This window comes from Pempheris klunzingeri, chromosome 1 (genome assembly GCF_042242105.1).
Source record: "Pempheris klunzingeri isolate RE-2024b chromosome 1, fPemKlu1.hap1, whole genome shotgun sequence".
Lineage (NCBI taxonomy): Eukaryota > Metazoa > Chordata > Actinopteri > Acropomatiformes > Pempheridae > Pempheris > Pempheris klunzingeri.
The window spans coordinates 32,173,506-32,317,684 of NC_092012.1; the positions used below are offsets into that span (position 1 = coordinate 32,173,506).

The 144,179-nt window shown below is 41.1% G+C and overlaps 1 protein-coding gene across 2 annotated transcripts; it reads left to right on the top strand.

Annotated features, from left to right (window-relative positions):
• Positions 1–24,370: 24,370 nt before the first annotated feature.
• On the top strand, positions 24,371–118,209 carry cdh8 (cadherin 8). Of its 2 annotated transcripts, none has more exons than XM_070855432.1 (12): positions 24,371–24,405; positions 34,304–34,829; positions 64,829–65,123; positions 86,204–86,323; positions 93,569–93,736; positions 94,002–94,189; positions 100,381–100,628; positions 108,437–108,573; positions 111,212–111,333; positions 112,064–112,181; positions 115,748–115,999; positions 116,144–118,209. In XM_070855432.1, the coding sequence occupies exons 2-12, from the start codon at positions 34,572–34,574 to the stop codon at positions 116,635–116,637; spliced, it is 2,400 nt and encodes a 799-aa protein (XP_070711533.1). In that variant the 5' UTR covers positions 24,371–24,405; positions 34,304–34,571; the 3' UTR covers positions 116,638–118,209. The 2 variants fall into 2 exon arrangements, with proteins under 2 accessions (XP_070711533.1, XP_070711613.1); XM_070855512.1 differs by lacking the exon at positions 24,371–24,405 and adding an exon at positions 27,696–27,796.
• The last annotated feature ends 25,970 nt before the right edge of the window (positions 118,210–144,179 follow it).

A 144,179-nucleotide genomic window follows, 5' to 3' on the forward strand; every position in this document is an offset into this window, starting at 1 on the left:
GAGCCACAGAGGTGATTTTAGTCACAGCCCAGAAGAGACCAGCTAATTAGGGAGAGTGATGGCCTTTACTTGGAAACCACTGGAGAGTCGCAGGGCACACACATTGTCCACGTCCCTCTGGCCTGGCATGGAGATTGCTGCCATACTCTTTGCTACAACCAGGGCAGAGAAAAGAGGACACTACAGGGGAATGAGACAAGAACTCTGGGCAACAACAGGGTCGGTGGGTGGCTGTAGACTGTGATCGGACAACAGAGCAAAGACAAATTCCATCTCTGCCATTTCTCATTTTCACACATAGCCAGCTGCTCTATTTCTGTTCTCCTTGTCAGTGGATTTCCGCGTTTTCTCCCCAAACAGTAGGATAGAGGCGGACTTCAACTCAGGCAAGAAAATGTTCCCTTGCTGCATGAAGAGCTCCAAGATTTCTCCAACCATAGCATCAAGAGAAAATAACACTCGTGCCTTAGATAAATTAATTAGATTTATCCTTGCCAAATTTTGGCATAATTTCATTTCAGTGCTGTGATCGGGATCCCCTCCAGGCTGTTTGAGCCATGTCACTCTCATTGATGAACAAACATCGATAGCTATTTGTCAATGTGAGCATTATGTATATGAGCTATCGGTTTGTCTTTGATTTTTCCCAACGGCTTGTACATGTTCATCTTACCTTTGACATTGAGGGAATGCCGTCTTGTTGTTCTTTATGAGTCTGTGATAGCACTTGCCCTAATCTTAATTGATGGCGCTGTGGCTCATCTGCTAAAAGCAGCCTATATTTATCTGCTCGGACTATATATGTGCACTAATAGCAATTGCTTTCTGCTGCCTGTCCTTGGGAAGCTGCCAGGAAGACTGCAAGAGGGCAAGAAGTATCATCCTAATGTCTCAACACCATAGCGCACTAAATCATTCTGTCCATAATAAAAGCACATACAAAGACTGCGCAGGTACAAGCACTCATACACAAACACACAGTCAGTCTTGTAATTATCTGTGGCAGCCTGTTTTATTCAAAAGAAGATGTTGAAACACGTATCCTTCAGTCAAGACTCAGAGACTGAGATGTGAATGAGAGAAAAACCTTGGGTCCATCTAGACTCAAAGACGCTCTCTACTTGCAGAGACACTTCCACCCAATATGACCAATTACTTCTCCCGCTACAGGCATGGAATTGTCAAATGAAGCAGCTGAAATGTTCATGTGTCTGGAAATAGACTCCTTGACTCTATGTAAGGCATTTACAGGAGGATGTGTTGGCAAGTGAAATCCTAATGGGACAAAGTGCAACCTGCTTTGTGCCCATCACCAAGGATATAAAGCATATTAAATTACAAAGCACACTATAATAGACACGTATAGTCTGTGTAACGTGGCATGAGGGTTTTTTTTTTGAATGACCACAGTTTCATCATTGTAACCATAGTGATGGAAGCTCCCTGATGTTAACAAAGTAGTTCCCAAACTATAATGTAATGTTCATGTGACAATTGTTGCATGATGTCTAAACGTAATCGAACTGTAACACTGTTACATCATAAGACAGATTTATAATAGTTATAATGTCCTCCTGCTGATCAGGTCAGAAACTGTTTGTACGTGTCATTCTGGAGGGGCAGGACAAACAACTTTTTTGTCATTAGATTTGAAGGACTTGTTAGGTTTGTGGCATCAGGACTGGGATCATTTGTGTTACAACTGTGGCCCACCTATGAAAGCGAACTTTGATGATGAATATAAGCTGATTCCCATAAGAGGACTGACTTAATTAGCTGCAAAGTGATTTGGATGCAAATCATCTACTGTTGAACAAGAAGTAATCTTTTGCAGAAAGGTGGCTGCCTCAAAGGAATAAGAAACTAGAACCAGAAATCTTTTCATCAAGTTTCATCACTAAAGACAGAAGTAGCTATCTAAGTATGAGGCATATTTATGAAATATGTCAGCAGTCCAAAAGTTAAACCAAGGCTTCAAAGCCCTGGACCCAGCTGCCACTGGGCAATTTGCAGCCCAGTATGCCCACAAATTAAGTTCATACTGGACAAATCTACAGATCATGTTTTAGAACCAATGTCAACATTCACTACTGATGTGGGATGTACCGTGCTCTCCGCAGCAAAGCAAGAACTGAGGGTATGGAGATCAGGGTGGCTAATTGGCATGTAGACCCCCTGACTTCCTTTTGATGTTCAATTTCTTAAACCATAACCAACCACTGTGTAACTATAAAGAGTTGGTTGTACGGTAGGTTGCACCAGGTGAACAAACCATGAAACCATTGCAGAAAAAGAGGGTGCAACAAGATGACATAATCAAAAGAGCACCAGTTGTACCGAAAACAGTGTAAAAAAACAATGTAGAAATATGACATTTCTGTTAGTTTCATGTGTCAATTTGAGGACGGTTTCAGTCTCAAAATTGCTCCATACAGAGTGGATATTTTGAAAAACACCTATTGTAGCCAGCTAATCAGTCCAGTGGTCGAATATAAATAAGTGAAGTCATTAGTGTTGATACAGTAACAAGTGGTCATTCTCCAGCCAACAGCGCCCCTTTTATGTAGCAGTTGCGAGTGACTTTCAAATGAGTATCTCTATCCAATCATATGCTAATCTTACTAAATATGTCTTTCTGTTAGCCATCCTCTGGCAGATGGCCTGACGATTTTACCAGCCACTGCCATTACTTACCCTGCATTTGATGGTTGGTGGATGATAATTTCAGGCCCTAGCTGCAATGCGATGGCCCAGGCATCGCAATTATTATCAATAAATTGTCTGTAAGAACAGATGCAGTTTTTCATGTAACCACCAATGAACATGTGGCTTGAAGTGCAAAACAATTCCCAATACCATTTTATTCAATTTCCATTCAATTTAGCAATTTCACATCACATCCTTTTGTACTCCCCTTTAGTATCTGCAGGGGGGGAGACGGTTGAAGTGATTGTCCTATTAGCAATAGTTTTAAGGTACCTGCCATGATATTGATTAGATGCCTACAGAAACTTATAGCTGAACAACTTATTTTTAAGCTTGTTTGTATTCTGTCAGACTTTGTTGACAGACTTTCCCATCACCCTGACAGTATTTCATGTCATTTGTAAATCGTCTCTTCACACCTACCGGAGTCCAGTCTCTGTTTAAAGGCTCGCTGTACTGTGTTTCACTCTAAAATCACTCATGTGGGACCTGATGTGCCCAGTGGCTGGGATCTGACAGGCTACGGGTGCCACAGCAGGTTTACAAAGACCTCAGATGAGAAATTGATCTGACAGCCATTCAAGGGTAAATCATTTCCACAAGTTAATTACTTTGGAAGAAAAAAAAAAATTAACACGGCTGAAACTCTGAGGCATCTGTGCAGAGTGCGAGAGCCAGGTCTGTACCGAGGGAGCAAAGCTACTTACCGTCTGATGGATCGCACAAACTGCTCAGTGTTTGCGGCTGTTCATGGTTAATTCTAACCGAGACACTGCATTCAAAGAAATCGTATATTGGTATAATGCATTATTAAAACTCAAAAACACTGATGGTGTTGTTTGATTTCTTCGGGGTTTTCAGCAGATTGATATTTATGAACACGCTGCAGCAGATTTATATCCAAGACTAAACAAAATAAACATTCTTTTTTTCACCACATTTTACACACTGTAACATCTTTGCCTTTTAGCCAGCCAATTTACACATCGTCTCTGATTAGATTTGTGCATTTTAATAAAACCACGGGTGAACTCCAATCTCCTCTAAGTGACTTTAATCTGCTCAGATTAGTCGATTTGTGCCACGCTTGAGTATAATACAGTGAGAAGGGATGCATTTTTATGGATAAGTAGTCAATAACATCAGCATGTTACTGCCATAGTGCTCCTTGGCTGGGATCCAACCTGTTAATATCATTACAACAATACTGGTAAAAGGCCTGTTGGCTTTGCAAATTGAGCCACTGTAGGCTCGCTGGGATCTGATTGGATTTCCCCCAGTCCTGCGGCTGGGAACATGTGTTTCTGCGATCCCCAGAGCGGCTGTCAGTGATGTTTCTCTCCACCGGTGGAAGGGGAGAACAGAGAGAGAGGCAGGGAGAGAGACAGAGACAGAGAGAAGCACCCGTGGCTATTTACAAAACATTCATTGTTTTATCTGTGAGAGGCAGTCAGAGGCCTTCCCAGTCCTCTCCACCTCTCATTAATCAGTGACAAAGCCTTATTTAAGTGCTTGTTGTCGTGACCTATTCATGACTGACGTTGGCATTTAAGAAATACCAGCGAAGAACGCCGCGCTATCGGCAAGATGGGTGGGACTGGAGGGTCCACGTGTAGCATTTTAGTCCGAACAGGAGCCATTAATATGTTTCTTGCTCAGAAGAAGCTGTCAGTTCGGCGACAGCCCCCTTCTCAGGCTCATCCGTCAACAGGTGAAGGGAGTTCACTCTGTGTTGATGAGCTCAATGGGTGATCACCTTTTGTAATGAGAACGACTGAGAAGATAGCAAGGAGGGCTAAGCTGAGACAGAGACAGGGTGAATGACCTGTTTGGAGAGACAAAAGAAGGAATAGACGAGCTTAGAAAGGCACCGAGATTTGGAGAGGAGAATGAGTCATCTGCTCTTAAAAGCACGCTGAAAGGGGAAGAAGAACACAAGTAGAGAGGAGAGAAGGACTAGAGACCACTGCTACAGACAGGACAGCGTATGATGGCGATGATGACGGCTGTAATTATTTTGATGATGATGTCGATGAGGTCGATAATCCGCCGGCCAACAAGTGAGAGAAATGGAGGCCCACAACGCATTTAGTTGACAAAGGTCAACCTCTCATAACTTCCCTTCCTGACTCCTGTACGGCTGCGCATCAGTCAGCGTGGCTTCATCATTAACACGTTCTCTGTCAAGGCTTTATCACAGGTCAAGTTCAATGACGCTCCCGGCAAATAAAAGCACTTCATAACTCAGCCGCTTTATAAGCATGACTGGGTGATTGACAGTGGCATAAGTGATGAAGCGACAGCAGAGATGGATGGGGCGACGAGCAGACATGAGTGGGAAGGGAAGGCAAATAGGCTGACAGACCAGGGGAGATGCCACAGAAATTTAAAGGAAAAATCCAACTCAAAAAACATTCAGTTTTTGCAACAATCTGACGTGACATGTTGGAGCATTAGAACCCCTTTTGTGCTGCTATTATCACTCTCTCCACCTACATGTGCACCACATAGGAAGCCTTTTACCGAGAATTTGTCGAAATACATTTTTGGGAAAAGTGCAATTTCACCTCACTGAAGTAGATGTAAACGATAGAGGATGAGAGGAAATGCAACAAATGAATCACTCGCGTTTTTTTTTTTTGTATCAGTACTCACTTAGTCCAGAATAAGTGCTTGCAGGGCAGAGTGGAAATAAAATGTTTTCACTACAAAACTAATTCATTTTTGTTGCACTAAGCTTTCTTATTATATCAAGAAGTAGGAGGATTCAAATGAATTAGGCATAAAATCCAGCAAAGGAGCAAATGAATTTCAATAAATAGATAGAGGTGTAAATGATCCACCACAGAAAATTCTAGTTTGCCACCCTTTCACTTGCTCGGTATATACAGGCATTATCTTACTTAATACTCTATGAAATGAATTGTCTGCACTGTGTTACAATGTGCTTATTTTGCAGTTGAACTAGAAGTAGAATGCACTGTAGCCTCAGTGTAATTCAAAGGTCTTCCACTCCACAATCATTAAATGTGAGCTCATTGCATCTGACATCAGGCTCTGCCAGATTTGAAGCATATTTATATCTTTTTTTGGAAGCAAAGCTGAGCTTAGGTTGCCCCATGTGGAGATTTTCCTGAGTTAAAGTTAGAGAAAAACTTATTGAAATATTTCAAAGTATGCATTTTGCATTGCAGTTCCACAACACGAAGTGAAATATTGACTTGTATTTTAAGCATCTGCAACGTATGTTTGTATATCAGCAATGGATAACGTGACTACATGGACTACTGAATGTGAAAGGGGTTGCTCTTTATCATGAACCCACAGAGGACTGTCATCTATCTCTGCAGTTCTTCTCAGCCCTGTGGAGTATTTTTTGTACATTTAAGCTCATTTTGGTCTTCTGACCCACAGCTTTACTATTTTGATTCACTCTCGCCGCTCTCACATGGTTGTTCCCGCCGCAGCAGGCAACTGTTTCCAGCGGAAAAACCTCCAAGAGCCCACTGTTCATTACCTGCTTAGCATCATGGCACAGAAAAAGCTAGACAGTAACAGGTGAGTATTTAGCGGTTAACAAGACAGGCGTTTTTCAGCGGAGTTGGTAGAGATTATATCAGAGAAAATACAAGAATGATTATTAGACTTATAGTAATCCAGTGGACAAAAACAGAACTCCAAATGAACAGAGATGTCGCCCTGTGTTTTCTGAATCTGTAACGATGATGATGTGTCAGTGTTTACAGCTTATTTCAGCTGCCCCCAAGTGACCAACAACATCCGTTATCTATGCAACAACAACTGATATAACTTGCAAATGTGGAGTTTTGTACTAGCAACAGTGTTCTCATTTCAGCACGAATGGTCCGATCATTAGAAACTGAAATGTAGCTGGTAACATTTTGTCATGCAGTACTCTGAACTGTACATTTACAAGTTGATCTGGTTTGAATGTCTGTTACAGCAATGAGAGCATTTGAGCCCATCGTGGTTTTAAACAACAATTACTTTGTTAGCATAAAGACATTGGTTGCTTCACACATTTGACATTTCTTGTTTCAGAGCGCAGTGCAGAGAGTAGTTTTTAATCTACTATATCGTGGAGGTTTAGGTGAAAACCCATTGAAAACCATGAGTAATTTCTAATTTTCTATCAATTACTATATTTCCAGTGGCTGTAAAACTGTCCAGGGCCACACTAATTCTGTTAATAAGTGATACAGATGCCTTTTGAAATTTGAAGTGATCTTGAGTGAATCACAGACAGGACAAAGTGGCTTGATGATTTCCTGCCTTGAGGTCCAATTCATCAAAATGATACAAAAGCCTTCTGTCATATTATACTTTTCTTATGGCAATGGCGATCAAAACTTCAGTGGGCATGTATGACACTCTCCTAATGAAGCTCTCAAAACACTTCAAGGTCGCACTCGAATAGCAAGCCAATGAATGGGATTCATGCTTCTAGATATCATGCCTCTTATAGCACGACCACCAAATATTTCACCGTGTTGGTGTGCTTTCAGTGTCTATTTCATCAAGTTTGCAAATTGTTACAATTGTGAGCTTGAAGTTCAAGAAAATGAGACTTTTACTCCTCAGAACATAACTGATGAAATGAGGATGCAGTGGCCAAGTATGGCCTCTACTGGAACATTAACCATGTAATGCACCTTAGCTGCCCCCATGTGACCAGCCACACCCCCTCCTAAACCCCCACTATTTCTCTCCTAAACCAGTAATCCAGCCCCCTCCCTGTTGGGTCCACTCCCTCACTTTTTTCCCACGGATCGCTACATCCCACATGTTGGTATTTGGAAACCCTGCTTGTCATCTAAGACCTATCAGAGCAAGGCAAGTCTTCCTGCCAGAAGTGATTATTAAAAGATGTAGGGGAGATGGGGAGGAGGGAGGGTTGGGGTGCAGTGGGGGGAGGGAGGCGCAGAGGCAGTGGATTGAGGAAGACAGTGGTTGGAGAGAGGGAGAGAGAGAGAGAGAGTGAAGGCCCGCTAGTGTCAAGCAGGGCCGAGGCTCCTGATTCAAAGAGGGATTTTCACATTATGATTCTGCAACAGTGTATTGCATACTTCAAAGACCTTATTATAACGGCCTATTAGCATTCATGCTGCCATTCACATCACGAGTCCAACACCTGAATGGGAAACAGGGGCTGGATTTACGGTGAGGAGGACTAGCTGAGGATCACAATACTGGGGCAGATGACTTGGGGAGGAGGATACTTCTCAGAGCGAGCAGTCATAGGACATGAATTCTAATTATTACCACTGCCTGAATGCTACAGTTTTGATGGAGGAGAGGGCAGCAAATTCACCAGAACCTTGGCGTTTGTCTTGTCTTTTGTTTCAGCACGTATGTCTTTGTTCTCCTGAAATTCCAGAAAAACTAAACATGAGCCATTGTCCTATAATTCCTCTTATTGTCAACAAATCCGCTAAAAAATCCAAATCAAAATTGAAAACTAATTGAACAGTATTTCAGTATCTTAGTGTGTCTAAACTTTTTGTTAACTCCTGTCTGGGGCACTCAGGTTGAAGCCTTTTTTTTTCCTACTGAAGATATGAATCTTTAAAATGGGTCATGTATACTGTTTCATATTTTAAAAACAGCTATGTATTTTTCAAAATCAGCGTGGCACTGTAATGTTCAGCAATTCACACTCAAGCAGGAGTAAATAGTGCATTTGCTGTGGACTATTTTCACCTGTGAAATAATACATCTTCGATGCTCTAGTGATTATTTGTGCTGACATTAATACTGACCTCACTGAACGGTTTGGGTTTCGACCAGAATTGACCCATAAGCATCGAATACTTTTTTTCTGTTCTCATTCGCTGCTCTGTTGCTCTATCTACTATTTCTCTCACTCATTACTTTCTGTATGTGCTTCACGATAAAATCTTCACAATGTGAAGTCAGTGAGTCTTTAACACAAAACCAGAAGTGTTGGCAACCTTTTTTTTTTGCTAATGTTGGCTAAAACTGAGTCAACACAGTTTTTCTAGAACTACATGTTTGGGATTTCAGATTTTTAATTCGAGAAAAAAATAAATAAATAAATACAACAGCACAGGTATTAGACTTGTACTGTGTATTGGCGGGTACCCGGAAATGAGGTATCAGAAATGATGTACAGTACAGGTGCTGCCACCTACAATTGCCAGCTGGGCTATAACAGGACCCTGGCAGATCCATGGCGGATCCTCGCTGGGCCCCTGCTGGTTATTTGGCTTAAATCAAATCCATCTTGGCCTTTGATTATGAGCAGCTCTTCTGAGTGGCTGCCACTGCGTGTTATTTGTATACTTTTATGGTTGGTTTTGGTCTTTTCATGGGATTTGTTGACAATAGGAACAATGCAGAATATTGCAAGCTGTGGAGCTCCTGTATGAAATGAATTCAATTTTCATTTCATGGAGAAGACACCTCTGCAAACAGGCTGTAGTATGACACTGAAATTGATTTACAGGGGGGATTGGGTTTTTAGGCTCATTTCTTTACTTAAAATATTTATACTGCGAATGAAGCAATATTATTACCCCGACTTCAAGCAAAGTTATTGGATTTTTATTCAAACATCAGCAGCAGTTCTTTTGATGAATAGTGTAAACAAATCTGCATGACCAGACAATGCTGTCATTATAAAATAGTTTGGATTCATGTTCATGTTAAAAAAAAAAAAAAAGGGGAAGATAATTAGTCACTCTCAGCTCTTTTTTCTCTCAGTGCTGTACGATGAACATAACCGTAAAAACACGCTGTTACTCTTATGAAAAGCAAAGTCACATGTAGAAGTCATGAGATTAATTTCTAGAGTAATTCAAGTGAAAGTTTTGTCATGTGCCATGTGTCTATTCTTTAGTGGAACAGCGCTTGCTACTTCTCTCACTTTGACTTGTATTGATGTCAGCGGGTTGTGTCTGTTTTCCACCAGCCTTAGGATATAGTTTATTCACTTAAGCGTGCTCAAGCCGCCGATGAAGGGCTTTTGATGCAACTGCTCTCTCATGCTACACCCCACAAGCTGTTTGCTATGGTTCATTAGCTTTCTGTTAAGTTCACTGCTAACACTTGATATTGTTGCGGGCTGTTCATTCCACACATTTCCAAGTGCTGCCCACTAGCACAGCACAATTGGAGAAAGAGAGTGCCTGCCATAATAATGGGACAAATGTTGTGTTCACAAAGTGCCAATGGAGCCAACAGTTCATCGTATGGACTGTGAAAAGGTTGTATGTTCATCAATTAATGTATCTATTTATTTCAATCGGCTGATTGATTAGTTTGGTTTGAGATGCACAGAGAATAAGAGATTTAAAAAAAATAAATAAAATAAACCTGGTACTTTTTCAAGGAAAGACAAAAAGAAAAGAAGCATGTCCTTTTCTAGCTGCAGTAAAAGAAAGGGATAGATCACCATAATAATAATAATACATTTAAAGAAAGCCTATACAATGTTTGTATTTACTGTCTGCCAGATGAATTCATTAATGACTTAATGACATCATTACGTAGCCTGTCATGTATGTTGTGTTAGGTAGTTAATATTAGCCACTGCTTGTGCATGACCAAGTAAGCCTCACTGTTGTGGTTCAACTTTTGTTATTAGGAGTATTTCCCTACTTTAGAGTGAGGAGTCTAAGCATTTAAGAGCAACGTCACTCAGATCTCACACACACACACACACACACACACACAGTGTAATAGTGGTATCGAATCATGCAGATAGTTTCAATTTCATGTGCTTAAGTTATGGGGCCACAGCAACACAACGGAGGTTGATGGAATTTTGTTCACGCAGCAGAAAAAATACAAATAAAAATGATACTCAAACAGCTTTCCAAAAACAATGTCGTGCTTACACAGGATAATCCTCACATTAGTCCACAATCTGTGTGGTAAAGAGAAGTTCAAGCATTCAAGTAAAAGCTGCTCGAAGTGAGGTCCACAGATTTCCTTACATACCCTGTGGACATTGTCTCTGGGAAGACACACTGCTGATGAGCTTTCTCAGAAGTCATCTTTCAAAGACTTGAGCTCCATATCAAAACTGGCTTCATCTCTATTTTATCAGGATAAGAGCAGATACCTCTGAGATGGACAAATATCCGAAAAACCTCCTTGAATAAAAGCAGAACTATCTAACCAAACTGCAAGATACCACAAAGGATGAGAGAACATATTTTAGTTTGTTTAATTGTTTGTTTTTCTTTTTTTCCATGGTTAAATGACCAGACATTGACAAAATTACATTTTGAACTGTGAACTGGCAGCAGCACACGGACATCAGTGGGCACCAGGAACAGATATCCGACTTGGCAACAGACGTAAACACACACAGGGAGGACAGTTGGATGGATCAATATGGCTGCTTGGAATAAGAAGTACTGGGCTTTTAATACAGATTGCACTCCTAAATGGATGTGAACGTCTGCTCAAATACCTCCCAGTGTTAGTCAGCTTAGTTGGAATCAGAGCCAAGAGTTTTCCATCTTTATCTCTCACTCATATTAAACCCTTAGCACTGTGCTGCCCCTCAGGTGCATGAATATTTGGGGTAAAACAGACAAGATTAGCTCTGTTTACTAATAATATGCCAACTTTAATGAACAAACAAAGCCTTAAGGCAAAATTAGGAACACTTGGTCAATGTTTGAGAAGTATTAAACACCTACAATCCCTTTATGTGTCGGCCTCTACAGTTAACTTAGCTGCAGTTTGGCTGTTTTTGACTATGTGGGTGCTGGGAAAGGGTGGAGGATCAGAGTATCCCCGTTCCTCTCTGTGATCAGTCTCTCCATAGATGCACGAGCACCCGCCTCAACAAGAGAAAAGATAAACAACGATCAAAGTAGAATGAAACGAGAGAGTGAAAAAAAAAAAAACGCTGCAAAGTTAACACAGGATGTATTGCGTTTTAATTTTAACGTTTTAATGAGTCTACTCTTAATTAGTGCCACAGGAAATCGATGGTTACCCCAAATGCTTGTCATTAACAAACGAGCAGACAGCCAACCCACGGGACCTGTGCTGAATAACTGTTTTACTGTCACGTGCTGCAGCTTAGGACCAGAAGAAATGTAAAATTGTGTGTGAGAGTGTGTGTGTTTTTGTTCACAGCTGCGCTAGTGTGTTATGCGGCCTGCTGAGCAAAGCAGAGCACTGATATTTGTAATGGCTGGAGGTAAGAAAGGAATAGTTAATGTATTTGAGAGGTGGAAAGGCAAAGATCTCTATTACAGTGTATTTTATCTTGGCTCATCATTTCTATTTCACACTTTTTTTTTTTCATTAAAGAAAAAAAAACTTCTTTTCCTTACAATTCCTCCCAAAATGAAAGAACAATGGATCCTTTATTTTTAACCACAGACTATCTCAAGTTAAAGCCCACCTAAAAGTCCAGTGAATTGCCTTTTTATGCTTGTTAGTGGAAGAGGAGAAATTCTAATTATATTTGAGTTTCTTTTAGTTTTACTTTAACACATATAACATTACTTAGATGCTTGAATATATTAGATTATGTTAAATATCAATACACAGCACTGTTAGGTCCTCTTGTTCACTTGAGCTGTTTCCCAAACCTATACTATATACCAATTCTGACCCATAGAACAGTATGAGTGTCAAATTGAAGTATACTCAAACCAGCCAGCCTGCATACTAAATACAATCGATATTTGACGGGGCTGTCGGCGGCGACAGTTCTCCATGATACAATGCACGAGGAAAATTGAGAGGCGTCCACAGCTGTAAAAAAGATACAATGGAGACGGACTGGGAGATACTGTTTCACTAGGATTAGTTCATAAATACCTGTAAATTAGTTCATAAATATCTGTACAGTGCTGCATCACTGTACTTTATGACTAGTTTAGTGCCACTCAGTGACTGGTTCAGAGTTAGTCAGTGTTAATTTGGGCCTATTGTGGACTTATTAACGATTCATCAATGTTTAGGTCCTCACTGATTCGTGATCCTGACTCTCACTCGTTCCATTAAGATAGATTGTGGGCAGTGGTGAGACGTCTCCAGCGATATCAAAGAAAACAAAAAAAAAAAAAACCACATCATACCTCAGAAATAACTTTTGTACTCCCTTGGAGAAGTTCAATTGGCTGACAAATCAAAGAAATGTAAAACTCAAAGCTTGAAACTGCAGCTGTCCTTTTTCTGAGTGACCCTCACTGGATCTCCTGGCGTACTGAATTTCCTTATTGCATTCAGCTGTCCAGAGTTGAACTGCTGTTGCATACATGATTGCGTACTTACACAACTTATGATGTATAACAACCAGACTCCATGACAAAGAAAGCCATTTTTGTGTCCACTCTTGTGAGCGTGAAAGGCATCTCAACTTCTTATTCTGAGGATATTAAGCCTGCAAAGAAAACTGCATTACGGTATAGAAGCACTTTGAAGATTAAAGTTAACTGTCGTCTCATTCGACATTACAGTAGGTACTTTCATGCTCAGAGACAGCATAATTTATTTTCATCGTGGATCTGTCAGTGTCAGTTGCAGGCAGAGTATGGCCTGTGTTTGTGATGGCTTTGACTCGCTGAGCGCTTGATTGGAACACACAAGTTTTAAAAGGGGGACAAGCCCTCTGACTTTGATGGATTTCCGGGCAATATTAGTCAGCGAGCATGTATCCCCCTAAGCTGTGGTGGAACTGATCGAGGTTGACCAAATAATCTGCCAATTCCCTCCCAAGAAATGCAGAGACGACAAAAAAACGTCTAAGTCTCTCAAGCCCTCATCCCCGAGAGCTGGATCAGCAGTTGTGTCAAAAACTCCTGTTAAGAGCACACGATTTCAACTTTAGAGAAGGTGGTGGGAGGACTTGCAATTTCATGGTTTCACTTTTAATTCATGTTTAATCACACAATCGTTCACAAGATCATAGAATGAGTGCTGATGGAATGTGAGAATATTGTTGAATCGTGAACAAATGTCACAGCGTTGCTGTCGTTATGCAGCCGGAAATTAACTGTCACATCATCCCTTAAACCTTTACTTATCAGTCAGGTAATGAGTAGGTACTTGAGAACATTTTAATGTTTGTCTGTTTGTAAGTCGTGTCAAGGGCTTGCCTCGAAACTCACAGCACTCTCTCATTCATCTTACTTCATAAATCTTCAGGCTTCCGAGCCCCGTAAGCGCTGGAATAGATTGTGTCGGAGCTTTTTTTTCAGGCGATATAGTCAATATGGTTTATGAAGTTGAGGTCTCCCCAGGTCACATGAGAGCAGGACATGAAAGCCAAGCGCTCGGCCTCCACTTCACAAACAAGCTGTCCCTACTTCAAACGGGTGGCAAAGCTGCCCCACATTTCTTCTCTTTTCACTTCCAATAGCCAACACTGCTAATGGCCGCTGGCTCTCTCCATCTCCCCTCTCCACCTGGCAACAGGAGTGTGTGTGCGCAGCCGCGGCCAAAGGTAGCCTGAACCGTGACAGCACATGGCACAGCACTGAGCTTTTCAACACTGCACCATCAACATCCACTAAGAAATGAGGGTCATCATTTAGATTTCTTTTTTCAACGATTTCCAGTGAAGTGCAAATAGGATTCTAGCAGAATCACATTGGTTTAAAAGGATTTTTGCTCTAATGCTTATGTTTATGTTGATATGTTCCTCAAACGTTTACAGTAAACAAGGTCCATGTGCAACAAACACATGTGCCTCCAACAACAGAATGTGAAAACAAACAGCTTATTACTCCACACACAAATGAATGCAGCTAGAAAGAAAGCTAAACTACTAATGGCATTTTTTTAAATTAATTTTGTTGTGTAGATTTTTGTACTCAAATTAACTTTTGTGCTACGATGATATGAAAGCATGAAAAAAAACCATAGGCGAAAACAAGCAACATCCACATTAGAAACATTTTATTAGAACATGCATGTGGTGCCTTGTGCCTTTATGTGATGATTTAATATTTAAAATACTTGATGAACCTTGGTTTTTCATTCTGTGTGTAACCTCAGGAGACTGTTCCACTTGGTCATAAAGCAGATTTGGGCATAGCCTGGTGCTGGAATTCTGATACACAGAAACAGAGAAGGGCGTTATGGGTAAACGTTGGTTGTGGAGGCTCGCAGGGAAGTCGACACACAAGTGATAATCTAAAAATATGGGTGAAATGTCATATATATTCCACTCGTGTTTATCACAGCAGAAGTAAATATGGAAAATTATTGGTTCAAGAAACGCTCTAGACAGGGGAAATCCACAGAAGTGCCTATCGAGCATGATTGTTGCATCCCTTGTCACTCATTGTTACTGCCCTCAAGCTCAATGTCATCAGCGATAAGATACTCTCCTGAGTTGCATTCTTATCACCCCCTCAAAACATAACATATGCCATTCTTCGTTGTCGCGCAGTCAGTATAGAAAAGATCATTTTAATTCATCATACATCTCCTGTATTAAGCATGGAGTTATGCTTACAAGTAGCACAAGCTGCCATGAGGTAACAAGTGGAAATTTGCAGTTTTAAAGCTATAAACTTTTTTCAGAGATCAGATTTTAGATGTGCCAGCTTGTGTTTTTGCCTCAAGTTATCTTGATATAAAGGTGTTCAAAAGTCAACATTTTACCATATTTTTGGACTTGTGCCACGTGTGGCTCAGATCCTCAAAACATTATACCCACTTCAGCTCATCATTTGAATTATGAGAATCATGTAATTATATAATTAAGGTGTTTATAGATAGGAGGGTGCAAGAGTAAAAAGAACGAGACCCGCATATAAAGCACTGTTTCTTGTCTTCCTTATCACTTTCCACAATTGGTCGATAGCTTCCTGCCTTACTGCTCTAATACTGGACTGTGCTAGTGTCCACATGTATGTGTCTGCATGTATGTATGTTTGCAAACACAGTTTATGCATCGCATTCTACTCATTTGCGACACAAGCATACAGGCACGCATGCCTTCCCTGCCTGTCTGCCACCCCAATCATCTCCACTGGCCCCCTCCACCCAACTTCGTCTGTATAGCCCAGTGTGTCGGGCCTCTCCCTTCCTCCCTCACAGTGCCGCCAATTTGACTGGAACAGCGAGTGCAGGCTGGGCAGCCTTCCAGGAGCCTTTCTAAAGCAGCTGAATATTCATCTTCATTAGGGGTATCACCACCCCTGCTCCGTCCAGGCCTGGGTCCTTTTAACAAGGAGCAAGTGATCCAAATGGAGGGGGGGGTGGAGGGGTGGTCAGACTCCAAGGGGTTGGTGGGAGGTGAAGATGAGTTTTTTCCTTTTTATTCTTCTGTTTTTTTGTGTAGGCAGTCTGCCCTTGTCAACATATTTTTAGTGTTTTGCTGGTCTTATTGTTTTGACACAGTGGGGAAAAAGTATGGCTGCAAATAGTTTTGGAGCTGAAGTCAATGATTTGTCTCTGCCTGCTGAACACCACTAACATGGGCGGAACGCTGAAATTTCAAGCTGTCAAATCCCTTTCAAGATATTTCATATGTATGGTAATTAAATTCCACGTTATCGTTGCTTCAGATTCCACATATCTAAAGTCTGCTATCTAAAGTTGATAGTTATCAATTTGTTTGGAACAGCATATCTTTTGCTTGATTTGTTGAGTGTTAAAACATATAGGAAGGCCCTCTGTAATGCCAGAGCCACCTATTACTCATCATTCATAGAGGAAAATAATAACAGCCCTAGATTTCTTTTCAGGATGTCAGCAAGGGTGACAGAGTCATAACTCCACCATTCCATGTATTTTTATAGCTGTCAGTAGTAACAACTTTATGAGCTCCTTTAATGATAAAATGAGTTATCGTTCTTATGTTTGAGTTGAACATAGAAACCTTAGAAACTGCTGTAAAGGCCTCATACATGTTAAGACTTTTTCCTTCGAGTGACCTTCCTGAACTTAAATGATCTCTTTATGTTAACCATCAACCTGTCTCTCAGAGTCCGTCCCAACTAGGCTGCTTGCAAGATATGGTCAATATGTTTTTATTAGCATGGTCCTTTAAGGTAGCTGTAATTAAATTTCTTCTTAAAAGTCCAACTCTTGGTTCAGGTGTTTTAGTGTGGGTATTCTAGGCGGCAGAAGTGAGCAGCGCTCAACGTTTGGCTGGCAGCTTTAGTTACTTTGCAGAGTTAATTTTTCATTCACTTCCTGTCAAGTGAAAAGTATGTAAATCCTAATGAGGTGAATGTGATAAATTGAAAGACAAAGTGGTCCTTTATGGGTTGAGGAAATTCTCCAACCTCTTAAATTAAATAAACTATTTTAAAACCCTGAGCTGAAAAAGGAGGCTGGGCTTCAATAATGGGATTCTCAGTGCAGTACTAAACCCAAAACCCAATGAGTGTATTCCAAAAAATTATGAAAAGGTTGCTCATCACACATTTTTAAGTCAAGCTAAACAATATACTCACATTTGACTTATTTAGCCTACATCGCAATTTATTATTTGAATAACCCTCTTGCGTGAAAATGCATCACCACAAAGCTGAAAACAGGGTTTTTGTCTGAGCTCTCGACTGGAATGAATTGTACTGAATGATCCCACTGAATGTAGTATGTAACTTTAAAGGTTTACTTTTTTCCGGCCCAGCCATTTGGCCACGTGGCAGTGATTGGCCGGATGATGATTAAATTGATCTAATAGCCCAAAACCCATTCTCTGAGGTTCGTTTTTAGATCTTAGTTAATTGTCATAGATATGCAGATGATACCTATCTGTACCTATATTATCTATACTTATCAATGAAACCAGATGGAACCAGTCAGTTAACTCCAAACATGCCTTATAGTCATTAAGTCCTGGATGACCATCAATTTTCTGCTACTAAACTCAGACAAGTCATAGTGCTTGGCCCTGAGCACTTTAGAAACACATTATCTAATGATATTGCTGCTCTGGGTGTCGTTATCGTGGCCTTGAGTACCCCCGCAAAGAATCTGAGAGTTATATTTTGTCAAGATATGCCCTTTAACTCCCACACAAAACAAATTTCAAGGATTGCATTTTTCACCTACTTTAACATTGCAAATATCAGGCACATCCTGCTGAAAAACTTGTCCAAGCCCCAACAAGTCTCCAAAGACTCTCCAGCTGGTCTAGGAGCTGCTGCACATGTACTGACAACAACTAGGAAAAAGGATAATATTTTTCTCATATTAGCCTTTCTGTGCTGATCCCCATCTAGAATACAATTTGAAATCCATCTTCTGACCTACAAATACCGTAATGATCTGGCATCATCATCTCTTAAAGAGCTCACAGAACCCCGTTAACCCACTAGGACACTGTGCTACGAGAATGCAGGTTTATTTTTGGTTTCCAATAATGTCCAAAAGTTGCATGGGAGATAAACTTTCCAACTATCGTGGAATCTTCTTCCAGTTTGGATCTGAGAGGCAAACACCATCTCTACAATTAAAAATAGGCCTTTAATCTTTAATCTTTGAGAAAGCTTGTAGTTAGGGCTGGCTTAGGCTTGCCTTGAATCAACTAGTTATGCTGTTATAGACTTTGACTGCAGGGGGACTCCCCATGATGCACTGAGCTCCTCTCTCCTCAGCTCCCTCTCCATATATACATAATCATGTTACTCACTTGGTATCTTTACTTAATTTTTTATGCTTTCTCATCTTGCAGGTTCCTGTAGGTTGTTGTCTGCAGTCGTTGCTGTGCCTAGGTGCAGTTCACTGGCTTCCATGGTTGCAAACTGCTGGACTCCCACTTCTACCATTATTATTAGTAGTAATTCTATTATTATTATATTTATCATTATCATTATTGTTGACAACCCTTAAGGATAAGCATATAGACAATGGGTGGATGGATTATTGTTGTTGCTGTGCATGTCTCTCTCTCTCTCTCCTATCCACTGACGGGGAGTTATTCCTTGCCGCTGTCGCCAAATGCTTGCTCATGGGGAAAATTGTTTGGTCTCTGTACATCAAAGAGTATGGTTGTGACCTGCTCTGTATGTAAAAGTGTCATGAGATAACTTTTGTCGCGATTTAGCGTTACATAAATAACACTGACTTGACAAATTGGGCTGATGCCTGACGTGCAGCATCTTTAAAAGTTTCAACTTGAACTCTGTGGGTTGAGGGTGATTCTTTCTGGTTAAGGCCTCCTCACACATGATGTCTCCAGCTACACTGGACCAATTGACATTATAATTAATGACAGGTGACTGTTTAGCAAACCCTCCGCTGTACCACATTTGTCCAATCAAAGCTAGCAACCACAACTTGGTAAAGCAGGTCTGACAAGCTGACTAACACAACTAACACAAGAGCAAAAGGACAAGTAATGGTTTGAACACTGTGTTTATCTTCTCTAGTATAACCTGCTAACATTAACATGCTAACTAGCTCACTACCTAGAGTCGTGGCAGGTATTACATTCAAAGCCAAGCCTTACCAAATGGTAAATTAGTGTTTTTTTTATAAATCCCAACATAAGCAGACCAAAACCTTTTCATTTCAACTATGACAATCCAAGGCTGATACTGCTTTTTTCAGAACACTCTCTGTTGGTGAAGCATCAAACTTTCACACTTCTGCAGTCAGAAGAAAGGATTCTTCTGTTTTATATGATTTGACAAGAAGAGAAAATAATGACAGTAAAGTAGGGTGCTTTTCTACTGGGAGTGCATCAAGAGTTGGATCATTTTCAGCCCTGAGTATACCAGGCGCTTCCTCAAAACTGCCAGAAGCAGGTAAATGTAATGTGCCTATGGCAAAAAATCAGCATGCAATTCTTCAAACTCATTAAAAACAATTACATGAAAAGGGCGCTTCTTGCTGCTTAAAATGTCTCCTGTGTGATCATGTCAGACCCTTTAAAATAATGCGACATAGCGTATAGCATTTACAATATGTGTGAGATGTTGAATAATGTAAGCAGTGAAATTCTGTGTGTTATTGAACTAGCAGGAAAAAAACAGTTGAAAAGTATAGGAGCAAAGTAGGTGTCTTTCGTGTATGGTAGATCTCAGGACATCTCATAGACCTGGGGGCAAAGAGCTTCACAAACAGCAGAGCTCCATGCAACCTTCCCAGAGTCAAGGCTATTTCTTAGTTATTGCAGTATATGTATAAATGTTACTCGTCTGTCAGAACGAATGGAGAACTTCTGCAAAACACAAGACTTCACACTCGAGACATTTTCTGCCAATTACATCATTTATTTCTCCCAGTTCTGAGTCTAAAAGGGATTTGCCATTTTCTGCTGATATTCCCTGATGTCTGTCAGTTTGTGCATTGAGTCTCTAGCTAAATCCATCCAACAGAACACTGAAATATACATTACAGCTTTATTTAAAATTTGATTTACCTCCCTGACAATTTGGCACATGATGTATCAAACCACAATGTTTTGTCGATATGTCGGACAGGCTTGATTCCAGTTACTCCTTCTGAATATGCAGCACAATAGGAGGTGAAATGGAAAAAAAAATGCTAAAAACTGACTTGCAGATAATGATGTCTTTATGCCACTATATTGTGCGATCTAGTAAACTTTTTTTCCACAGTCCTAGTGGGAGTAACCACCTGCAAATGCATAAATCAAGAGATATAAAGGCATATAAACTAGCTTAGAATGGCTGCAGGTTATCAAATCCTCCTGTTGTCTTAACACTTGATGTCAGACTGTTTACACGAAAGCTTCGGAGACCTTTGGAAACACTAGAACATTTATGATTTTTACAATTACTTGTAGATAAGCATTTGTTGTGCTCAATTTTCTTCCAACTAAGACTTCGCCTCCTCAAAGGGAATTTTCTACTCCTCAGTGAACAGGCTTTTTCTATAAAAGTATGATAGAAATTGTCTGTGACAACCGCCACTCAAACTGAGCGGCCCATAACGACAAGAGAGCCAAGAACAGGCTTAATACTATTTATAAATCTCTGAAATGGCAGGGTTTGCAGTAAAGTGTGAAGGAATAAGGGATGGAGGGTAGGAGGTGGTATGTGTTTTTTTTTTTCACCCCAAAGCTTCTTATGACCTTAGTGTTCCTCCAGTCTAAACATAGTCCCACTCCAAATACAACAGAGTCTTCCAATCCAGTGCACCCCCTAAAAACCCGTGCATTTTAATCACTGTCACACTGCAATGATGCTCTTTGTGATTAATTGGAATAATTGTGAGTTTTTGGATAAAAGCACCTTTTTCAGTCTTTAATCATTTATACTTTTGGTATTGTGTTGATCATCTGTATGCGAGCACAAAGGGCTTCTCCATTTATGCAGAGTATGATCATCATTTTTTCTTTTTTTTCTTTTTCCCAAATGAAATATTCCTAATCCCAAAAATAGTTTTATCCTGCTCACCATAATTTCAACTCTTGACTCTAAGGCTCCCTACTTTTCTGAGAGCACAGCAAGTGTTCAGTCCTACAACATCCAGTTCTAAGAAGTCCCAAAGGATTAGCCAGATTATTGAATCACGGTTTTAGATAATACCATCAGTTACAGTTTACTTCTGAGAACAGATGCAAAAAGGGGCAATATGGCAATGTTGTGAATGTGCTAATGATAGCAGCAGACTTTTTCTCCAAATAAGCAGATGCGTTGAAGTTTGAACAGCTGTCAAACGTGATGAGCGTGACACAAGCGCCTGCAGTGGAAACTGTGGGACTTTTCCTATGATATAGCGGCCTACACACCAACAGAACATACCAGATGACAAATCACGCTATCTGTGAAACACCTGGCACTTCTCTTTGAGAGGAAATTCAGGGTAGAGGAATTAGAATTTAATCAAATACAGCACACGCAGGTAAAGTAAGTATAACAACCCAAAGATTACTAAAAATGATGCTAACAAAGCAATCAAACGTGAGGCTTTATGTCAGCTTATACTGTAGACTACAACATGCTGCAATATCTCAAAATATACAATATAATCACAGGACTCACCGACAAATGTGACTAATTCATTGGTTGTAAACTGTTTATTTAAGGTGCAGAAGGGTCATGACAGCACTGTCTGTAATGCCGGTATCACTTACCTTGTGTGGTATCTATGTATGCAAAAAAATTCTGGTTATGTTTGCCAAGATTTTGTCTGTGAGATTTATACGTCCACTCCAAAACAATGGAGGTGACAAGAGTTTTGTTTGTGGTGCTCAAAGCATTTGATGTTGTCATATAAAAGACCAAACAGCTGTGTATGCTTCTAGAAACAGCGTTCCACTTACTCTTGGTGATCCACAGAGGAAGCAGTTGACAGTTTTAGCTGGAAATTATTTTCCTACTTGTTCCTTTTACATACCTATATGTATAAGTACGACACTAAGCATTATAGTATTCTATCCTATTTAGCATTCAGAAGCAATATTTAAAGACTTTAAATGCTTAATTATTCATAACACATTGGAAGTTATAAAGACATTTTTTAGGTTTTATGTCTGTTTAAGGCTTAACTTCTGTGAAGCATGTGAATCTGGTGCATGAACAATCAACGCATGCTTGATAATATATACCAGTAGTCATACGCAATTCGACATTTCTTGAAATTTTTACATGAGTATCTTTTATGAGTGAAATCGTTCTTTAAAAACTCGCTCGTCTTCACTCTAAGTAGACCCTGAGTTGAGAGTTTTTTTTGTCAGACAGATATTTCCAAGGTCAGAATGAACCTTCAAATTCAAGATGTTCTCATTAGCTTTGATCACATGTACACACATTTAATCCAGCATATGACTGATTTATTCTGTAATTGTGCATAAACAGTAAGCCTTTTATAGAGTTTCTATGCTGCTTATATAATACATGTAAATACTAGATAGGGAGATTTAGCTGAAGTGGTATGGATTACATAACAATACCAAACATTTGTTGGCTCTGTCGTTTTCACTGTGTGGATTTACAGCTTTTCTCTGTCTTATTATAGATCAAATCTGCAGTTAGGGTAAGTAAGTGGCACATTATGCCTTGCACTCATTTCATTGCATTTTTCAAAAACACTAGTGATGAACTAAGATATCTTTAGAAATATCACCAGTGTGTTAAAGCTTTCACAGGCACTCTATAGGATGACTGGATCTCCTTTTCCTCACATTCTCCACTTGACAAGCTGCCACAGCTGCCTCCGCTGCTGTGCTCTGTTACAATTACAAGATTAATGTACAGGGTGGATTTTGGTTCACAGGAATTAATTGTGTCTCATTTTACTCCCATGCCCCGACAGATGAAACAATCAGGGCAGTAAACCTGGTGGTGATTCTTGTCAACACAAGTGCAGATGCAAATTAATAGATGCTCAACAGGCCATAACTTCCCAGAGCAGTCTGGGCAGGTTCAGGATATAGTGGATAAACACAAAGCCCTCTTAGCGTTAGAGCACTAAAACATTGTTTTGTTGGTTTTCTCCTTCACTTGTTCTCACTGTTAAGGGTCAAAGTGTTATGTACAGCGCATGAATCAGATAAATGTCCCTACATACACTGTAACTGCATCACTTTGTCACGGGAACCTACATGCATCCGGTCGTTGATTCGGAAAATCTGTAATATTAACACACACACTAACACGTTTTAGACAGCATACAATCCATACAGCAAAAGAATGATTGGAATGAAACAACTGCAGACCACTCTGGGTTATGTTTTTATGCCTTGTCCTGATGAGTACAAGGCATAAAAAACATACAAGGTACTTTACACTGCAAGTATTGCAGCTTAGAACACATCTCAGAATGTGTGGCTTTCAACAAATTGTACTAAGATCTTTCTGTATTTTTTGTACAATTCATATACTTTGATAAATAGATTATGTTTTTGGTGATTTTATTGGTTCTCAATCTTCTACTAAGGTCTCTTAACTGATATATTGAGTGAATGTATTCCAGGCTAAGGCTAAGGCTAAGGTTTAGGAAGTAATTGTGAAGTCAATAGGTATGCAGCTAGATAATACAACGAATGTTAAAACAAGAAAACAATAAATCTCCTACTTCCGCTCTGCCACTATGACGACACTGTCAATGGCCTTGGTTTTACCTCCAAGGATACTGTACAGCCTTTCATTCGGTGTGCAGTCTAAAACAATGCTTTCTAACACAGAGGCTCTCGGAGCCTGGGCAGCTCCTGCCTCTGCAGTGCTGGAGAATGTCAAGGATCCTTTGAGCCATTTTGAGTTTCCAGTGATGGATATTGGCAAACAGCTTGCCTCTGTGAGTAAGGATAACCTTCCATTTGATCAATCTTGCACCCGTCTCTAAGACTATACCTTCCAATAAATCAATAGCCTAGATGTGTTTGTCCTGGTGCTTTCCATTCTCCTCCAGCCCTTTCCATACGCTCCTGTCCTGAAGTACCTTTCCTTCCTATTACTACTCTCGACACGTTGTCTTTGATATCCACGTCCCTTTTTTCTGCCTCTACATCTTATTTTTATGCGTATTTGTTAGACATGATCTAAACGCTGTTGCAAATTGTGTCGTCTGCTAATTTGTCATGATACAGTAGGCTATTTCACAGTATTTCTCAGTGTTTGTCATCAAACAGTACTTCACACTTGGCTGTCTGTTTTGGTTAATTTTGCAGAGAACAAAGGAAACTTTTTGTATGCAGTACCAAGGGAGAAGCCTTTTTGGACTGTGAAAGCTACAAGATATGGAAAACCAAACATAGAGGGAATTTGATTGAGAGGCGGGACAAGTGGCAATTTATCATCAAACAATGAAGTAAGTCACTGAGAACAACAGGACTTAGGGTGTTAGCGTTAATATTTTTCCATTAAGATTATTCCAGCCTGGAGAAGAAAAAAAATCTTTTAATTTCATGTTAGAACAGAGTCATTATTTTGTAATACTCACAGGAACAAGTTTGTAGATGCCGCAATTAAATTTCCTGAACAAAACACTTTTGGTGCGGCTGTGCAATCCCTGCAGGATTGCTGGTCGCCTTCTTTCTCTCCTAGACTCAGTGGAAGGGGGTGTTTTCTAATGACTTCAAATAATCTCACACAGCGTCAGCCACATATACCAATTATTAATTAGAAACTGGAAATCCCTTTGAGATCTTGTCTTGGTGCAAGAAAAAAAGAATTAGGTAGTCCCATAGTTGCCAAGCTGCTGGCCATTTCAAGTCAATCTTCAAAAGCAGGGTGTACTGCCAAGTATCCACAAGAGATGTATAGATGGATGAATCAAAACATCTTTACACAGATTATATGGGGTATATATGTACAGTGACACAGTTACATGAGCTTTCAGCTCTAGTCAACTCATATAGGCTTATATAGTCAAATTCTCAAATGTCTGAAATAACTCAAATCATAAATCATAGTCATTATTAATCATTTCTCATTGAACCCTGCAATAACTGTTTTTTGGCCACTCATAAAAGTCATGATTATAGACACTTGTCTCACACACACACACACAGGTGTGTTCATAATTTTGCTATGGTACAGTTTTGTAGTGCTTGCTGTGAGTGAAGGACTGAGAGGGATGTGTTGCTTGTTCCTATGTGACTTTGCTATTATGCTATTCAAAAAGTACAAAAAAAACTTTATTTATTTATTTTATTTTGTGTTTTGGCCTTTTCACTTTCCTTTACACTTTTATTTGAGGAAGACTGAAATGTACATCTGAGTTAAACTTTTAATGGGTTCTGAATGATACATAAGCTTCACACACTGGACATTTTTGATTGGAGACAGTATCTGTGGTTAAACAAAATGTTTTGTCTTGTCAGGTGGAATCCTCATTGAAGTTTTTAGTTTTGCTGCTTGGATCGTAATCATTGCGCAGCAGCATTATAGTGATCAAGGAAGCATCTTGATAGTGTGTGACTGTATAACTGAATGTGATGATTCATAGCGATTCAAAGTATCATAGGGAAAGATTTAATTGAATCCTACTATATGTTGCTGTAAGTGTCTCATTGCACATGTATCTGTTCTGTCTCCACATCAAAGGTATTTCAGCTTTTCTGAAGTCTGAATTCTGCTAAAAAATAACTTACCCCGTCACTGACGGAGTACTTGGGGTTATGTGTCTTGTGCAAAAGCAATTCAACTGTTAGTGTACATTCACTGCATGCAACCAAAACTTCCAAAGGCATCATCAATATTCAGTCACCTTACTGAAATTGTGCAACGTTAGTTCTTACAGTCTTATCCCTCGTGCTGCGGCTTCTCATTGAGCTCACATTGACTTTTCTAATTTCTGCATCTGACAGTCAGGTTATCCTTTACTCCACCATAAATGAAACAAAACAAACCCCCCAAAAAGATTTTAATGACCATTTCTACATTTAAAATAGCAGAAATAATTGTAAAATAGTGAAGCACATTTTCATCTGTTTTCAAATGTAGCCCCCCTTCTTTGAGCGTGAGCCCCAGTCTGGTGTGGACCTGCTCCGGGTTTACGCTGGACTATAAGAGCCTTCCGGCTTCTATAATTTTTTAGGCCTTATCAGCAAGGAAATTCATAAGACTCTTCCTGTGTCTATGGCCTGACGACAAATGGCAGAGCTCATCTCTCATCCTCGTTAACCAAGTGGCTAGTCTTCTTAATGAGCACTATTAAAGGTAAAGTGTCATTACAGCAGCACTCTGTCTATTCATTACAACCATCAATGTCTATTGATGTCTGTCTTCATCTAATCATAGAACTCTTCTGCTAGCACTTGTCTTCATCTATAACCTCCCTCTCACATTAGACTAGATTAATGTCGAATTGCTTCCTTTTTGCCACATTCAGTTTTGCTATTGTGTCCCCGCGCTCATAAAGCATCACAACTGTCAGACAGGCTGACGGAGATGGAGAGAAAGCCTAATGTTAATAAAGAGAGCTGGGTAATTTAAAGTTCTGATGTAACTTTCTCTTCACTGTGAGTTTCCATAAAGAACTGCCTTAAAAAACTCTCTCTAATGAAACAAACTCTCCCTTAATCAAATCAATGTGTACAAATTGGCTTGTCCGTTTCAACACACAGGCGCCGTCTGGATATCTGCTTCAGAACCTGAAATCATGAGTAGCTAACTTATATAGCTGAATGAACACTATCGCTATTACTTTTGTGGGCAATTGTACGCACCGTCTGGGAAATCATGCTTTGGGTTAAGCATATAAGAAGAACAGGCTTTTGTCCAATGATGATAAAAAGACAACCGGAAACAAAGTAGAGCTCTTTGCAAAACTGTGTCCATCACCGTGTGTAACTCTCTTGGTGTCATGACTGTACTTTAAAGTGTGCTATTTTGCCATATTTGACATATCTGCTTCTAACAAGTGCACATAAACTTTGAAAGTGAGACTGTTGCAACCAGTATAAACACATCTCGTCCATTAACAACATTAACAGCAGCAGCTCTGGGGATGGCTGGTTGCTGCAGACTGAAACATCTCAACGATTCATAAACGTATTCCTGTAGCGTTGTCTTCGCTGCAAATAAGAAACTCGATGCCCGCATTAGCTAAATGTTGTCATAGTTTGAATACTTTAGGGCGTTAAGCATAGAGATATTTGTTATTGAGAATATTTTAGCCTGATAAAAAGAAAGAAAGAAGAAAGTAAAATTCCATTTCAATTCTGATCCCCAAACATATGCAGATTTGATAAAATCTCTGGTTCGCAGCAGATGTTTTCTGTTCTCATCTAAAAAAAAAACCAAACAAATACGATTTAAATACTGTTCATTAATTAGTTCACTTAATTAAAGCTTGAGATAGTCTAATTCAACATCTGCTGATCAACCTTGCTGTGATAAGTTCACGTTTTGTCAGAATGTGAACAACTTGAGTCAGCTTGCAATTTTGTAACAGCAAATAAACTTCCTTTTCTCATGTCCGTGGGTGGGCTGAGCTGTAATGTGAGTCACTCATCGTCACACATTTCATTACCTCTAAGGTAGACTCAGTGTATTCAAATATATGTATATTAAGAAAGTCTAATGATCATTTCTGATGCTCTGAATTCTTGCTGTTGCAGCTCTTCAACCTTGGATGCTCATTTGTCCCTCCATCCCCTCAGCGTCTTATTACATGCATACCCTAATGAAGAAGGAATGGAATTACTGTTTGTTATATCAGCGGGGGTCTGAGGACTGTCCTGCATAATTGGGAAGTAAGTGGAATAGATATGTGAATGTGAATAAATAAGCCCAATGTAATTAATGAGGACCAATGATTCGACCGGTGATAATTAAATCTGCCGTGTTTTTCAATTTGCATGATTAAGATGTTAGTTAACGTTATGTTGTACCCACACGTTACAGGTTGTTCATTCTCAAAATGTCAACATATCAGAATTCTCAACACTGCACTTAATTATCTTCAGGAGCTTTAAAACTATCAGCTAAATCAATTAACTTTAATCTGCAACCAATTAAAGTGTGACTTTTAGGAATGCTAATGTGCCACATGCTGTACTTATATCTTGGCCTGCTCAAACACAGACATCACCCAAAATGTCTCAGCGACTTCAAGTGTGGGAGACTTGGTTGTGCACTTTTCATTCAGGCTGAACAGCAATATTCAAGTGTTTAAGCAGGAGGGATATTTTTTTCATATTTTGCTCAAACTCAACTCAACTCAAATATAAGTTTGATTTTATGCTGCGTTTTATGATTCAAAAGAGGTCAGGAGTGATTTGCATATTTTGACATTTTAAACAATTCACAGTAGCTCAGAAATGGATTTTAAAAACCTTCCCTGAAATCAGCCACGGTGGTTTTGAAGGAGCCAAATGGAAGAAACCAGCCTGGGTACTCAAATTGGGCTGTTAATATTATACTGTCAATAGCGAGGGTAACGCTTGACAATGAAGAACAATGAGCATTTCCAGGCCTTTCATGTCGACCAGCCACATGCCTTTTGAGTTGAGCACTTTTACTGACTACTACTCATTTTGATTATTTTACCAGCCAAGACAGGGGGACAAGGTGAAGAGGAGAAATAATTTGGTCATTTTGGACACAGAGCTTCTCCCCCCACCTCCAATCCCCACTCCAGCCAAACACCTGAACTGTGTCGTAACTCACTGATATAGCTCAAACATTAGTGAGGCACGTTTGTAACCAGGGGGAAACTACGGCAGTTTAATCACTCGATCACCTGGGAAATCCTGGGAGGAGGAAGTGAAAGACCACTGGTCCCAACGGTCCCTCCTCCTCCTTTAAAGCTGCAGTGTGAGATTTGTTTTTAAGGATAAAATGGTTCCAGATGAGTGAGAGATATTACACAGTTCCTCTCCGAATGTGCCTAATCTTTGTGTGCTAAAGCCTCAGTAACTGCACCAAAAAGATCTCCAGCATGTACAAAATGTGTCCTTCATCTCCCGTAACTAACCATTTGTCACAAAACAGGTTGATATGAGCGTCCTCTGATGTGCTTTCTCTGTGGCCCAAGGTTGGGTTAAGTTTAAAAAAAACTAAAACGACTCTATTAAGATTAGGGAAAGATTAGAATACCTGATTGATGAAACTGTGTTTTATTTTTCTGGAAAAAATAACACACTTTTTCTGGTGTTAGTTTGTTTTCTGTTTTATATTGTTGGAAACTGAATATCTTTGGGCTTCAGACTGCTGGTCGGACAAAAACGAGGCACTTGAATATGTCACCTCGGTCTCTGGGAAATAATTAGTATTTTTTTTAATTTTCTGACAACTGTTAGACAAAACGAGTGATTGAATAATTGAGAAAATCACTAGCTGATTAATCAATGATGATAATAAGCCCTATTTCATAAAGATCTTTTTAAAACAAGGGTTACAGAGTGCTTCACAGTTACAAGTAAATGTCAAAAATTTGAATACATTTCTTGATCAAGTGGGGCTACTGCGCATCGGATCAGCTTCGCACTGATATATGGTGGAACCAAATTTTGTATCGCCTTGAAAATAACGAATAGGATTTTGACTTCAATCCAAATTACACAGGTTGCCAGAAGCGGTTGGGGAGGGGGCCCTTCCAGTCTGGCAATTACAGCAATAGAGGAAAAGTAAATCAAAGCAAAGAAGGAGCATCAAGTTAAAAGAATAGTTTAGAGCTGCCGGTTACCTCAATCTTAGGCTGGATGCTTCAAGGTACGCTGCTCATCAAAATGACTGATAGGTATTGAGTCAGAAACTTGGCCAAATTAGGATGTGGCGGCGGTGGTGGTGGTGGTTGGGGGGGGTGGGGGGTCCTTGATGACATTTACAACTGCTTTAACAGGCTCATACACTTGCAAGTGAGAATACCCTGGTGTGGATCTCCATAAGAGCATGCAAGTTCATGCTTTGAATTATTGGACATTGAACTAATAACATACAAGAAAATCCCTGAAAGTCCCTGTGGTGGGGACAGCCCCCCCTTGTTGTGCAGAGTTTCAGATGTAGAAGTCTGTGGCGCTCGCTGCAACAGCTGTGATTAATACCACTGACAAAGCAGTAACTAATGATCGATTGAGGATGCTTGGGTTCTAAAGACCATTTCCCCTTCACTTACCTTGCCTTTTTCAAAGCCATCTGATATTTTGATCACTGGCAGGGGCCATGTCAGTGGAATTAATCACTAATTTAAAGCTGGAACCTTCTCATTTGCTCCAAGCTCCACTTACAAAGGGAGATTTTGAATGATTGGTTAGTTTCACATTCAACTGATGTCAATGGAGCTTCTACTCCAGCTTTTTGAAAAACAAGCCATGAAAAGCAGTACACACTGTTGTATTACGCATGAATTAGGGTTTGTGCTTTGAGGTTTGATAGTTTTATTGTGTTGTGTTAGGCAGTGACAGAGTGAGAGAAAGAGAGAGAGAGTAGACTGCATCTAAAAAATAATTACACCATGCCAACAAGTTCAGTTACTGCCATGTGCTAGTTGGCTGTTTATTTGCTTAAACATTTACAGTGATTTTAAATGAACAGCCCCTCCGAGCCCTCCTTTTTCCAAATTTAAGTCTGTTCACACACATCCAATCTGAACCGAGTGTCCGTCAATGAAATTTTCATTCATATCGAGCAAGAGAAACATGGCTCAACATTTACAGTCTAATGTATTATGCAGCAGGAGCTTTTAAAAAAGATGATTGGAGAATTCCCATCTGAAACGCAGCTGCAACATCAAAGCATGAGTGGGAGGAAAATTAAATGGTACAGAAATAAATAATGGTAGACTTGATGTCTTTGCTAATTGGGATCTCTGGCACTCGGGTCAAAAGGCCTCCACCAGGCAAAGCCTACGAGGACCAGCTCTGTTGTGTGGAGGTGCTGAGGTACAATAACATGCTGTGCCCACAGACAAGCTCTTTCACTCCTCCAGTAAGACTTATCGTCACTGAATATGCATGCGTGCACTGCAGCAGTGAGCGGAAGTGGTGGGGAATGTAATGTTATTGTTGGAAGAAAGGGATGCTGGGCCAGTGTTTAATACTCTGCGGGCCGAAATGAGCTTCGTAAAGAGATTTTTTACAGCTGGAAAAAAAAAAAAAAAAAAAAGCCATGTGTGTCAGACAGTATACTGACCATCCTCTCCTGCTGTGCTAATAAAATCTGCTCCCCCAAGGCCTGCCCGGCTGCTGCCAAGTAGCCGGACAAACACTAGAGGGCTCTCTCCAAGGACAGCAGCATGTGCCCCCTCTGCTGTCACTCATGCACTCCACCGCACTCACACACTCACATGCAGCTATGCAATGATGAGCATGACCTTTTCACTAACCGTCTTAATAAGACCTGTGTAACACCCTCCCTGCTCCTCGTGTTTTAATAGTCTGGGCTTTAGTTTTTAGTTTTATTTATTTATTTTATTTTTTTTTTTTTTTTTCTCATGCACAGAAATATTTCCCATGTCCATCCACGTGCCAAGAATAATAAAAAAAAAAAGCCTTCATGACTAGAATAGTCTCACTTTTTCTCGTGCCAAAGGGGCTACAGTGCGTGTGTCCATCTGTTCGTTGCTTAACCCTATCAAATGACAGTGTAAATGAGCAGCCTCGGTTTCGTTTCACTGGTCGCCTGGCCTATTTCATTTCACTAATAACCGAGAGAAGCGAAGGCCAACTCATGCGCCGTCGCCCCAACAAAGAGAAGAGTTAGAATATAGAGGGGGGGCGGGGGCGGGGGGGGGATACAGTAATGAGAGAATTTTACCTGCACACACCTAAGTGATATCTACAGCTACAGCCGGCAATTTGAGACGATAACCTTTGCGCGTCCGAGCCTGGGCAGAGCGACATGCATTCATTTGTGCGCCTGTTGACCCGGCTCCTCATCAACCCAATGAGCGCCGCGGAGGGGAGGCTCTCTTCGCCACCGCGCATCTCTCCTCCATCTCCTCCTCACTTTTCCAGTCGGCCAGCAAGCCTGTCGGAGCTCTTGACTACAGCCCCAACACTGTCACTCCGCCTTGACAAACTGCAGGAAGGATTTCTAGCCTCTCGCCTCTCCGCGTTTTGCTCATTTTCCCACCGCCTCGAATGAAACGCATTGGACTTTCTTTTGCGTATTTTTAAGGAGAGAATGGGGGAAAAAAAAAAAATGAAATGATGCAGCAGCAGAAAAGGATGCAAGTCTCACGAGTAAGTATAGCCCGCCACATTGCTAGATAAACCAAACAGGTATTTCTGATTTCCACTGGCGCTTTTGGTGGAGCGATTTAACGTGACTTTAACAGCCTGTCTCTCCATCGCGGGGATACGGTGCATTTTTTATTTTTTTTTTCTCCCCGGCACATTTAGAGGAGCGAGGTGGCGACACAACAAGTCCACAGGAAGGTCTGCAACTTAGGCTGCATTCTTTATTCACATGTCACTTACATCTGCCGCGGTATGAGTCGCGAACACGCCGCCTGTCTGTGGCTCATTTTGGGTAAACTGGACTGCTTGTGCGCTCTAGTGCCACAGCCGATGCACGCAGGAGGACTGATTGGAAACAGCGTCTCCTCAAAGGGTAAAACTTCAGAGAGAGGGCGAATGTGGGTGATCGGGGAAGGCTATGTGCTGCAGACAATCGCAGACGCGTAAAAGGCTCAAACTTTGTGGGTTAATTCCTGGTTTTGTGTCTTTTTTTTTTTTTTTTAAATCGGGAACTAGGAATTGAGTGGAAATGTGTTTGGACAACCATGGACAGCTCCTCCGCTGCCGGCTCTCGGTTTTCGCCTGAGCTGCCTGGACCGGCTGCTCTCAGGCGCGGAGCTGTCCTCCCCCCGTGGTGCTGAAACCGCCTGCTTAGTCACACACCACAGTGACTTCAAGTGCACTAGGAAACGGGAAACACTATTTCTTGTCAGTTATTTATGGTTACATTTGATATGGTCAACAATTTTGTATTTCAATAGGTTTACATTCTCCACTTCCCCTTTCTCCCCACGTCCCCCCCTCCCTCCCCTCTCCTCTTTAGATTAACCTGGTCTTTCAGTCTCTGGGTTAGTTGGAGAATGTCACAGTAACTCGGATCACTCCACACTTCATGATATTGCAGCTGTGCTTCAGTTGGAATTCGTTACAGCTTATTGTCCTTGGAGCTGCATAGCTGGAACCACAGTGGCAGGCTGTGTGGAGTAAAAGTTACCAGAACTAACGCTGACACTGTGCTGAGAGCCAGCCATTCGGTGCTGTGATAGCATGTCCACATGCATCAGTTTTAGCTAAGGACAACCCAAAGCCAGCCCTTTGTGTGTGTGCCTTTTTCCCCCTGGTTTTGCATTCTGGTGAACAATGCACATCGGCGTGTTGTACACTGAAACGACTGAGCCGGTTAAATGGATGTTGAGGCTAAAACTGTTTTTGATTAAAGGGCAAAATTTACATTAGGCGGCATCCTTTCTACCCTTTTACAGATGCATCGCTCTTCTGTATTTTTAATCTACTTATTTGATTACAACCTTTCTTCTCTTGCAAAAAAAAAAAAAAAAAAAAAAAACTTTGCGTCCATGCTTATCAGAAAGCAGCAGTTCCGACGTACACACACATTTACACATTTTGAATCCACGAGCAAACATTTCTCTAAACATCTTCACAATTATCTCATCTGGATTACTGTGACATCTGTGAGCTGCAGCGCTGTTGACATTGTAGAGCTCACCTGCAGTCATCCTCTCCATCTAAAGCTGACACTATTACATGCATGCATGCACGAATGTTTAAGGAATTTGATTGCGGTCCATAACAATATTTCACCCAAAATGTATCATCAAAACATTAATCATAAGGAACATGTAATTGCTGAAAATCTTTTCAGGATAATCCCCTGAACAACAGATTAAAGCAAGACAATCTGATGTTGTGGGCTGAATAGCCTCAGAGTACAGACATACCCATTCCTTGTACAATTGTAGCATTATAATACGAAAACAAGATTGGAATAAAGGGTCATGGCTGCTTCATAGATCATTTGTTATGATGAAGTGACATTGTGACTTATTCTACCGAAATGAGAATTTCCTTTCTTTCCTGAACCCTTTTTTTTTTTAATCTTTTTGCTTCTCTTAGAAACTGATGTTTCCTCGGTCTCCCATTCTGGCTGTCTTGTCTGATTTGTTTACATGTTTATTTGAGTCTACTTACTTATTCCCACATCCCTCTTTCTTCCCCACCTCCTGACAACTCCTCCCAAGACTAAAAGACAACTAACAAACTGTGATTGCTCCCTTATAGGTCTCCCCCTCGGAATAACGCCAAATGGATGCTGTGCTGAGCGCCTCACCCCCTTACCAACTGCTATGGAGGCATGCCAAGCCATGCAAGTGACCTTTATCACACCATGAATGCAAGCTCTGCCGTTCAAAAAGGACACAAGTAACCTTTTCTTATTATCTGAGACGGAGCTGTTAATCTGAAGAGAGGAATTAGAAGTAGAGACCAAGAAAGAAGAGTCTCGTAAAACAAACAAACAAACAAGCAAGCGAACAAAATACTCGACAGGATGCCAAAGCGGTCCGAGGAGATGCTCATGGATCTGTGGATGCCCTTGCTGCTGGTGTGGATTACTTGCGTTCCCTGCGTGTCTATGACTCCTATCATAGGCCAGTCCAAAAGTACACAAACTGGTGGGTCTGCAGTGGTGGCGAGCGGTCTTGGCGAAGGACAAAGATTACTGAGCCGTGCCAAGAGAGGATGGGTTTGGAATCAAATGTTTGTGCTGGAGGAATTTTCTGGACCCGATCCAATTCTAGTTGGCAGGGTGAGTGCTGTGATTGTCAGCATTATATTAAGCTCGCTTATCGTGTGGAAACATTAATTCGGCCATTTGAATGCTCCCTCCATTTTTTTTTTTCTTCCCATGGGCAGTGGGAGGGTTTTGGTTGTCAAGGGGAAGCAGAGATATGGGGACAAGAGAGAGGGAGGCGGTGGGGGTGTGGGGGGTCGGATCACAAAATGCTTTTGGAAATAATTAAACTCCCATCAAATAATAGTGGCAACATTTTTTGCTGTGCTGGATGTCCTTGAAATCTGAGACACTGTTTAGCAGTCACACATGATTTTTTTTTTTTTTTGGCACTTTTTCACCACAGTTACTATTTTCCATACAAAATACAAAAGCATGAGAAACAATGTCTTTCCAGTGTCTTTTTCTTATTTTAATCCCCCATTGTTGCCCACACCCGTTTCTTCCTGTAAAGACATGATTTACAAATTGTGCATCCAAACGGATAAGAGAGGGCTATTTTAGTCATGGTTACTTTTTTACATTGCGGCTCTGTAATGAACAGAACTGCGGGCTAATCCTGCGGCTACGGGCCACCTGCTCCCTGGCCTGTGTGGAAGTGTTAGGCAGGTTTCAGCGGAGGGGAAGGCTGCTGGCCAGCCCGGCCAAAGCAGCTTGTTCACAGCTCATTGCTGGGACTCACCTGGGGAGAGTCAGCCTGGCAGCCACGCTCACTTCCCTCCCCCATAATATCACCCAGCCACTTTGGCATGGGCAGGAATGCAGGCCATCAAGCACAATATTTGATCTTGTTCAGTAATAGCTTTTGCAAATACTGTTTCATACCTAATATTTGATAATTGGTGGGTATTCATTTCTGGTTTATCACATATTGCCACTGTAGTGCATTGAAATATTTTTTCAACCCTTCAGGCTTGAGCACTAAAGCAAAAAACTCTGCTCATATTTTAGTTTTACATGAAAATAAGTCGCTCTTGGTCTTGGTAAACATTTCACCTCTTTTTGTTTTTTTTTTTGGCTCTTCTATCTCCAGCATTGTCATATGGCTACATCAATTAAACATTTGCCACCATGCGGGATTTGCACCTGTGTTTTCTAAATACCATACGAACACAAAAATGCTGTTAAGTGATGCATTAATTTTTCAAGCGAGTCAATTAGGCAGCCTCTGCTGGATTCAACAATGGCTGCTCATCAGAATGCTGACACAAACAAACACTCACCAGGGCCACAGTGACCATAAGAGAGTGTGGAATTTAAAGGTTAGATCTCAGCTGTGAGATATTGAGCACCAAAGATTTGACGTATCACCTGGGAAACTGTAAAAGATTTCTAGATATTTAACCTGAAAATGTCTCTTAGAAATCAAAAAAGGCACAAAAAAAAAAAAAAAAAAGAAAGCCACAGATGCAAAGGGGTGTATTTACTGATGACAAACATGGATAACAGAATGGTGATTCATTATTCCAAGCTCACATACACTCTTGGATTTACCGTGCTGTGTGCCTCTGGTGCTGTGTGAAATGTTCTTCAGAGGATTGGTGGCACAAAATCAAGTTGTGTTTCCGGCTGTGATTTAGGCTTTCTCTCAAGGCCTCGGTTAATGCTTTGTAACAAACTTGACTGTAGGATAGATTAGTCATATGTATAAGCGTCTTCCTGTTGAAGGACATGCGAGGATTGGGTGCGGGGTACGAGGGGGAGCTCTGGGTGAGGAAGAACTCCGCTTGCCTTTTGCGAGGCGATGATGATGGGTTGCGTTCACTGCAAGGTTAAGTGTTCATGAGTATGCCTGGCAGAGCTAAGATAAGTCCTATGTTAAACCAAGATGGCACTGTATTGGTTTAAGACTATAAATCTCTCTCCCTCTTAGTCCCTGTGTCTCATTTTCTTCCCCTTTCTCTGTGTTTCTCACGCTTAATTAAAAAATGAATCAAATGAGTGGGAGGTGTGATTCAAATGGGTCATACAGCTCTCTGTGTATTTTGCACAATTTCTTCTGCTGCGTGTGAGGCCGACTACGTCTGTAGTTGTGGGCCTATTATCAAGGAAGTCCAGACCAAGATTGGATGCTCGCCATCAAATAGTTTTGTATTGCCGGTGCACTCTGAGGTTTAATTATACGTGCATCCCCAATCTTTGTCCGGAACCAGGCTCCCCTCAACTCGCCCAACAAGGAAAGTGAGAGATAGTGTTTGTGAGAGGGACGGAGAGAGATTGTGCCATCGATTTTTAACGGCGTGTCAGTCTCGGTGCTCTCTCTCAGCAGGGGCTATTAGCATAAATACAGGAAAGCAAGGGGAAGGTGGAGGAGGTGGGGTGGGTGGGAAGGGGAGTTGTGGAAGAGTGAGAAGGACGGCCACAAGGCGTGACAGCACCCTTCCCTTTTGCTGTTCTTCTTCAGCGCATCGTTTCTTGACATTGTGATTCACTGAGCGGCGCGTTCGTCAGCCCCCGTCAGTCCCGTTGGTGTCGGGGAGGCAGACATGCAGTACCTGTTAAAGTGAAGCAGGGGAGACAGCTGTGAAAGCTTGTTGCTCGGCTGTAGCTTAAAACGAACACGGTGTTGGAAGGGATTTTAGGATTACTCATCATGAGCCAGGGACCGTTCAGAAATAACCCATCATTAGGAATAGAAATAGGCAAATGGAGTGTGAAGGTAGATAGGCTTTAATGTATCGCTCACATGGACTGAGCTAGGGGATGCACATTCGCTCATTGTTGGTGACGAGTAGGAGATACCACTTCAATAAGTACAGACGCTCACAGAGACCACTGGAGGGCAAGCAGCAGCAGTCATTTCAGGCGAAGCAACTCTTGATTGACCACTGCACGACCTTAATTTACAAGTACAGCGTTTTAAATTGAAATGAGTTCTGCAGTATATACTGTAAGGTTGGTGCAATCTTGCTGAAGACCTTTGGCGTGAGGCCCATCCGAACCTTCCTGCGATGTCAGCCATGTTTTCCCATCATTTTGCTTCTTCAATCAAAGCTATTTCAATTATTCAAACATACAAAGAAGCAACTCATTTACATCAGGCTATTAAAGGGAAAACATTGCCTCAGAACAAAAGACAAACAGTGAACAAATTGCTGTGTTTGCACCAAAGAGAAATCGGAATGTGTTTCCTTTGTAGTTTGAGGCAGATTGATAGCAGCTAGCGCTGTAATAGCTCACCGCCTCAGAAGAACTTTTCTAGACTCCTTTACTTCCTGGCGATCATTTAGCATATGGCATGTGAGGATTGATAATGATGGATTCCAGTCTGCTGAATTGTAGCGTAGATCTAGTAAATAGACTGATCTCTCATCCCATTGTCCAACACTTTTATCTGCCACAGCATTGTATGTGTTATTGCACAAAGAGAATTGATAATCAACCATTAATATTCATCAATTCAGGCTGAACTGCAAGATTGCAAGGACTGACAGCAATACAGAAAGAAAAAAGGCTTTGATTATTGATTCAGCAAAGAAAACGGATATGTCAGGAAGGAAAAAAATAGCTTTTTCTTTGTGTGTGTGTGTGTGTGTGCTGGGGGAAAGAAACACAAGCTTCATTCTTCCAAACAAGCTGTTTGACAGAATTCCCAACAAGAAGGGCCAACGGTAGTAGTATCAGATTGGTGGTGTAATGTAAGTCTACAGGGTGTTCCGCGAGCAGCAGAGGTGATATTCTGTATTATAAGTGATGTTTGCTGTGTTCCCCCCCCCCCGAAAATTGAAGACCCCTTTCTAGTACTGACTTTTCTGAAACGGTTCTATTCTTCCGCCTTGTTTTTCCCTTTAGAGGCACATTCAGGTGAAACTGATAACAGATCACAGCTTGGATTCACTGGTTCACTGTGTTCCTTGGAACAAGCAGGTGTCCCCAGTTTGTGCTTATTTATTTAGTGAATTTTCACGGCTCAAAATGATTTAAGTTAAGATTGGAGTTACTTTTTGTCTGTTTACCACCCCGGCCCTCGGACTGAACCATTTTTATACAAGGTAGTTCTCCGAATTCAACGCAGACCTTTTTGTTGCTTTTGTTGCTTTCTGCACTTTGGACCGCTAGTACAAGATGTGGGACATCAGTCTATAAATACTGATGCGAGCTCCTTCTGCTCGGCTGGATTGCCTCTCGTCTGTCCTGCACCTCCGCCCCCTTCTCTCTCTCTCTCTCTCTCTCTCTCTCTCTCTGTGACGGGGTGATTACGGAGAGAGTGACTCTTGAGCCCAAGTAAGCTTGCCTCCAGGGCCGGTGGGGTGTGGTACTATGACATTGTTAAAATTTCTCCAAGTGTTTGGCTTTGGTGATACGAGGCAGCGAGGCAAAGCTAAGGCGAGATTGAGTCCTGAATGCAGCTGAGAGTCCGCGGTCCTGCCGGAGGCCCTACTGTTGCTGGTTTACAACAGATCAAAGGTTGATCCCCGTTCTTGACTGAGTCGCTGATGTGGCCTCTGATTACCGGGGATCCCCCGACTTAATTTGCATTTACTCCGGCTCCAACAGTTGAGCGGATATGTGGCTCTGCCTTTGATTGATGGATGAGGAGTGGGAGTTAACGAGAATATTAGCCGAATTATTGCCAGTGATTGATGGCCAATTTGACACATAAATCATAAGCATTGGCACAGACATAATAAATTCTGAAATATAGCCCAAATTAGACACAGGTTCCAGTGCCATAGTGAGAAGGTTGAATCAAAAAGCTGTCATTAATTCCAGGAAAGGAAAGCCCATCAATGTTTGTTGGAGTTCATTTCATTCCATTTGCTTTCTCACACCCACAGCAGCTCCTGGAATACAGCTCTGTAATCTCTCTTCAGGCAGCACCACAAAGATCCGTATTGAGCTGCAGTCTAGCAGCAGCTCCTCTGTCTCTCAGCCCTTAGATCTCCATTCCCTCCTCTTGTGTAATTTAGAAAAAAACATGCTAACATCCCTCTGTCCTTTGCTTCCAGCTCCATTCCCTGCTCTGTTACCGTGCTCCTCTCTTTCCCCGAGGCTCACCTGTACAGTATATCACTAATGCCGGCAGGGCCATTATATCAATGGGCCATGGTCACAGTCTCCCTCTTCCTTTCCAATCTCACCCTCTGTCTGTCCCTCCCGGTCTGTAATAAAACACTGGGCCCAGCGGTGGCTCTGATAGAGCTGTGGGATCACATTAGTGCTGCCCTCGAAGAGCTTGACAGGTTGTCTATGGCTTTGTGTTGTCGTCCTGTCTGCCATTAACAAGCCGCGTATGTGTATGTGCATGTGTGTGTCATACGGTAGTCCGTTCGGGAGTGTTATGGACTATAATGAGATGAGCGGACACAGGCTTGGATGCAGTATATTTAGACATGAGGGCTATGTGTACAACAGTAAATACAGTGTATCCATGAAGCTTTATAGCTGGCGTATCTTTGCAAACATTTGCTGGGGTGTCAGCACAACCATTTTAAAGAAATATTTCTCTCTAAACTGCTCTATATGTGTTTTTGAGCAGAAATTGCAGTCTGAAATCTGCGGCATTTCAGATTTACAGGTGACCTCCTCCTCACTGACATTATCACTTTTCCGGCAAAGTATTGTCATTGTTTCTATCTTAAGTGTTATTGCCAAGTAATTTTGTTTTTACCAGCCTGTCAGTGATCATTTCATGGAAGTATGTTCAAATTCTACCATTGGCATGTGTCATTTTTTGAAATGTCACTCATTCTCTTTCCTTCTTTATGTCTTTCTAAACACACCCACACATGGAAACGAGAGGTGCTCGCAATGTCCCCTTTTTCGCCTCTCACATATACCCAGCGCCTGCCATACATTAAGTCACAGGCTGTATTTTCTCCCTGTGTGTTTCCATAAGGGAGCTGAAATCATGTTTCAGTTCAGTGTATCATAAGGAGGCACATGACACGTCTAGTCCGCGTTCCCCGGAAGCTCTCTTGTGTACATGCATCAGCTGCAATTATAATTTAACAGGAAAGCACATCCATTCACACGGCTTCAGAGTCCCTGAGCAAAATAACAAGCTTGCTGCTATCACTCACATCTGTGGCTCAGCGTGATTAAATCCATGTTGTACAGTGAGTTGCTCATGCGGGGGCCACTTTCCTGAGCTTCAACATGAGTGCTAATTCATAGCAAATGGCCCCTTTATGATTTCACCTTGGACTGCAGTGGTGAAATTGTCAAACTCGTCCTGCAGAAATCCAGAAAGGCCCCCTCCTCTCATTAAGTCCAGCTCTCCACCCACCCCAGCCCCCTTTTAACTGCTTTCCTCCTCCTCTTCTCTCATCTGCTCCTGCCTCCCTCACACTCCCTGGCTCTCCAGGCTTGGCCTGGGCTGGCTGTGCGGAGGTGGAGCGCTTAGCAGGCTAAATCATCTGGCACTCTGCCTTGAACTTTGCTCTAACTAATTTATAGGAATTAAAGCAGTTCACCTCAAACGCTTGGCTCGTGTGCCGCTTTGGCTAAATTAATCCGGTTTCTTATCAAAATAGGGGATTTTGCTTTGTTTGGATTATATCTTTCTCAAAGCATCATAAGATGCATTTGCAATTTAGCAGGCTTAAGCATATTGGCCTTTGTCTTGTGCTGACATTTAAACAATTGTTGATTCCTTGCACAAATCATCAGCCTGTGCATAATCATATTTTAAACAGTCAGCGATAGACAACTTAATTAAGGCAACATTAGAGAGCCTGATGTTGGACATTCTTCTTACTTATAAATCTGGTCTGTGTTTTCCAGTCAAAGCACTGGCCAAGCATCGGTAGCAGCAAATTAGGTTACAATTATTCAAATCTGATTATTCAAATCAAAAGATTATGATTATCTGAAACCTGCTAATTGGCCCCTGCCTCTGACATACTGGTTGTGGGCATAAGCCACAGCAGCAGCAGCAGTAGCAGCAGCTAAAGATTCCTGCTCCCCGTGCCAGTGTGCTCTTGTGGGCTCGATGTTTGGCTCGACTCCCGAGGCAGCTCCTCTCCTATGGATAGAGCCCAGCATATGTGAAATGCTGCAGGCGTCTGCAGGCGGCTTATCCCTGCGCCTCTGCTCCCATACACGTCCCATCAGCCAAACTGGGACCGCCGGAGTAATCTTGTTAAGAATGGATGTTGTTATTGTGCGACTGGATGTGCATTTGGCTTCACGGTTAGCTGGGAGCACACGTGGGCTGGAGCAAGAGAGACAATGGGGAGGGAGTTTTGGATCGGGGGGGTGGGGAGTAAGTGCCTATTTCTGGCACTTAAAAGATGACAGTCCTCAACCCTCTTCCTCCGCCTCCTTACTTTCCCTCCTTAGTCCTTCCCTTAGCTCCTCTCAACCTTCCTCACCCTCCTCATGTAACATAATAACAAACAAAGCGGCTTCAGTAAACAATGGATGTGACATTTACTTTAAGCTTGGTGTCTTCACCTCTAACAGGTATTAAAGATGATGATTATCATCACTGCTGAGTGAAAGGCAGAGGGCTGCTCACCTCAATCACTGAGTTAGAAAAAAAAAAAACACACACACACACACACAAAGAATCAATGGTGTGCTCTCTTCTCTCTCTCCGTGTAACCATTCCTGACTCGGGTATCTGGGTGCCAACAGACTGTGGCTTTGACCTTTCTCACAAATGAATTATTTCAGTTTAATGATTCCTTCTGCAGAAAGAACAAAAAGATAGCTGAAATAATAGCCAGTGGGGGATGGGGGGGTGTATGTGTGGGGGTGGGGGGGGTTGTAAAAGTGCAGCACCCACACACACACCCCATACTTTATTCTCCAACCCTACTCACACCTGTGAAGACACCTGTATCCCTCTAATAACGCTTCCTCCTTGTGTTTGTGTCTCCAAGGAACATGTGATACATCTAGCTTCAGCCGGATAAATGAACTGACTTCAAAAAAGAAAAAAGAAATAAATAAAGAATACTCTAGATGTCACAAGCAGGTGGTGATGATGGAAACATAGTTCTCTGTGTGCGCGAAAGTGACACTTGATGCGATTTTTTTTCTTCCTTCCTCCAATGTTTGATTAATTCTTCTTTTTTTCTGTTGGATCAGAAAGGGGGTGGGAAATGTGGAGGGTGAGAGGGCTTTGGGGGGGGGGGGGGGGGGGGGGGGTTGGCACATGCATGAAAAATTCAAAACGTTATAATATAAAATCCAGATGAATCATGAATGCTTAATGTGAATCAGGGCCGAGTGTGCTGGATGTTGAAATTGTTCTCAAAGAATCCTCGAGCATGTGCATTGTCTGCCAGTGTCGTGTGCACAACAAGGGACGGGGCACGTTACGTCGCCCCTCTCAGCTGCTGCCTCGCTAGCAACGAAATGAGGTGTTGAGGGACACTGAATAGACGTTGTCAGAAACATGTGAAAAGCTTTTAGGGGCGTAGAGGACGCCTGTTATGGAAGTCTGGCTAATTGCCTTTATCCTAGGCGCAACTGCCCGTTGTTGTGCTTGTGGATTGGACATGCACCGATGGTCTATCTGATGAAATATTAACAAATCTTTGCGAACACCCGGTCTTCTCTATTGTGTTTTAATGAAAGGCAGGGTTCCAAGAAAAACTTCTGCTATTATGAATAATAGAACATCCAATTAGTGTAACATCATCGCAGATGAGTTTGATGAAAGACTGGACTAGTGTGAACATTTAGATTAGTTAAGTAATCAAAGTGTTTAAATGCAGTAGGTTGGTGGAGGTTGATTGTTTATGATGTCATACGCACTTTTATTACCTACTTAACTGTCTGTTTAACTTTTACTGCTTGATTGTGAATTGGCACCAATCAAACTACAGTACTGATGTTGTAAGTTAGAACCAGCATCCACCCCCCCTCCCCCAAAAAAAAAGCCACTTCAGAAGAGTAAATAAAACTTCAATGTCCTCTTTTTGGAAATTACAGTTTTATTTACAGATAATTTCACTATGACTAATTCACTACTGCTGCTATTTTCTGTTAAACTATATTATAAAACATTTCAGTAATCATATGTTAATGGGGAAATGAGTTTGTTATAAAAAGAGCTATCCATCCCGCTCAGGGTCGCAGGGGGCTGGCACCTATCCCAGCATGCACTGGGCAAGAGGCAGGGTACGCCATCACAGGCTGTTCTGCTATTGCAGGGCTACACACATTTAGACAACACATTCACACTCACATTCACACCTACAGGCAATTTAGAATTTCCAGTTCACCAGTTAACCTGCATGACACCGGGTGGGTAGACACCGGAGCCGACACGGGGAGCACAGTACGCAGCGCCACTCCACTGAGTTTATTGGTTACTGTTGTCATTGTCATTTTCTTGGATATGTTTTTGGCAAAATATTTTGCAAATATTTGCCGAATGACACTTAAAATAAAAGCTTGATTTGTTGTTCGCTTGTGTGATTAAGAATGCCATTTGTGTAATGCATTGAACTGAAAATCCAAAAATACAACATAGTCAACAATATCATACTTTGAGGAAATTCTCTTTGGGCTCTGAGCTTTGAAAACAAGAGGCATAAAGATACTTTAAATTTCACAAAAAATGAGGAGCTGTGTCTTGGAGGGAAACCCCCTTGGAGTCTCATGAGATGACTCTCCTCGCCTCTAAGAAGAGGAACACTCTGCCAAAATGGCACAGTGCCCTTTTATGTTACTTTCTGTGCTTTATCTGCGCTATGAAACCGCGTTGCTGCTGTTAGCTGATGAAGACGAGGAGCAGCTGTGTTGAGGCAGCAATATTTTAATGGCTCCACAGATCTTTGAATGGTTTGTCATCGGGGGAAATGACCTGGGCCAACCCCAAAACCATTGTAGCCTCCATCTGGATGGAAGCAGTCACACAGGTCCTCATTTCCCTCCATCTCAATCTGTGCAGCACTCCCAGTGTTTACAGAAACCGGCGCCCGCTTGAATCACCACTTGCCAAGATGTGGCATGTTTATCAGTGTCTCCCTCTGCACGCACTAACACACGGGCACATAAACACAGATGCACATGCAAACACAAACACACATTGTCTATGTGTCTCATTGAGTGGACAGATAAGAAAACATGACATTATCTTTTTGTTTTGTCTGTGTGTGCGCGCACACACACACACACACACACACATTTGTGTCAGTGCATGTGTGTGCACCAGTTTGTCCACACATAAAATGCTAATGTCATATCTGCCTTGATGACCTTTTCTTCTTTGTTTGATGCACGGTGTTTTCATAAATACCGTGCTGATATCTTGGGATGTGTAATTACCGCACCGCAGCAACACACTGCCTCTTTATTAGTTTTCTGACAATGGCCCTCCCCGTCACTGCTGCTTCTATGTGTGTGTGTGTTTTAGTGTGTGTGTTTTAGTGTGTGTGAGAGACTCCTCTGTTGACCTGTTTACACAGCTGAATCCTACAGTAGACGAACACTCATAGTACATGCTGTTGCTCACACACATCTGACAAAGCCATTGGATCAAGTTTGTGGTGTCATATCTATATCTATGTTAGTTTATCTTAACAATAGTCGGGATCCAAAATTTCCCATTTATCATCCAGTTATTAATCCACAGCGGCTTTTTCAAACTGATCTTATGGGATTCATAAATGGATCAAATCCAGTCCAACGCATAGATGAAAATAGGATGAAGGGATTTAACTCAGGAGATAACTCAGTGCTCTGTATTACTTCAATAAATATCACTTCAGACCAAGGTAGAATTCAGATCAGGTGTCTTGAGCAGGATTTTTGCACACAATATGCGTGCCGACATTTACAATGCAAAAACAGGAGCGGGATTCCTGCCTTTGTTGCATCACTGGTGTGGAGGGAAAATGCATGTCAAAAAGGTCTCTGTGCATATGTAATGGGATCCTACTCTGCACCGGCTCAGCGTTTGTCGATAAGGATCACACTCCCCAGGTTCGACTCCGGGGATTAGGGCAGAGGCCGTTTGATCTTGGTGGTTTTGCATAAAAATCACAAGTCTCCTGAATCCTGTGGCAAAGGAGCTGAGTTAGCTAATTGGAAGGTGCTGCCGCACGCCGGGATGGACACACTGTAGTCTCGTGTAGTGTCCTCAAGATGCCTTTGACAACGCTGCAATTATAGTAAAGTCAGAGCACTACATTAATGATGCTTTCAGAGTGGAGGAGAGAAGAGGGGTGTTTTGAGTCATGCGGCAATTGACATACTGTAACCATGCTTTCAAGCACACACACTCAATGTTTTCATGTTAGCGCAACTTGTCCCACTCGCAGCAGGCAATCAGATAGGAAACTAGACTTATCCATCATCAAATGGGAGCCACGGTCGGCCCCAGCCAGTAAAAAAGCATCATGAAACACTACATTCAGGGTCCCCTGCGTCCACATCGGATACACATGCACCGAAGCAGCCAACACAGCAAAAGCAGAGGGGTGTGCCAGTTACGGAACATAATTGCTACTAATGACCATTAGGAGTTTGGTTTTCATCCTCCAGGGGCTGCAGAAAATGCCTTTCGTCTTATCAGTTGATTAGAAGCAAATAGACGGGGCCGGATCCTGCATATTAAGTAAACAGGGGGCTAAAATGGTGTTACTCTATCAGGGGAAAGCCTAATGGAGTGGCGGGAAGCTCATCCCCGCTAATGCCTGATCTCCAACAAATGGACAACTGCTCACAAGCCCCTGCTCAACTTGTCAAATATTGGAGGCGATTTTTCTTCCGCCAGGTGAAATTGTACCCGTAAAAAACAAAAACAACAAAAAATTGTTCCATCAGCTTGGGGCTTGGACTCAGTTTACTTTTCTGTTCCTAACACCAAAATGCTGTAGACCTTTGTGCTGCTCTGTAGTAAAGGCACTTGTGCTTTTCCAGCAGCAGAGCTGGTATCCAACTGTCAGAGATGGCAGCAAAGTTGTTTTTTCCTCTCCGTGGATTCATTTGCATTATGCAAATGAACGATTGATATGGATCTTCTCCCCTCCGATGAACATTTTGCACAGCAATTTGCCAAGCAAGTAATTACTTATTGATAGAATGATACAACACAGGAAATTGTTGTATAAAATGGCAAACTCATCTCAATGAAATGGGAGCTAAAATAAAAAGACAATAATAAAATTAGAAATCATCAGTTTAATGGACATGAGTTATGAAGGCTTGCACTCATCAAGGCTGTTCTCACTTCGTCCTCTTCACCGCCACCTGTGGTTGCACTCTGGGCTTGTGACTTTGCATTTTAATTAATTCCAAACATTATTAAGGATACAAATTCACTGTCTCACTCCGCTGCACTACGCAATGTAGTTGAGCTCCAGGAATATCAGCAATTATCCATATTGTGATGGAATATTTATTCTGTGTTTGTCTAACCTGCATGTCACATTGTGTCGAGAGCGGCGATAAAGCTTTTTTTTTCCTGGTCTTAACATTGTGTAGCTGAAGAGGGGGAAAAATATTTTGAAAACAAATGTATTTCTCAAATAGTGTAATTAATTCTACAATCTATGATGCATCATATCAAAACAGCAGCAATGACTCACAGTATATATTGCAAAATGGAAAAGGTGACTCAACATAACGTTATTTACTGTGCTGTTTGTTTCAAAACAAGATTTGCTCCGTTGAATTATAAATCAAAGGCTCTATTCAAAATCTGTGTGAATGCATTTAATGTGTTTTATATTTTTAAGGCCAGTTTTCAGCATAGTGCACTTTCGACTTCAAAGCAGCAAAAAAAAAAAGCAGCACTTCAACACGGTGACCTCTGGCAACCTTGAAAAGTAAAAACGAAAAAAAATTGTGTCACCTAAGTGAATATAGCAATGAATGTGACTCTAGCAGATCACTGGTTGTATTAATCTAATTATGTAATTCGTAATGTTCTATATTTCCTTTTGTCCTTTTCCACCCTAATTGCAGCAAGAAATCATTTGCCAGTGCGTTGATGCTGGTGTGTTTGCTTCTGCAACATTCCAGCTGTAATATCGAGCACCCGAGAGATTGGCACCTGGAGGAAAACAGAAAAGGGAAAAGAAAAAAGGGCCAGTGTGCAGCTGCATTTTCTTCCTCAGTAATCGAATCCCTCAAAAGGGGTCCATTTTTCTTCATCTCCCCAGGTCCACAGGACCTTTAAACAGAGCAAGGCTCCAAAAGAAGGCGCCATAGAACACAATTATAATTCCAATATAGTCTTGTAAAGAAAATGTAAACAGATAGCCGGGCTGCAAAGCTGCCCCCATTTTCCCAGAAGACTGGTAATAAAGTAGAAAAGATGTAATACTGGAAGAGGCTTTTTACCCCCTGTCCTTTTCTCACTCCAGAAATTGAAAAGTGTGGCTCTCTGCAATGACGCTGGTGGAAAAAGGGAGGCTCTGAGATTTATGAGAGATTTAAAGGAAAGACAGAGGAGGGGTAGATTTTACCAGAGGCATTAATGCAGTTTTGCAAATGAACTCTAATGCACGAGTATTGATACGAATAAATGGTGCTCTGCGGTGCTGGAAGAGCCCCTCTTTCTAGTACAGTAACTGTGCTTGTTTTGTCACAGGCTTAATTTCCGAACCCTGACGGGGGACACAAACAAGCCACCATCCCCTCCAGAAGTCTGAGCAAGTGAAAATTGGTGGCAAATTTTGATTTGTAAGAGCGTGCTGCTTTCATACTGGCAAATCTGGAATTCTCCCGGCGAGACATTTTTATCCTTTTCCATAGTTTTCTCCTCTCTTGAATATTCTGTTTGTTGTGCACTGTCTTGGGGGTAGCATTTGTTTAATGCTCGATTTTGTTTTTTCTCGAGTTTATTCTCCAATCATTGGAAGGCAGAGGAAACAGCAATAGGCTGCTTATGATAATTCGCTGGCAGTGGTCGCAACTGTCCTAACAATAATTACTGGTAGTGGGAGCTGCTTGGGCACACAGCTTAAGGGAGTGTGTACATGCAGGATGAAATGTCTTTTTGCTGCATTCATCCCTCTTCAGGTCATCTATCATTTATACTCCTCAGGTTGTTCTAACAGTCATGTGAGGTCATGAACGTGGTTTGTAAAACGAGCCAGAAGTTTGAACAGCATTGGTGGATTTTATGCTATTTTATAGAAATGATGATGTTATTATCTAACAGAAGAGCTTACCAGTGATGACCGAAGTCTTCTGTTGTTTTCAGCCATGAGGGCTGTGTGGTTAGATCTAGTGGCGCGACCTTTAGCTTTACAGTGTGAATCCAATCTGGTAGACTTACTCACTCAGCCCTGGAGAAGAGGCAGTTTCCCACTGAGTGGAAATCATAGAAAGAAAGAGAGAGGCATGGATGTTTGTGTTAGTGTGAGTGTGCATGTATGCATATGTGTGTGTGTGTGTGTGTCCTCTTTGTTGTTTGTGTGTGTGTGTGTGTGTGTGTGTGACTCTCAATCCGGGCCAAGAAGCAGTAAGGCCCGGCAGGCCGGGAAGGCGTGGAGGAGGGGGGTGTGACAGTTTAGTGTGAGAAGGGGAAATGGCATGGTGCTGCTGAAGCTAGTCATCCGTCTGCTGTGACACCCAGCGTGCATGGAAGATGTCCCCGGGACTCGGCAAGGCAGAGAGGAAGTGTGGTCGTGCAGAGGAGTGGGCGGCAGAGTGGAAGTGTCATCATCTCTGTAAGTGTCACTCTGTCTCTGGTTCACTGTCTGTCTGTCGCACATGGCCGCTGTATCTTCACTTTGCACTTGCTGTCGCTTTCCAAATGTTTGAACGGACAAACAATTTCTTTTTTTTCTTTTTTACCTTTTCAACCCTGAGCTGCTTTTTCACACCTTTTCTGCAGGCCTGTGGCATGGGCTTAGCTACAGTAGGCATGCAGTATATAGTCAGTTGAAACACTGTTACTGAATACTAGAGGATTTATAAATGAGCAAATAAGAATAAAAGACAAGAAAGCGAATAGTATTAACAGTATAGTATTATACTGTCTGAATATTATTATTCGTGCCTGATGTAAGTGGCAGTTCAATGCTGTAATCGATGACCTGGAGTACATTTTCATTGATTAATATGTAACATTGCACCATATTTTATAAACTTAGAATATTTTAGGTATGAAATTTTCCTTTGTAAAAGTAGCTGCTGTCACATAAATGCGGTGGAGTAGAAAATACAATGTTGAAAAGAGGGATAAAGTGGCATCAAGTACAGTATCTCAAAAAGATACTTGAGTAAATGTACTTACATCAAAGTCATTACGTGCAGGAATGATCGGCTGGGTTCAAAGGGTATTCCCTCTCCCTGCAGAATTTTAACTTATTCCATTACAAGCACCATTATCAACGGCATTACCTTCAGTATCAACTCCTTCGCAGTGGGTGACCCAGTTGGGAGAGGGAGAAAGACAAAGAGAGACAGAGAGACTGAGGGGGGAGCCAGAGTTTGCTGGGATTTTAATGGCTCCTACTTGCCAAGTGTGGTCATGAGCCTCCAGTGCACAGACAAGGCCTAATCAAAAGCCCCACACCGTGTGAGTGACAGCATCAAAGTGCATCTGCATACTGCGGGGAATTCTCCCAACTTTCTGATTTCTACACAATTAAAGTGGGTGCGGGAAATGGAAACGCACGCTGTGATGATTTCTTCCTCCTCTTTCGTTTCTCTCGCTCCTTTTTCCTCTTTCCTCCCGTAAACAACATGAGTGCTTATCCCCTTACGCCTGTTATGTTTGTGTACATTATTTCCCAACCCTCAGGAGGCCCAGAGGAGGAGAGGGAGAATCAAAAAGGGAGAGAGAGCTGAGGAGTGAAAATGTAGAAAAGACACTAAGAGAAACGCTGCTGCGAGGAAGACTGAGAGAAGGAGACAGAGCGGGGAGAGTGTGAGAGAGTTGTATTTTCACACCATTACTGCTTGTAGAGCGTTTTAGCACCCTGAGTAACTACGCTATGTAAAAAAAAAAAAAAAAAAAGTGATGTGCTGCTGCATGAAAACATCTTTCTGAAATACGACAGTGTGACCCACAGCAACAGCGACTGACCAACAAACTATAAACACATGAATAATTTCCCATGTTTAAAAACATTAGCTTGTTTCTGTTTTTCCGATATTACATTTTTTTTTTTTTTTATAAATAACAGTTTCTGGGGGCGTAGCAAGGAAAACCTCCACCAAGATAAAAATTTATTTGTCAGGTTTATACTTTCTACCTCCATCTCCCTCCCGCCCATTAGCGGATTGGCTACTCAAGTGCTGCTTCCTATCAAGGGAACTGCAAAACTCTGCACAAGCCAGAATGATGGAAATTACTTTTCTGGCTTCTCTGTGTGGTGCTACTATAAGGCCAGGAGTATATTTCAAATGTAATTGAGTTTGGTGCATGCACAAAGGCAAAATGGTGTGTTTGTGACCAAAACGATGCACATTATTTCGCCTTTGGATACGCTGCCAAACGTTCAGCAAAGCTATATTCACCTCCTTCCAAAATTCAGCTGGAACTGTTTGGCAATGTCATATGATTGGTTTTGTTTTATACCTGCGTCCTTCAGACCTGCCAGTTCCACCCCCTCTCCTCCCAAAGTGACTCCCGAGCTCCTCCATTTGGCTTTGATGTTATTAAATGAAAAGACCTCAGGTTGCGTGGAGCACACTGGCACTTGCTCACAGCGTCACACTCGACAGCAGCGGTTGGGAACACACCAAATTTAATTTCTCTTACTGCCAGCCTAATGACGACGATGACCTCACAGAGTAAATGCAAAGTTAAACTTTTATTTGTCACAAGCTCTTAGAGTTGTTCCTGATCCTGCGATGTCCTTTGTTTTTTCATCCACCCGTACCGACAGTGCAGGTCAATAGGTTTGGCATCCCCGTTTCTGTGTATGTAAGCATTTTTGCCAGCATCTGGAGCGACTAAATGGATATTGGAAGCTGTTGCCGGAGCCGAAAGAATGTTGGACAATGGTTGAGATTGATGAGTGTTTGGGCGCTTTCCCTGTGACCCCACCGCATCTGGCAGGAACAAAGTCAGGCAGGTGTGACAGCCAGCATCCATCTACTAGTCAGCTGTAATAGGGAGGGGGCATTTGTACAGGGACACACACATGCAGAAACACACGAGCGCAGGCACACAATGCAAACACGTACGCACACCGTCTTTTCCACACATTTTAGCAAGCAAGGATGCAAGCACACATATCTGTCACACACACAAGCAAGGGAAGCACACACACGCACTGAAGGCTTCCTGGCAAGCTTCGCCGTGTGCGTTTCCAGGAAGGAGTCGTTTTGCGACGCTGACTTCCTTCAAATGTCCGCGAGCTCTCATGTCTTATTATGGGAGACAAATGGCATGTCGTTCTAACGCCGTGTCCCGACTCGTTAGCTCTGGACATGACAACCATCGCAACACATTTCACTTAACTATGCCCTCCTCCGCCGGTTCAACATGTGACAGCAGACATGCAGAGATTCAAAGTGCAATCAGAGATAAATCAGTTAAATAATAGATATCAGCCTGTCAGTGTTGTTTTCTTGTATTATCGAGGTTCCTCTGGAACCACAACTTTATCAGAAAATTATGTGCTTTTTATGCATTTATTCTTTAAACACTGTTTTCTGCAAAGTAACAGACAACAACATAGATATTAAAGTCAGCTTAGCCTGTCTAAAAGAGTTGGTTCAACCAAATTAGAAATCAAACAAACAGACAAACAGACAGACAGACAGACAAAAACACATATTTTTTCCGTCACTACAAGTGGTGTTGTGAATATTTGGATGGGGATAAATTGAATTTGTGTTTTTTAGAGCACTGAAAAAACACATTCAATTAGAGTGACATCTGTAACCAGAGACAGCACCCTGTTCTACTCTGGGTAACCCACAGAACACACACTCAGCAGTTTTCTGTGGAACTACTTTCTATGAAACTGTTGACACTATGTTTTGTGGATTATTGAAGGTAACCCAGACAGTTTTTTGTTTTTTTTCTGTAAATAAATGCAGTTGTTAACAAATTCTTTCACTTCCGCATCTCAAAGACAGGTATCTAAAAACCTACCAACACTATCTGCACAGCTGAATATGATCACAAATAATTGTAGCAGGTGTAACACTACTACACACACTTAATTCCTGCCCAGAGGGGTCCACAGTGTCTTTGACTGGTTTCCATAAGTAAGTATTCTCAACTGCTCCTTTTTTTCACCAATCTGTCACTGAAGGACCATCTTTAGAAATCCAAAGTTTAAGGATTACATATTGCAATATTCCATTTTATTTTCCCATTACCCTTTACAGAATTCACACCAGCTGCTAAAACACAGTCTGTTGTCTACTGACCATCCAAAGTTTCTGGATCCCTGTACATTTCAAGAACATGTACGAATGGACATGAATGTAAACATTTCTGAATGAAGTTTACTACATATAGCTATAAAGTTCCAGATTCCAGCTAGCTGGAGCCTTTCTGTGAGGAGTTTGCATGTTCTCCCCGTGCTTGCGTGGGTTCTCTCTAGGTACTCCGGCTTCCTCCCACAGTCCACAGACACTCAAGTGAGGTTCATTGGTAGCTCTGAATTGCCTATAGGTGTGAGTGTGAGCGTGAATGGTTGTCTGTGTCTATGTGTCAGTCCTGTGATTCACTGGTAATCAGTCCAGAGTGTACTCAGCCTCTCCAAAGTCCAAAGTCAGCCCAGTATAGATAATATAGGCAATGGAATGGATGAAAACACATATTTGCCCAGCAAATAATGCAGCCTGTGTAACATGCAATTTACAATCCTATTTTAGCTTGAAAAGCCCCATCACAGATTCCTATTTTCATGTCTGTTATATGACGTCTGGATCATGTGTCAGGGTGCAGTTTTAGCCTCCTGAAACTTCCCGTAACTTGAAGACATGTCATACATTTACATATTATACATTGTTATGCATTCAAGCACGGGGGCTCATACGCACAAATGAATGAGCTCCTAGTTCAAAATATGCTGGAAATAACTCAGTGAGACCTGTGTGCTGTATAAGGAGGTGACATTTAAGGAGCAGGCCTGAATGCAGTCATGCAGGTTCTCTTTGCAGTAAAAGCATCTCTCAGCTGGGTGGTCTATGCCACCATTGTTAGAGTGCCTTACTGCGTCAAGCCCCAGGGTACTGGCTCACCCACCCAACACACTTACCCACCACCACCATCACCACTCCCCTCCCTTCACTGGCATGGAAAATCCCCCATGAGCCTCTTCTCTGATGTAAATCACAGGTAGGGGAAATGTGAGCCCGGCTGATGCACCGGCACTGTGCCGTGAAATCTCTGTTGACATTACCGACGGGCGAGTCCAGAAAAAGACACAGAGCGAGAGCAGGAGAGCAGGAAGACAGCGATAAAGAGGGAAAGGGAGCAAGAGAGAAAGAGAGAGAGAGAGAGAGAGATGAGAGGAGACACGAGCATTTCAGGGAGTCACTTTTGACTTTCTCACTTTTAGACTCACTGTCTTGTCTTCGTCTCCAGCCTGATGGACTGAACTCAGTGGGCTGAACGCTTTCATCCCCAGTCTCTCATTGAGATTTGGCATGTTTAATGATTTTTTTTTTTTCCTCTTCTCTCTTTTATAGGCTGACACAGAGAAACTACCTGTTTTTACTGGTCTTAAAAAAGCATCTTTAATTCAGCTGCTGGATCGTACAGCTATAATACCCTCTAGGCCTAACCTGTTTTCTTACTTTTCTTTAGGTAACCTTTTAACAGACAAAGATTGATTTTTTTTTTCTCTCAAATCTCTGGTAGCTTTGTTTTGTGATAACAAGAAGTGGATGAAGATAACTTGGAAATGAAGTGAAGGTAACAAGGGAATCAGGGAAATGGGTTATGAGAAGTAATTTCCATGCCCACTCCCCCTTTCCGAGCACCGAGGGGACGGGTAAATGACTTTTACGTTAGCGTTTGAGAATATTTTGTTGTACTTCATTTCAAGTGCGGCATTCCAGGAGGACTTTCGTATCATCTCTATTGCTGCTTTTGGGTTTTTGCTATTGCTGTAGTGCAACGGGATGTTGAAGTTGGCCCTTTTTAGCTAAAGGATATGATTATGCAAGCGAGAGAGGCCTTTTTTTCCTCCGCCACATTAGACAAATGTGGCGGAGGCTGTGGGATTTTGTCTCTGAGTGACGTGGTAATGCACTCGATGTTCACCCGTGTGGGCTGAGGGAAGGGTAAAAGGAACATGTCATCAGTATCCGCTGCATAAGACAACAGAGATGACTCTGTGTCCTCTCTCTTGTCTACTTTTTCCTCTGCTCCTTGCTTCTTTGTTCTCCCTCCCTCTCTCTCTTTCTCTCCCTCTGTCTCTGGGTCTGTGTTCCAGACAGAGTGTGAAACACGTATAGTGGCATCATGACACAGAGAAGGAGTGCTTGTGCTTGTAGCTGCCGTCCACTCCAAGGTGATCTGACATCTTAAAGCGATGCTCTGCGCAATTGCACATTCACTCAGACAAGCGTGTTGACGTTGCTGCCTAGCCAAAGGACCCCTCCTGTCCCCCCTTACCAGTCTGAAGCTGGCTGCCAAGTGCTTCCGCGAAGAGGATGGCTTAATTGTTTCTGCCACAGCCATGCCTCTTCTTCATTTTTCTCTCTTTCCTCCCTAATCCCAGGGACGGGAAAATGGAGCTGTTATTTGCATGTCTAATGATACTCGATATCACATGCCTCTCAAAGGAGAAGGCACAGATGATTATTAATATAGCCAATGAAGCTCTCATTTATACTCCCTTTTGTTCTTAGTCCTGAGCAAATACTGCTTTCCAATACCTGCCTGTTAAAAGCTGTATCCCCAAGAGAGATGTGTTGGCTTTGAATGTGGAAAAACTATAGCAGATACACGCGAATGCTTTGTGTGTCTCTCTTTGTCAGTGTAGATGCTGGCATAAGCTACAAATGTACAAAAATGATACATAGTCAAAATAATGTTGCCCAGATATTGATCCCATTGGACATGAAATCAGTAGTCCTATTCTTAGATGTTTTACACATACAGGTCATAATCCTTTTTTTTGGCTGCAGTTGGCCTCATTCCATAACTCTGATAGCCATTCATTCAGAGTTACAAAGAGTTGACTGATCACCTGCATTTATTGAACATTAACAATTGATATAATACCACTATAGCCTGTGGTGCTTTTCTAAGAAACGGCCTACAGTAGGGGATTGCTATAAGACAAACAAAAGTGCTAAGCAGAAACTGTCAGAGCCCATTATTCAAGTCCCCACACAGAAAATTTACCGTATACCTGCAGGAATTTTCAACACCAGCAATGCATGCCTTTCCAGCAGTGGCAGTTGGCATTGAAACTGGCTAATTTGCAAGGCTTCTCAGGTTGAGAACAATGACTTTGACAGCTCGAACAGGCACTGTGGAGTACATCTGCATTTTTCCGCAGGAATAAGCCCCAAAGAATGGCTCCGGCACTGCATGTCCTCCAATTATGGAAATTTGTGCAAGTCTATATACTGTATACTTTATACGAAACACCTCTTGGAATGTCCTGCAAAGATACATGCTTGTTGTTTTTGTATTATAATTATCTAAAATGAAAGACAAATTCTATTTCTAACACCAATGATCGGCTTGTAAAATACGATCACTACATTGTAGTTAAAATTATGTTATAGCGTTTCAAATGCACCACCCCGTATGATGAGTGCTTTTACTTTTGATACTTCATACAACATTTTGTTGATAATATTTCTGTGGTTTTATTTAAATACAATATGGAATGCAGAAAGGAGTTTTATTTGTAATGGAGAATTTTTATAGTGTGGTATTGCTGCTTTTAGGGACAGAAAAAAAAAGCATCAACTCTATGTTTCACCTTGTCAAGAAGCAAAACCCACATCAGGGTTATTAGCGCTTCCTTTGAACCTTCCTCTTGACTCTGAAAAAAAAAAAAAAAACTGCAACACCTTCTGCACAACATGTCAAAATAGTGTTGTATTAGTACAACATGTTAAAGTTTTCAGTGCGCACCAACATAACATCTTAATGGAGCTTTTAATATGCACCACTAATGTACACACTAATAAAACCCTGATACAGTGACAGAAATGGAGCAACGCCTGCGAGCTAGTTCAGGCAGTCTGCTGGAGCTGCATTGCTACGTAAACGCTTCACTCTCTGTATCATCTACCCAACACACCCTCTCAATTTGGCGGCCTATTTAAGCTGCAATAATTTCCTATCTCTCCCTCTGGCCTGTCAATGCCGCTGCCCTGCATCAGTATTACTGCTTGCTCTTTCAGGCCCACCGCCACCCCTGCACCACTCCACCTGCAGGCTCCAGCGAAGGGTGGTTGGGGGGGGAATATTTAATCATCACTCCCCAAATTCTCATGTAAACATCTCTGCAGGTAGAGATGAGATCAGAGTCCAGATGCCAACTCTAACTCTACTGGTGTAATAAACAATTCCAATGTGAGTTGTTTGACTGAACTGTTGTCCTCTGTATATAAAACCTTTATGAACCGCTGCACAGGTAAAAATTGCCGTTTTGGTGTAATCATGTCTTTAACTATTAACTACATTGTAAAGAGACTGAAATAAACTATACATTTAGTACCCAAAAAAAAAAATTAGGACTGGACAAACGTAACAGACCCTATCCTGTCAGGCATTATACATCTCATTACATTGTATAAACATTCAGTCTATATTGGCTGGATTTTTTTTTCCTTTTCTGCTTTACTTCCCTAAACATGAGCTGCAACATCTCCGCCGTGAAACTCACCAGTCGGTATGTCTTGTCTGTGACATTTAACAAGATCACAGGATCACATGTTTGACAGATGAGTTTGTGATACTTATTCACATCAACACTCATTTACTCAGTGGTTAAACCACGAGCAAACGGGGAAAAAAAGCAAAAGAAAAAATTGCCCAGTGAGAGAGTGAAAGAAAGAGGGCGGGAGGGAAGGAGGGGGGGGGGGGGGGGGGGGGGGAGTAAAATGTTGAAATATGAATTACAAACCCGAGCAGCACCATCTGGACCGAGAAAACACACATCATAGTGGAGAGCCGGCACATTGAATTAGACTTGCTACTGGATCCATCTGCACCTCGTGAAATCAATCTCATTCCTTGATTTGATTAGGTCAGCTGCACAGAAGAAAGAGAGAACTGTTGTGCTCCTTGATTAAGCTTGTTTTCTTTTGCACACCTCCACACCCACCCACCTTCAGCATGCTGTGTATACCGATGAGTTTTGAGCCCACAGGTAGCGTAATGACAGTAGTCGAGGTTAATGCTAAAAAATCTCCCTCTATTTAACACCCAGCATGTGTGCCGCAGCCCCCGTAGCCAAGCTCATTTACACTTTTTCACGGTTCTGTCTCTTTATTGTTTCGAACATTTCTGTCTCTTTTTTTTTTGTTTGTTTTTCCCAAATCACAGGTTTTGCTCGCAGCCTTAATTCTGGCTGCCGAGCTCTTAGGAGGACACATGTAGAGCTGCCAAGAATTGGACAAATGCTTAATCAGAAGTAGTGTTTTTTATTTACCTTTGTTTTCCGGCATTGTGGGGTACATCGGGCACACACCAATGAACAGGCTGATTGTCTAATGCTCTCTTGTTGTAACAACAGGGTGTAATGAGCAGGCTGTAAAAATCTATACTGAAGAATGTTTGCATACAATAGGTCATTCTTGAAGTGAGAGCTGATGTAGCCGGCAGCCCGGATGCATAATGCAGAATTGTTTTTATTTTCCTCTTTCTCATTCTCTCTCGGTGGCGACACTGGACCCTCCTATGATTAAAATCCATTCTCCCATGCATCCACTTTCACAAACAAAAGGCTTTTCATGGGTGGCTAAATCTAATTGTGTTGCCCTCTTGTTCTAAAGGTAGCTGCTTTGACTTTGACATATTCTCTAGCAGCAGTAATGCGCCGGTGGCAGGGAATGCAACACATGTGCCGTTGCTCAAAGTGCAGGGATGGACACGGAACACATTAGCCCTGATTGACCTTGGTGCAGATTGCACATAAATCCAGTACAAATTGTCTCATTTTTTTGTTTGTCTCATTAATTCATGATTGTCCAAGAGGAAAATAAAACAGAATGAAGGTGGAAGGCGAAAGCTTGCTGATGATTCAGTTCTCTGTCCAATAAAAGAAAAAAAGGAAAGCTGTGGTGAGAAGGTATAACACTGGGAGTCTCTGAACTGATTGTAATTACTGTACCTTTTCAGAGTGGAGTTGGCTTCAATTACAAACCGTCACCTTTGCTTGTATGTGGGTCATGACACCATCTCTTTGCCATTGTCTCAATAAAGGAAGAGTGTTCGTGGTGATAATAAATGAACAGGAAAACATGCAAGGCACTCTTTCCCCCTTTTGGCCTCTATGAATACCGCGTTTGACCTCTCAGAAGAGCAATATTGATTATTGTTCTGTCGCTACATATGCCCACAAATCCTCATGGATTGAATTCCTTTGGGGCCAGTGATAGAGAACAACAATAGATAACCGATTCAATGACTTTTAATTATCACTAAATCTTAGAAAAGAAGAATCTTTTTCTGTTCAGCAGAAGTAAAAATGAATGGATCATCCAACTGTTTAAGAATTTACCCAACACCTTTAACTTTGGCCTCATTTGTGTGAAAAATTGAGGAAAATTTGACTTTAATTTCTAATATTTTAGCACCATGGATGTTGACTATATGGTTTCATCCACTAAAGTCTGCTGTGGTTCACACCAGAAGGGAACTTTTCTGTCCAATTTGATAAACCACCACGTGCCATGAGACAGACTGGAGGGAAAATGTTCCCAAGAATAGCTAAGTGTATCATATATCATGCATTGCGCCATCTGTTCCGTACATTCAAAATGTTATTGCAATATTTAGAATTACAGATTATTCATGTAGGTGTAATTAACAGAGTCAAAATCCAACAAATGGGAGGAAGCTACAATTAATTTCCAGACATGTTTGAGCAGAATCTATCAGGAGTAACTATTTAGGCTTCAGTTGCCTGAGGTGATACAGATGGGGAAAAAAATGGTAGCTCTAATTTTACCAGTTTTGGCAATGAATTACTCCCTGTTGATCCCTTATTGCAGAACGAGCCCCCTCTTGAATGAATTCTTTGGATCTGTTCTGTGTGGCTGGGTCACATTGACCAGATGAGGAGAACTGGGTCGTACTAACTGAACTGAACTGAATAGAGAAAGCTAAACATCTGGCTGCTACAAAAGGTGCTATGTAAACTAGTCCACATGGCCTTGGGGTTCCCATACATTTTGCATAACAACATGCAAGCTACTACATATTTAATGTGTGTGATAACCTGGTCTGGTAGCCTGCCATCTTCACCACATCAGGATCACACCCAACATGACATTTACAGTCAACAGAGTGATGATTTGCCAGTTTGCATCACATTAAATAACATCAAATTCTGCAACATTGGTGGAAAGTAACTAAGCACTGTAGTACTGTGCTTCAGTGAAAATTAAAGGTAAATGTACAGTGCTTAACTTGGTTATTTCCATTTTATGTTATTTTATACTTCTACTCCACTCCAATTCAGAGGGAAATAGTGCACATTTTACTACACTTGTCCGTCAGATGGTACTTAATAGGTGCTTTTAAGATTTTACATTTAAAATGTTTAAGACATTTATAAATATAGTGCAGTGGTAAACATTAAACTGAATAATTCCACCCTTTTGGCCTGTCACCATTTACACAGAAACAGTGTGTAATGGGGGCCCCCGGTCACCTTTCAGATGTGTATCATTTGACAATGTTCCACACTCCTCATATCCAGTGTTTCTTGAAAAAGCTAAGATGAAACAAAAGTCCAAAAAAACATTTTTCCGACCCATGAGTAATCTATCTACCTAACTTTCTATAGATAGTCATTACAAGTTACTTAACTTAACCTGCTGTTACAGTACAATGCTACTTATGAATCAGTGCAGCAGTATTTACATGTACTGTGTCAGTCAAAGTACTTGTTTATAGTACTTTGATTTTTGAATCTTTCACTACATTTTACTGTATTTACTTTGTATGTTTTGGAGAATGGAGTGTTTTTATGGAGTGTTGTAGTGGTAACTCACCCAAAGGATCTGCCCCCCCACTGATATATAGTAGGTTGTCTGTGTTTTCCCAGACAACGAAGGAAGAAATCTCTGACCCTTACCGAGGACTAACCGACATAGAATTTGGAGAAGAGACAGTCCTACGTACTGTGTGCAGTCTGTTCTAGCAGACAGTAGCTGACAAGCTGCATCACAGTGACAGCATCTCCTCCCTCTCACTCCTTGCTTCACTATCCCTCTCCTTCCCCAGTCCTACTGCATAGGAGGAGCACACGTCCTATCTACCATTTGCCCTGACAAGGAGCAAAATCATTAGTTCCCTCTGTAGGACTACACTTAAGTGTGTGGAGCCCGGGCCCGAGGCGGGGGTGGAAGTGGAATCTGTAGAATCTTCCTCATTAGGACACAGTGATTGTTCAAGTGATTGCCGTAAAAGCTCATCTTGAGCAGGGACTGACATATTTCCTCCTCCGCTGACAGGATAAGCAGTCCATTCAGCCCCTGATTGGGAGTTGTGGTTGGCAAGTGGAGGTGTACGTGTGTGTGTGTGTGTGTGTGTGTGTGTGTCTGCGTGGGGGCGCGCATGCGTGTGTGAGCATAGGCATGCACAGCAGTACTTCATCAGTCAACTGAGGCTTTCTTTATCATTCTGAGCTGCAGTTTCAAAATATATGGATGTCTGTCTTTTCCACAGCCAGAGTGCGGCGGTTAAGACGGGAGTCGTAATAACTTTTTTCAGTCTGCATTCACACGCTGCACTCACTGATGTCATTGTTTCCTCTTCATGATAGATTCTGTTTACGTTCATTAAATAACACAATCACACTGTTTTCTTTGGTTACAAGCAGAATGAAAGTACACGACAGCTCTGGTACATTTTAGTATTATTAGAGGAACTGAAAGATTTACACACAGGGAAAGAAGGCTACTAACAACTCTATTACCACTGTTACCCGTAATCCACACAGCAAGCACAGGCAGGGCGATCTATGTGTCTAAACAACCTTCATCCTGTGCTCAGAATACTGTATTTTGGTTTTCTTTGTGACTCCCTTCTGCATTGTAGCACATAATCATCACGACTACAATATGTTTTTATCCATTATCTGCTTGTTTTCTGAATGCCACAGTCTATGTCACTGATTGTTGGTGCTGTTTTGGTTGCCCAGGCAACTCAGTTAATGACAGGGACCTGTGACAGACTTTTTTCCCCCACCTTCTGTAATTATACTCTTTGTTGACCGTTTGTGCACTCCAGTACGAAGGCTGTCTAAGAAGTGGGCGACCAGGGCATTTAGAAGAGACATCAGTGTTGAGAACTGCAGCTGCCTACAGCTAAGTCAGCTTAACTTTCAGGGAATGCACAGTTAAAGTGGCAGTTTTCCTGCAAAGCGATGATCGCTTGCTTGACTTTTTCTTAAAAAATTGTGTGATTTATGTGAAGTAGAGGATTGATTCATCCACCTGTATTTTTTGTTAACTTGTCAGCTAGAATGCACCATGGCTTGTGCTGCCTACAGCAATACAAAGTGGTATCATAATTGCCTGGACCTTTGAATCCGCCTACTCCTTCGAGGTGACTGCTTCTGATCTGGCAGCATGATATGAAACGGCAGTTTCTCGGATGAAAAACAGTTAGTCCAATGAGCACCACAGGGGACTAACAGTTAGCCAATCAGCACCACGGGTGGGACTAATGTCTCCTCAGTATAACCCGACACCATACTTTGTTTTTACTTTGCTCCACTCCTCTCTCAAAATCCCTCTGACATGGCCATACATCAGTGTCAACTTAAAATGATGTGAGATTCAGGTTTGTTGAGGGCAAATCAAAATGGGATGTAACAAGATGATATAAGGATAGTGACATAATTAAATGGTTTCAACAAAATATTACAACTTACCCCATGAACAAGTAAGCATGGTGTTGATGTGCTTTGGCATTGCTTTCAATCATGTAGCCATCCTCAGTTCATCAGAATGATGAATGGTACATGGTACATATCTAACAATGTAACTTATGTACCCTGGTTTTTGATTATTTATCACTAGGCATCCAGGGCACCTCAAAGTTAGAATATTTTACCAAAGATTTTTGTTTGAAAGAGCAATAATGAATCTCCATGCTCAACAAATATTAAGCTGATATTACGAAAGCAATGCCAAATAATCAGCAAAAGCAGCAGTGTCACATGGTGCTCATTAGCAGGTTGAGCTTGTACAGTTGCCATGGAACTGTAAGAGACCTGATAGACTTAAAGCCTGAGATTTACACTTCATTTTGACCTTGAAAACCAGTCTGAACGTATTTACAACTATTTCCACATTAATGTGTATACACGGGTGACCTCACCTGACAGTATTATTGCCAAGTTAGGATTGGATTGTCAGTGCCAAGCACACCAGGATTAAGTCACTGATGCATTGCTAAAAATATGTCTAATATATGACACAACCAAACTCAATATACAAACTAAAATAGTCATTTTGCACCTCGCCTCTATCAGGGAAACACAGACACATGCAGTCATATACATATGCTGAAGTGCAGGCATACCAAGGCAGAGAAGGAGTCACACATAGGAGGAAAAAAAAACAGTGACAGACCATCATTAATTTGAGCTCATTTTAAGAGTTTCTCAGTGTGCAGGATGTTGCAAGGCATTTGTGTTAATGAGCTACATCATTCATTTGAAATGATGGCACAATTAGGAAAACAAAAGTGCAAGGTGTGACAATTTAAGTGAATGTGCTTTGTCAGTGTCTGCAAACAACACCTCCGAGACAGTATATGCATAAAAGCCGGCTTATAAAAACATTGCAGGGGGTTTAGAGGTCGGGATTTTCACCGACAGATTTTTACCTTGCTATTCTGCACCCTAACCATGCTCCCACAGGAGTCACTGTTGAAACACTGTGGCAGGAAATGAAATTAAAGCTGCTGAATACAGATGTTTAGATGCACGTCTGTGTGCTCGGTTGTTAGTGTGCGAGCAGCTGTATGTTTTTGAGAGCCATGTATATTAACAAAAATACAAACTAAAAAGAAGAAGGCTGCCAGCTGAACGTTGTTGGATTTGTAAATGGTACTACTCAGTGCCTCTCTCCTCCCCCCTCCAAGTCACTCACCTTGGGGATCAAGATGCTTATATGAACATAGATTTAGAGTAAAATAAGTGCTTTTTCTGTTCAAGCCTCAGTGTTTCTCTTTTTCTCTGACCTCTTTCTTTCCACACTGTTGTATCTCCTGCCCTTCCAATTTACCTTTTTAACGTGATAAAGCAGAAGGTTCCGCCTGGTCTTCTGTCCACAGATGTTTCGACGGCCTTATGTAGCATTGTCAGACTCATTAGTTATACTCAGCCCGTGCAGTGAGTGGGAGCCAACCACTCAGCCTAGCACGTAATGCAGCTTTAGTGAACTAATGAAACTGTAATTACAAAAATAATGAGGAACATGCAGTATCGTCCAGTAACTTTAGGGCTAGTTATTTGTGTGCATGAATCATCATGTGCAGAGTTTCCTGTTTAATTTTTCATGGATTCTGATACTTTTCTGTTCTTCGCCGTGTTATGAACTGCACATTCAAAGGACTTCTAGCTTCTTCATTCTGTGAGTTTCCGACTGTAGGGAGCAATATCCCCCACAATGTGTGTTTGTGTGATGTATTTGCAATGTGTAACAAGGAACAGTGTAGGCTAAGGTCCATTTCCTGTGCTACTTATAAAGTTATTGTCCCCAGCAGGCCTCATTTAGCAAATTGTAGGCTATGTTGAGCCATGTGTAGTATCCCTGCTACACTAGTAGCTGCAACAGCACAGTAACAAAAACAACACATTGCAGTCATACTGTACACTTATCTGCACTTACACGATGAGAACCTTTGCAATCTGCTGAGCACATCAACTTGCATCCATTAAAAAAAAAACGTCTCTGTTTACACAGTGGGACCAAACTGAGCACTAGGCTGCACCTTTTAACTTTATCTATTATTTTTCTTTTGATTGCAGCTACACACAGACTTGGATGTGGGTGGCAAAAACATCAAGTACGTCCTTGCGGGCGAGGGGGCAGGCACCATCTTTGCCATCAACGAGTTAACAGGTGACATCCATGCCATGAAGAGGCTGGACCGCGAGGAGAAGGCCGAATACACACTAACAGCCCAGGTCGTTAATGCCGACACAGACGAGCCCTTGGAGCCACCGTCCGAGTTCATCATCAAAGTCCAGGACATTAACGACAACCCACCACAGTTCATTGAAGGCCCGTACCGAGCCTCCGTTCCAGAAATGTCTGCTGTTGGTGAGTCAACATAGACAGACTTTTTTCTGGTCTCTGCTGCACACAGCAGCCTAATCAGTGTGTGAGATTTCAGAGACGGCTGATCTCTAATGGGCTATCGCATAAAAATAATGAGTGAATAAGAACAAGAGGAAATTAGTATGCCTATTTACATGCTTGCGTACTATGAGTATCCTGGCAAATGAAAATACAAGAATGATAAATCAAATCACTAGAACTTCACCCACAGTTCTGTCCTGCAACTGAATAACTGGCATCAGTGTCAGCATACATTTAGGAAAGCTGCGTGATCTCCAAAAGAGACCACTCACAAAGAGCGGACAAAAATGCAAAACATCAAACAATGTCGTACTGTACAACAACATCAGGGATGCAGGAAATGCCATGATAAAACGTTTGAATTCTACAGAGGCTGAAAAAGCGCCATTGGCACATTTCAGACATGCAACACCAATACCAGCATATGTAGGTACAGCGCTCACCCCTTCTGGCAAGCATGAAGAAACTGCTATTCTCCACTTTGTACAGGTCAAAGGCCACAATATCTTATGATGTGGACCATTTGGGAATATGTGGAATTTTTATTGCATTCTTTACAGTTTCACTAATGCAGTCGGGTATATGATATCAGCTGGTGATCTCTATGATGAAATATTTATGGAAAGATTAGACAGCCCTAAAAAGTAATATTTTATAGACGATGAAAACTGTGGGAAAGGGGCTAGGAGCAGAAACCAGCGTGGATTACCTTATTTTGCATCAGAGACATTTAGAATTGATCATTTGACTTTTTTCATTCTTAACGGAGCAGCGAGGCTTAACAAACCTCACTATAGGAAATCCAGTACTAATTTCAAGATTCAGGCGTTTTAGTACAATCATAAAGGAGGCAGAAGAAGCCAAATAAAAGCAAAAATGCTTGTTAGCATCACACTGTCACATAGTTCGACTGACTGATGCTAATTGTCCCAAGCTACCATTCTTCAATCCCCCACAAACTGGTACACAACCCGCTGCAAACACTTTCTATTTCACTGTATGCTAATATATTCATGTATTCACATTCTTATTCTGTCCATGCATTTAAATGACCGCTGCATGATGATCACATAATTCAAATGTATTGCTCATCTAGGATTGGCAGAAGCCCGTATGTGGATCACGCTATGTTTTTCTTCCTAAGGGGAGCCTCACAGCTGACCCTAGAGCAGTAGGAGTCTTGTGGAAAATGTTTCCATCAGTAGCAGTAAGGAGATCACAGAGTGTCTTTATTCCGCTTTGACATTGGAGGAGTTCAGCAAGGGTGCTGAGGTCTGCTGTTGGGCGGTATGAGCTTGTTATTGTGTTTCCTCATTGAGTTTCCACTTGTTACCTGTCACAAAGCTGACATAACACGCTAGGGCAGATGGTGGTAGGTATGTAATGGAAGCTGTTTGGTAAATCCCATCTGTAGGTTGCAGCCTTTACGTTAGTTCTTTGAGGTAACAGTGATTTAGCCTCAGCTTCTCATGATCATTGCAGCTGATTATTATTTGCTGCTGCTGCTGCTGCTGCCGCTGCAGTGGAAGCAAAAAGGAACAAAACACAATGCAAAAAAAATCCATGTAAACACAGAATAACAGTGAACTCTTGTTGTCTGAACTCTGTTACTTGATTCCTGCTGTTCATTGTTTTGGATCTCAGATGAAATGTACTGTAGCTCTCCAAGGGTTTGCCAGTGCAGTGCAGGGACAGCCATAGTGATGGGGTAGAGAGCAAAGTGGTAGTTGACAGCACTCTGTGATTTGCCAGTGGGAATAATGCATAAGAAATGGAAATCGGCGTCTCTTTGTTGATTGTTGTTCCCTTTTGTCACTACTGATTAATTAAACATTCACGAATGCTCAGTTGCTTTCTTGAAAGGGTTTTCTTTCAGCGACTAGTTTTCCCCTTGTTAAGTTTTCATGTGCTGCGGCATTAAGGAAAGAATCAGATGCTCTGGACAAACAAACAATAAGTCATTCATCTCTCTCGCCTCATATTCATAAATCACCGGTTTCTTTACAGTGGTGTTTCATCTTTATCGCGCTGAAATGAGAATTTGTGCAGGACTCAGTGGATTACTGGAAGTGTGCTGAGCAGTGGATAACTAATAAAGTCCACAGGAAAGGGAAAAGAAAATAAATGGATGTTGGGGAAGTCTGCCGCATATGAGCAAATCCACCCCAATGTGAAACTGGGAAGCATTAAAAAGTAATTACGGCACATGCTAAGAGATGGAGCATTACGTCTGGTATTGAGTTCAGACAATGCTGAGTGTGCTGATGCATTTCTGCTTAGCGAGGACCCACCTGCGTCGAACAATCAAAAAATCTAATCCGGACCATAACAGGCTGGTTCTCTTGACGATGTTATCCATTTACAGAGCTTGTCAGTTCCACTCCCGACTTCATCAATGTCTTACCGGCTCCTCGCTTATCAAGAATGTATCCACGGCGTGTCAGTGAGACCAGGGACAAATATCAACACCCACCTTTTATCTGTCAAGGACTACGACCAGATAGAAAACCCTCTCATTGAATGTCACCATCCCCCATAGGAAGCGGTCCCCACAGCCGGATGAGATATGTGACATGGGCCACTAAGGTCGCCATGTTTCCTGTGTGCGGAGGAGCATAGAGGTTAATGGGAAATGAAGGAGGAAGACCTTTTGTTCTTCCTTTAAAAGGCCCAGTCATATAAGATGTGTGGCTCTCTGTGACTTTTCTCTGACTTTCATTTTCCTGAATGGCTGAGAACGGAGGTGACTACGATTTTAATTGTTTAGTGGACAGTCTCTCAAAGTACAGTGCAACAATGAGAGGAAGTGGAGAGCAAAGGTGGCGGCTTTGCTGGAGGAGAGATGGCCAGTCAGAATAGACTTTGATCTTATTATGTGTAAGGAGCCAGGACAAGTCCTCTGTGCTCACTAGCTAATAGTTAACATTGCATGTCTCCCCTTTTGAAAACTGCCAACTGCTGCGGCTGGAAAGTTCAACTAAGCTAACTATGTCATTTTTATTTGTAACATCACAATTATGTGACTCTAAGATATTAGCTATCATATCTTTCCAGAATGTGTCTGCTCTAACAAATTACTAGTATATAAATGTAATTGCTGTGTAGTATTGTGGCAAACAGTGAGAGCTCTGTCGGTTCATCAGTATGAGCAAGTTATTATAAAATATTAATTAGTGCAGCATTCATTTTAACAACGTGGTATTTTTATTTTTTATTTTTAGATCTAATTGATTTTATTGATATGTTTTATAAACCTACAGGTTTATGTAATTTTCTTTGCTTCTAATCTCCCGACAAGGAAGAGACCATACGATCTTTCATTTTAATTGAGTAATAAAATTTCTAATCATTATCAATTCATTGAATCAAATTAATATTTGATATACACTACTTGCCCATATCTCTCCTTTGTTCTTTGTTGCATATGTATATTCATTAGATGATTATGTTTAACTATCACTTCTATGAAAAGTGAGTTTGTGGCTTATTTGTGCAAGTCTGGCCATGATTAGAATTATAATTCATTTGCACGGACCGCCCAGATCTCACAGGATTAGTAGATCCTGTTTTCCTGTTAATGGGGTCTTCGACTTTAAGGCCAGTACAAGCTAACAAATTCCCCCCATATGCCTGTCGACCATATGTTGGAATTATGAGGCTCTGCCACCCGTCTGCGGCTAACAAGGGGGTTGTGATGTAGTTGGAAATTACAAAGTCTGCTTGAAGTGATGCTTCAGGTAATTAGAAGGAGGTCGCTAGACCATCCTCCCAGCACAAAGGGGGGGTGTGAATGACAATAATTGCTACACTGCGAAACAAACTTGCTGGAAGTTGTTTTGCCGGATGGAACTCATGCAAGAGATGCCCCAGGAGTGTTGGGCTGTGAGTGTGCTTCATTATCAGGGCGATTAATAAACGGCCGCGTAGACAGATGGCCCGTCTCCTCTTCGCACGGGCCATGCTCTCTGAAACCCCAGCAAAATGAATACCTGTATGGAAGCACGGATCCTCGCCAAATGTGTCAGGATCTGCTAAATTGGAGCGCAGACATAAAATTGAAGTGACATTAATAGATTACCTGGAGTTGATTTGCATTTTCAGAGTTATTATGGGTGTGGGTAACAGGACTAACGGGCACAGCCGTCTATGTAGGGCCTTAATGATGTTTCTGATTACACTCTCATCACCACCGGCAGCTGGGAAAATAAGTAAAGGCTTGTCATCACAGATTTGGACGATAAATGAGCAGACTTGATCAAGGGGAGACGTATGGAAATGAGCAAGATGCAGACCTTTTTCAGAGCTGAACGTCTCACGCTTCCAACATACAGCAGAAAGCTCACTGTGATCCCAGATGATTTAATACTCGTGCAGCTTTATAAGTGATACAATGATAAGATAATCTAACATGAAGGACTGCATTGTTGAAAAGTATCTATCTATCTATCTATCTATTCCTCTTTACTTATTTTCCTACAGAATGGCATCTTTCAGATCAATACAGGGAAAGGCTGAGCTATTTTAAGAGCATTTCATGCTCCACTTGGGCCAGATGTTCTATAAAAATCCCCTTCCTTGATATACCTAAAAATATTATTGTACTATGCTGATCTTGCACTAAATCTTGAGCATGTCTCGGTCTTGGAAAGTCTGAGTCTGAATGCATTAAATGCAGTTTAACTTGAATAAACCCTTGCAGTATTTCAGGGTCACAGCAACCCACATAAGTAAAAGAAGTACATTTATAGTGCATCTTTTATCTGGCATTTCTCTGTTGAGCTTTGAGCAAAGGGCTGAAAGTGAGGGTGTCTGGTGTTTGCGTCTCTCTCTTCTCTGATCCTAGACTCTAGTCTGCGGCTTGGCAGATGGACCGAGTGGCAGGGGGCCCCTGGCCCTTTAACATAGTGGGCAGCTGGGCCAGAGCTGGGCCAGTGCTGAGCCGGGGCACATCTGACGAGTGCGCTCCTGGGCTGGGCAGGGACGAGACAGACCAGGGCTGTGGTGATGGTGGTGGGCGGCTCACAGGCTGAGCTGGGGTGAGAGCGGGTCAGAGCAATGAACCTGGCCAAGGCTCTGACTCTCTCAGGCCTGTCTAACTGCCAGCCAGCGTGCATGCCAGCCTGCCCTTTTCTGTGGCCGTGCTAAATGGGGATAGGACAGGCCTCCGAGGCAAAAAGGATTTAACTGACATGCTGGAGTTTCTCTGTAAATAACCTGCTACTCCTATCTATCTCACCTCATTTGGCAACAGCATCTGCACTTGTGCATCTGTGTGTATGCACATGTTCCAGTGTGTGTGGGTCTATTTGTTAGGCTTGTTTTTATTCATGTTTGTGTCTGCGATACTTGTCACCTGTCAATAACCCAGTAACACCTTTTTTCTTCGTGTATTTCCAGTGTATATCTCCTCTGCTCTTGCCAGTGGCTACACCTAGCAGCTGAGAGAGAGTCATTGCTAATTCAGCATCTCTTTGTTTCACACTTAGCCATTACATAGCCTACATAGGAAAAAAAGGGTAAGTCAGATATTCCCTTGCTAACACATATGTTGTTCAGGAGTAGAAAAAAAAACAAAATAAAAAAAAAAAAAGCAACAAAATATACATGCACGCATAGTCACAGCTTCTCAATATCGCATACAAATATGTGTTACTATTCATCAAATGTTATTTATCACCCAGTGTACCTCTGAATTATGTATGTAATATCATCAGTCATTGGTCCAGATACAGTAATATAAGCCCTTTAGAGCCTCCTGGGGCATTATTTCGTTTCTAGAGCAAGCAGGCAGGCATACGCACACTTTCTGTACATGGAAATGCACGTGCATCTAATGCGCACACGCAGATCACACATGCACAAGTGCATATGAGTGCATATGCGCACTAAACACATCCTGTGTTAGCATAAAGCCGCCGTACAGCCGTAAAGATGCTGTTGTTCAGGTGTAATTTGTCCCTGCTCCCCTGTGTAACCCACAGAGACGCACTCTCTTTGTAACTCACTCCCTCTCTTTCTCTAACGCACACACTTTTTTCCCTTCTCTGTATCTCGCTCTCCCTCCCTTTGGCTCGCCATTGCTCTCTTTTGCTAAGCTAATGCTCTCTCTCACTCTTCCCTTGAGGGAGAACAAAAAGTAGCTGGCTTCTAGGTAATGAAGCCCTTCAATGTGATCTGCATAAGATTGCCTCCCTTGCTGGTCTGGCTGCCTTACCCCGATGAAAAGCGAAAGACTCTCAATGAGACTAAGGACAAAAAGCAGCCTTCTCCTTAGCCACAGTGTCATTTTTTCAAAGAAAGTAAGCTTTTTTCCTTTTTTTTTGCGGTGCCCATGAAGAAGAAAGAGAGGATAAATAAAAAGGGAGGTAAATAGCAAACAAAGTTCATGAAAGGGAAGGCAAATGAGAGAGTGTGTGTGTGTATTCGTGTGTCAGAGCATGTGTTCAAGCTGTTGTGTGCCTGTTTTTGTACTGATGAGGGGAAGGATTCGAAGCCGAGGTTGTCACAAATGTTACCCTCTGTGTTGTCACGCTGAGTGGATGTGATTAAATGGATTTCATGCAAGAGGGTCAACAGCGGTACAATAGGACATGAGGGAAGCAAAGATTTGTAAATGAAATCTATTTGATTGAATGCATTTTTTTTTTTTTTTTAAATATTAAGACTACAGTTTCAAATTAATAAATGAAAAGACCTTTAATCAAAAACACACGTCTGTCACGTCCCAGTTTACTGTCCTGTTTAATTAAGTGTTTGTAATGAATGTTTTTCCAGCCCTGAAATATGTGTAAGACTCATCTTTCGCTGTCATACTGTCACACACTGCTGATCATTGTATCAAGGTCAGTTAATCAATCTGAGAGTGAAAACAAGGACACAGCGTCCTCTTTTCAGCAGTGCTGCAGGGGAGGAAAGGTACTGATCCTGGTTCAGTGTGTAGGACACCGTAATGCCACTGGTGGATGATTAACTGTGGACAAGAAGATAAACAAATGAAGACAAACAAGTTTAATAGTGACTCGTTATCAAGCAGATTTATCAATAATGAAAACAATCATTAGTTGCGTAATAACCATTGTTGGCTTTGCACTTGGCCAAAATTGGTGGTGAATTGGTTAATATCTACTAGCTAATATCTGTTTGGTTATTTGGATCTGCATGCTACTGATCTGTCATGTATGTACTGTAAGGCAGTAACGGACAGCTTTTACACAACATTTATTGTGAGTGTGTTCCATTATAAAAGAGGACTGCACTAAAGCCTTGGACTTCCAAGAAGTTTGAGACTTGCAAGAGACAAGTTAAAATATAGAATGATAAAAATCACTGCAGGAAAGACCCAAGGTCTCTTAGACTGCCTAATAGTTCTATCTAAGTTGGTTCTAACTCCAAAAACCGCCGGATCCTACAATTCCCATAATGCAATTGCACCCTCTTGCCTGGTAAATGCTTACATCTTTTGAACCCCTTAATGCAGACCTTCAATTAACATTATGTAATCTGTAGGTTTACGGTCACTCCTCCAGAGTTTCAGCTGTTTTCACAGGTTGTGCAGGAAACAGGAAGCAGGAAATGGGAAGCAGGAAGTAGGAAGCAGGAAATGAGTTCACCATGTGGTGATTGGATGTCATTGTGATGGGACATTGATCATGAGCAGTTGTCAGCTCCACGGTTCAGATGTTATTCTTCATTTTCCCTCTGTGCTAAAGCAACATCTGTGAGTACTATTCATCTAATGACATGAAGCCATCGAGTTATTTGGTGTTTGCATGATTATAAGTGCGGCTGGATGCTAATTGCGTTGCCAAGTTAATGAATTGCTGGTTGTCTTTTTGACCATGTCAGCCGTGCCTTTATTACATTAGCTACGTGGCTAAGCTAGTTAAGATCTGCTTAACGCCTGGATGCTGTTGTGATGTGTGCATTTGATCAACAATGCTGTTTATTGATGCAGATTTAGTTTTTACTGTATTGTAATTGCAGTTTCACAAGATTCCAAGTAAACTATGGAATTTCATCACATGTATCCTGAAGTTTAAACTGATTGGAAACAGTCCATGACAGTTTGTGTAGCACATGTTAAGCTCTCTACATTGCCTTTTTTTTTTGGTTTCAAAGCATCTAAAATGTATCAGGGTCACAGATGTAGTATACCAGCTCTGATCTACAGCAGCTGGCCTTCAGCCTGTGACCCTATGACCCCCAGCGCACCAGACCCACACAGTGCAGCATGGCCTCGACCACGTCATTGCTTTATACAATGTACAGCATTCGCCACAGATATGGAAACCTTTGTACCCCCATGCTTTTTGTATCTCACCGCCATCATGTGGATTACTCACATGGGATTCTTTGCTCCACGGTAATGGGCGACTTAGTAGAAGTTACACGCATTTTGTCAACAAAACCGCTGTTATCAAGCCAAAATATTTATGTGACAGTGTGAGCTCAACACGAGTTAGCTCGACCTGTGTGTAGCTGACACTGATAAAAGCCATGTGTCATTAGAGTGCTTCACTGCAAACTGACCTGCGTGTGAGATCTGTGATGTTTGCCGCGAACACCACCAGCTGCATTCATTAGCCAGGGTACATATCACATCTTACTAGAGATAGATGTGGTGTAGCTCGGCTGCAACTGTCATTTTCTCACTCACTCAGTCATACACTTACTCACTAATTGCCTACCGGCCCCCTATTCTGCAGATGACACGCTGAGCTGGGATCATTCATTGCACTTCGTCTCTGCTACACTGGTGAACTGTACAACGTGTTCATGTTTACAATGGTAGACAAAGGACTTAAAAAAAACTACTGTTGATATTTTTCCGTTTATTTATGGGCATACAACACAGCTCTGTAATTCTAGAGCTTTAGTCATTAACTTCTGAAGCAATTAATTTCTGATGATTAACACACTTTTTATGGTTTTATGCTATTTCAAGCGAAGGAATCCTTCAATATGACACTTGAAAAGTTCCATTTGTGGAAGCTACGTAACTTTTCTGTGTGTGGGCCTGTTTTTGTGTGTGTGTCCTTGTCAGCTGTGTCATATACCAGCCAAAAGTGACGAGAGGGACTGTTGGAAGTCATGCTGGTGAGTGGGAGGTCCTCTTTGCATCATCGCTTTAACATGCAAAATGAGGAGGGCTCCGGTTCGCACCTTTGATTTGGCAAATGCTTACTCATATCTGCTAGGATGCCAGGATGCTTTCTCATACGCATTCTTCAGCACACAGCCACGGCTCAACGATTAATTATTCAAGAGAGTTGTGGATATTTAATGCTGTGTTGTAGGGCCTTTTTTCCGTGCACTTTTCCTGCTCTGCATTCATATCCCTCTTTGCGTCTCCTTCCTGCTGTATCTCGTATTGTGCTGCACGTCATTCCCACTTACACTTCACTTTTTTCAAAAGAGCAACAACTTTTTCTTTGTAGCTCTGCAGCCAAAAGTCAACATGACTGTGTGTGTGTGTGTGTGTGTGTGTGTGTGTGAGTGTGTGTGTGTGTGTGTGTGTGTGTGTGTGTGTGTGTGTGTGTGTTGGAGGCTGTGCTCCTTTTCATGCTTCAGGTGATTTTACAGTGTTGAGCAGCAACAACAGGATCCCCTGTACTCTCATCCCTCCCTGTCTGCATTATTAATTGTCTGAGGTACCAACCATAGCTATTTGGATCCTGAAGGCATCCAGCATTCAGTAAGTAAAATTAAAAGTAGCGATTGCATCCCATTGAAAGACATAATAACACTCTTTAAAATTACATTTTCTTACCACAAAAGACTGTGTAGACTTAATTCAACAGCGAGAAAAGAAGAAAAAAAAAATGCTTAAAGAGAGACAAAAAAGGGGGCTTTGCAAATATACCTTTATTAGTTGTGTTTTTGGTGTGGTCATATATATGTGTGGCTACAGCCAAGATTCATGTGCCATGCTGTGGCTTGTAGCAGAGGGAGATTGGTCAATGCAACATAAATGGGGGTGGAACACATTCATCAAGGTGGCAGAGATTTGAGACTAGAGAGGCCCATCCAATCACGGGCAGAGAATAAAGGGGAGAGGCATAAAAGTCTGTACAGCAAGGTCATTTGAAAAAGAAGCTGATAAGACTAAAGGATCAAATCTCCAGTACGGGCGAGGCCCTCCTCTTGATGTCTGTCCCCATTAACTAAAGCCCTCGCCTAGCTCGTACAGTCACTGCCACGCCTCAGCTGTCTGGTACAATGAACGGAAAGTGGAAAAAAAGAAAGGAAGAAGAAGAGGACTCATCTGTCATTCTGTGACTGCTTTTATTTTGTAATCAGAATTTATGGCTCTGGTTGAAATTTAGTTTTTTAACCTTAAATGTTGTGTTTTTTTTATTGTGTTTTGACCGACCAGATTCAGGTGTGGGATGCTGTGTGTTTCACCCTCCTGTCTTGGTGCCATGCAGGCAGCTGATTTGTGGCATCACACAGACTTCTTCTGCTCTGGCTGTTTGTGTATTGAAGCATTGGCAGCTGTATTGCTCTCAACGCTGCAGTATGGATTTAGTCAGTTTGTGGTTTTACCACAGTCACAGTCCGGTGTCCACACACACACACACACACACATAAAGCCACGTGCACAAGCACACAGACAGTCAATCCTACAGCAGGTTTACTATGTCACACTGGGGGCTGCTGTGTAATTGGGTGAATCTGCTCTCCAGCACGCTACAGAGATAGCCCTTTAAAATTTCACTTCACTTCTGGGAGTGTAAACAAACCTTGGGATTACTAGGGGTGTAAATCCACATTCCACCATTTCTGTCGCTCTTCTCTGTTATTTATTTCTCCCTTTTTCTGTTGGCCACCTACTTTGACAGTTTAGGGGTAGGTTTGCTGTTTGCTCAGCATTTGGAGAGTGTTTGTGCATCTGTCGGTCTCCTCGTGCTGTATGACTGTCAGCATGTTAACAAGTGCACGAATGTGTGCCTCCACCGAGGAATACGCGTGCCCATGTGTGTTGCCGTGCGTTTGTAGGTGCGCGCCGTGGATGTGGATTTTAGCATGTCTGTGGTGCGGACACTTTATGTGGCGGCGTGCAGCTTTCTGTCTGTGTGTTCTCTGTGATGGATTGCTTGTCAGACGGCAGCATAGCACCGCTCGCGCCGGCTGACGAAGACATTAAGTCACCAGTCACGTAGTGCGTTTCGACATTCCTCTGGGAAAAGGCTTTAACCCTTCTCACTTCTCACTCACGGCTGTCAGATGACACAGTGTATTACTTAGAAGGTGCCAAGCACTAAAACAAAAGACGTGGCTGGATTCAGTGGAGTTCAGTGTCTTAGTGCAGCTGTGTGGGAGGTGGAGGACCTCTGTCACCCGTTGCTTTTAGATGGGCCAATTGCCGGGGTTATGGGCTACAGATCGTGTGCTACCACTGACATTCAGAGGCTTTTTTTTTTATTTTACCCCTACAGAATGTAAGAATGGAACGTATGAAATTGACTGCGAACATCTTCCCTCAGCAGAAGTGTGAGGGAGTCGTTGCTGAGGGAGGGATGGCAACGCTTCTCTGTCCTTTTTGTTGTTAACGCAACGTCATCCTCAGTGCTGCTGCTGCTGCCCCCAGATTATGAAAATAGCACACTGAAAGAATGTGAAGGTTCACACTGGAGCGTAAAGAAAATCTATCTGTTACAGTTACATTTGGAAAGGACTGAAGCGTTTTCACGATAACGTTAAATAGCTAAATCTAGATAAGCAACAGTTAAAGTTAAATTTCTCCTTAGCTCTTATTTATTACGAGTTTCACGCTTCACCGGGGCTGTGTGGGTGCGGCTTGATCCAACGTGATTGACCTTGGCCTGCTAACATGAGCAAATAACCCACCAACAGTCACTCACAATCATTAGATTCAATTTTGATTGCTGCATGGAAAACATGACACAACCATTTTATCATTGCAGACCACCCACTTCAAACCAGCAATAAGAGGACAGATAAAACTGAAATGCAGAAATGTTTCATTTAAAATCCCCCAAACTGTTTTAACTTTGGCAGAATATTTTTCATCACATCTTTGATCCTAAAACTCACATGACAAAGCCCATTGTTTTCAGGACCTTTAAAGATAATCACAAGCTAGCATTAACACTACAATTAAAAATTAATTGGCATAAATCATATTGGCAACAATTGCTTTCAGTCAATTTCGGATAATTTGGTAATGTTCTTCCCGTGTCTTTAATTGGCAAGGCTTTTTCCCTCTCTGCATGGTGCTGTCTATTTTTATTTTCGGAGTTTCAAGTGAAGTTTGTTGAGATATCTTTGTTCTTTTCCCCCCACTGTCGCCTAATGGCTTGCGGGGAGGATCTGATACTGAGGATATTTGCTAACGTGCTGTGAGAAGCTTGAACTTGACAGAACAGGCAAAGTGCACAGTTTGTAGTCAAACAAGATTGGTGGAAAAGGAAGCTTAATGGGCAGGACATGGTGTTATTTTTTCATCAAATAGCAGTGTATTCTTTCAAATTGCTTTCTTGTTATATATTTGTGTTTCTAGTAGCTATTTAAATGTTCTGTATCGTATTATTCCATGGTGTGCAGCACCTCTGTATTAACACAGAAATACATAAACACTGTGAGTTTTCTACTGTTGGCCACTGAGCAGCTCAGCTGGAACAGTACTGAGCTACACGCCTCGTTAAGGGCGTTTCAGCAACAGTGTATACATTAGTAATTCATTTCTGGTATTAAGTAATAACTTTGATCTCTGGTTTACCACTCTGAGGAGTTAGTGCTGATGTAGTGCAGCAGAAATATTAACCGCAAGTTCATTTCCCACCACAGTTTTGCATTATGTTGAAACTTGGTTTTTTTTTTTTCCCGTCTTCCTTTTTTTCCTTTTTTTATTGAGGAGGCATAATTCACATTAAACACCCTTGCCCCTGTGGCAGAGTTCTCAAATTAAGCAACATTTTGTTCATTTACCCATGATAAAATTGTTCATTAGACAATATACTTTGCCTTATTCTTTGTTATTACCTTGCCATTGTAAATGCCTTGGGAGCAATTAAACATGTGAAGTGCCCAATTTTCCGTCCTCGACTTCCAGTCCTGAACTCTATCTGCATGTTGCACACATTTCCTATGAACTAATTAAAGTGAATCAATGACACAACCCTTTAAAATGGCGGCATATGTCGCTGCCATCAGTGGGGAACAAAGGACCCTCTTAATTATTTTGCTCCTGCCATTCCTGCAAACGGCTTGTCAAGGCAGCAGACTCAGTAGATGACTCCTTGAAATAGGGATGTCATGTACATACGCAGACATATTATACACACACACACGTGAAGAAGCACGTGAACACAAACACTGTCCTCAGTTTCTCTGAGGCGGCTCCCTCTCAGTCTTTAAAAAGACTAGTAATTGTACTACAACAGTGTCAATGTAAGTGCTTAAATGTGACGGTCCCCTTCCTCCTCAAAAGCGCAGCGCCCCATATCCATCATTGGCTCTGGGGAACAATTTCTTGTATGCTGACAAGCATATCTTATCTTCGAGATATTTTTTTTTTTCCTGTTGTAAGCCCTCCTCTGGACCATGTTGTATTTCGCCGAGTCTAATTTTGAAAAGTGTGTTAGGGCCTGAAATAAACACGCACACCCTGATCGTTTCAGCCTCCGCGGGGTGTTCTTCATTCATCGCCCCATTCCTCAGCTGTGTTCTGCAGCCCTGCTGAAACACACAGTTTAGCATGAGTATGCATTAGTCCTGTTATGAAGACTTATGGGCTGAGGGACACCATGTATTTTTTTCCAGCATTGCAATTACTCACTGTACCTCCCTTAATCTGGAATACTTACATCTTGCTCATATGAATATAAAACATCATGGTAGAAGAGATGTAGTCACAGCATGGGCTGTGGAGCGTACGAGCGTTTGTCGAAAATGGTGACAAATGAAGGGGTGGGAGGTTTGAAGCAGTATTGGCAAATGACAAAAAGTTCACACATGCCAGTTGTTTATGAGCATGCTTATTTGTTTAAGGGTTTCCCTTAATGCCCATCGGCAGCGTTGCCAGAAATGCCCATCTGCAGCTCAGGAATCTAAAACTGGCTTTGACTACTGTAGGAAAATCAACTGGCGGTGCTCCAAGTATGTCATCTTCTCCTCTGAGAGAATAGACGGACGGGGATGGATGGATGGATGAAAGGATGCCTCGACACGCTTGTTTTCTCCACCTCGTTACAACCGTTTCTGTGTTATCAAGAGCTTTGGCCTGCCACACTACAGCACAGCGCTACACTTTGTATTTGACAATACTCTGCCTCACAGCACTAATCGCCTCTTAATTCTTGTGTTATTCCCCATACGTGCGCATGCATCTCAATCAAATAGGTGGTACTGTCCAAAAATAGTGCTGGTGGCGCTGCCTGAAGGAGACGGCTTGTCACTCTGTCGGTCTGATCATGAGCTATTATCCTCTCTGCCCGCAGACAGGACAGAGAGCTATACCAGTGTCTATGTGATCATGATCAATACATAATCACTTTCCTGTCACTGCAATGGCGCTATCAGGGGACAGTCCAGCCCCACAGACCAGCCATTTTAGAGAAAGGGTTTGGCACGCCATCTTTCTGACCTAGAAAAGCGGGGCTGGGGAGGGTGGCAGTGGCTAAGTGAAAGCTGGACTCATTTAAACAGTCATTGCCATCGGATGCATTATTACATTTTCACTATGCTTGGGTTCATTACATTAGCTTGCAATGTGCTGTTGTAAGAAATGTGAGTTACAAAGCCTGAAGAATATTTACTGACCAACAGACAGACAGACTGACTGCTGTCTGCCTCTAAATTATATCAATATGAATGACGCATCATTTGTTATACTGCTTTCTTGAACTATGATCTGATTGGCCAATAAAAACAGTCTGCAGTTTCTTAATAATAACAATAATAGGTGCCATTTCACGTGTCACATTTTATTTTCTAATAGTCAAGAAGTCTATTTGTGTTTATAGAAATCAAATTATCGCTGTCATCTGTGAAGATTTTTCCAAAACAATGTCAAATTCACCTGAGTGCATGACACATTATAACAACCGTTAGAGGCTCAGCAGCCTTTTTTGCATTTCAGACCACTTACTTAAAACAGATTTGGAAATGTTGGGTCCAGACAAACCAACATTTAGATTAAGACAGATATGGTGCATCATGATTGCATTTGTTAGCACTTGCATGCTTAACAGGGTCACAGAGAGCTCATTCTTTTTACTATCGAGCTATTTATTGTTTGTCTAACGTCACGGCAATGGTACCTCGACCGCGACAGGACTTTTTAGGAACAAATGGGTAAAACCAAAGTTTGTGAATGAGAGCAGTTGCTCTTTGATACATTGTTCGAATTAGGCTGGTACAGTTATTAAAATGGCTCTGCTGATTCTTCATTTTTATCGTGTAACGTTATCAATAGATAGTGTGTTGTGTTCTTTAAATGAATTCATGTATTTGTGCACTTCAGTGACATACTGATACATTTGATATGGTGAATTTGCAAAACTATAGTAAATGGCTGCAACGTTACCTTTTGTTTTGAGTTCATAAATCAGCATCCACTGCTGTTTTGTGCATAACTTACTGTTGCAATAAACCACCAAGAGTCCAGTGGTGATTTGCACACTATTGCCCCTCTGCCCCTCTCTCTATTTACCCCTGAGTTTCTCTCTCTCTCTCTTTCGCCCCCTGCAGTGTAAAGCCAGTCAGACATAAACAGTATTGTTTTACCCGGGTAGGGCTCACAGCAGGGCACTGTTAGCCCCACGCCTCATGCAGCCCACAGCTCTCCCCATGCCTCAGTGATATCCCTGCTCTATGGCTCAGTGCCCGCATACATATGAATGCGCCCTGTCTTCTACCCTTCACGCTTCTGAGCTGGTCCAAGCTGAGCAGAGCCGAGATGTTACACAGCTGCCGCGCTTGCTGGACGGAGGAATGTGGAGAAGAAGTCTGGTGTTCCAGCAATCGTAAATGAACTGTAATGACACATTTTTTGAGTGATTATAGGTATGATGCTACTTGAGCTGAAAGTGCTTCCCCGTGGTGCGGTTTGCTGAGTTGTACTAAGCATGCTGAGGGGGAATTCAGGGCAATGGGGGAAAAAAAAAAAAAACAGCTCATGTTCTTGTTAGATCAACTGGAAAATAGAACCTCTGTGCAAATAAATATTGTAATGAAGATATGGCATAGATTTGTTCAATGCAGTGTTTTGCACTTTGCAGACTATCTCATAAAGTGAGCCATATCCTTGCAAAACTATTTCTTGGACTGTTGTTTAATTTCATCCAGTTTTTCAAAACACACGCCGTGACAAAACTGATGCTATTATGAGAAGAAAAAATACACTTTCCCTCATTTTAATTTCATCATCCAGCAGCATCTTTTGATGCCACTAGCTGCGGTAAATATACATTGTATGAATTTTCGCATTTTGGACATTTGTTTGTAATCTGAAGTTAGATTTCCAGACAAGTCGAAACGACGTCTGAGAAACAACACAAATAAAGCTGCAGACAAGTGTAGTGTTTAATTTTCAACTTCATTTCCTTTCGGCGCCACCCTGCAGTGTACAGTAAGTGTCCGCACATGAGCGTCTCATCACGGCTCAAAGCTACGTCTTTATGACCTTCCGCCGTTTGATTAGACATGCAACGCTTCTAAGGAAATAAGCAGGCTACACAGATGAAGCTGCGCTGTGGGATAATATGTTACAGAAATAAGCTCCAATGTCCTTCCACAGCCATTGTGTGTCACATCGGGCTGCATCCAACAATTTATCCCCTAACTGGTTCAAGGAAGATTCCTATTGATTTCCTATCACTGAGCCAGTGTACAGAGTAAATAGGAAGTGTGTGCCCTATTATTTCTGTCAGTTGATAAAATGGGAGGCTAGACCCCCATGTCTTCATCCCAGGGCCCCCTTTTCGAAGCCCTTCAACTACAAAAACAACAGCTGTAAATTTGACGTAAATGCCTCATATACTGTAATTGCATCCTTTGAAAATGATGTGTTTAAATTATTGGTGTGGTGTTAAATCCTGTGAACTACAGGATGTGATTAATGAGATTACACTTAGCGTGGGAAAACAACCATAAATGCAAGCTGTTTTTTTTTTTTTTTTTCATACAATTTTAATGCGTGTCACTCTGTGGGCGACTGCCCAAACTAACAGAGGGAGATTTGCTTTCCCAGGACAAGGTTATATGCAATCTTTCAGTGTCTGGGCATCTGCTAGACAGCAGGAGAAAAGTGAGACTAATCCATTTAGACAGGAAATAGCATGATTGCACCTACTTGCACATCTCTAACAGGTTTGACCAAGAATGTTGTGTAACTAACACTTTTTAGTGTAGAAAAAAAGATAGCAATTCAGTAGACTGTGCAGGACATCAGTTGCATTGTGGAAGAGAATTTTCCATTGTAGGATTTTCACATAGCTAATTCCTCACAGTACGGTTTTTGTTTTTAGCAACCATTCAGATGTTTCATCCCTGGAAGTTTATAGGTGTTGTGTTGCTATTATTGTAATCACCACAATGCTACAGGCTTCAAATAAAAGCCAGAGACAATGTTCCTCCTACAATTGAGTTCCCGTGCCCATCGCCCGGCCTACAGCTGCATCCATTTCTGCAGTGTCCCCGAAATTTCTGTGCATTATCAAGGGGAAGGATGAGCTAATCTGCACTGATTTGAAACAGGACCAAAACACTGGCTTTCCTAATCCCTCATTTTTTTATCAGGGGTGGTGAGGAGCATTTTACCCCTGTGGGAGGGAAAGAAAGAGGGAGCTATTTCATGCTTCACCGGTTCCACTGTTTTTATGAAGATTTTTTCCTACCCTCTACTTCCCTCTCTTCAGTCCATAGTGTAACTGAATTTATAAAGCCTGTTTGCAATAGTCAGACACCTTTTAGAAGTACGAAGGTACTTTTCATAATTAGGGATGTGTAGATGGCTGCCTTCTCCCTCTGTAGTAGTAGTAATTTAACTTTAAGGCAGATAAGGCTCTGTATATCTGAAAAAGGCAGGTGCAATTTCCTTAGCTGTCTCTCATTTTATTCATTTGACAATTGGCAAACACCTATGGCACACAGGATATAATTTGCTTCCCAGCATTGCTGCATGAGCGCCCAAATTTGGATTATTGTACACATCTGTGCGGTATAATTCATATAATTATGTTTCCTTACATTCTGTCAAACAATTTATTTGATATTTTATTTACTTAACTAGTCAAGTCAAGTCAGATTTATTTGTATGGGCGGAATGGCAACTTATATAGCCCTTCACATTCTCTACAGCATACAGACACCCTCTATTCTGAGACCCTCGTATCAAATAAGAAAAAGAAAACTGCCACATAATGACATGTTTTATGTCAGAAACGTGAACAGTACACATGGATGACTTCAGGAGCTGTCATCCTATATGGTGTGTAGATTTAAAGTGATTCTGCACGTACACATGCAGCTTGTTGCACATGGTCGATGTAATGATATGCACTGTAAATAGTTATTGAAATGTGATAGCTGGAAAAAGCCATGCTCATGTTTTTATTTCATCTAAATTGAGAGAAAGAGCGCCGAGTGGCAATTCAGTGGAAAGTTCAAAGTCTATCAGCAGCTGGCATCAAGTTATAACGTGCTGTTTTTTTGCTTTTTGCTAGTGCTATCGCAGCAAGCAGAAACACAGACAGAAAGAGAGCCCATTGATCTGCTGTGATCTAAACACTGCAAAAGGCATGAGGTGTAACAAGCGGTATGAAATTTACAAGGTAAGCTTTGGCAACATAACAGCGTGGGTCATCATAAGACTATGAATTACTAGAACACCTCTGTCTCAGAGGACCACTTGAGGCTCTCTCACTGTGAAATAATTGGGTTGCAACAGTGGAACTGCTACTCCAGTTAGAGTGCAAAGGTGGCTTTTGCTTTGTTTTTGCTTTTAAAAGACCACAGACACAGCGGTGACTATTAATCAATGGTTGACACGTGTAGCTGACGTCATAAAGACAGAGATAGATTCCAAAACTGCACCACATGGATCTGAGAAGCGTCTTTGGTGTGGTGGTGTTTTTTTTTTTTTTTTTTTTGCAGCGCTTGTACTGGGATGTTTTGAGCTTCTGGTAGTTTACATGGATCTTAATTCCCCACTGTGGTGCTCACTGGTCAGCAGGTCAGCAGGGGGTTGTTTCACTGTTTGCAGACACTAAAAGACAATATGCCAACTGAATACAGATGTCTGATTTGTGAGTTACATGCTGTAGACTTTACAGGGGCTGTGTTTCCATAACATCTGGCCTTTTTTATTTTCATGTTTTAATTCATGGCTGAAACCTCTGAGTCAGAATGTCGGAGCCAAATCTGGCCCTTGGTGCAGGTCTTTACTACAAGCTTTTTCATCTGCAGTGGACAGACTTGGGTGCCAGTGGCAGGACCTGTGCCTTCTGCAACGAGGGACGTCTGTCTTTGTTGTTGGTACACCTCTAAACATCTTTCACAGAAACAATTACCATACCATCTGTAGCTTCCTGCCAGCGTGTTGCTCACTGTCAGCATGTCAGCTTCTCCTCTCTCTTCCTCTCCCTCTCACACACACACACACACACACACACTCCCTCACACTGAGACTGATGAGGAGCTAGGTCACTATGAATTAAAATGGATGAGTTTAATTGCGTTAATGATCTCTTTATGTGAACTTTTTCAGCACATTTTTTTTTCCCTGATACCTTACAATAGAGCGAGTGGTGGATTGAATTGTCACTAATCTTGCCTGCTTTATGATTTGCCTTGAGCTTTTGGCAGAGTTTGTATATTGATGAAGGTCCTTGCGTGCATTTTCTGCAAACCTCATAGAGCTGGTTTAATAAAGAACCTAATTTCTGCCACATTTAGTATTGTTTGTGTGAAGGTAACAGTTAATTGCTCTGGTGTTAAAGCAATAGTGGTAACCGATTAGCATTTTAGGAATATATGTAACAGCAGTTATTAATGTAGCCACATTTTTAATTGGGCAATTTTTTTTTTTTGTCAAAATGTAAAATGTTCTCTGTGTGTATTAGGCTTGGGGTTGGCTTTTAAGTGATGAGGCTCAAAGACGTGCTTTTAAAGCTCTTATAACCTTCAAGTGTGTTTTCAAGTGATGCAAAACGACTTTTGTGTGTATTAGAAGGCCGCAGTTTGTGGAGACCGATAGTTGTGAAAAGCAACGTAAAAGTGGCCATCAGCAGACATGGTTACTTTTCCCTGCTGTGTTCCAATAAGTATGTGACACATCCATCACTGTCATGTTGATTTGCACACTGGCTAACATAGCCAGCGGAAGCTAGCATTACAAGGGACTAAATGAGTAATCAACACTGACATGCCTGGTTTGTTCAGTTAGACCAAACACCCATTATACCATACTTCATCTGAAGTCATGTCACATTTGCCACAAGCAATTGACTCTTTGACGGCAGAACTGTACACACATGATTGGAAGACATATTAAAGGCCTGGGGGGGGACACAATACTAGATACAGTTGTTGGTATACATGCTTAGTTTAGAACTAAACTCTAAAATGTACAAGGGGGTGGGGTTAAAAAGCTAAAAGCGTGGTTAATGTTATATTGTTAGAAGAGCAGGGAAGTGTCTTTTTAAATTCTCACACCGGATTTATAGTCCATTTCCAACATTGTATTTCACTGAGCTGCTGCCGGTGCCCACGTTATTTGTTTAATCTTTGTATGTAGACTTTTACTAAATTAGAATATAAAGATGCTCAGATGTTACGTACGCTGCAGCACCACAGCTGAATATGCATTGAAAAATCTGAGAAAAAAAAAAAAAAGAAGAAAATATCAAGCATGTCTGATACAAATGGAACTGGGTTTTTGAAATCAAATCAACCCCACAGAGGGTTGAGTAGTCTCATACTGATTGGCTCAGCACTTCCAAATTCCAGTTCATAGCTATGTAGAGATGATTGCCTACAGAGTAACAGTTCTTAACTCCTGTTTTTCTGCCCCACAGGTACCCCAGTTACCCGGGTAACAGCTACAGATGCTGATGATCCAGTGTACGGGAACAGCGCTAAACTAGTCTACAGCATACTGGAGGGACAACCATATTTCTCCATAGACCCCAACTCTGGTAAGTGCAGTTCAATTTAAAGCTCTAAAAACAGGAGAGCTGTGTATCTTGATCTTACATTTGATTGGAAGACAAAGCATCGCACATTAGGAGCCATTCTAAGCATATTTGACTGGATTCAGCAGTGCAGGATGACCATGTCACACACTAGTACTAGTACTGTACTATGTAAAGCATGCCAAATGCTACACAGGGAATGATACAGAGGTCCGGTGCGATCACTATGACTGTAAAAGGAGACACAAAAAAGAGGACACCTCTGTGGGGCAAGCAGAAGCTCTTTGTGCTGTTATTCATTGTTTGCCTGACAAAGCCTGACGAAGATCTCTGTGAGATCGAAACGTTGCTTCATTAAATTTAATGGGAGCTATTAATACAGTGTGCAAATCCTTTGTCTGTTTCTAGCCAATGGAGAGCATAATGTATTACAAAATGTAATGAATGAATGCCACGCCCATAATGGGAGAAAAAGGAAAGAAATAGGCTTTACAGTGAGACAGTGATTGAATCTGAGGATTATTCCAATAGCCTTTTTTTCTTCTAGACAAGGCCAGGAACATCAGACCAGAACCTTTTCGTATTCAAACATCCGTCCTTTATCATTACCTGCTTCGTCTTAGATAAATGACCTTACAAAGTCACACCAGGTTAAGTAGGGGGGCTATCTTTGGGTATGTACATCCAGCAGACCCCCGTCACACAGCTGCTCGTTGAGAGTGTAGCCAGCGTCGAGCAAGCAGTTAGATGTGGCAGATTATAAAGCGGTCTGCATCACTAGAACAACCACATCACGGTAGCTGTTGCTGTAGGAGTGAGCGAGCTTTTTGATGAACACTGTACCGCTGACAGGTGCTACAGGTTTTACGGGTTGCTGCAGGTGAGGATGCAACAGCTTCAACACCTGCTGGCCCACCTGAGGTAATCTCACTGTGCTGCTCTGAATTAGGTTTAAAATGCAATTATTACATTTTCTGAAAGGACAAAAAAGGGATTTATAGTAAAAAAAAAAAAGCACTTATCAGGAGGACCATGTGGGAGCTATGTTAACGAGCTATGTAAATGCCTACATTATTATGTAACCTCACCTCTTTTTCAGCAAGCCCGTAAGGGACAACATTTTCAAATGCACGCTAAAAGGGAGCTGACAATGTTGGTTATTGCTTAAAAAAAGTTGTGTAACAACAACAGGACTGCAGGTAACTCAGCCCATCTGTTTTTTGAAATGCTTGTAGATTATCGCTGCGTGAGGCCGCTGTTAACTCAGGCTCCCGGGCTCGCTCCCTTCCTCTACAGCTGCACACTCATGCACACTTATGTTTCAGAACATGAACAGTACGCTGGGGCAACGTCATGCATTACTGGGGACTCTACAGCTGAAATGAAGGGTCGGTAGCTTGAATTAAAGCATGAAACAATGCAGCCAAATGGTAAGGAAAAAAAAAAACCTCCACATAGCTGATATGCTATGTGGGTGCTGTGTCGCAGTGGCTCTGAAATACATTTAATAAGGTGACATGTTGATCTCTCACAGATCTTTGCCAGGCTTGTCACACACAGTTAAGGCATCACAAATGGAAAGTATCACATGCACACAATATTGCTCACATGTGATTGCAATCTGCATTATAAAATAGTCCTCATAATGAAAGCAGGCAGGACCGTGCCGAATAACACTGATACATGTGTAGCCGTTCGCAACAGGAAGTACGCACGTAGGAGGGCGAAGACAAAAAAGCACGCCTGTATCAGTGTGATTCATCAGGACACATGTCTTGTTTGTCCTGGTTTAGCTGGGTCAACTGATCGTCATTGTATGGTTCAACAATGGGCTGTTTGAAATTCATTATTAAAACTACAAAATTATAAAATTCATATGAGCAGAGCTGGGCATCACTGAGTTGCATGTTTCTATTAACTGATTGGTCGCCCTAAATGCTAAATGGGCCAGTACTCACACGCTGCTGTGTAACATCATTGTGCTATGATTTCAAAATAATAATAATAATAATAATAATTACTTCTTCAGCAGTGTCATCATGCATAAAGTTATCTCAAAACAGATTCCAGATTGCATCTTTAATTGCTTTTTCAGCTGACTTTTTAAACATGTGTCTGTAAGCAATATGATTAAATAATGGTGAAATTACATTAATAAGAAATGAGATGGAAATCGACTGCTCACAATTTGGAAAACAGCACACAATAAACAAGCTTCAAGAAAGGGAGTCTCAAAATTTATGTACATAATTAGGATGAATGCTCAGTTCGACACATAGAAATCGGGCTCGTCCTGCTCTACTATACGCGCCCCAATCTCGAAGCATCTGCAGCCGGAACGTAGCTATAGAAAATAGTCTGAACGGACAATTTAAGGATTAGCATTCATGCTTTGTGTGATCGGGAAGCACATGCAGATGGCTCATTCAAGTGAGCCAGATGTTTTAATGAATGTTAATGAAAAATAAAAGGTAAGGGGAAAACAACCATTAGAATGCGTTTGACACTTACAACGCCACATTGGAAATGAAAAGCATTCAATAAATAAATAAACATCATGGCCCAATTCATCACTTGGTTAATGGTCGGTGAAAAAAAAAAAAAAAGTTGAGGCAAATATCTATGGAAATGAGTGTTTGTCTATCCTCCCTTTTCAGTGATTAGGAATTAATTTGAATAATTAACGATGATCAACAGTGATGAGGGTGTTGCCTCTAGCAGGATGACTGAAGTATGTTTGTGTGTGTGTCAGCGTTGAAGAGGGAGCACGAGTGACTTGTTTGTGTTGCTCTTTTTATTTATGGGTTCATTTGTTTGCATGACTACAGGAGAGGTAGACCTACCTTGTTGGCGCCAGTCAGAGCTTGCACTAAACTCAGACTCGTTATGCATTTTTACTGCGTAGACCAAAGACATAATAGACTCTCAAAAAGAATAGTGGCACAAAAAAAAAGGTAACAATTTGCATGCATCTTTTTTTAAGTAGCGCCGTCTCATTAGTGAGTACTTCCTGCGCGGTTTATATAGTCACACTAACCCAATTAGTTTAGTACAGCCAGCACGTTTTTCTTCGAAGGCTTAAACCACCCTAATATTGATTTAAATGCTGTGGTGATGATATCTCATTTAAGCTTATCTAACAGTTTAGTTTACGTCCATCCGTCTCAAAAATGTCGATGCAAATTGTTCTTTTTTTTTTTTAGTATTGGTAATTTGATAATTATCAATTAATTGCTTTTATTAATTTCATTCAGAATAACAACATATAGTTAGCCCAGTTTTTATGATGGAGTGAATACATTTACTGCTGTTGGCAAAAATGTAAACATAGCAAACGGCTACATGCACTCACCAAGAAGAATATAGAAATATACTCATTTTACTCCAAAAGTAGCTGTAAATAAAATGTAAATATCAGAAATTTGAAAATGCACAAAACAGATTAAAGCAGATTAATGCTGCAGATCACAACCATCACATTAAATTCTCTTCTCTCTTCTCTTTTATTTTTCATATACATCAGTGAACAAATTATTAGAAACACCTGCCAGTATAACGCAATACAGTTCCACATCACAACCTCCATCCTCCACAATGAACATGAAGTTGAATTAAGTCCTCTCTAAAACTGTGTCAGTGGACAAAACATTGAGACGTTGAACATAAGAACCATCATGAAGACGTTAAGATTTACTTCAGGTCTTGGTGGATCCAATGAAGTGGTGACTTCGTGTCAACACAACTTTACATATATAATAGTGCAATATTCCCTGCAGAACTTGAGAACAGCAGCCTAATTCTTCACTTGTTTTTTAGGACAGCAAGTTATTTTTAAGAAACATTACGTCAAGGAGAATCTTCTGAAATACCTCAAAAGTCTCCTTCAGTTTTTTTTTTTTCTGTTAGCAAGGCACAGGCTCTTGGTACATGCAGATCTGTCAGGACTTCTGTTTTCTCAGTCACTATCCTCAGGTTGGCTGTACGGCACCTCTGGTGACCACAATCTTTGCAACTTCATCTGTAACCTGCATTTCACCGTCCTGGAATAAGCTGGTCAGAATAATTTCCGAGTTTTAAGTTATCATATTTAAAAACGAGAGTAACACAAAGCACAGAGGGTCTGAACTTAAGTGTTTATTTACCTACCAAGTGTGCTTTGAAAAGATCCTCCTCCTTTTCTCTGAGATACACTACCAGGCAACAGACACCAACCTCTCTCCCTCTATCCACTGAATCATCCTGCGAAGGAGAGAATAAACTCTCTTAAGACTTCTCCATGAGGAACTATCCCAGTATATTTTTATGTGCTAACGCGAAGTAATGTGATTAATATAAGTAGCTTATTACTTCGCTGAGCCGTTTCCTATTGCGTCTCTACCACGTGCCGTCCACCTCCCGGCTTGCCTTAATGCAGATTGCACCTGGACAAAAAAAAAAAATATTCTTTTTGGTTGCTGCTCAAGTGACCAACTTTACCCTCACACTAAAAGAGCTTTAATGCTAGACCTTGAATATCAACATGGCATCACTTTTAAGCCAAAATATATAAGCAACCTAAATCTATTACAGGTTCGGTCATGCAGCTGTTACTGACCAACCCTTTATCAACCCAGTGCCAACATTGAATTGTAAAGAAACAAAACACTTAATATTCTTTTACCTTTCCAGTGTTACGACAGTTAACATCATTCGGCTGCCACTGTTCAACAAAACACAGTTGGTGCACACACCTGTAGAGTGCTGTCAAGAGCAGAGGTTTCATTTCAACACTGGGGTGGGGGGGGGATTTTGAACATCAAACTCTTAATTTCCTGCATGCTGGTGATTTTTTTTTAATTTTTTTTATGTATGCACCATTTTGAGCCTCTTCTGCAACAATTTACAGTGGAAATGCCTTTATTGATGTAAAGGAAAACACAAAGTGGTTCACTCAGTAACAATGAAAAACACAGTGGAGTGAATGCAGCAAGGCTCTCTGTCAAGTATTTATTCCCCTAGATCAACTTTTCTCATTTGATGTTCTCCATGCATAGTCAACACACATGTAGGCATGATTCACTGCTGTGTCATGTGATGTGTCTTTACTTTGGGGTTAAAAACCCCTTTAAACATGCACGTTGCACCTTTTCACATCACGATGAATGAATCAATTTAAATAAAATTCTAAACCCCAGGACTTTAACAGCTCACGTGTGTTTCAGCAAGTAAGGATTTGGGCCAAAATGTTCATTTGTGATCTAATAGAATAGGATATTTAATTGGGCATGTTAATGGTTTCAAATGGTGACAGACTTTTTGTTTAGATGACGTGTGTTCACTCCATCTTTCAGACATCTTTCTGTGTATCCCATGTGTCACATACATCTTTAGGACAAGTGACACGATACACTACATACTGTGTGTGGTTTTAGCTTCGACTGTATAAAGAGGTGGACATTCCCATTCTGAATCTGAAAAGCGAAGCTAATGCAGACGTGGCGTAAACCTGCATTCTTTCCATTGGCCAGAAGGTGAAGACTCCACTGGCTCCAAAAAGCAGTCCGATTGTATGAAAGTCTATGAGAAAATGACTTCTTACTTGATTTATTACTTCAGTAAACGCGTTATGGTCTAGGGTGCTAGTTTCAAGTCTTCTTCAATACAGTATGGTGTTCATTTAGTGAATTACTGTTCTTTATAGAGTAAACTAGACCATAGAGTGGGATGTTTGCAACACCTGATTTGGAACTAATGACATGTTTCAGAAATCCACTATCGAATATGGCAGATACAAAATGACACAATGGTTCTGTCAGGGTGTCGGAGACCTCAACTATTGAATATGTTTAAATGTATGTTGTTATTCTATGCTATGCTGCAGCTATGTAGGATAACATACTTTACATTTTTGCCAGTGAATGTCTTGCTTTCCCATATAACATATAAAACATGAAATATTACCTTATTTGGTGTAATAGTAAAGCTTTCTGGACACTTCTATCTCCCAATCAAACGCACAATACAAACCCAGTTTGTGGTTACCTCTTCTAGATGTTGGTAGTTTAGAAAAAAGCAAAAGAGTATATAAACATTCATGAAGACATTCATTTATGGAATTATTGAACAAGTCAACGAGAACAGACATCACACTTGGCTGACAGAACGGCCTATAGCTAAAATACAGGGTTGAGATATATGTGATAGTAGATTGATGGTCTTGGGTCTGGGGGCGGTGGTGTATGGCACTAATGTGACCAGCTGGTCCAAATCGATATGTTGTGCTGATCCCATGGTGGCCAAATGCACCATTTTTTGTCAAGAAAATTGCTTGTTGGGTCATTGTTGTGAAGAATGCTTGAGATGGAGGGAAAAACTGCCCCAACCCCAAGAACAAAACAGTAAAAAAAAAAAAAAAGCTTGTTGTATTTGATAATTATCCTAATTGTTGAATTATCTGCATAACAATGGAGTCTAGCATTTTTGTATAAAACATCAAACTCTTTTTCTTTCTTTCTTTTCTCATCCTTTAGTTTTTCGATCAGCAGTGTTTATGTGACCTCCAAAAGCAAAACTGACCCTGAAATTGTGCTGCATCTCTAAGGAAAATCTATCTGAAGAATAGAAATGCAGGCACAGACAACATCCTAACCCCTCCCACATTTTTCATCATAGCCGAGCATATTCTCATTGTCTGAGGCAGCTCAGGACCAAGGCAGGGTGTCATGCCAAAGCCTGGCTTTTATGAGGGGTTTTATATTCATTTGATGATCCTGCGGGCCTCTGTTTCCTGAGTGGATTATCCGTATATGCCGGTGCTGAGCCCTTTTTATATTCAGCGCCGTGGCAGAGTCAATAAGGTTCATTCTGCATACAATATTCAAGATTATACAAGACAGACAGCATAATTCACACTCAATCAGAATACAAATGACTGCAGACGGTGGAACAACACATTTGAAAACAAACACAGCTGATTTTCAGTGCTGGGACTGGCTCAGTCAGGGCCACCTTGCCATGCTCAAACAGACCTCTCAGAGACTAAACCTGCATACAATTCTTTACTTTTGCTCAGTATGGAGTCCTTGTTTTGTAATGTCATGGTCTAAAATAATGCATGTCACAAACTGGGGAGCAAGGTGGGTATGAAGGTTACCGTATGCCTCACTTGTGCTTGCTTGTGCACGCTCGCATGAGCATCATTAAAATGATGTGCAGAGTCAGTCATGTTTATAATTGCATTAATTTGTTATGAACTGTTTCCACCTCCAGCGACCATAAAAGTTGCTCTCCATGGGATGGATCGGGAGATGAGAGAGGAGTACCTGGTGGTCATTCAGGCTAAAGACATGGGAGGTCACATGGGGGGTTTGTCTGGAACTACAACTGTCACCGTCACGCTAACAGATGTCAATGACAATCCACCAAAGTTTTCCAAAAGTAAGTAACTTTAGGCCCTTAAACAACCCAAATCAGATTAAGAGAAACAAATTACTGCTGCTCTAAATGAGTATTTCTTTGATTGGTTGTAATTGGGAAAAATAAATGTTATTTTGTGAATTTCATTAAATAGGATCCTCAGAAACTAATTTCTCTAACTGCTGTACTGTCTAATGATGATGTAGTGCTGTAATATGCTTCTATAATTTTGTGTAATTTCATCACCATTTGTAGAAACCAAAGAGCTATGTCTGTTCCTCCCCAGGTTTGTATGAGTTTGTGATCCCTGAAGACCTACCGATGGGGAAAACAGGTGGCAAGGTGAAAGCAAATGATAGAGACATCGGCGAGAATTCCAAGTCAACGTATAGCATTGTGGACGGAGACGACCAAGGCATGTTTGAGATTGTTACGGACGCGCAGACACAAGAAGGGATTCTTCGAATGAAAAAGGTAAAACCTTAAAACTGGCAGGACATGGCTAAAGTCAACTCTTCATACTCTTTCTGTCTTTCTGCTATAGCTAGTTGGCTAGCAGCTACATCAAGCCACGAGGGGTCGGCCTATGGGGCCTACACTCTAATTACATTTACCACGGCTCCTTAGCTCTGGTGTTTGCCGTGCTTGGTATTTTGAACCCAGGTCATAGCTGCATAGGAACTAAGGTGTTTTAGAGTGGAGCGGTTAATAATAATGGATGTGAATAGTTAAAAGTGAACACGGGCTGCAGACCACCTCACACACGTGCCTTAATACAGTCCTTAATGACCATTCAGATCATTCAAACACAGCATTTGTCAAAACTGGATGAATCATTTAGATGTGCTTGCCATAAAAGTTTGCAGAAGCTAAATTTACATATTCTAATAAGACCCTTGGTGGCTTTTTAACTGGATTAAATTTTTTATATTGAATTTATTGTTCCTTAAGGCACATGAATTGAAGCATTTGACTGAAGTGAAATAAAATTGTAGTTCAGTCGTGTAAGAATCTAGGATGAGTGTCTTGTTTAAAACATAGCAGGGTTTTTACATACTTTAGTGAGTTTAGTTTAGTTAGTTACACCTGAGGTATCTAATGCAGTCCAATACAACAGTTCAGTCATGAATTCTGTCCAGTTTAACTGACAGGCATCTCAGAGAGATATTAATTTATCCATATGCTTATTATTGAGGTTGTGGTTTACAATGGGGTTTTAATGAATTTATCGGCAGGTGTTTCGAATGTTTTGCCCATTTACAAACATAAAGGGGAGAAAATATTAGAAACACAATTCAGTATAATGCAGCTCAGTGCACCACCACCACTATGGCCTCAGTAATAAACGTGTATTTTAATTAATAGTTAAGTTCTTAAAAAATGAGAAAAAACTACATAAAAAGTATTCCTCTGCACCATTTCTTTTGAAACTCTGTGCCTTAGGTTTCGAAAGAAGGCTCTAAAAATAACATTCAATATGAAGACACTGGAGTTTTCACCCACAGTACCTCAAGGAGCATTTGTTTTTTGGTATATATTGGCTAAAACTTGTTTTTCTTCCACTTAAAAGCACTATGGAAATAGTAACAATGAATTCAAATATCACATTCGCAAGGATTTTGCGTGAAGTGGGTTTTCCAGCTCCACTTACTGTGTGTGGACATCCAAGCAAATACAGCAAATCTGTGAAAACTAACGGGTCTGAATGGCTTTTTTTTCAGACAAGATAATCTTATTTTCAAATTACAGTCATACCAATTTAGCTGTAGCTGTCTCAGCTCAAGGCAAATTGTTACATATTGTTAATTGGCTCAGCCCTCACTCTAACTTTGGTTAAATTCAGTTTTGCTGACTCCCACATCGCCATCACCATAGAGCAGATGGACTGAACCTAAAGTCTGTTTTTTTTTTTTTCTTTCAATGCTAACACCTCCGTATATGAGAACTGCAGTCTTCTACTACTGGCCTCAAAGCAACTTCGGCAGAGCAGTTGCTGGTTAATTGCCTTGCTCAAGGGAACATTAGCAGTAGTTGTTCAGAGAAGAAAAGACAATGCTCATTAAACCTGTTCATCGAGATATTCCCAGGTGTACAGTCCTGAGGAAAACAAGCTAGCTACATTCCTGTCACAAAACCTGAATCTCTTACCTTGAGGCAAACACATTAGTGTATAACAGCATGGGGCAGTGTGATGCCGGTGAAGCAAGTGTCAATAGCACTGTGTTCGTCAGCTAATTTGGAAGGATATAGCAGAGGCTAGGACACGTGCTCTGCTGCTGGTATTATCCCAGGATCTCACTGATTTTGATTATTTCCTCACGGATAAAAGCTGTGGAGGTCTGAGCCTGGATATCATTACTTGCCAGTAGACAATTTAGGGCACCCAATTCTATATTTTGCTCCGTAAGCAAGTGTGTGAAATCTTCACTTGAAAGCATTGATTGTAATAACGCTGTGACCCGCAAGCACGTTTAGAAAACCTGACCGAGATTTGAACACGTGGTATCAAAGATGGGTGTTCTTAAGTCACTGAAGTCATTTAAGTCTTCAGTCATGGTTGGTTCAGTGTCTGGAGAGAAAAAAGCAATACATCAGTCACATGTGGAATGCCATTGTGATATAAAATGACATTACACCAAGGACACGTGGAGTGACTTTGTCAAAGTGCGAACAATGAACTGTGTGGGAGGTGGAATGCGCAAGAGCCAAGGCAATCTGAAGGGACTAGAATTCACTGCCACTAAAGAAAACATCAGTGCAGAACAAACTTGACACAAAGTCATAAAATCTCTAACTGTTGACAAAGCAAATGTCAAATGTGTTGGTCTTTTAGCCAACCTCCACTTCCATGTCCCGCGGAGAGCCTCGCTCTTCCCAAGCCTGCTGAGCTATCTCTCCGTGGCCCTGAGTTGGTTGCCTCCATCGCTAAAGCAAGATAGATGATAATGTGGTGGGAAAGTAGTAAGGCATTTGCACACTTAATGTTTTTGCACCCCTCCAGACAGCAGCTTCTCAAGTTGAAATGAGTTAAAAGAAGCAGTTGTTACGTGTTTGCTCTTTTGTTCTCTATCCTCACCAGTACCATCCTACAACCAGGGTGACAGAAGGAAGGATTCAGAGTAACTCTTTCCTCAACACACCCTGTCCCTGTCAACAGCTGTACAGGTCTATAAACTGCCATCTAACGTGGAATTCAAATTATTAAAGATCCTTTGCGGCAAGGTTAAAACACATTGATCTAACTGGAGCTGGAGAGGCACAAACCAGGGGAGAGATTTTTTTGCTGTTTGGGTTTTAAGCTTTTTATCTGCCAGCCCCCAGGCCTGTCGAGGGATGTTAGTGGGATGCTGAGCTTTCACCCCTGCAGCCAACGCTGAACTTTGAAGTCTCTAAATGGCCCGTGTGTACATACTGATTTGATGCTAACGCATGAGAGAGACCGAAAAATGACACAGCAGGGTCGTAGGGTGGGACACAATGGTGTGGGAGTGTTGACACAGGAGACACAAGGCTGCTTCTTTGTTGCTTAGTGCAAGTCTGCTGTGCCACATTTAGAAATTTAGCCTCATTCAGTTAAGCCATGTTGTTTACCAGGACCGTGCTGGAATATAAACTGGCTGTGCAACCATGAATGTCTGGTACATAGCTCTGCTGTTTTCCTCCTGCACTCATGAATCTCTTAATAATCAACCGTAGCTGTGCAACAGTACCGCCATGCATACTAATAAAAATCAAAGTGGCTCTCACTGGATGACTTAGTCAAAGAACCATGTGTGTTTATTGAATTAATAAATTGAACAGGTCAAATTTCACTGGTACTTTGACTCCATGAGCAGGTTATTATACAGTATTTTAAAAGAGCAGCTTTGTATAGATGTTTTTATTTATTAATGTTGTTATTATATAGTAATTGATGTAATTGAACTTAACTAGGCTAATCAGAGAAGCTTTTTGCACTATGTTTTACAAGTTGATTTGGTGTAATCAATTATACCAGCAACAGATATGAGTTGTTTCTACATGCTGTCAAGTGGGAATAGTACTGAAATATTTTGACATGGGAGAAATAAAGCAGAGGGGAAAATGCAGCACACATAAAATGCTACTACTCATAAAACCGCGTTGATCAGTATTCCAATCAAACATCAAATTAGTATGTGCGACTTATTGTGACCGCATCACAGGGATTTAGCATCCAGCTCTGGATGTTCCCTTTCTCTCCGCTCTTTGCTTTACGGCCAACAACTTTTCATTTAGCAGCTAAACAGGCAGACGTTTTTTTTCTCTCACAAGTTGGTCGAGAAGAAAACCAAGCTAAGATGGGAGTAAATGTTGGATTTACATCTATCAGGTGGCCGCACCAAGTCTCCAATATATTTGCCGTAACAACTCACTGATAGTATATTAGTGCTGTGTTTACAGCCTATTCTGCTGCTGGACACCAACCACTGAAACCTTTTAAATAATATTCATATTAAAACGTACCCCCCCCCCCTTCGCCCCTCGCTCCATTTCCATATAATCATTTTGACTATCCAGCCACCTTCATTTCGTACAGGCTCTTACTCTCCACTGAATTAAAGTGTAATCCATTGGCTTGAGGTCCAGCCACACTCTGTACTTTGTCAGCACAGACGACAGGATCACAGAGAGAGAAAAGGAAGGAATGGGGAGGAGGAGCGGGGGGGGGTGTCAGGAGTGAGAAGAAGGGGGAGGTTAATAATGAAAGTGTTCCAAATAGCTTCTCCATGGAGAAGTGGGGCTTGGAGGGGCTTCAGGGGCTTTGGTCTGTCTGCTAGAGCCCCGATGCCAGGAATGTACGCGTGTGGAAGTCAAAGCCCTGGGTTGCCTCCCACGTCCCCCCATTTGCTACCACTGTCCCACAGCTGGACCCCCAGATACCCCTCCACCCACCTGCCCCCTCTGCCCCCAGAGCTCTCAGCACTGGCTCTGTCTGACTTTAGGGACCATTCTTCTCGTTCGCTCCCTTTTTCTCCAACTGAATACATTTCTCGTTGTGTTCATATCCCTCTTCTTAGTCCTGCTCTCTCCCCAAGCCAGCTCCTATCCCCTCAAGCGGCAAGGCCCAGTTTTGATATTCCTATAAATCCTGGTTATGGAGCGTGGAAGTGACTTGATCCCATTATTCTAGTAGTAGGAGAGCGACCAGAGGTGATTCAAAATGAAATTGTGACAGTCTGGGATGTCCTCGTAGATGCCAAGAGAGTAAAATTGTGACTCTCCTCTTTCTTTTAAATGTTAATGATGAGCCATCTGTAAAGGAAATACTATGAAGCAATTGAAAATAATGTCACACAATGACATGTCCTGTATGAAATTATTTCTCTTTGGGAAATTAAACCTTTTGTTGATAGTTTCAAATAAGTTCTCTCTCTTTCTCTCTCTTTTTTATTTATTTATTTATTTAACGTGATATGGCTGTGATAGCTGTATGAAAGCTCTAATAATCTGCTGTCACTGAGCACATTAGCAGGAAGATTTGTGTTGTTCCAGGCCGATAAAGGTTGGAAAATAATTTTCAGGTTGTGCAACTCTTAGAATTACAATTGTATTGATTTAGGTCAAAATGATGATCATATAAATTCTGCTTGCTTCAATATACAGAGAGAAAATGACTACTGACACTGACTGTAATGATTATCACAGCCGCTCACAAACTATTTCTTCAGATGGCATCATTCTTTTTACAAGAAAACATGAAAAATAGTTTACAGTATGGATTCTCACATAGCTCCCAGCTCCCAGCTCAGCTCAGTCCGCCGGTTTGATTCATGGAGAGCTGGGAGAGCAGCACGCACTGCTGCCTGCCACAGTCTCTTTTTGGATGCCAATGTGAGAAATGTTCAAATCTTACACACACATGGGGCTTTCATTTTTGGAATCGTAGCTAATCACATAATCGATTCGCATTACTGTAAATGCAAATAGCCGTGTGGTATAATTTACAAGTAAAAGTCCTCTGTTGCCAGTTGCTCGGGAGCCGGCCTCATGCACCTAAAGCATCAAAAGGAAATGTGCACATTAGAGCAGCCGAATGGTCGTTTCTATATTATGTAGTGCAGCTGTACGGTGAAGGTGGTTGAAGTGGAGGGAACTGCTGATTGTGTAACAGTACAATTTGCATAGTTGGAGGACTCAAAAAACAGAAAATACATGTTATACATGTTTTTTTTCTTATTGTTATTTATTTCTTTTATTATATTCCTCTTAGTGAAACTTGATCTTGCCTTTCTTTACACCTTTCCTGCCATAAAGGTGACAAATAAAGAAATGTTGATCTTGAAATCTCGATCTTGATCTTGAACACCCAGTTTATAATGCAGGCTTTCTGCTTTCTGGCATTATACTCTCTAAGCCAAGTCAAGGTAACCCCCCTTGACATGATCGACGTTCTTTTCAGACTTCGGTTTTCACAGGCTGAGCACTTAACATGACGGGTAAACTGAGTTTGATTCGTAACATTTGTGAAGTGCCCCTTCAATCTACAACTACACACCTTGTCGATCATAAAGGTGAATTGGGGGTTATTGTGATACAATCATATGTTTAGTATGCAACATGTGACTGAACAAGACGAAGAAGATGTGTGATCTGGACAAAGAAGCAGTCGCTGATTTCCTCTCTCTTTGTGCCCCCCCCTACAGCCGATAGACTACGAGAGCAAGAGAGCATACACCCTGAAAGTTGAAGCCACTAACATCCGCTCTGAGCCCAGCAGTGGCGTGCCCTTCAAGGACACAGCCACAGTGAAGGTAGTGGTTGAAGATTCTGACGAACCTCCCGTTTTCTCCAAACCAATGTACTTACTGGACGTGAACGAGAATGCCCCCATCAACACGGTCATCGGGACAGTCACCGCCAGGGATCCGGACTCTTCTGGGAGCCTTGTCAGGTAAGAGAGCGAATGCCTTTAAAAGTGAACTGCAGTGAAACCCTCAGCCATTTCTACTCCACCGCTCAGTATCGACTGACCAGAGAAATACAGTAACTGCACTCGAAAAAGGAAAAAAAAAGTCTCTTTACTGTTCTTTCAAGAAATGATGGAGAGAATAGGTTAACAAATTAGACTTTTCAGACTGTAATGAGTTGTTTTAATAAAAGGGTTGACACTCGGGCATGCAATTAAATCTCTTCATGTCTGTGACCTTTGGAGGCTGTGGTAGCGCCATTGGCAAAGAGGAAGATATCCAATGATTGCTCTCATTTCCACTGATGTACAAAAAAAAATAGATTATAAGTTGAAGACACCACAACTTTTTCATTCAACGTGTGACCAGCCCTGCTATATTCTCCTCTTTTGTGACTTATTCTTGGAAATACCACAAGGGCACCTTGAGGATAGGTTATACAGGCAATTTCTCTCCCTCCATCTTGGCATTTCATTAATTCTCCAGTGACTTGCTGACCGCATTCCCGGGACAACACTCAACAGGTTGTGTGTAATTGCATGGCGAGCAGAGAGCAGGCTGGGTTTCATAGATTGGCTGAGGCTATAGAGCAGGGCCAGTTCATTTTACTTTTTTCTTTTTTCTTTTTTTTTTTTTTCTTCTTCCTTTTCTGGTGGCATCCTCATGTTTAGTGATGAGTTTGCCGAGAGGAATTGAGCCCCTGAGGTTGCATGATGTCCCTCCCCTGGTAAAAAGAGAAGTATATTTCATGTATAATGACATCTGTGTGTCCTTATTTTGTGTCATGGGGCTCCTGTGTTTGTCGAGCAAGTCTCTTTGTGTGTCAGAAGGAGAAAGAGAGACCAGTTTAGTTAATTAGTGTTATTTTTAAGTGTATAAAGGTCCACAGTATGTGCCGTATTAATAGCTAGTTATGTTTGCCTACTTTCTTGTTATTAGACTCCTTCAGTGCATCATTATTGAAAGAAGTGACTAAATAATAAATGAGTGTGCTTGCAAATGACAGCACCCTGCTGACATGATCTCTTCACACATTTGCTGCTATAAAACTGTCCAGAAACCAACATCCTGTTTTGGCACTTGTTAAACGTTCGGAGCATGATGTAGTGCAAACTGAGTCCCAGGCTGCTATCTTTATGCACCGGGTCATTTATCTTTCTGCAGTCCATTTCTCTCTTTCTTTCTTTTATATTTGTCCTGAGGTCATTCACTTACACTCACAGTGTTCATTATGCTTTTAATCACCAATTTTACAATTTTGTGGAGAAGTTGTTATTTTCAGAATGGATTGTTGCTCAAGGGCTTTGTGTGACTGTCAAAAAAAAAAAAAAAGAAAAGAAAAGAAAAGAAAAATCCACTGCGGTAAGAAAGGCAAAATGGAACCTTTTAAAAATGTTCTCAAGAGCTGCTAGATTTTTCATAAATTTCAATTTCATTCTTCAAGAAGAAAGAAGCAGAAGTAGTAAGTGGCTAATGGAATGCTGCATTAATCATCTGCCATCTCCTGTAAAGCCACTGATCACTGGGGGAAACTAAGTGCTCACAGATTACACACACAACCACACATTTTCTTGCCAGTTTGCATTTTGTCACAACAAATTGCTGCACCTCAACATGTGATTTTCTCTGAAGTCAAAACATACAATCGAATTCCCCCCCAAAATCGTGTAAATCTTCAAGATGAACGGGATCCGTCGCAGATGTCACATGTTTTCCTTGTGGGGGATGAGATGAAACAAACTATTGTCGCGGAGGGCTTAATATGCTGCACCACTCTCACCGAAGACCATTTGATTTCACTTTCAGCCACAGTTTGTATTAGCCTGTAACTCTGAGCTTCGGGCTGATAAAATGTTTACAGTGTGGGAGATTTAAAATCCTCCCGGATATACTGGCTGACAGAAGGCTGTAGCCTCAATAAGGCCCGTTACAAGATCAGTGGTATGTTCTGAGTAATTGAAAATCTGGACAAAAGCCACAGTAGACAATAAGCTAAATGATAACTTTGCATACAGTGCTGCAATTGCTGTCATTATTGATTACTCTCATTTGGTTTGTAAGACATCAGAAAACTGAAAAATGCATATCAGAAATTTTAAATGACAAGGTGGCATTTTCACATGTTTGGTTTTGTCCAACCAACAGTCTAAAGCCAAAGACATTCAAACAAAAAAAGCACTAACACCTCACACTGGAAAAGCTGGAGCCATATAATTGCTTGAGCTTTTGATTAAAAAATGATTTGAATGATTAGTTAATTCTGACTGCCAATCGACTAATCCATTAGTGAACTGATCATTGCAGCTCTAAATGAATGTATGGTCTATATATAGGTGATTTAAAGTAAGAAATAGTTAAGCACACAGACACAGACCGGGCTTTTATTGTAGCAGAGAAACATACATAGATGAGTAGTTGCTTTATTACCCGTAAACCTTTTGTATGTGTTTCATGCTTTGTTTTCTTGGGAGAGCATTAGTGAGTGTGTCATTTGTAACACATGCAGCTTGTTGACTTCAATTAGCTGAATTGTATTTCTGAGCCTTGAATTTTCCTCCTTCCTCCCTTCTTTGTCTCTTCTTCTTTAAGTATCTTATTATTCAACTTTCTCTTTCCAAAGGTAAGAGGAGGAGTCCTAAGCCTCTCTATTTAGTGATGGTGGCTCCATGGCAGAGGAGTGGCAGCAGTAATAACAGCATTAGTGTGGATTTTCCTCCTGACCACCATCTGAACGAGCTCTCCAGTCAACCCCCTTTGATTAGAATCACTCCCCGTCTCAATCCCCCCTCCAGCCGGACCAGACTAAACCAGTCTGAGTCTGAACCACTTGGGGGCGAGTGCTCTGGTGGGCTGCCGTGTCATCTGCACTCAGGAGACAAACAACCCCTTAGCTGTACTTAATGCATCCAACCAACAACATTTCAGGTGCACTCCATGAAACACTCCCTCAGTATTGCTTCTCTCTGGAGCCTGTGCTCTGTCGTTTTCTACCTGACTGATCACAAATAAAAAGCAATGTGACATCTGGCAGTCACTATGGCTGTATAACACGAACTGCTGGATTTCATAGAATAGCTGTGACTGTATTTTATTCCACAATATTGATGCTGTGACGAGCATTACTAAAATCTGGTTTGAATTTTAACAGTTTTGTTCTCCTTTTTCCTTCTTTTTTCTTTTATTGTTGAGGACAACTGCAGGAACAAAACAAAAAAAAAAAGCGTGTTCCTTTCCTGACAGCTCACATGGTGATGCATGCAGTCATGTAAAGGAGATGCTTTGGAAATGAACAGAATGACGTATTCCCACAGGACTGATTTTGAAGTTGTTTTTTAATTTATCATTTACTCTCCAGGAAAATCACCTTCCTGCTGAAAGGGCCTTGGATTCAACTTATATAAAATGTAGTGTTAAAACACAACTGGTCAGCATTCGAGGGGCGGCAAAAATTAGTTCTACACCTGTGATCCTCCCAGTGGAGTTACTGACCTAATAACAAGCAGGAATGTCACAGAGGCATTTTGTTCTCTGGAGGGAGAAGAGGTGAAGAGATCAAGAACAAATACCTTTTTTCTTCCTCGCAACTTGTACTGGCACTCAGTCACTCAGGTGCACACATACTCACACTATAACACTAACTCAGATGAAACCCAGGTGTGAAAAAGCACAAGCACGTACACCGAAACCTTGTCTTGGCTGCTTATTAACCTATAGGCGTATTCATTTACTTGTGACATACATATACTGTACATTAGTATGAGGCTGGAGGTCCAGCTGATAAGTACCGTATTTACCGGACTATAAGACGCTACTTTTTTTCCCACGCTTTGAACCCTGCGGCTTACACAACGATGCGGCTAATCTATAGATTTTTCTTCGCTAACGGCCATCGGGGGGCGCAGGAAGTGCAAAAACGAGACAGACGCAAGAGGTCAATGCAAAGAAGAAGACGCTAGTTTTTGGCGCACTCAACGCAAAACGCAGCACGACACGCACAAACGCAAAATATTTTTCACACAAGGTGTGTGACGGAGATGTTCTGAGGCTTTTCATCTCCGACACTGAAGAAGAAGACTTCAGTGGTTTCAGTGCACAGGAGGAGGATGAATAAAAACATTAATGACTTTTCTGTTTTGTTCGATCAGCCGTTTTACTGCCGTGTTACAGGCACCGTTTGGAAACAATTAAGGTATGTAAATAAACATTTACAAAATCTTTCTGTGTAAATATCTAATTTCACAACGTATATATCTGCGGCTTATAGTCTGGTGCGGCTAATATATGTAAAAAAAAATTTTTCTTTTAAAATTTAGTGGGTGCGGCTTATATCCCGATGCGCTCTATAGTCCGGTAAATACGGTAATCAGAAATTGATGTATAGAAGTGACAATAATACTTCGAAATTATTATAATTAAATTATCAAATTCTTTGATAACGTTTAAAGTGAAACTTTTCAAAGCATTAAACAAACACATTCTTCCTCTTATAACTGAACTTTTTAATTCACATCTGAGTGTATTTATTTGATTAATGCTAGAAGGTGTCAGTCTCTCCACTCTTCTTTAATGCAATATTGCTACAGAATGTTAAGCATTTGTTCCTATGATTCAGCTGTCACTTGTGGCTATGATGGGTAGTGTTAATCAAAAATCACATTGTTATTTTTGTTCAACAAAAAAATACTCAAAATACTATTTTAACTCAAAAATATCAATATTGGCCACAGAAATCAGAAATCCACTCATGTTTCTTTTCTGGTTCTCCAGTGATTTGATATTGTCATACAGAGTGACTCGCAACAGATGCATTAAAAAAAGAATCGTTAAAAGTAAAGATATCTTGACTTTTAATCCCTCGTATTGGTCAAGATAACCTTGATGATGTCATCTGGGCTTTTTTCATCCGTGCTTACACGGTGAATAGAATACAACTTGTGGACTGCCCCTTTAATTTGGCACACATGTCCAAACGTTTCCACAAGCACACAAGAGCTTGGGCTCAATTTGATTCAAAATGCACTCGCAAGCAATTGCACTTTCGCCTATTTTCAGGAAATAAGAAACAGTTGCGTGTCTCAATGACATTAATCCATAGAACTAAAGGTCACAGAGGATTACTGAGGTTTGCATCATGTATGTCACTCAGATGCAGAATCCATATTACAGCAACGCGATCAATGCACAAGGTTAAATGGTGACAGTTGTTAATTGCGACATGTTGTTGTATTCCCAGCTTGGTTTATTATGTGGCCCCCCAGGTTTAAAATCAGGCTAAATAAATCTTGATTGAATATTTTTGCTGTAAAATTAAGTTAAGATTAAAGACTATTCATAACAATGAAGCCTCTGTTCCTAGTGTGTGTTACTGACTGGTGAGCACAATGGCAGTTATAACAGCAAACTATTGTACGATCAGTTGATTAAAGCGTTTACAGCTGCTACCCAATGTCTGAGTGTCTGTTCCATCTTTCCTGGAGAAAAAAAATCATTATGTGATGGGAAAGAAAAATCACTGGGTAGTTAGCATGAGCGATGATAGCCTACGTGCCTAAAGAGACAAAAGATTGCCACCCACAAAAACTCTAACAGAGAAGATGTCCTGACCATGCTGCTTGATTGACAGGTGATCTGTGAGGAAAGAAGTGCAGAGATGACGCATCAATGCACCTCAGGACCATGAATGAATGGGAAAAAAAGGCAATAATGATCTTGAACGATTACAGCTCATGTTTTTTTTTTAATGCACCGCATAACTTCCAGCACATTGAATTTGCTATTTGAATAGCACATTATGTTTGTATTATAATAAGTCTGAATGCATCTGGATGTCTGTTGCATCAGTTGTAAAAATGCTTCACAAAAGAACAGCCTCTACGAGATGTTAAACTGTAAGACCAGGTCAGCCCAACGCCGTTTAAAGGCCTGTGAAAAGCAAAGCAAGGCTGAAACAAGACGACACACACACACACACACACACACACACACACACACGCAGACGCACGCATTCTCACATCACACTCCGGAAAACTGTGCACGTATAACGCTGGATATCATTTTTTATTTGCTTTTAATTCTTTTCACATCACGTTGTCAGTTTGAGTGACAGGTGGCAGAACATTTCAGGGTCTGTCTCCTCGCTTCCACGTGAGGCTGTCAGAGTTTGACTGGGATCCACTCAGTCTGCAGGAGAGAGGCTGCTCCCAGGTGGCTTGCTGCTGTCTGCCTGTCTTGAAAGTGCTCTGCGTCTGCAGGGCAAGAGAGAAAGAGAGGGGGGTGGTGTGGGTAGGGAGAAGGGGGGAGTTGGGGGGTCCTCATGGACCTCTCCCAGCCCGGCGTCTAGAGGATTTTACACCATTTCATCTCAAAAATGGAAATGTCACGGCTCGGTACATCTCCCCAACAATTGGAATCTGGGCCAGTGGTTTATTTATTTCATTTCCTACCATTCTTGTATAAGCAGCATCCTCCTTCATATAAATTGTTGTTGTGACTTTGTCTTTTTCTGGTGCTTTCTCTTTCTCTATTTCTTATTTCCTCCCTCTCTCATATAAAGACTGTAGGGTTCCTGCCAACAGGTCTGGACTGATAGGGATGAGCAGTTCTACTGTGAGATGGTACAAGACCCAGGGTTAGGATGGAAGGGAGACGGGGTGAGCAGGGCGCCTGGTGGCCGAGGGATGTCTGTGTGGGGAAGGGGCCTGCAAGGAATTGGATAGGGGGATTGGATTAGGGAAGAGCTTGAGACCCAGCTGGATGTAAAAGAAAAAAAAACTGAAACTTTCTGTTAGTGAGGGGGAGGGGAGAAGAGATTGTGAGGGAAGATGTTAGAGTGAGACAGAGAGAGAAAGGAGCGGGGACAGTTTGTCCTGGAGGTATGGAAACACTTGTGCGGTACAGGCTGTAATTAGCTCACGTGAATCACAGCGGCCTTGTGTTTTGGGTGAGTAGGATGTTTATGACAGTCACACATAATGGCAAATGAAACGTGTGAAACCAAAGATGACCCATAATGACAGATTCTTTTTTAGTCCATTTTGTGTGGGCTTGTCCCAAGATTTGGAGCTGTGCGCGTTGCATCATGAAAGAGCAATTTCACAGCTTCAAGTGGCTTCGGAAAATTCTCTTTTATGTGCATTCCAATTTCATACCCACTGCTGGAGTTTTTCTGGGGAGTTTTATGTCTTGCCACTGTATTTTTAAGACTGTACAAGACTCAAAAAGTCAGTGTGTCACGGAAAGGGTCACCGAGAAATAGAGTCACGAAAGGGAAAGTTTTGCAAATGTGTCCTTTGAGACGGCGTTTGATTCATTTTAAAAGTGTGCTGCTTTTTTTTTTTTTTTTTTTTCGTGGTTTCAAAATAAAACAAAATCATTTTGCCATAGGTCAGACAAGGTCACACATAGCAGACATAGCAGTTCGTTCATCTCCATTACATCCATTATCCCCTCCCACCCCCCGTGTGTTGTGACACAATGCTGTCCTAACTCATTAATGCAAAGCCTTTGGGAGCCATTGAGTGTTGACAGATTCCAAACAGGGTTAACAACACCCCATCTCTTACCCTGACATAACATGTGCTAATGGTCCTTTTTGCAGGAGGAGGGCGTTGTGATCAGGGTGGGGGGATTCTAAGACCTTAGGCAGTGATTATTCCTCAGATAATTATTGGTTTCCTCCTGTTTTTTGTGCATTAATCTACAGGTTTCTCTTGACAAATGCAGCCCTGTTTAACCGCTAACTCCAAAGATTCAGTTTTGGCTTCAACATCTGATGATCGATTTGTCTTTGCAGGTACTTCATCGACCGGCACACAGACCTGGAGAGGCAGTTCAACATCAACGTGGACGATGGGAAGATCACGCTGGCCAAACCATTGGACCGGGAGATGGACATGTGGCACAACATCACAGTAACTGCCACAGAAGTCAGTAAGTAAACTCTCCTGACTCTGGCCTCCCCCGCTGTGACCACCGGTCCTCATGAATCGTAATGTCCTATTTTGAGAATCAACATACTGTTAGACGCTCATTGGAATACACGTTTTAAAAACCGAGAACTGCTGGAAGACACGTACAATATCCTCTTCTCCTGAGTGACTTCATGAGGTTGTCTCAGTCAAAGGAATCACTGACCTGCTCTGAACGAACCTCTGCTCAACAGTATAGCGCTTTGTAAACCGGCGCATTTAATCGCTCCGAGAACATGGCACAAACAATTAGCATTTGGATCCACAGAGGCATTAAATACGTTGATTTGCTGAGTTTTGATTGAATTAAACAGCTCAGTAGTCAATTTGTGGAAGTGCAAGAACATTAAGACGTATCAAATAAACAGTTTTAAAGACATGCTCCAGAGTGGATTGCTCCAACGCCAGCATCCATTACAGATTAAAGAACATCTGCGAACCGCAAAACTCACTGACTACGTAGAAAATCTTGCCGGCAGAGCTACAAACAGCTCAAACCATATGTAAGGCTTTATTTGCATACAGATTGTTTCAGAGGGGCTGTATGTTGTGATAAAGCTTAATGTACCCCTTAAAGCTATTGGAATAGAAATTGACACAGCTTGTAACTTTTTTTTTTTCCCCCCTCGTCCTCTTCCTCTCCATATCTCTCTCCTTCTCTCTCTCTGTCTCATCCTCTATCTTTGCCTTTCTTTCTTTAATCAAAGGAAACACACATTAATTGTCAGAATAAATGAAAGCCTAAGCGGTGTCATAATGTTTTGGCCATGCAGCGCAGACAAATCCCACCATCGTAGCAGCCCGTCGGAGGAACTGAATGTGTCTCATTTGATAAGCCGGTCGCCTTGTCATTTCTCGCAGCCATACATTTAAAGCATGTTTTCATGCCTCTTGGCAAAGTAACTGTGGCTCAAGATAGTAGCATCTCTCAGAACACCTAATAGGAATTTGCCAAAATAAATATGGCAGTTTTGCTATTCTTCACGGATGGGGAGGGAAGCCGGTGTCTTCTCTGGCGTGAAGAGGAATAGATGTGTTCCCAGTTCTATCCTGATGCCATTTGCCACCCAAACGGAGACGCGTTCTGCCGCCTCGCACCAGTTGACATCTGACTAATCAGATTCTATTCCCTGTCTGCTGCAGGGGGAAAGTCACTTTTGTAGGTAGGGGGGGGGGGTCTGTCTCTGACTGCCCTAATCCATCTATCACTGTCTATCAGACTGTCAATTTCCACTCTCCTCACTGCTTACCTCTTTTTCAACTCGTCTCCTGGCCTGTCTGATGGCCTTGAATTTCTCGGCCATGCCGTCTCCAGCTCTCTGTTAAGGTTTCATTAAAAAGAAATTAAGAAGAAAAAAAAAACAGATGTCTGTAAAAGCAGATCGTTATCTAGGTGCGGGGATCTTTTTTTAAAAGAAGAACGATCACAATTTTATTTTTTAAAAAATAAGAATAATTCATAAGCAATAAAGCGAAGCCTATCTGTAGTACAATCAGGGATACATAGTCTGGTATGACTAGTAACTTATGGTGGCCAACGTTAGCCACTTAATGAGTGCATTCGCTGACTTTATGGCTCTTTTTTCTGCTCGTGCTCCTGTTACACTACATTACACCGTGTCACATTTCCACCATAAATAAACATGACGCTGTCTTAAAAGCAGCTGGTTCAGCAAAATCTATACAGGCTCGCTTTAAACCCAGTGTTAAACCAAGCATTTTTAATAGTTGACTCTTTGATGAAAAGGAAAAAAAAGATCCTTCACTTGCCAGCAGCCTCCATAGGAGACAATATCACTGTTGAGGAAATCAAGTTTATGTCCATAACATATCACATATCGTTATGCTTCTAATCCTAATAAAGACGCATCAGTGTCATTGGTCACAGTGACACTGTCCTCTTGGGCCCACATTAATAGATAATTGCTTTAAAAGTTGGCATTTGCACTACTGATTAATAAATACAACCATTTACCGGGACTCTCGAAAGGGACTGTCAATTACCGACGATGAATAATTCCAATCAAAATCTAATCTAATTAAACTGCTTTTTATTGTCTTTTTAGACTTCAGTTACCAATGACTCATTAATATGCATGTTTTAACCCTCATGTTTTAAACATTACAGTGTACAGGGGATTTTCAAAAGCACTTTGAATGGGATTTTTTTTTCCTTCTCTATTGCCTAGATTCCTGTTTTGCATCGCTGATACCAGCTGAAATGTAGATTGATGTGGCTTATCATCTGTCCTTCCATCAGCTCAGGAAATGAAGGGAGAAATAAAGATGGAAAATAAAGGAAATTAAAACTGGGTCACAGAATTTACCTAGGATTTCATGTGCAACCTTGTTTTCTCCCAGCTTTTCAAATATGCTGATCATCTTTTCTTATTTTTCTCCTCTTATCTCTCCTGTTTTTTTAATTTTTGATTTCCTTACTCTATCTTTCTATCTATCTATCTATCTATCTATCTATCTATCTATCTATCTCTCTATCTCTCTCTCTATCTATCTATCTATCTATCTATCTATCTATCTATCTATCTATCTATCTATCTATCTATCTATCTATCTATCTATCTATCTATCTATCTATCTAGGGAACCACAGTCAGATATCGAGGGCAATTGTGGCCATCAGAGTAATGGACATTAATGACAATGCCCCCGAATTTGCCACTGAATACGAGGCCTTTCTTTGTGAAAATGGAAAACCTGGACAGGTAAAGAAAGAAATGGTTCATTCATCAAACCACTGATCTCTCTCTCTCTCTCTCTCCCTGTCTTTCTCTCCCTCTCCTCCCCTGTAATGATTGGCCACAGTGAATTATAGCCTATTTATTTCACTGGAAAACTACAGAGGTGGGAGTACGGTCCTTTTTCCCTGCAACAGTCCTCCCTCGACACAGTGTCTGTGGAGCGAAGGGAAAATGAGAGCAGTCAGGATTGATCAGAGAGGATCATAATTCAAGACTGTCATTCATGTCCTCCTCCAGATGGCATAATGCTTCCCCCAGCCAAAAACTCTGGACAAGTACTCACCATTCTCCTTCTCATCAATCGACCTCATTCAGGGGACTTGCATACGTACAATAGGGAGCTTTATTGAAAGGAGGAGGGAAAAAAAGGAACTGAAAAAAAGGGAAACTTACCTGCAGGGCCTGAATTCTAATTTCCAATCAATCATAAAGACATACAGCACGATAAGACCTATGATGACAGATTAACAGATAGAGCCAGGAGCCTGAAAGTGTGCCAGACTAGACAGGACCTCATTGATAATAATCTCAAAATCCAGGAATGAATAGGGCATATATTTCATCAGGTGTGATCCAGCCAGTATTAGACTGAGGCAATCTGCGGAGGCAAAAACTTAGTAATGAATAGGCTGCCTCCTCTAATGGCTTTGAGTCATCCTCTGTATATCATCTTGTCCCTCTGTTTTCAACACAGGTGATCCAGACTGTCAGTGCGGTGGACAAAGACGACCCAATCCAGGGCCACTACTTTGACTACCGTCTCGTTCCGGAGATGCTCAATAACCCCAATTTCACCATCAAAAACAACCAAGGTGAGACACCAAAGAGATCGTGGAAAAATTAAGGCTTTTCGTGGCAGAATGACTGAAGTTTCTTTAAATTTCTCCAATGGCTTTCCAGTCTAATCTCTAACCCGCGGCGTGTTAGCCGTACTCGAGATGAAATCTGGTGGATCAGTGTAGCTCACAATTAGCAGATGTGAAATTGTCTGGACACCAGCTTCTTTTTACTCCCCAGTGCGTTTTGAGAGAAACTAAATGAATGAGATCCAAATGGCTTTTCCTGGGAGTTTTGCAGCTCAATGTAGGGTGACTCCTTAGGAGCCGTTGCCGTGTGGCAGATGGTACTAAATTTATTTGCTAAATACTCCGATTGGTTTATTTGCCATTTTTCTTTGTCTTTATTCCATCCCTCTTCCTCTGCCTCCCCTCCGTAACTGGCTCTGAACAGGCTGTGTTCATGATGACATTGTGTAATGTTTTCAGCTCGGGGCAAAAAATCTTCATATGGTACTAGCCTTCTGTTGCGACGCAGAGGCTGCAGGCAAACTTACTGCAAAATCTCTCTGACGGAGGAAAGAGTCCATAAAAATCAGGTCATCCGATGGACTATCCATATTTTGACTGAAATAAAAGCATTTGACTTTTGGTATATTATCAGGCAGGATCATGAGATGCCTGTGTAATATTCACCCAGCTCTAACTAATGGGAAAAAAAAAGTCACATAATGGACGTTCAAAAATCAGTCAGAAATTTGGTAGTCAAAAAATGAAAAGCTGTTTAGAAAGCACAGACTTGCTGCAAAATACTTGCGTATCAACCTCAAAGTGGATGAAATATACGAGTTCCTCAATCCTGCCTTTTTGTTAAGAGGAGATTTAATAGTTTCTTGAGATGATGTAACAGCTGCACGCCCTCTAGAAGTGTTTCACCACTACAAGCACTGCTCTGTTCGTCGTCAGAAGAAAAAAAAAACTCTCATTTTCCTTAAACCAAAGTAAATATGTGTTGTGGTTCAGCTCGATACATTATATAAAATGCACCAAACACATGTCTGATATTGCTAATTCTGAACAGAGAAAAGAAGCCCATCGCACTATATCCCCCAGCACTTCAAGCGACTATTTCTATCTGAGTCGGCAGCTGTGGGAGACACTTCAGTGAAGAGCGTGAGGCTCCTGTGAGCCTCTGTGTGCTGCTTTTGTTTGTGATGATGACTCTAATTGTATGGATTGAACAGAGAAGAGGTTAGGGGTTGTCCACACTGTGGAAAATGGCTATGTCTCCAGCTGTATACAAGATATTGAGCCCTCTGACAACTCTGTGTTTGGGAGGCGGGGCTGCAGCGGAGCAGAGCATCCCGTTCTCGGTAAATGAGAAAACATACATACCATACTGCCAAAAATGAAATTCTGCTGATAGAAACTCTTTTCAGACTCCGTGCATAACTTTTAAATGGTGTTGAAATGATTCAATCTTCCTCTCACAAATGTAAAGTTAAGCTCATTAGCAATAAAATGCACCCTTCAAATTATTCTATTTTTAGCTTATGACAGAAGGATGAGGTAGAGCCTGTCATTGTTCCGTCATTGGGTGATGGCAACACAGACTAATGCCCAGTCAACAGCTGAAACAACACAAAAGAGCCACAGACACAGAACTAAAAAAACATGAAACCCTACCTGTGAAATGTCAGCGTCCGCCGGTTAAGGTCTTAATCCTTTTGCTGTAAAACCACTGCCAGCACAGCCAGAGACATTTTCTAGTACAGTTTTGCTTTTACTGTGTCGGTGCTCCTGCCGGACCGGTTGTCATTCACCAGGCCCGTCCGCTCAGTGGAGGCTAAAGCAGCATTTCTGATGTATTTCTAACAAAACTTTTCCCCCTTTAGCAATACAGTAAAGATACTGACAATCTAAAAACCATTTTTATAATAATTTTTGATCGTGAAAAAGGCTGACTTTTAAGATTTCAGCTGGACTTCAAGCTATGCTCTGAATACTATATCATTATTATATACTCTATAGCAGATTGAATGTGTTAGAATGAGTAGGGACTGTTTATTTCATGTCTGTCTGTGTTACATGCACATACAATACTGCATCATTTACATATTCAGTTTGCACAATAACACTGCACATACTAACAATAAATACAATCAGTATGCAGTGTGAAGACATCATACACACTAAATGTGGTAGAGTTCTCTTTCTGTCTAGAAATAAACTGGACCAACATCTATCTAAAGTTTGCTGGACCTCTTTTGCGTCTTCCTATCATTTCGTATTTTGTATTATGTTTCTATACAGCATTAGAGGTCCGCCGGTTCGGCATCCATGAATGTGCTGTGTGTAGTTGTTCACATAATCTGAAGAGATTTCAAGTTCAGAAAGTTTCCAGACTGTTGATGTCACTTCTGCTGTCACTGCTGTCATTTGTAACCACCCACATATTAAACTATTTATAGCAAAAACTGTGTTCAAATGGGTGTTTGCTTTTGTTACGATGATGATTTTTTATTTCAACGTACACAGTTTTTTCAGAAGAATCCATCAGTCACAACATGAAACAATTTTTTTTATGTGCCCTAATATATAAAAGATAATAAAAAGAGCAGTCTTGTAAGTGAGTTCAACCCTTTTGAAGGTTATCCACTCAGTTGTCTTTCTCTTTGAGTCGCAGACGTTTTTTGTGGATGAGCTGACGGGCAGGAAATATTTAATTCTATTTTTACCATCAATAGTTGCCAAGAAAATGAAATGACCTGTAGATGAGGACAAGCCCTGATGGGTTAGTATAGCACAGTAGATGCTTGCATACTCACTATGCGGTGATGAATGATTCAAATGAAATAGGACGTTGGTGCTCACAAAGCACGGCGTACTACTTTGTGGCAGTACTCATAAGAAAATAAATCTGAGCATATGTTCACATCAATTACAGATTGTGGAAAGCAAATAATTCCGTCATGAAGCATTCCATCTTTTGATTAAGTTTGCTCTTTCAACGCAAATGTTTCAACGTGGCACGTCTCTCTATAATCTCTGAACATCACCTGATCTATTTTCTCCCTCTCTTCTGTGCTCAAGCGGAGAGGCAGAGGTTAGACTATCAGATGTCTTGTACATTTTCCATAAGATCAGCAGGAGTAGATTCTTATGGGAATGCGAGTGTTTGATAATCTGTGCAAGCTAAGGAGAGCCAGCTAATGAGCAGACAGCTTCACAGAAGTGTCATCAAAGAGCAGCTGGCACCTTTCTGGGTCGATGTGCCATCCTCTAAGTCAGTGTCGCCTGCCGTGGTCCCTTCAGTTTTTTTCCCCTTTCAAAAGGGGACAGCAAACCAGGCTCACCTTCCTTCAGAATTCCCAAATTGCACTGTCGAGGAAAAAAAAAAAAAATCCATCAACAACAGTGGAATGTGGGAGTGCTGGAAAGCCTAGTGACAATTGATGTGAAATTAGTTTACCCTTATGCTGCACTGATCTTCTCACAATTTAATAATAGAGCTTCAGTCTGTTGCCACCATGAATAATAATGTTTTTTTCACACCTCCTTGCAAAAAAAAATTCATCTCTGGCTTCACTTCTTTCCGACAGACAATTCAATCAGTGTTGTAGCCAAGCATGATACCTTCAGACGACAGAAACAGGAGATGTACTTCCTGCCAATCATTGTGACAGACAATGGGAATCCACCCATGAGCAGCACCAACACCTTGACTATCCGAGTCTGCGGGTGCAGCAAAGACGGTATCGTCCAGTCCTGCAACGTGGAGGCCTACGTCTTACCTATCGGTCTTAGTATGGGAGCTCTCATTGCCATCTTGGCCTGTATTATTCTGCTGTTAGGTGAGGTATTTCTTTTTTGCATTGTGACATTATGTGGTTTAACAGATGTAGATGAAAAGGCCCATACAGCATAATACACTTGTCAAAGCTTGACCTAGATTTCTCCTTTTTTCTTCCTCCCTTTTTCATCTTTCTTTCTGACAGTAATAGTAGTACTATTTGTGACCCTGAGGAGACACAAGAATGAGCCCCTGATCATAAAGGATGACGAAGATGTGAGGGAGAATATTATCCGTTACGATGACGAAGGTGGTGGCGAGGAGGACACGGAGGCCTTTGACATTGCAACGCTGCAGAACCCGGACGGCATCAATGGTTACCTGCCACGCAAGGACATCAAGCCTGACCTGCAGTTCATGCCTCGGGCGGGCCAGCACTCGGGTCCGAATGGCGTGGATGTGGACGAATTCATCAACGTTCGGCTCCATGAGGCAGACAATGATCCCACAGCACCGCCTTACGACTCCATCCAGATCTATGGATACGAGGGCCGGGGTTCCATTGCTGGCTCCCTCAGCTCGCTGGAGACGGCATCGTCAGACTCTGACCAGAACTATGACTATCTCAGAGAGTGGGGCCCGCGCTTCAGAAGACTTGGGGAGCTCTACTCTGTGGGCGAGAGCGACCGCGAGACCTGACCTTTGGTTTGTTGAAAAAAAAGACCTTTCCGATTTTTTTTCTGTCCACATACTTGTGTATTAAATGCTAGGGGGTTGCTGGCTTTTAGAAACAGGTGTTTAAAAAGAAAAAAAAAACAGTTAATAACAAGGGAGGCCACCTTTTTGTATTCTTCTTAGAGTGAGATATAGCAGTTGTCATCCACTATGTCAAGCGCATTGTAATTGTTGAGCCAAACAATGTCTTTATTAGGAGATCTATGATTCTTGTGGAGTGTAACTTAGATTACGTTGTGGAGTGTCTAGCAGTATTTTGGGTGTTAGTCATTTGCTGTGACTGCCAGTAGCAGAAAAACCCTGGAATTGCTGGTAGTTGCCTGATGAAAGGAAATGATGAATATCGTTGGGTTTTCTGAAGCTTGAGTGGACACCATACTCCATGCTCCACGGACAGCGAGCTGGACCTCAGAAGCTGCAGTGGGACACTTGTTTCATGTCTCCTCAAGCCACCCAGCTGATCGGGGATCTGAAACAATCTGACAATGAAAAAGCAATATATGGTCTACATTACAATGTTGAATGTATGTATGATTTGAAAAAAAGCAAAAAGACAAACCAGTATTGGCTTTAAGGTGAATTTGTTATCATTTGATATCTTCTCTGGTGGCCACATTTATAAACTATCTAAAGCCCAGAAAGGCTTGCTTTATAAAACTCTTTGTATTTACACGCTACAGGTGTGGGTCGCAAGTGTTACTAGCCTATAAAAGACTGAAGTGAAGACAAAAAAGAGAAATGTAGAAACTCTGAGGCCTTCTTTTTACAGAAGCAACATTAAATACAATTGTAATCTACTGTTTTTTGACAAGAGATGTGATGATTCTTCATTATTGTTCTGAGTTTTTGTATTTCTGTTCTTAAATCATTTATTTCTGTGCTGACTATTTGAAGTGAGTGTGTTTAGATTATTTCACATTCCGCTGTTTTTTCAACCACTTGAACACTGTTTCATAACAGCCAAACCATATAGACTAGATGTAAGCAGGCAAACAAGAGCTCTAAGTTACTGTAACAATACAGATGAATTCATTGGGACTGCAGAAGTGGGACCTTCCTGACACATGCTAATTCTGTGTAAAACATATCTCATAATGTATTCTGAGGTACAGCCAGTGAGTGTCTGAGCACAATAGTCCAATTGATACCTGACTACGTAACTCCCTCCAAACATCAATTCTCACTTAGGGAACAGATTGCATTAGCTCAAGAAAAATGAAGACACAAATCCAGACCATGTGCATATTCTGCTTACACTGTATGATAACAATAAAAAAAAAAGACTTGTACTGTACATAGAGTTACTGCTAACGTCATTAGCTTTCAATGAGGTGGTAGGTTTTGTCTCTGCACGTTAGCTCTTGCACATAATGAGAATTTCAATGGCACTACAGCAGCGTGCATACTCAGTTTGTACTGATACAGTATTATGGCAGTTCTCGGTAGACTAAACAATATATATGGAATAGTCCTACATGCAGATCATATTTTCTACTGTGCTTTAATGCTTATAAATGTGTATGTTCAATTATTTACTCCCTGTACTGTAATCTAAGATACCCTGTATTGTTTCCTACTTTGTGAAATATATTTTTATAAATATTACTGGATGGGTGTGTATTTCTTATGCAGATTAGAGGTTAATCAAAAGTGTGTAATGTCTTCTGTGGCTCTGGAGGGAACTTTGTAGGGTTTGAGTAAATATCCCTACCGATGCCGTTGGGGCTTGGAGGCTAGAAATTTGTAACATAAAGTTTGCAGTGAGTCCGCAAGGCACGGAGGGACTAACAAAATATGTAATTGGTTGAATTATGGGAAAAACCAGTACTTTAGGAGCCCTTATTGTGATACTATGTCAGTCTGCTGCTTTAATTTTGACCACTCATCTTTAAATCAGTTTTTTTATGATTCCCTTAACTTTGTGGAAGTTCAATAGCACTGTAAATTGTTGGAGTGTGGCTTTTAAAAAGCTGTTAGCAGTGTTCTCTGAAATGAATTCCTGGGTTTATTTTGGTGTTTGGTGGTCTGTTTCTTCTGTGAAAGCAGTGAAGTGAAAGCAGTTTAACTGAATGTGGACACACTGAATCAATATATTGCAACGATTCATGACAAAATAGCTCTCAAAAGCTAGCTATGAGCTCTCTCATCGCATAATAATATCCAACAACAGAATCTAAGAGCTTGAAACACGACTGGACCAGGATGGCTGTACTGAGTGTCTAAAAATGCTTCTGACAGGCTTATGCATCATCAGACTGTGTGATGAAGACAAAAGCAGCCCTGTAGCATTATATTTCCCCGGCCGTTCTTCACTAGTCACCTAGCACATGCTGGCCTTGCATACCTCGAATGCTATAAAAGTCTGTTTCATTGTCTTTCCTGATGCTGTGGAAAGCACAAATGGACTTTTAACCCACTTGACTCAACATTCTATTATTACAGCTTAAGACTGAACCTGCACCCCAAAAACAGCACCAAGATAGGAAAACACGCCAACAGGGAGAAAAAATGTCAAATGTTTATCATTTTCCCATTCCAGCAGCTTTTCCCTGCCTTGTAAATGTCTCTGATGTTGAAGGCAACCTTTCATCCCTTAAAGTTGCTGTCTTGCTTGTTCAGAAAATATACTTTCTTAAAGATGTGCTTTATCACTTTGACATTATGAAGTTGGGACAATTCCGCTTTTAGAAGGATATAGCTGCCAGTGCTGTTCAAATAACTTACAGGATTAAATGTTTTGTGGATTGGAACACAGTCTGGTCACAAAGAAGGATAAAATCAACAAGCGCTGTAACACTGCGGTGTGTATTTAGTTTGTCACCATATATACTGTATAATTATATTAACACGACCGAATCTGCTTTCTATGTCTTATCAAAGAGAGAAAAAAAAATTGGAGATTTAGGGACCATGTAGTATGAAACCTGATTCTTATTCCCAGCTCTGAGAGTAGCTACCTAGGGAGATAAAAGTTTTGCATGAGAAAGGCCTTCATTATATTTATTAGTCTGGGATGTAAATGATGGTGTTGTGTTACAGTAATACTCATCTGCCCGTGTTATTTATTTAATTTTTTAAGAGCAAAGGAGATTAGATATAATGCAATTTCCCATTTTCTTTCCTTCCTTTTTTTTTTTTATTTCTTTTTGAACATTGTCTCCTCTTTGTTAATCTTGTTGAAAGATTAGACTTTTGTTCAGCTTTATCTGATATTGAGGTTTCTCAAAAATAACAAAAGCGTTTGATCGTATCAATTAACGGCTGTGCCTCGCTGAACTCAAAGGCACAAAATCACACAAATCCACTTACACGTATGCCTATATATAGAGCTTGTATCACGCGATCTCACACACACACCACACACACACACACACACACATAGACGATCGACACATGGATCTGCTCGACTCGATAATGTTCTTGCAATAAAAACAATATGGAAACTAGTTGCAACGATGAGATATATTTGATGTCAGAAATCAGAAAACGAGACGCCTTATCATCTGATTCCACACTGCAACATACATCCACCTTTTCCAAATTTGCCAAAGTGATATTGGTGTTTCAGATGCATTTGCCCTCTGGGAATGGAAGTGATGTTAATCCTGGATGCTTCTATCTTTATGTACCTGAATCATTAGTCAAAAATCAGCCATGGAACACATTTTACTAGCTGATATCTCCTGCTAAACGATAGCACAAATTGTTTTCCGGAATGTGCGACCCCAGCAGGTCAGCAGACTCATTTGTAGTCAATCTTCATGCACCCCCACTGCTGTGTATGGCTGCAGGTCTGACAGAGGTTGCCTAACTAAACAGTAAATCAAATTATCTTCTCACTTTTGTCACGTAATGAAAGTGTCCCTCGGGTGACAACCTTGCACTTGTTGTTCCCTGCTGATATGTGCCAGATTTTATAAGGCAGGCCTGTGGCTCCGGCTCGCGTGGTGTAGAAACTGTAATTACTGTTGCCTGACAGAGATGCCCTCAATTACAAACAAACTTTGGTGCATATGAATTAAGAAAGCGGAACCAATTACGTTGCTATTTCACATCCCATGTGCAAAAATGAGCAGTGGACCCGCACCCCTACTGCTTGTGTATTGCACACTACAATACAATGCCAAGGTATTCCATATGTACCTGGACCCCTTCAAGTGACCGTCAAACGCAGCAAACTACACATGAAAGACATATTGCCTAAAGCTCCAGATACCAACCTCATGTGCTGGCTATCAACCTGGCCTCAGGTTTGCTTTGCACTAATTAATTTGAGGAAATTTGATTAAACACTAATTCATTTAGCAATATGCACCATGAAAGCACGATATGAACAAAGTAATTAGGGTTGCAAAACTAGAAGCGCAAAATGAGTTAATCATTTGTGTATTTGTGTATTTTCCCACTTGCTTCCAGTGGCATCCAGCACTTCTAGTTTTTACATTTACTATATTTTGGTCCCTAGAGTTTCATTTAGATCTAAAAGCATTTTTTTTTAAAAAAGACACGTGAACTAACCAACAGCTAGTCCAATCCAGAAGCAATATGGCAGTTACTTTGGATAATTCACTCCCTGTTCATGGTTTTATAAACAACAGTAAAATGGTGGTCAGGTTTTTATTGGGGGCATGCACTTCCTTCAGATTAGTGACGATGAGCATATTTTTAGCCTGTTGTCTATTTGGTAACATTTTTTCCATATCTGCATCATTTGCAGCCCAGGGGGATTGCACAGACAGCAATTATCACACTAATGTGATACAGACGTAGAAGTTGTTTGAATGTGATAATGATGTGATCCTGACACCACCTTACGGGGTCACTTTTGTTGACTGTAACAAGTTTTGATTTGATTGAGGTGCAGTTACTGGAAGATGCTGAATGGTTGTGGTGAAAATAACCAACATTAGTCCACTTAAAAATCAATTTCTACTAAGTTCTCTTAGTTTAAGCCTTTATCGGGCGAGGGACCATGTTTGGTGACTTAAGTGGGAGATGGGGAAGATTTCTCCAAGCCAATCAGCAACAATCAGGCTACATGACAGACTGGCAAGAAATATATGGAAACGCCACTGACCTTGATTTTCACCATAACATTAAATTTTTTTTTGAAAAACTCACAAAAGAAAAAAAGTCTTGTAACCAGTGATGGTCAGGGATTGAAATTTTGAATTGGAACGATATACATTTTTGTATTAACTGTCCCTTTAAGGTACAACTTTAGCTGCAATTGTGATTACTTGATGTATATTCCCAAATAAATATGCATTAATTAAATCAATAAAATGAACACTGACCAAATGGAATACAATCATACTGGGGGCTTTGGGGCCCCTGGGGGTCTGGGGACCTATCTTGCCTGTAGGAAAATGTATAACAACATATCCCACAGTGGTGTTCTAGATTTCACAAACTACTATTAATTATGTATCTGTAATCTAATTCATAGCAGTATTCAAAAGGGGCTTTGTGTTAGTTGAAACTAGTTCATTAGCCTCTACAAACACATACATATAACTGTATTAAAAAAGAAGCCCTGTGCAATTTCTTAGTCAAATAGTCTTCTTACCTTTCCTCTCAATAACAAAGTCCCAACAGAATTCACAAATAAACCCATTTCTTTATTATATGAATTTATTCCCTCATTATGATTGAACTTATTCAAGCAGAATAACCTTAACTGTAACTTTTTAATTAAGTTCCATCAAACATTGTTTACATGTCTAATTTAGTCCACTTTCATCTTCTGAGGTTGCAGCGAGAAATGTTCCGCAGCATCACTACAAAAGAAAATCAAAGTAAACAGTGTGATCAGGTGCAGCTATATGTAGTGGAGTAAGTGGACTTGTCTAAACAAAGGAGAATGAAAATGTTCAAAGATTAAAGGCAGGCTGTCTCAAAGTTTGTTTCCAAAGTGGACAAAGAATTTTGGGGCCCATTAAATGTGCTGTACTGGAAAGGAATCACACTAATGGTCTAACCAATCTTGTGTTTTCACCATTGGTCACTGAACCGCCAAACCACGTAAACACCATATGGTCGCAGCTGCTGGTCTAATTCATTCTGCGAGCAGTTTTCAAACTTTTGTTGACATGAAGGACTGCGTGGCCAAAGCTAATTCAGCAAAATCTGACATCCAGTCAAGCTAAAGTTCCTCTCACACTGCTTGCCTGACCTATGGCAACCTGAAGTTAAAACGACACAATGTCATGTTTTCACTGTAGCGGAGGAAGCCAGCCAGCTACACCAGCAATCAAAAAGAAGAAGTCTAGTAAAAAGGCAATGTACTGTATCTGCATGCTGAGTCTTTGTCCCAGCATCCTCAGCTGCAGCGCAGTTGAAAATGCTGGTGGGTGTGGACGAGTAGGAAGTTCACTTCCTTGGCATTTTAGTGGGTGTAAAACCATTGTTCCAAACCACGAGAGGACAACTGGATAATACGTTTTGACAACCAGAAATCCGTGCACAAATCCTATTGCTAAATTATTGGTTTCGAGTTATGGTCATTTTGTGCAGAGAGGGAGAAAAAGTCCCTCTTATTAAACCTATAATTCAACAGCAATATGTTTTACGTGGTCTGGTTTCAGTGGTGGAGAAGATAGCTGTTGTTTTGATTCATTGGTCGCTAACACGGTGGTCCTAATCATGCACCATGGAGTGTATAATTGACCCCCTCTTGCAATTAGCATTAATTAGCACCTCTGTTGGTGGATAGCACAGCCAGCAGAACTGCACCATAACTGTCCTGCCGTTTCTACAGTGCACCGCTGTCTCAGCTTTAGCCAAATAACTGCTGGGACCTAAATCAGTTCCTGAGCCAGCCAGTCCTCTCACAGCTGCTCATGGGATGAAGGAAGCTTTGCCCTGCTGGACTACAGAGCGAGTCTCATGAGCAGATGCACTGGGCTGTGTTTGGATTATCTTTGTTTGACACTGCTCTGTTGGAAGTTATTATAGCTGGTTACTTTACAGCAACATCATGACTTTTTTTTTTTTTTTTCTTTTCACAGAAAACACCCTGAGAATACGAGGCTTCATACACCAATGTGATTATACTGTGCTCTTTTTATTTGAATCCAATTGCTATGTATGCTCAAATATGTTCTCTATAAATGGACAAAACTGTTTTATATGGCTACACGCTGCAGTCCAATGGCATGCACATAAATGGAGTTGCCAGAAACACACTTGCATCCTTGCAGCAGCAATAATCAATATTTCACATAGAAGGTGATGTCAGTGTTGTATTCACGACTTGTTCCCACTGCCAAAGAAAAACATATCGAAACTGAAGGAAATGATTTGTTTAAAACATGTGATGAATTGATGGTAGTGGTAGATGACAAAATCTAATAATTTCTTTGTACCCTATCTGGGTGGTAAAATTATCATTAAATTCAGGTTTGGTGTTTCAGTCTCGGCTCCTCCACACGACAAAGTGTTCCACAATTGCTCCCTGTGTGTATGATTTGTGTGTACATCTCCCCTTCTGTTATATTCACTTCTAATCAATATGGACTGGTCTCATTGAAACTGCATGCTGGTCACAAAGCAAAACACACAAATAGACAAATAACTGTTTGTAGCTACAAATTATGATGCCCCATTGAGTATAGAAAGGAAAAATAAACGAGCCTTCTCTTCTGCAGTTCTGTATGGATGTGAGGCTCAGCTTAAAGTGTCTCTAAAATCTTTTGAAATGCTCTACATGGCCGGGGTGAAGACCTCCACACCCAACGTGACCTGTCTGTTAGAGACAGTGCTTGCATCAGTATAGGCTTCAGTAACAGAAAAGCAGGCCAAATTTAAAGTTCAATAAGGCACCGCATTTGAATCTCTGAAGGCAATGTTGAAGTCTGGTTGACTGGTAACTAGACCAGGGAGTACCCTGCCTTTTGCCTTTTGCCTTTTGCCTAATTTGGAATCTATGCATGGTGCGTGCCATTTTACATTGTATTGCAGTAAAGTAGTAGAGTACAGAGTAGAGTAGCTTTACAGCATTTTCCTCAGTGTGTAGAAGAAAAACAAGGTTAATCTGTACACTTTTCCTCTTTAATGAGCTAAATCACAATTACTACAGAGAAATGTTTAACACTTCCAATCATGTGTTACTCAGACTTCATTTTCAGCCACAAACAATATTTTCCTTGCAAAAATATTTCATTTCTGATACTAATCTAACAAAGCTAAGATGAGGACTCCTGTGTGTATCGTAATGGGCCTCATTTGGACTTTAAAATCATAATGTAGTGAGTTTTCAAAGAAACAAATGCCTGATTTAGTGTTTGCCGTCTAAACTCGTGGTGTCTGGTAGGTTATTTAAGGGAACAAGACTGTAGTGCATGATGGGTTTATGTGGGTTATCAGTTTTCTATTGCCATGGTAGCGCTGCACAATAAAGAACATAAGTAAACAAGGAACAAATAAGGATGACGCAACTTGAGGGGAAGTAATGGTGAGGTAATCACGAACTAATGATGCACTGTGCAGCACAGAAGGATGCCCCACTTGACAGAAGAGGAAAAGTTAACTAATCTGTATCCTACATAATAAAGATGTAATGATTAGTCATCGATTATGTGGCATTTTACAAGTGACTCTAGGGTCATCGGAAAAGATTAATTAAGGCAGTGGTCAGCATGTAGATAAAAAGATTTCTAGGCACAAATTATTGGACAATGATGAATGAATTCATTAATAAAATATGTTGCAGTCTGGTCTCAAGTCACAGATTTTTAGTTCTTCAGAAACTAATGTGTTCCTGTAGAAGCAATATGTTACAACAGCATCTGAAGTTAGGATCGACAACATATGAATTCTTCAAACTGCTTTGGTCGGGCCAAAATGACTTAGACCCACAGTGTCACTTCAAACTGCAACTGTACTGTGTTTGGAGTTTCTGTTTGTGTAAAGATCTCTCCCGCAAAACTATTTAGAACTGCCTTACCTTACTTATGTGACAGATGGGTGCAGTTTGCTGTGTCGGGCAACATTTCCATGTAGAGAAAGTTTAGACGAATCAAAGAAAAGTATATCAAAAACGCCATGTCTGCGCGGCAACTTATGTGACACTGTCAGGATTTGAACAGAACAGTTCTGAACAGAAAGAACCATTAAAGACGCTCTACTGAGATGTGTGCGATCAGTGAAGTGTCAACATTCAAGACTGAAGCGTACAGCAAAGATCACAATGGTTGTGTTGTTGGAGGCTGGGATTTTAGCAGCACGACTCAAGGTTTGGAAATGTTGTTGAGGGATTTGTAATTTTGTACAGACATGGTCACCAGAGGATGAGTTCTACTGGCTTCTATTTTTGTATTTATTGAAATGGATGGCCATGAAATTTAGGGATCCTGCCTACAAAACTAATGACGTTAACATCGAGCTCAGGAAATGTTAGCATGTTACATGCTAAACATCAGTGCGTCACCATTGTGATTTTGGGAATGTAACCATGCTGACTTTGGCATTGAGCTCAAAGCATCACTGTACTTTGGCTCAGCACATAGAACAGCTAGCAAGGCTGCCTCCTGCCTAAACATTCTCTTTACACATTCATTTTTTCTTAAGAAAAGGACTATAAACTCTCACGGTAAATCTTTCTTTACATGCCAGATCTTCTATTTGCACGTGTATACTAAGTTGCAGGGACTATTTTCACGGGCTGTATGTATTTATTGATGTTCCCTGGCTTGTAATCCTGTTGGTTTAAACCTAATATTCCTTTCCCCCCCCCGAATGTATTATTCATCCTGTGAGATGTTTTGATGTGGGAAATGAAAGAGTTGGCAGTCTTCTCTGCCCAAAGCCTCTGGTAAAAAAAAAGATAACTGCAACTAACCTCCAGCTGGGCTCCGCTATAAACGATCAATACCGTTAAAGTCATATTAAAATCAAGGTATTGAAATCAAAGTATTATGCACATTTGTTCGGGAAATAGATGCATTAATTGTCTCTTTCCTTCTTACAATCCTTCCCTTTTGTGCACACATAAGCCGTCACACATCCATCCACTCCAATTCTGTTTTATTTGAGCAATTTATTTGTGTAGCGTAGATTTGCACAATGTCATCAACCACCGCTTATGTTTTCAAGGAGCACATCAACTCCAGGTTGTGAGCTCTTGTAGAGATGCGGCCTCTCCTGCCATCACCTTTGATCGTGATATGCATATTTCATGACCAATGTAATGTCAATGAGTCCTAGACTAATCCACCTCAGAGCCACGGGGAGCTCACCCAATGATAAGGGTGAGTGAACTCAAACAGACTGAGATAAATATTGTATTTTACGAGAAGGAGAGAGAAAGACACGACAGGGCCGAGGGACATGGAGGCGGCGGGAGGTGAGATATCGGGGATAGCCAGAAGTATTTGAAGAAGGCGCGAATGACTCAGGCTCGGAGAGATAGCAGTGGGAAAAAAAAGGGAACAGGTCTAAGGTTATTGCAGGCCAAATGTTGATGTCCAGAGACACTGAACACTGGTTGAGCTGAATTTCTGTCAAGTTTACATTTTCCTTGCTGCGTAGACCCTGACCGCATACATGCATCATTAAAATCAATTAATTTCCTCAAACAACTTTGAATTGATGAAACAGACTGAAAGTTCAAAAATTTCATTTGAATCTTTAATAACAACTGCATGTTTTAATCATTACAAATATGTTCAAAATAAAGATCATTTATTTCCCAATATGGCCATTGGGAGACACTTCTAAAGACACCCCAGTGAGCTGGCAAATGGCTGATACCTACCATGCAAATGAACAGCGGGGGGGCACAGGAACCCAATCGGCAGCCAGATGCAGAACTCATTCATAGGAAGACAGGACATATGAGGCTTGCTAATTGCCAGACGTATAGGTTTCCTTTTTTTTCCCTTCCTTTATTGCACAATCTTTCTCCATCACCTCCCTCCCTCCCCCCCCCGTGCCTCCCCAACAGGAGCGTGACAAGAAAGAAAGAGCACTTTGGTAACGCATTCCCATGGAAATGCGTTTGATTCTCAGAAGCTTTTGATGCAGATGATTTTTGCCTCATAGCATCTTGTCCCAGCCCTCCACTCAGGCTCTTTGGAAATGATGTGACATTAGATAAATGATCCCCCCCCCCCTCCCCACCCTCCAGCAATGAAAGGAAGAGGTTATGTGTTAATACAGGAAGAGAGGTTGTATTTTATGTCCAATGATTAGCCTTCTTAGACCTAATTATGTCCCGGGAGACAACGGCACTCCTGTCCTCTTCTCTGCTCAAAACCTCTTTCCCTTTCCTTCTCTTTCCTCCCATTTTTTCCTGCTGTGTTCCTCTTCATACTGTACCCAACCCCCCAACCCCTACCCCCGGGCCCTTTCTTTCTCTCTCTCAGGTAATAGACACTCCAGAATCCCTTTTATTTCAACATGAGCAGAGTGTATTCACAGACCCCTTTCCCCAAGTAACTCAAGTCAGCCTGAACTGTCTACAGTGTGTGTGTGTGTGTGTGTGTGTGTGTGTGTGTGTGTGAGAGAGAGAGTGAAAGAGAAGTAAGGAGAGGCAGACAAGCAGGGGAAAACTACATGAACACTGCTGATTTTTGGGATCAACAGAGATGAAGAAAAGAGAAAGAGGGAAAGAAAGACAGAGAAATGATTTCCACTACATTGAAACCATCCTGCCTTGATTGTGCATCAATCCCTGGCTATCTCTGAGCTGCAGGTGGAGGGGAAGGGAACCCGATTCCACCTCAGTCTGAAATCTGAATAAAACATGCTCTCTCCTTTACAGTTCAAGGCTGCCATAAAGGCATAAAGGTCCCTCTAAACTTGTAGAAGTGGGGCTCCCACTCAACAGATGCCAATTTGGCATGCTGTTATGAGTAAGGGAAGAGCGATGGTGATCATCGAGTATAAACATGACACATTTTGAGTGACAAACTGTGTTCTTCTGTAACACATTCCCCACTTTAATCTTGGTTTCTGGATGTTGAAGTCAGGTTCAAAGAGTTAAAAAGAAGCAGCTTATTTATTTGGAAAAATAAATATTTTTTTGGGGGGGATATTAGTTATTTGGACACTACACACATGGGGAAATGAACAGTTAACACGCTGATACAGACACACACAGCTATCGATGACTGCTGCTCTAACCTCAGCCAGAAAACCCATCATCTTCTAAAAGTCACATTCACATCTCTTCTGCATCAGCGGTTATGGTTTGGGCAAACGGCCAGGAAGCCAGGACATTTAGTGCCAATGCAGGAAACAGTGTGACTATCATGACTAAATATATGAGGTATAGGTGGCATCTGCAGGCTGCAAGCATTCAACTTGAGCATCAGTATCATTTGTTTTACTACTGTTATACTATTGTATCATTAGAATGATGGCCTTTTTTTTTTCTAATTATGAACATACCCTAAGTTTAACCTCATGCTTTTTGTGTGCCTTAAAATTATGTTTATGGTTTTATTCATATCGAACACCATGAATGACTATTCCTGAAAGAATGCTGAAGCTTCAGTGTCCTCCAAATATTGCAAAAAAATGGATTCATTGGTTTGTATTTATATAGATACCTGTTTTAATTAGAGGCACACGTCAACTCCCTTTCATGACTTTGCATGTATCCATTTCAGAATGAAGTGAATATGTGAAGAATTACAACTTTAACCACTCCATCATTCATTTCGTTGGGTACTGTGTGGATATTGCACAGTAAATGTGAATACTGATAGAGAATTATTTTTCAGCCAGACATTGGTGTTGCAGGAGCTGCTTCCTGTTTCTTCTTCTTCTGCAAACACAGCATGAGTTTAATGCTGCACCCCACAGTTAGATCTTTCACTCCAACAGAAAGACCAGAACATAAAGAAAGAGAGAGCGGCCAACAAAAACACCACATGGTGTATCTGGACATGAAGAAATGTCATCCAACATGCATGAAAGGATTAATACCGTGGACCAATGAAACAATGGGACGGTTTCTTAATGTGCTCTCACACTCTTATTATAACACTTACAGAGCATTTGCATGAAATTAGTTGATGGAAGCAACTTTATTTATTTTTTTAACATTTCCTTCAAATGTCCATTTAGACAGTTTCAAGTGAAACATAGACATGCACCTATATGGATTTCCTGTTTCATCAGAAGCCCATATCAACTCTCTTTCATGACACTACATTTATTCAGCTCGAAATTAAGTAAATGTGTGACTGAGCGGGCAAAACATCATAGTTTTTACATTTTAAAAGAAATTCTCATCTCTAATGGGCTGAATAGAAAGTGAATAGGAAATGTGTTACCCTCCCCATACACCCATAACATGACATGAAGCTGTGATAATTGCAGTCTGATTGCTTTTTAGAAGAAATTTGATGAATGTCATGATTTGTCCAAAGATGAAAAAAAAAAAATAGAAAAACTTCAGCAAACGCCGATGTCAGAATTATAATGGTCATCGCTGTGATCATTGCACAAGGGTAAGTGATACATAAGAAAGCACAAAGACTTTATCTTCGCATTTAAATTTTAATTGTGTTCTTCGAGGTCTAAATGGTGCACTCGCTCTAAATGCAGCTCTGGGAGTGTGTGGAGGGTGGAAGTACTAACTGATTACTTAGATGACTGCAGAATGTGCCATGAATCGGTGCGCCAGGCGGCAGAGCAGAACTGAAGTGAGGGACCACTGATTGGCTAAGTGTGCAAAGTGCTTCCGTCTCTGTAGTGCGCTGCTCTCCAAACACACTTCTTTTCAGAACCGAATCAGTTTTCAGGTTGTGTAGAATGCATCTGTGTTTGTACGTGTGTGTATTTCAAAGGTCTGGTATGATTATATGTCAAGCGCTATCATTGAGATTTCCATAGTGTGATCATTTGGAGCAGTGTTCCTGATGATCTCGCATCTGAAGTGGCCTTTACAACTGGAGACCACAGGAAAGTGCACCATTCTCACTTTCTTGTCTGTCTTCAATGTTATTTTGACATTGGGACCATAAGAAAATGTCAGGGTGGTGAGTAGGACTTAATTGTGTGTTTGACTTTTTAAAAGAAAAAAAAAAATTCCAACCTATCATGTCGTCCCTGACTGCAAGCTTACTATGTCGATGAAAATGTGTTGCATATTAGGAATGGCATAAGAAATTGCAAAATCATCAAATGGTGCGTCGTGTTTACCGAACCTACAGGTCGCTTTTTGTACCAGAGCTACTAAATGAGCAGTCATTACACTGAATAAACAAACAGGGCACTAGGGATGTGCAGAGAGCCCAGTATTTGTATGTGTTTCTGTATTTGTTTGTATTGGAATGAAAGTGGTAATAGGTGTGACACTCTTGTTTTATAATACTTCTAATTTTAGTATATTCAAGTACAGTATAGCAACTTAAGTGTACTTCAATAAACTATTCTAATAATCATGGAGACTTTGGGTTAAATCTTATATTGGTTCATGTTTTAAATTCAAATAAACTCAGCAATAAACACGTAGAACCATGAACATCAATGTACAGGAAAATGATTTCAAAACATTCAGTTCCTAATCCACACCCAAACCAATCAATTAAACTCTACACTAATACGTGTGTATTCACATAGTGGAGGTCAAACAGAAAAACAAAAAGACAAGAAACATTCCTGTCTCATCACAAATACCTCACAGTTAGTTAGGATCACCAGCTATTTAACAATGTTTTTCTTCCCGAAAACACATACTTTTTTTTAAGTATTAGGACAAAATACATATTCGTCAAAACCCCACTGCTTTGCCAAATGCCGTATTCAGCGTATTCTGCAGTTTTAGCAAAATGCACCTTTGTGGTCCACGGCACACAGGATGTATGTGTTAAATGTTTTTTTTTTAACTCTGACAAATCCTTGCATGATTGATGTCAAACCTTCAACCTGGCTTTAATGATTAGACTGTGTTGGTGCTAGTACTGTGTGTGCTTGATGCATTATAAATCCAATGGCTTTGCCTGCCAGTGGGTGTTCGCCCCAACATAAATGATAGTGACATAATAGAGATCAAGCATAGTATTTAGTCTTAATTTTCCACAGCTTTGTTAAAAGAAAAAAAAAACAGTGAATATTAATATTCCTCTGTATGCACAGTCTGAATGTCTTTATGCTCTCTCTCTCTCTCTCTTTCCGCGCTCCTCTGTTGTCTCTAATTAAATGGGGTGAAACAGCCTTGTGTTTCACTTTTATGTGTTTCAATTTTGTCAGCAAGTTTCCCCACAATGCACCCATCTGAATTTCAAATGATAAATGAAAATCCTGCTCTTAGTGAAGTAATTCCATTAGAGGTCCACATTAAGGAAATAAAGACAAAAACCTACAGTATGTAATTTAATTTCCTGCGTTTGGTTTCTCATAGGGACCACAGTGGATGAGACTATCTATCGAATTTACTAATATCTAAGTGCCGGGTCTTCCCTGAAAACCACATTACTCCATGCATAAACGAAACATTTGCATTGAGCTGTTCCAATAAAATGTGTTTCCGATTTACTTTACTTAGCCTGCATGAATTAGATATTGGAAATTTACTTCCACAACAACCAAATCGCCGTCTCTGCTCTAGCACATGTTCTTCCTATCAGGCTTTAACAAGTTTTGGGAGTTTCAAACTAACAAACAACCTCTCCATCACTCACAAAATTGATGAAGCCCACAGTGCATGTTTGAATAATGTGGAAGACATGACAGAGGCCACTGCCAGGGGTTATTTTCTTGCTCCTGGCATGTGCTTGGCTGCAGCGGTGGCAACCTTAACAGGGATATGGATCCTGGCCTGGGGAAATGTTTCAGCCTTGCTGTGGGATCATTATTCCGATGGACAAAGCCACGGTTATAAATAGGTTCATGGAGTTCTTGGGCGGCGCACTCTTTGTTTTCAGACCATCCCTATTTGTCTTATTGATCTGAATATGTGTGGCCACAGAGCTGCTGTTAGGAGGAACAGGTGAAAAGATGGTTTGGTGCTGTTTTTACTTCCAGTCTGATTTGGAAAACACTTATAAGGTGCTCTATGTCCAATTGATTTTGTCGGATTTTGTTACTTTTCTTTGCAAATAAAGACATTGTTTCTGTATTTGTTCTTAACACTGTACAAATCATATATATTTTTACTATTAATGATTCTATGTGTAATGTGAAAGATGTTGCATAGTGACAAATCCATAATCACATCTCCTCTCAGCTCTCTGAAGCATTTTAGCTTCTTTTAGGACGTTGTTTTGAGTTTTTTTCGGCTGGTAAACTCAGCTCATGGATTCATCATCAAGTCAGTCCCAGCAAGCAGCTGTTTCTAGCAATAAAAGCACGGATAAATCAATGCATCCATCATCGAATGGCAGTCAGACAAATGTAGGTATTTGCTCAAAATGGCAGAGTTAAGTGAGAAATTCAAACTTTAAAGCAGCTACGATCACTATTTTTTTATAATAACAAAAGGGTAATTCTTGCAGAGAATTATTTCAGTGCTTTATAGAGAGGTTAGGGGGAATTTGGTACAGAGCAGAACAGAGCAAAGAGAATAGAAGTGAATACTGGACACAAATATGACTCTAAATGAATGATAATGTTGCTCCCTCAGTGTTGAATGTGTACTATGTGTCAAGTTGCTAACAAATAGCATCATCTCAAGACTGAGTGTGTCACTGTTGTGTCCACAGCTTGCTTCCACACCCCCTAACTGGAGAGACAAAGAATATGTTATTGTAGGAAGGAAACAGCACAAGGAGATGATTTTTTCACAACCATGGCTGTTTCATAGTTTTAGATGTCATTCCTGTTATGTCTCATCAAGTTTGTTAAGCTTAGTTCACATGTTTTTCTGTTACTTCCTGTTTTATTGTGGCGTGACACTTTACCCTCTTGTTTCAGGTCCCTTGACTTCCTGCCCTTGTATTTCCTGCTCCTGTGATTGTCTGCCCCGCCCTGATTGTTTCCACCTGTGGCCCCCTACCTGGTGTATATATTGTCTGTGTTTTGCTGTCCTGTGCAAGGTTGTCTTGTTCCCTTATGTGGAACGCTCCAGTCTTTAGTCAATGGTAGTGAGAGTTCCTTGTGAGCGTATTGAGTCTAGTCAGGTTGGTATCTATTTGTCTGTTTTTTGTGCAGCATTAAAGTTGTGATTAAAGCTTTTTACAATCTGGTTTGCCGCGTGTCGAGCTTTTGAGTCCATCTTCTTGTTTGCGCTTCTGGTCGTAATAATTTCCACCATCTATGAGAATATATTTCTCAACCAATTCCACTTCTGCTGATATTTAAGAATACAGTTTTACAACAACAAAGGCAGCTTTAAAGATGTGTTAATTCATTTTTTTATTTTTTTTTTTGCCACTTTTAAAACGCCTTGCTTCCTATTCAGCTATGATATGAGTTTAGTTAGAGAAGAGAGGTGCTGGGGAGCTGGCTTTCTGTTTATAAAACAATTGTTCACTTCTATTATTCAATTCATTGATTCTTTAAGATGAAAGATGTTCATAAATGACGTCAGAGATTTATTGTGAGAAATAAACCAAATCTGCAGTGTTAGTATTATGTAGTAGTTTAAATGGGTGCAATTTTTCACAAGTGCATCTTTAAAAAGCAATAAAAAAGAAAGAGAAACTTAGTGGTATTTTTGAAAAATGTGTTTCTTTTTCTAGCCCTCCACCAGTGTGTACAAGAGTAGGTTAATTTCTGCTGCGCTGCATGGTCTCAGTGAGGGCTGAAATCACAGATGTGCTCCACAGGGCTCCACATTGTTACACCAGCGTCAGCAACTTTCCCTACCACCTAGCATATGTGGAAACTCAGCCTGGAATGCATCCATGAGGAAGAGAGCAAAGGAAGCTTTGCTGACCCCAGACAAAATCAAATGGAGGGAGGTGAGGGATGAAGAGGGAGAATGGAGAGCACTGTAGTGTGTGTGCGTGTGTGTGTGGGTGGGGGGGTGGGGGGGATGGAGACTTCCATTTTCAGAGGATTAAAATGTGGCTGTAAAACTTTAATGATTCTCTGTCTATTGACAAAGCGACCAAGCTACTGTCTACTACTAACCCACTTTCCACATATCACACACTTTCAGGGCTGTATACTGTGCAGGAGTTGTCCAGTTAAAGACAGAATTCCAGAAATATACAATGCTTCTTGTCGAAGCATTGTATGTGTGATCATTTTAAAATGATCACACAAAAACTGTGTCTTGTTTGCATGTGCGACATGATGTAGAGATGATATGAGTGGATGAATTCATGAATTACTAGAGAGTGGACAAATAAAACCTTAATGGAAGCACATTAACGACCCTGGAGAATATTTTGACCTTCTGCATATATCTCCTGGGGTTGTCTTGAATGTAAGCAAGCTGTCTCCTAAACATCTTAACCAACAAGGAGCTTAACTAACAAAGAAGCATTCTTCAACAGTCACTGCTTTCACTGTCAAATGAAAACCTCATATCTCCTCACTGTTGGATTGACCGGTGGTAGCTTTAAACCACTCAGAGAGGCACGAGACAGAAAGAAAATGCAACACACCAACGTGGCCTTTTATTGTTTTCCATCCAAACAGCATAAGACGCCAATACCCAACCAAAAGCATCTAGCTGCCTTGGATCCCCTCCCAGCTGCAGGTAATTAGGCAGGCAAAACCACTTAGGTGGGACTACAACCACATGCCACATTAAATATGTACATAACATAAAAATAGAATATAAAGAATGAACAATATATATTTACAAAAATAAACATCCCTACCATAACCAACACATACACTCAAATAATCACATATACAAGCCCTTTTTGCTTCTAACCCCCCCCATTGTAATGGTTTGCTCGTGGAGCTCTTAAGCAGGCACTTGGACACAGTGCAGTCTTTTGCCTCCGCCCCCATCTAAACAGACAACCAGGAAGTGGTGAGTACCCATTGTTTGACTGCCACTTTGAGCTAGCTTGTTATCAATCAAACATCACCAATCTGCAGTGAAGGCCATAAGGAAATGGAACCACTGGTCTCCATTACACACTCACATCACCAGCTCATGAAACCTTGATTTTATAATGATAAAAACTATCAAAAATCTGTGGCAGGCTGTCCATATCTGTGGTTGTGCCATCTTGGCCAGTGGTTTTGAATATTTTTCCGGGTATTCATGACTAGCATCACAAAATGAAGTCATGAAACTTAGCAAGAGGCTGAACAAGGGTGCCAGAAGTAGGGAGGTAGAGAGGTAGGGAAGGGGCCATTGGTCCTCCACATTATGCCCCATGGCCTGCATTCATTTCAAGTCACAGATCACTGTATCCCACTTTCAATCAATTGGTGCCACACTGTATTTAAAAAAGCATCAAAATAGAGGTGCTATATGAAACAAAACATGCAAAGGTTTGGTTGGCATATTGAATAAATCTGGCACAGTTGACCTTAACTCACTTCTCTTATGCCTTGTATTCCACTGCAGCACACACCCTGGTTTGTATTATGTGGTGTGATCCCATTGTAAGATGGCTTTTAGTGTTGGATATTTTGGCTGATAAAAATATTTCTCAGGACTGTATTAGGTTCACAGGCTAAGTTTGATTAACGTCTCCTTGAAACTGCCTTTGGGGTCCTGTTATCTCACCTATTTTCCTGCATCCCACCTTCAACCTGAGTACAGGTCCAATTAGCCAAAACTGAAAACAGGCCCATTAAAAGGGCATGTTTGCTTTATTTAGCCTGATATCACAATAAGTGTAGGCATGAAGCCTTCTTGGATTCTAAAACTAGGTTTTTAATGGGATGTTTTAACATTTTGGGGAATATGCTTATTTGCACTCTTGCCAAGAGTTAGATGAGATGATTGATATCCCTCTCTGTTAAATATGAAAATACCACGAGCAGCAAGTTAGCGTAGCGTAAAGACTGGAAACAAAATCTGCCTCCCAGCACCTGTAAAGCTCATTAGGGAATGGATTAAACAAACAAACAGTTTCAGTGTGTTAATTGGTGAGCTAGAATTATGGCAGAGATTGTAGGACTTTTTGATTTTTAAATTAACTTTGAAACTATCTACGCAATGGACTGCATGCATCTACATACATTAATGATGCAACTAAATGGCATTTCCTCACTTGTGGCCAACAGATATGTGGTAATGTGATGACCGTAGCTCTGATGATGGGGAGGCAAACAGTAGATCTTTTGAACATTTTGACTTGTCATAAGAGGAAGATCAGATTTGTGACATTTCACATCATGATATTCACAATGAGTGATACATGTTTAGCTGCATGGGTCCTGGAATTCACACATCTTAATGGATTGCAGCCTTTATGAAGGTTGTTGGCTTTACATGCGACTGACAATTCAAAATGGCCATTGTGTGCTTTAATGTATATTGCAGACTTGTAACATAGTAAGATCAGATCCACTGAATAGTGGTAACTTAACGGTACAGAAACGCCTATCATTGAGGCATTTGAACCTATATTGCTTTACTTCACACTTGCTCTGCCAACCACTGAAATCTTCCCACTGTGATGATATGTGGGTTTTTAAATTACTTTCTGACCCTCACCCCCTGCATTAAAGGAGAAATATGTCTTAGCAGTCACAACCTCAGATATTGCCCTTAAGCTTACATCTTTACAGCAGCCAATCAGAGTCATTTTCATTTCATGTCCATGCCTGGACTCCAGGCAGGAAATTGTCTTGTGCTCTAATGATGCAGCGAAATGAAGCACTGCGCTGAAGTGTAGCGCAGATTGTTAGAGAAATGAAAAGAGGGAAACTAATAAGAGTCAACACGGATACAAAAGGTTGGGTTCGTGTATTTGCGAACCTTTTATACCGTATGTGTCGGAATAAGAATCTGCCTTTGTGCTGCATCTACATGTAGTGAATAAGTGTGTTTGAGTGTGTGTGTGTGCTTTCTGCGCATGGATATGTGGGGAGAGACTGGCTGACCTTTCAGGGGACCTCCCTCACTGAAGCTGTCCTGTAGTGGTATTTACATTACCATTTCAATACACTGCCAGGCCGGGCTGGCAATAAAATATTCAACTGACCTTTAAGGCAAAAAAAGACTTAGTTAGAGACTGTCATATCATTTAACCTTAAGACTATACAGTGTAAGTGTGAGCTGTGTCGCTGTGTGCCCCTCATTACTGGCCACACTCTGGTGGAGTAGTCTCTTTAACTGAAAGCAAGCCTGTGGCAAACTGACTAACCTTGAGCCATTTCTTCCATCCCTGCCTCTGAACATGACCGGCAAATTGAAGACTCAACCTTATGTCTTATTGTCAATTATCTCAACAATTTCCTTTCACATAAGCAGGGGATCTATATACATGTAGAGCACCCTCAGCCCTTGTATACAGTATCAACGTCTTCATAGTAAAGTAGTTCTTTTATCTTTGGCCTTTAGACCAACAGTTTCAGGAAATAAAATGGTTTTATTATTAATACGATTGAATATATTTGAAAAAGTCTTAATAAAATGGTCAGTTAATGTGAGCAGTGATCGTCTAGTTGAATAAACAACTCGACAGAGAATTCGAGGAGTAAGACATCACTGTCAGCTGTCTGATTGACCAGTAATCTTTTGGAAGTGCAGTGCGAAAAGCCCCAGTGATGGCTGGCTTAGCATTAGACAAGACAGGAAGGGAAGCAAAAGCTTTAATGATGAAGATAAAGGATGATGGTTGGAGTTCTTTTCGTTCCTGTTTAGGTTGGGCCGACGGTGCGAACAAAGCAATAATAAAGTGAAGTCAATACTCGGTTTGTTATACGGCTGTCTCCAGCGGCTCTCTTTAGAGACGATGTAACAGAAGCAAACTGCATGCAAATGTAAGCATACATTAGTACACCTCCTAATATATTTTTTTTAACAAAGGGGCTGTTCTTTCAGTACTATTTAGTTATTAGTTCAGTTCCTCAACACATATTACACAACCCCAGGGGCCGGCTCTATGGTACGGCTCTGACTGAAACTCTGGATAAAAGCAGGCAAATATATGCATGCACTCTATTTTCATCAGACATACAAAGCCGTGCAAAACACTATCATGGCGTATAAATCTCAATTATTGTGAAACAGGAATCTTGTGGGCAGACTTAAGATGAGTTAAGAATTCCACTCCCAACAGTCATCTGTTTGCATATCAATACTTTTGCCCGATGCATCGGTGTGTAGACCTGTTGACGAACGGCAAAGGAGAAATAAATGGTCCGAACCCACCCAGAATCCGTCAGTGGATCAGCAAAGCTTTCCGCTGCAGAGCGTCCGTCATTTTGTACCGTTTTACATTACCGTAGATAATTAAAGCTCCCATAGTATCCTTAATTTACCAGGTGCATCTCTAAATCATCATTAAGAGGGGTGTCATCATCATCAAATGTCAGTGGGAATCAGCGACTTATTATATAATGTTATTAAGTGTGATGAAAAGTAAATAACAAAATAAAATGATCCAGCCTGTAGATTAAATAAATAAATGAATAAATAAAATCAAGTATTAATCAAATAATGGTACATTACACAAGGCTCAATCAAACTATGTGAACACATGGACTGAGGTATGTGTGACGTGCATTTATTCCCTCATGATTTGTTAGCATTTTTTAAACTGAGGGCAAGGGCTGCTTCATCTAACGGCAAGCTAGCTATTAGCTAGCAGGCTGTATTATTTATCAATATCCTCATTCTACCCCACTTCAGGATTGAATTAGACTTGGTGCACCTTTCAGATACAGACCAAAACAGATTATCCAGTTAGAAACAGGATTATCATTGCAGAAACAAATTTCAAATTCCAGGGTTTTTAGGGTCTTCCAGATGTTGGGGCCCTCCTCATGTTCCCCCCACACTTCAACCCCTCTGGTCACCTGTACAATCTAGTAGAGCAGGCATAGTAGAGCTGTGGCTAATGTGAAGCCTCTCCTCTCCTCTCCTTTTGAAGCTAATGTTCCATTTTTTTGTTGAACCTGTGGTAGTGTTTTTGAGGCCATATTGGATTCTTGGACTGCCGGGTACTAACAGTCCTCCTGAGGCTTTCAATCCCTGCCATGCAACTGCTGAAACCATCATGGCACACAATCCGGTTTACTCAGAGTTGAGTGCAAGTTCTGTCTTTCTGCACTGTGCAAATGGATCCATGCATACAAACATATGCAGATGTAGAGGACATTAATTTAAAATTGCATTCTCTGGTACACAGAGACACATGCTAATGTGTGCACACCACAAACACAAACACACGACATATGCATAAATAAAGGCACATATCAACATGGAGTTAACATTGTTACACACACACACACACACACACACTGAACCCATCTGCTTGGAACAAACAAAATGGATGCTTGCCCTTTGGGAGTCCTGGCAAATGAATACTGTTGACAGAACAATTAGCATCTTAGAGACAGGATAACCTTTACTCAATACATCATCTTTATTATTCTCGACCTTCATTCTCACTCCATTTTATAGTAGCCCTATGTTTTCGTGTGCGTTTGCGCATGTCTTTACAAATGCACGCTTGTGCATGGGTATACGTGCATGTGAGCATTTTTTTTTCCAGCTGTTTCTACGAGTGTAAAGACCAGTGTGGAGCTGGGACCCTGAGGAACATGTGAAGTGTTTAATGTGGTGAAACAGGTGCAGCGAGACAGAAAGGGCAGCCCAGCCACAGCTAGTAGGTTAGTCACACTCTGACCCTCACATCACAGAGCTGGCAGCGCTGTGGGCGGAGATGTACAAATTGCTTTCCTCCCCTTCTCCTTTTCCCCTTCCGGTCTCTCGCTCTGTCTGCCTTCCAGTCTCTCTCTATCACTCACTTACACATGTACATACACAAATCGCTCAACGCCTTCTACTAGAGTCATTTTTGTCTTGCACTGATATTCTATCCTGCTGATGTTGTCGTCTTATTGGAATTCTAATACCAACCAAAAATAGAGATTCTTCAGTCAAAGCAGGTGGGTCTGTTTTTTATTGTTGCTGTTGTGGAGGGATTTGGAGGATCTCACTTAACAGCTTTACGAGTGTAGGTCTGCCTCAAAGGGCAACCGGTTTGGCTCACTGATCACCTTCAACGGAAAAGGTGGCGAAAGGATTGGCTCCAGCATCTTCCCTCCTGTGTCTCCTGTAGATTTTGTCTGCTGCCTGCGATACTACATTACAGTGTATAGTGAAACATGGCAAGGTCAAGCTTACCACCAACTTTAAAGGTTCTTTATATGAGGTTTTTGAACATTAATATAGCAGCAAACATGCATGCGTGTTAGTGAATTTGAGACCTCCCATTAGCAGCATTAGTAGGATAATTGGATAGTAAGCCAATAATTATGTTACATGGATTTAGGGCACGCAGCAAATTAAAGAAATAGCTCCTCATCAAGTTAAGTAATTCACTAATGTTACTACAATAACTCTATAGGCTACTGATGAAGAAAAAAAATCAATATTCCAGCCAACAATACAATAATGGCCAAGATGTGTGTCCTGATTGCCTTCACATTGCCAGAGTTTATACCTGTCAGCTGCATCAGATATTTGCTAACAAGTAACTGGCGTTTAACCACCATCAGCAGTTACTAAAAAGTTTAATTTGGCATATCAAATTAACATATTTATGCGTTAAGGCTTTGGCAGTTTTGTTTACCTTGACATTTCCAATAAATGGTGATGTGCTCTACATTTCACAATAAGACTCCCTTTTGCCAGTTATAAAAGTTAGTACTCATTGGTAACATGAATGACTAGTTAGCGATGACTGGATTTTTGCCAAATAGCCCACATCAGTGTATGAAAACTTTATTATAACTTGTTTATAATTGTCTATTAATGATTTATATAGTTATTAGTTAAGTTATATATAACTTAATTAATGACTAAATCTAAACAATTTATAAAAGTACTCCTATTATAAAGGTGTAACACAATATGTAGTGGTTCTGAATGTCATATATAACCCTTTAAAGGACTTTATGTCGGCATTAGACCTGCAACACAATGCTGCACTGGATGACTGACACTTTCCTAAGACACACTGAGGTTATTTCCACAACCGTGCTGGTTTGGTATCTTGGTGACTCACCACACGCCCCTTTGGGAGAAGAGATGCGGTAGAGGGTGTGGCGATGCCAATCGGGTAACGCAGTGCAAGTTTTGCTCTGAGTGCGTCAGCTGCTCGGAGTAGACTGGCAGCTCAGCACACCTGCGTTTCAGAATAATTCATTTGGTGAACTCGCACAAACCCTATTCATGTTTTGTTTTCATGTTTAATTATTCTTCAACCAACTGTCATGTGATCGTGCCAGCAAGACAGATTTGAGTGATGTTGCACACCACTGCAGATCTGCATGTTTTGAAATAACGCAGCACTACAAATAGCAAGCATAATAGCATGAGCGTGCTATGTGTTCTTCAAACATGTTGTTCTAATTAATTATTCTACAGTTCTGCTCCATTCCATAGCAGTGTCAATCAGCAGGTGTGTCGGATGGACAGACGGATGCATCGAAAAATAGTTCACACTTTTGCATGACAAATCATCAATTAAAACTTTTCTCTCCATTAATAACTCCCTCAGAACTGCCTGCTCCTGCCAGCCATCCCCTTGTGTCTCTGTCCAAATCAAAGGGTAACCGGGGGCAACGACTGCGTGCATTATCATTTTAAGAGCAAGGCCAGTGTCGCATGGGGCTCCGCATTTTAAATTACGAGACAGGTGCATGTGAGGCTGGGATGAGCAAAATCTTATTTTAAAAATCCATATTTATTTATGGATTATTATCAGGATCACATTTCTTAGCCAATACAAGATTAAAGTTTATTTCCCATTGGTCAGCTATCATTTTTGCATGTAAAACAGTCTAACTGAATTAAACTTCAGAAAATATTTCAGAATAAAAAAAAACAATTATAATAATAATAAAACATGCAAAACAAACAAACATGTTTTTACCAAACAATGTTTTTAATTCAGATTTCATTTTCATTATAGTAGTATTTAACTGCACATGCTTATTGTGACAAATAAAGTTGCACACTATCATGCACAGAAAAAAGTTGTGACATTGGGGTCTTTTACATGCTCAGAGACACAAATTCAACTAAAAAGTCGTGTATATTCAGATTTATTCATAATAGCATATATTCATATTTAAAGCTATGCAGGTCACAGATAATAATAAGTTTCCTCTAAAGAAAACTCTTCTCAGGATTCCCAAACTGGGGATGAAAGTAGCCACTGTAACTGGCCATGACTGCTACAAGCTCTTACAAGCCACATATAATGTATGATAATGCATTCCTTCTGATCCCACCCTGTATTTAAGTGCACCCCAGGTGTCAAGGCATGTCTGGACATGGAAATACCACAAGTGCATTTGGCAAGCCCACTGGGCAGCGTGCTCTTTGCTGCGATCTGCGCTGTGCTTCACAAAAATATAGTCTAATCTTGCAAAGCTACTTGACTGGTATAAAACTACAACAACGAAGATGACTGTCATTTCAATGGCATAAGATCTCTTTTATTGACACTCTTAGGAGGCAGCGAAAAGCCAGCAAAAGAGTTTTGCATAGCTGATGCAATAAGATTTCATTTAATCTACATAAAATAAAACCCAAGAGCCGTGAATCACAAAATCCTCGGTTTGAACCCTGCTTGGGACCTTGGCTGCACCTCTATCTCCCTCCAATCCTGTCATGTCACTGCTACTTCCTTATTGTCTAATAAAGGCGTAAACTGACCAATGATAATGATGATAATGCCGTATCAGTCTGACCTTAAAGAAGAGCTTATCATGACATGGGTTTTACTTTCACGGCTCTGGCCACTGGTTTCATCAGATATAACATTTTACTCATCAATTAATGATGATTGTCAGTTAAACTGTTCACACACTGACCTGACTGACTGCCTGTGTTTCTTGCCCCATCTGACTTACATTTGGCTCTATATTTAACAAGCATCAGAACCATTTCAATGCTCTTTGTCATAGTAGATTCATCAAATCTCTGAAACTCTGAAATCATTTCATTTCGATCCTTTCCATAAAATATTCCCTCATTTGGTGCTTTGATGCTAATGTGGAGATGGCTGAATAACACATCGCACAAAAATCTCAAATCAAGTGCTCAGCAGTTAGGTTGAGATCTGTTCAGGGCCTATGACTGAAGTCAGCAGTTTATACACTGTTGATTGTGATCCTCTCAGGTGGACAGATTGGCTTGTTGTTTATTTATTTAAAGCTAACTTTTCTCAGCTGCCCAGCAGTCAGGTCTGAGGTGTCACCATTAGTGGCACCTCTGATGTAACTTTATTTTTAAATCAAATTGTTTGAAATTGATTTTCAAACAGCTTTTGTATGCAGTAACAGGAGGATTGTAGCTGAATACACTTATTGCATCAGATCCTTCGCTCGGCGCCCCACATAAATACAGTATGAGCATGCTGTAAAGACGAGCGTGTACACAAGGGAAGTACACAAAATGATTCAATAGATGGCCCCACCAGGAAGTTATTCGACATTATTCACAGTTTGAT

Excerpts from the sequence above, each read along its gene's own strand:
- cdh8 (XM_070855432.1), top strand. The coding sequence starts at position 34,572 with ATGCCAAAGCGGTCCGAGGAGATGCTCATGGATCTGTGGATGCCCTTG. Across the intron at positions 34,830-64,828 it reads ATCCAATTCTAGTTGGCAGG|CTACACACAGACTTGGATGT; the intron begins GTGAGTGCTGTG and ends TTTTGATTGCAG. Across the intron at positions 86,324-93,568 it reads CTCCATAGACCCCAACTCTG|CGACCATAAAAGTTGCTCTC; the intron begins GTAAGTGCAGTT and ends TTCCACCTCCAG.